This window comes from Quercus robur, chromosome 6, assembly GCF_932294415.1.
Source record: "Quercus robur chromosome 6, dhQueRobu3.1, whole genome shotgun sequence".
Lineage (NCBI taxonomy): Eukaryota > Viridiplantae > Streptophyta > Magnoliopsida > Fagales > Fagaceae > Quercus > Quercus robur.
This window is the reverse complement of record NC_065539.1, coordinates 12,057,766-12,201,944: the sequence shown is the minus strand read 5'-3', so window position 1 is coordinate 12,201,944 and position 144,179 is coordinate 12,057,766. Positions and strand designations below refer to the sequence as shown.

Genomic DNA, 144,179 nt, shown 5'->3' with positions numbered 1-144,179 from the left:
ATCAGTACTATTTTTTAATCATTAAAAAAAAGAGAGAAAAAGAGCCAACTTTTGATGTGGGGCTGAGTGGTTGGATCCGAACACATCTGGAACGGGTGTTCCCATTTGCAGCGCAGGTTTCGCAGAGTAAGCCGGCGTCACATTGAGTGTTGGCTGAACAAGTCTCTCCAATCTGTTTTGAGAACCAGTGCGTACAGCAAGGAAATCGAAATCAAAATCATCATCATCATCATCATCGTCATCACAACTTACTCTATCTTGGTATTGCCATGTTTGGTTTATAAAAAGAATGAATCTTGAAAATGGGAATTTGAAGGGAAAAACTAATAAAAGGGAAACATGCGTGTGTACCTGGAGACTGGAGGAACAGGCGAAGAGACAAACTGTGATGAAGATGAACACAACTTGGATTTTGATGTTCATGATGATGAAGTTTGTTCTCTGAATTAATCCAAAAACAAAAACAAAATTGTGTGTTAGAGCTTATGATAACCCAAGAAAGAAAAATGGATAAGAATAATGTGATTAAGGAGATTATGATTGCATGCCTTCATCTGGGGATTTGAGAGAGAGAGAGAGGGTGATGGTTATGTCTTTCTCTGTCTGGAGTTTTTAAGCTTTTTAAATCTAAGGTTGCGAGGGCCCCAGGAGCGGTTTAAGAATTGACTTTGGCTCTGTTAAAAGAAAAGTGAATGAGAACGTATGCGTTTGGTTCATAATATGAAGAGAGGGAACCGTGTCCTCTACTCTTCTTTCTCCTATTGGGAGTGTCGCTCTCGACAATAACTCCTTATTATCATATGAAAATGCCAATTGATTTTTGATTTAGGTGAGAATTTAATTCTTAGATTTTTTATTTAACTATTAAAGATTTTATCGGTTAAACTAACTGAAATTCACATCTTTTCTGTCTTTTGTATTACAACTATTATTTATCTTTATTCTTCATACTATTTAATTAATTGGCTTTTATAAATTTTCATTTTGGCCAAAGATTTTTCTTTACGAGATTCTATAAAAAAAAAAGAAAAATAAGTAAAGGAATAATTATGAAAAATATTGAAACAAAATATATTTTAAAGAGCATCTTAGCTCAATCAGCAAATCTTGATACTTAAAAAAAAAACAAACGTACATGTCCAGCCAGCAGATAGAGTGTTATTATGGATGCACTTAGATGGAAGACGCCAACTCAAGTCATCTCTTACTCATTTTTTGTTCATAAAAAAAGAAAAGAAAAAAAAAAGAGTTGAAATATCTCCCAATAAAACATATATTGAGTAACAAATACTTAATAAAGTTTGCCTACAAACTAGTTAGTAGCAATGGCTACAAATTTTCCCTATATTTTTTAATTAAACATAAATTTTGACAAATTTACTATTAAATTGCATTATAGATTGTGACTCTATAAACATGCATAATTTTTTGTTTAACCCATTCCAAAATTAACTAAATCCACCTTCTAGAAAGACTAAAAACAGGCGCAAAGAAACTTCCAAAGGAGTCTACTATTCGTCTTATAAGAATAATTTTCAAATCCAAATGATCTTCGATATTTTCAGCCCATCACAAACAAGGAGAAACTTTCCCTTACGTAAATACTACGACCAAATTATACAACATTGTATTTGCAGTCTCCTATGACCGAGTTGCTTAAACTAAAAAAAAAAAGCTGTCTCTCTTTGATTTTATTGTTTCATTTTAATTTTACCTATTCTTCTTCATATCTTAGTCAAAGAAAACAAAACTTCTCTTAGGTTCCATGTAAACTAGGGTATCTGGGATTAATTATAGACAGTTTCTAGAATATATACCAACTTCTTAGATAAAATAAGATTAATCATTATTTTTCTTTTCTTTTTAGGAGCCAACTGCAACCCACTGCAATTAATAAATTTTTTAATTTTATTTTAAGCTTGACTGCAATTAATCGTATTATGACAAATCGGAGTATTCAATTGCATGATACAATGACAAAGACTGGAGCTGTAGAAAATGGAAAAAAAAATAATAATAATAATAAAGTGACATGAAAGATTTAAAAAAAATTGATTAAGGAGACTTATATGAATGTGGACCTGTGGTGGTTCTAATTTTTTTTTTTTCCCTGTTGTTTATGTTATGACATATGGCTTGTCTTTTGTGTTTAAATTTAAAATCGGTTGTCGCTATGAAAACCAAGTTGTATTTTTCTAGGTTTCCATTATGCCTAAGTTTATTTATTTATTTTGATAAAAAAAGTGCGCACACACATAAGGATAGAGAATGTGATTTTAAAATAAAGGCACACCAGAATTGAATCCAAATAGTATTACAGTACTTCAGTGACAGTCATCTTCTTTTGGGTTTGGCAAATTTGAAAGCAGCAAAATAAATTTTGCAAAATGAAATGATTATAAACTAAACTACCATGAAAAAAAGTTTTTAAGTCAATATAAACCCTTTAGAATATCATCAGACATGATCTAGATTAAGGCAGGAATTAATATAACAACACTTTAGAGATGCATTAGAAGAAGGGTGTGCAACCTTCCTCTTCAATCACAGCTAAGTTAGTTTGAGGTCAAACTAAATTTAAATTAAGCAAGTTTGGGCAATGGTATAAAAAGACTTCGAGACTTAAATACTAACGTTAGTGAATTGTACTTGCATTAAAGTAACTAGCTAGCTAATTACAATAGAGGGTTTCTTTTTTAAAAATTTTAATTTTTTATAGAAGAATTGCAGTGGAGAACTTTTTTTTTTTTTTTTTTTAAATTTTTGGAGAGGAAATTACAATGGAGACTTAATCCTAACATACAAAAGGAAAACTATAAGGATAAGCAGGTTGAAATATAATTGAGTATTGGATGCCCGGAATGTAAAAGAATTATTTATACTTAGGAGCGTTTGCTTCATTGTGATTTAACATTACATCGTAATATTATATTAATATAATCTCATTACAAAAATATAATATTATATTATTTAGAAAGATGATAAAATTAAAGTGATGTGATATATTTTGTAATTTTAGATTATGTTAATGTTAGAAAAAATAAAATAAATAAAAAATTTTAATGTCTCATACATACACACTTATTAAATGCTTCAACGGTTATTGCTCTAAACAACATGTCACCTAGCCTCGATCCATAATCAGGCACTTACTCATTTTTATTCCAATTTCATAATTTTGAACTGCCATTGGTGCTGGCCATTAACTGTCACATCATTTGTCAATTGTTTAATTTGTTGTGGCCTTTTCCTTTAATAGATTTTTTTTTTTTAAAAAAATTTTAATATTAGGATCCTTTAAAAGACTTTATTTGTGTTGCTCCCTCTAATGCCATTTGCCCATCTTTTAAATTTTATTTTTATACAAACTAATTGTCTGCTAACACATTTAAGTGTGACATCCGATGTAGGAGGTCATACTATCCTTCCTCTTAGTTAATTTGGAGCCTCATTTCTTGCGAAAATTCTTAGGTACCTCGAAGTATAGAGAAATTGTGCTCCATTCTCTCACATTCGTACTGGACCTTATCATAATTTTAATGATTAAATTCCCTATGAATATGAGAGAATGAAACATTATTCTCCATGCTCTGAAAGTACTGAAAATTACTCCAGTTCTTGTAATCTCAACGTTTTCTTTACTTCTTGTTTTCCTTGGCCTCTCCAACTACGGTCGCCACTAAATTTATTTCTTTTTAAAATTACACCCTGAGTAGTTTTGAGGCCTCTCACTTTTGACCTCGAGATGACGTCAAGATTGGGATTTTTCTTTTTGTCTTAAGGGTTTTGGGTTTGGAATCACCTCAACTAAGAGGTCTTTGTCAAAACAAATTTGTTTTTGTCAAATTCATGGGAAGTAAAATAAATTTCTTGATACAAAATGATTAAGAACTAAATTACCATGACTAAGAGTTTTGAAGCTAGGCGAATCAAAACTAAGTTATCTAGAGGCTAAATTGAATTGAAATTAAGCAACTTCGAGGTAATGAAATTGCAACAAAATAACTTTGAGACTAAAGACTACCAATGGTAACTTGCATTGAAAGAAAAATTCACTTGCATTAGAGTAACATGCTGACTACAATTGAGGCTTAATCTTGCTCTATAGATGTAAAAATGGAACAAAGTGAACAGAATAGGACCAAATGGACCAAAAAGGACCGAATTGGACCAAATAGAACAAAGTGGATCGAATTGGACCAAATGGAACAAAGTTGACAGAATAGGACGGAATGGACCGAATAAGAATGAATGGACCGAATAGGACCTAAGTGAACTGTAATAGACCAAATAGGACCGAAGTGGACAAACTGGACTGAAATGGACCGAATAGGACCTAAGTGAACCGAATGGCCCAAATATGACTGAAGTAGATCAAAGTGGATAGAATGGACCGAATAGGACCAATGTGGACCGGATGGGACCAAATTGAATCAAAGTAGACAGAATGGACCGAATAGGACTAAAGTGGACAGAATGGACCGAAGTGGACAGAATAGGACCACTGTGGACCGAATGGACAGAATTGGACCGAATAGAACTTTAGTGGACAAAATAAACTATATAGGACATAATAGGACCAAATTGGACTGAATAGAACCAATGTGGACCGAATAAGACTTTTGAATATTTATCATTTTTATTGCATTTTTAGGGCTCATATTTCTAATGTCTAATGTCTATTTTAGTAATTTCCTTGTATTTTTTAACTCAAAACTATAGAGTTTAGCCCAAATATAATGAAATTTCATACTTTTCAACCCAAAATGAAAAAAAAGAGAGAGCTAAACTTGAAAAGAAAACCTACAAAAAGAATCAATTTAAAGCCCAATTAGTCTAAAATGGACTGATCAACGGGGATTGAAATTAATTGAGTGGATTGAATTAGACTGAGTAGAACAAATTGGACCGAAGTAGACCTAATTGGACCTAATACAAATTGTTTGATTTTTAGGGAGAACAAATTATCTTCAAAAAATTTGGAGAAAAAATTATACATTATATTACAATACAAAATAATTATTTATTCACACGCGTGAGTTTATGACTAGTTTTCATAATTTGTGAGTGTCACATCGGCTGTCACGTTGGCCATTAAATAGCTGCCACGTCATTCATGACATGCTTAATGAGATGTTGAAGTATTTTTCCTTTAAAAACTTTTTATGTGTTGCGCCCCGTAGGTACTATTTATCCATCTTTTAAATTAATTTAATTTAAATAAATAATTGGTGCTGATAAAAGGCTAATATATAAAAATTTATAGAATTTTATAGGTTTACATAATACTAGCCATGTAAACTTACATGGTAGATACAATATTGTACATTTTTTTTGCAAATGTGTACGATATTTATCACATTTGCCTGTATACAATGTAAATTAAGAATTTTCCAAATTTTTAACTCAACTCAGTAAGGCACTGCTAACAATTTGATATTAAATTTGTGGCAAAGGACAAATGATATATATATTTTAAGGAAAAGTAGGAAAGGAGAGAAGGGAGAGTGGTATGCCACAGGTATATACTAATAAAATATCTTAGCGCCTGGAGCTGGAGCCTAGAGGTGCTCAATTTTAGGCTATCTTCCATCTTAAAAGTAGGAACAATGCCATCCTTGATTCTCTTCCCATTTTACCTGACAAAAAGAGATAAAATCGAAAAAAGGCAAAAGGATAAGACAACGAAGGTGGAATTTTTTTTTTTTGCAACTGGCAAACAATCATAGTCTTGTCACTTTAATCTGGTGGTCCAGACACAACAAAGTGAATATTTTTGAGTATTTATGTTCCACATGTGAATGTGATCGATCCATTAATTTTTCACCCATGGCCACTCTAACCCTGCAAGTTCTATGTTCAATTCTTTTCACTTTCTCCTACCTCTCCTCCAATTTGGCACAACATGACACATATATCATTCACATGGATTCATCAGCCATACCCAAAGCCTTCTCTGACCACCATAGCTGGTACTCAGCCACCCTTTCTTCTGTATCAGACAATTCTAAAGCAGCCACCTCTAGTCTTATTTATGCTTACACAGGTTCTATTCATGGCTTTAGTGCATCTCTCACTCCTTCCGAGCTTGAGACCCTACAAAAGACCCCTGGCTATATTTCCTTTACCCCAGATCGCCCTCTTACCATGCACACAACCCACACTTCTCAATTCCTTGGTCTAAGTTCTGCCTCTGGTGCATGGTCAGCATCTAGTCATGGTCATGATGTCATAATTGGTTTAGTTGACACTGGAATTTGGCCTGAGAGCGAGAGTTTTAAAGATGATGGAATGACTCAAATTCCATCTAGATGGAAAGGAAAGTGTGAGTCTGGCACCCAATTTAATTCTTCCTTGTGCAACAAGAAACTTATCGGTGCTCGCTATTTCAACAAGGGTCTACTCGCTAAGAATCCTAAGGTAAATATTACAATGAACTCTCCTCGTGATACAAGTGGGCATGGAACACATACTTCATCCACAGCTGCAGGCAACTTTGTAAAAGGCGCAACTTATTTTGGCTATGCCACTGGTACTTCTAAAGGCATGGCACCACGGGCTAGAATAGCCATGTACAAAGCAGGTTGGAGATATGGGGTCTATTCATCTGATGTTCTCGCCGCAATAGACCAGGCAATTCAAGATGGGATTGATATATTGTCCTTGTCCTTGGGTTTTAGCTTGGATGAGAATGTCTTACAAGATGATCCTATTGCAATAGCCAGTTTTGCAGCCATGGAAAAGGGTGTAATGGTTGTTGCTTCAGCAGGAAATGAGGGGCCTTTGTATGGTACCTTAGGCAATGGAGCTCCATGGGTGCTAACAGTTGGTGCGGGTACTATTGATCGTGAATTTCATGGAATTTTAACTTTGGGAAATGGTATGCAAATCACCTTTGTGTCCATGTATCCAGGGAATTCTTCTCTAACCCAGGTGTCCCTTGTTTTCTTGAATGGCTGCAAGAGTGTAGAGGAAATGAAGAAAAACAAAAACAAGATTGTTGTGTGCAAAGACAATCTTAGTTTAAGCACTCAAGTTTACAATGCCAAGTCCGCAAGAGTTTATGGAGCTATATTCATTTCCAATTATTCATTACCGGAATTCGCCACTAAAAGCTCATTTCCAACAGCATTTCTTGGTCTGCATGAAGGCCAAACTGTAATAGATTACATAAAGAGGAATAACAGTATTCCAAGAGGAAGCTTGATATATCATAAGACAGTTATTGGTACAAAGCCAGCACCAATGGTGGACATCTATAGCTCAAGGGGACCATTTCCAAGTTGCCCATCTGTCCTAAAGCCAGACCTTTTGGCACCTGGGTCATCAATCCTCGCATCATGGTGCCCAACTAGTCCAGTTGCTGAGGTTCGATCACACCCTTTGTTTAGCAAATTCAATCTTGAGTCGGGTACATCAATGTCTGCCCCTCATGTGGCTGGTGTAGCTGCACTTATTAAAGAAGTGCACCCAGATTGGAGCCCTGCAGCCATTAGGTCTGCCCTTATGACAACAGCAAGTTCACTAGACAACACTTTGAGCCCCATAAAGGATAGAGCATATAACAAGAGGCAAGCCAGCCCTCTAGACATAGGAGCTGGCCACATTAATCCCAACAAGGCACTTGATCCTGGACTTGTCTATGATGCAACAGCAGAGGACTATGTAAAGCTTCTTTGTGCAATGAATTACACGGCAGCACAAATCAGAATCATTACAAAGTCTACATACAACTGTGAGAACCGGTCTTTGGATCTTAACTACCCATCTTTTATAGTTTTTTTTAATGAATATGATTCCAATTCCAAGGCAAAGGTTGTGCATGAATTTCGGAGGACAGTGACTAATGTGAGAGAGGGAAGGTGGACTTATACTGCAAATGTAACAGGAATGAATGGTTTAATTAAGGTGAAGGTGGAGCCAGAGAAGCTGGTATTCAAGCAGAAGTATGAGAAACAAAGCTACAAGCTTAGTTTAGAGGGACCAAAGCCTTTGAAAGAGGTGGTGGTCCATGGCTCTCTTAGTTGGGTGAATGATGATGGTAAATATGTAGTGAGGAGTCCTATAGTGGTGACAAGTCTTGTCCCGGAATCTCTTTTAAGGGCATAGCTATGAGTAGTGAGTACTACTGGGCAATTCTAAAGCTCCTTTACTCTGTATTTTTTTTTATCTTTCCTAGTTCTTTCCTTTACGAGTACACAACATTTTTCGCAATAAATTCCGTAATGCTTTAGTTGTTTATTGGTTTTCATATACACTGACATCACTTTATTATTTATCGTTTACAACTTTTTTTGTGACTCTAGACTTATTAGTTCCTTTTTCCCTTCTTAATTACAAGACACTAGGGGTCACTCCGGGTGCAAATGGCTACAAGCCAGATATTCTTGATGCAATAGACCAAACATATCATAGATGATGTAGGTGTCATTTCGTTATCAATTGGCATAGACAGGGCTTCTTTACATGATGATCCAGCTGCCATTGCTAATTTTGAATATATATATATATATAAAGAGGGATGATTTTGTTGGATCATTATTGAAGGACCCTTTTGTTTGAGAAGGTGCGTGGTGTTGCTGCAAAATTTAATGTTATGGAATCATATATGTCTTGCAAATGGCGTTACAATTATTGAACGTAATCTCTCTGTGGCGGAAATTTATCTTCACGCCAATTACCCTTTTGTTTCATGAATCTTGAATCAATGTGTCAAAGCTGAGTATCATTGTCTCTAAATTAATAGCCATTCATATAACCATTACAAATCAAACAGCTCATATTATTACTAAGTCAAGAGTTTTGTAACTCAATTGGCAATTTTTGGTGTTGCCAAAGGAACTGTTTAGTGTTCCAATCCCTCCCACCCATTATAACTATCAAATTTATATATATATAAATAAAAAATAAAAATCTCATACTATTGCTAAGACAAGAAGAGTCACTTTACATGTTACTTTAATAAAAGTTTTGATAACACATTTTTTATTTAAATGTTACCGACGAGACTAATTGCGTCGCTACCATTTTGTACAAAATTTTCAATAATTCATGATGGCAAAACAAGATTCTTCAATCCTTGCATATTATTTTTATTAGAGTAGTGTTTATTATGCAAGTTAAAAAACAACCAAAACTATGACTTGAAATCACAATTTTCATCAAAATTGTTTCAATTGTTTTTTAATCGGAGTGTAATAGCTTTTATTATTTCCACTTGATTGTTTCATCGAGACATACGGAGGCTGTCAAGATTAGCCGAATAGCAATTATTATGGCCTTATGGGCCCATTATCATAGATAATATAAAAGTGCATCAAGACATGCATGTGAAAGAGCAATCCATGACATAAATGAGTCAGCAAAAGTGGTTTTAAGAACAATTATGTACAGTCTTGGCGGGAAAAAAAAACACAATAACAAAAAGTACAATCAAGATGGGCTGTGCTTTTTTGTTTTGGGTTGGCCCGTGGGGAGAGGGGGAAAGGTCAACCAACTTCATAACTTGTTTGTCTAAATATTGAAAAAGATGTCTTCGTTTGGGTCCAGCATATTTTTTTTTTTTTTTTTTTATAGATATAAGTATATTTTAGCACACTTTTAACTAAAAATAATTAACAAAAAGACTAAATAAATTGATATCAAATGCACACGATATCTAAACCATGATTGCTTAAAACCACCTAATATGTTTGAGAGTATTTTAATTTTTAACTATCCCATGTGTTATGATTTGATCCGTTTTTTAAAATTTCAAAGTAAAATCTAACTTTGTGGTTAAAAGGATGTGGTTCAAATATCCTCTCAATTAAGAGCCCTTTTGAGGGGTTCAATGGAAAAGATGCAAATAACAATAGAATATGGAAAGCAAGTAATTAAGCCTTAAGTTATCAAGCTAATTTCTAAGTGAAGTCTAATGCCAACATACTTTTAGAATTTAGAAACTTTTTTTTTTAGGGGGACTTTTAGAAACTTAGTCATTCACGTTCACCCCAAATCTAGCAATCTGAAGCCTAAATAATCAAACTAAGAATTCAATTAAATTAAAGGTGCATAATAAACAGATACAAGCCTAAAGCTAAATTTCAAACTAGATTGAAGGTGCATTATTGATCAAATTGAGATAAACTTATATAAATTGGATTAAACTATAAGTTACAAGGTTGCAAAGAAGCACTTACAAAGTATGTACAAATCATAAAGCCTTATGAATTATAAGAGAATTTCCTAAGGAACTAAAGTTACAATGATCTCTATGTAGAGTAAGTTTTTTAGATGTGCGTTTGTATTTTTCTTGAGAATGACTCCTCTATTTAAACTTGAGGCTCAATGGTTATTTGCAATTGTTTCATTCCACGTATCTCTCTCTTGTTAAGCTTGAATGACACTAGTCGCAAAAGTGATATACTACTTGTAAACTACCTTGTTGACACTGGTCTTCTTTACATGCACCGATAAATATCATGAGAATTCTCATCTTTGCCCCATGTCTTTTTAGAATTCTTACCAATGTAATTCCCTTATTGTGCCACTTGTCATGCCTCTACCAATTTAGGAAATTTTAAATTAATACCAACATCATCAATTACATGAACTGCGGCTATCATGAAGTTCAACTAGGTTAAAAAAATAAATAAAAAACTATGATTCATTGTGTTTGAGGTGGATTGTAACTCAGGAAGCACTGTAGCACTGCTGTTGTTTTACTAGAAAGTAAGTGAGGAACCAATACATTTGGAGGTATTGTTTCCTGTAAAAGTAATTAAGCATTAATGATCACAAAAATAGTACAGATAACAAATAGTTGCCATCACTTTGCATTATAGTAGGGAGTAACTGACTCTTTAAATAATGCTGAATAGGATGTCACTCCATTATCACTGATATCCGGTCAAGCTTTCCTCGGCAATTTTGATGTTATTTTGTTTCTCTTGCGCCAGATTCCAAAATGGGGTTGGCATAAAACTTAGAGAAACATTATACTCATAATATTTTCACAACAAATTTTAAGTGGTAGGTTGTTATTGGTTTTTATGGATAGGCCAAAAGTAATTTAAATGGTAGATTCAAATTAGAATTAATAAAGGTTCTCAAAAAAAAAAAAAAAAAAATTAATAACAACTTTCCATTTATGATATTGCATCTTTGGTAAGATGACTACTTTGTAAACAAGGACATGTAACTTTCATTCTTTTTTTTTTTTTTTTTTTTTGTGAAAAGGAAATATTTTATAAATTAAGAACTAGATACAGAAGCTATGCTACGCTCAAACAGCATTCCAGCAGCGTCTAAGCTCAATAGCAAAGCGAAGTCTGCTGGTGGGGAATCAAATACAAAAAAATCACAAGGAAGCAAAGCTCCCCTCCTAGCTAGTGCATCTGCACATTTGTTTGTCTCCCTATAACAATGTTGAATGTGTACTCTTGGGGTTCTGGTCATTCCTTCTCTACAATCAGCAACAATATTGTTATTCCCATTCGGATTGTGAACTTTCATTCTTATATTTTATATTTTCTTCTTATAAGACAACTTTTGTTATAAATAGTTACACACTCTTTTGTAAAGGAAGCAACAAATAATAAACCTCTAGCTTTCCTTTGTCCCTGTGTTTGTTGTAATTGAAGGGTGAAGATTATTAAAATATAGTGTATAGTTTTATGATTTGAGTAGAATTTACAAGCTACTTAAGGGGAAAAAAAAAAATAGAAGGGAAAGTAGTATTTACAACTTACATGTTAGGGAAAAAATTGTAATAATGCACTCACTAGTCACTACTCTGGTTATTAATTAGTATAAATATAAATACTAAGCGTATTGTCTCACAGTAGCAGCATCAGAAGATATACCAAGCCCAACCCTTTTTCTCATAAACGTAGCCATAAATGGTAAGCACTTTTTAGTTTTTACAGAGAAAATTCATTGTGTTATTGCCCACCGAAATTAATTTTCCAAGTATGGGACTATATGGAATTCTTGTTATCATTTTCGCTTTAAATGGGAGAAAAGTATTTATGTACCAATGCAGTGTTCCATATACCCTACTTAATAGAATCAATTAAGGAAGTCACACCTGCATCGATCTTTAGGTAGCCTTTGATGAGAAGAAATCACCTTGGGACAGCTAGCTTGAGGTAACCATCTAATCTTCCAAAAATAAATGATGTAACCATTACCCACCCTGCATTTTCAATCCTTGCACAATTAATTCTCTGGAGCCCTCAATAATTTTCTGTGCATACAAATAATTTGGCCTCAAAGTGGCATCCAAAAGAGAAAAATTTGCAAAGTACTTTAACCAATAGGGCCTTGTTATATACACCTTTTTAAGTCTTTGAAGCCCATCCCACCATAAAACCTAGACAAACACATCTTTTCCCATGATATCCAGCTGCTCTTATGCTCATTGGCCCTTTGAACCCACCAAAACTTTCTAATCAATCCATATAGTTCGTCACACAAGGAATCCAAAAGCCTCAAGCAACTAGTAGTGAATGTTGGGAGGGATTAAGCCACAACCTTACTCAACTTTATTTCACATCTTGGATTTTGATAGTTCAAAGCCTGAAAATGTCATCTTCTTTTGATCTACGAGGGCAGACCAAGATACTTGTTATGTTGTTTGATTGCATGTACACCAAGCTGTGGAAGCTTTGATATCCTCTTTCACTGTACTCAAGACTCAAGAGTACTACAACTAACGAATAAAGAAGGGTTTTTTTTTTTTTTTTGGCGTTCACCTTATGTTCCGAAATCGAGATTATTTTTTTTGCTAAACAACCGAAATCGAGATTTTTGTTGCTGAATTGGAGACAAGTATTATATCTCGTTTAATAAGTCACGGGAAATATATATATATATATATATGTATATGGGCAAGTAAATTTTAGGGTGTTTGGTGGACTCTTGGAGTATAAAAATTAATATTGCAAGAAATAGAGATGGGCAAAACATTCCAAGAATGTGTTATAGTATTTGTTTTTTATTTTATAAAAGATAGAATTTTTATTTTAGTCTAATCTAAGTATACATATGTGTGAAACTCTCTTCTGGAGATTTAAACTCTGGCCCTTACCCCCCACACTCCACAAGCATTTATACTTGTGTTATAGTATTATTATTAACTTTTTTGCTAAATCTTAAATTACACTCTTTAATTTTGACTACTTTATTAATTTAATTCTTAAAATATTATTTATTTTTATTTTAGTCTCTTAACTTTTTTTTTTTTCAATTTATTTGTTATGATTCTATTGTTTCACATAAATTAAGTATAAGCTTAACATGTGTTTACAAGTTCTTGGACACCCTCCCCTTGCAAGTAGCTGGTTTTCAAGGGTGAGTTTTACCAATGGATTCTTAACATTTGGTGTAAGTCCTTACCATAACACAACTTGAGTCATAATAACATGACAAATCTATATATTACTAAAAGTTGAAGCGTAGTGTTTATTACTATTGTTCTCATGTTGCGTCACATCAGCTGCCACGTCATTCTTTTTTTTCTTTTCTTTTTTACAATATAATTTGTCCTACAATTTTAAAATGGTTTTTATAATTTTTAACCCTATAAATGCAGCCCACTACTTATTTATTTATTTCCACTATTACTCTATAATAAATCCAGCCTACTACTTATTTATTTATTTCCACTATCACCTTATAATAAATCGGTATAATTAATCCAGCCCATCTCTTATTTATTTAGTTCCACTATTAAGCCCAACCCAAAACCTTTTCAGTTCAGTTTTAGGGTTTTATGTGAGCCTTTTCAGCTTAAAGGAAAAGAAAAAACAAAACAAAACGTTGAAGCTATTCAAGCTTTAGGTTTTTTTTTTTTTTTTTTTTTTTTAATTCAATTTTCTTATAATTGTTTTTAACATTTATTTTTTTAATATTTACACTTCTCCAACCTTTCTCTCCCTTATCATTTCATCTCCCTTATCATTTCATCTCCCCATTACTTCTTCAATCTTTCTCCCTCTCTTATCTCTTCATTTCCCCACTACTCTCTACATTAATATCATTTCTCCTCTTTCCCTTCATCTTCCTTTATTTTTGTCTTTTCTTATTCACACCCTCTTACTATAAATTTGTCACTATCTCTTCTATTCTATGCATAGTTTTCTCTCACCAAAAAAAAAAAAAAAAAAAGGTTCCCTCTCTCTCTTTAAATTTTTTGGTGGATTTTTTTTAATTTTTCTTGCATCTTTACTTTAGGTTGATAATTTTTTATATTCTTTAAAACTCTATTTTGGGTTAATGCGATTTAGTTTTGTTTTTTATTTTTATTTTTTATTCTCTTTGATTGTTAAATGTTATCCTATTGTGTTCTAAAAAATTAAATATAGCATATAAAAATATAATATTATTCTATTACATAGCATGATTTGGATAATTTGGTATTTATTCTGTTACACAGCATGATTTTTTATAGTGCTCAATTTAGATGTTAAACTATGAGACTTTACTAATTTTTGTTTATTTTCTAATCATTTGTGGTGGACAAACTACTCTTAATAGTTGTATTAGAAGTACTCTATAATGCCATTTATTTAAAGAAAAGCAAAGGTTAGCCAAACGAAAATAATCGGATGGGTGACAAATTTTAACTTTTACAATTTTATTTTTATTATTATTATTTTATAACAATGCATGTATAGAAATTTAATTCTTAGATTTTGCTAATAATTGTTTATTTGATAATATGTTTTGGGCGGCTCAAATTATAATTTCTAAAAAGAAAATAACCTTAATAGATTATCAAAAACAAAATTTTATCCTAATATTGGTTCAATTAATCATTGTTAAGTTTTATTAATTTTTTTTAGTTTACGTTTTTTTGGTGTTTTGGATTGTTCCTATATTACATTTATGATTGTTCCTATAATAAATAAAAATATAATTATGAAATACATTACTCATTATTAGATTAGTTTAAATTGTAAATTTTTTTTAATAAAACTACCATAAAAATAATCATCACGCGCAACGCGCGGGTTCACAGCTAGTATTAATAATAATAAAACCAGTGTGGGCCGTGACTAGTTTCACTCTAAACTGAAACAAAGACTTGGGTTCTTATTTCTGACTCAATTACTGCTTGTTTTCATGAATGGATCTCTAATTGCGGAATTTGGTACCTAGCTCGATCACTCACTCGTTCTTAAATCATAAAATTGTGGTTTAGCACATAACAGTCCAAGAGTATGTGGCACTGTGAACTTACAGCAACAAAGCGTGTCCATGAAGGTTGATAAGGTTTCAACGCTTGAAGGTTGTTTCTGATTCTCAAGGCCTTTATTGTCAGCATCTTTTGCTCTAAGAGTTTCTATCATGGAAGCATCAAACACATTCCTCTTTGTTATTATATTCTCCTTTGTGATACCTAAATCAGGAACATATCCAGATAAGTCCTTTATGCAAGCTCCATTACCAATTGCACCGCACTCAAACACGTTGGGTTGGACCCCAAATGTTACATCAGTGAGAGCTTTGAGTTGAAATGGGACCCCAAATGTTTAATTGAGCTTACACTTCTTACATTAGGAAAATAAAAATCATGTCCAATATTTCACTAATATATTGTTTCAATCGTGGAATTATTTATAAATTAATAAAAAATAATGGCATTATCACAAAATAAACTATTGAACTTTCCTTCAAAAGTTTGTAGGTTTAATCACCATTATCACACAATCATTTCTATTAAGTTTGTATTATATGTCCAATATTCAACTTCTGAATAAAAAAAAAAAAAATTCTCCATAGACTACTAATAATTTCATAAATATTATTTTTTCAGTTATAAATATATTAACTAATATATTTCACTGAAATTATATTGACGAAAGTTGTAACTATTTTAGTAAGAGACCAAGAAAGAACACAAAAAATATTGCGTGGACATTTACAAAAACATTTTCAATATTGAATTAAGATTTTACTTTCTTTAATTGGAATATTACTTTAAAATTATCCTTAAATTATTCAACAAAGTAATGGTTTTACTTTCGGCCTTGTATTTGTTTAGAAATGATTAGGTCTTTGCTTCCTTTTGTGTTCTTGAAATGTTCTATTAATTTGAAGGTGTAGAAGTAGTTCTTTGAGCCTATGGGCATGATAGATAGGATTGGCATGTTGGAGTACGAGTGTGTGATGGGTAGGTATGAGTCTACTAGGTAGATTTGGGCTAAATAAAGTGATCACAAGAAATTCTCAGATGCGACTTGTGCTCCCTCAAGTTGTAACAAATGGTTTTAGTCTTTAGACCCAAATTGAAAACCTTACGTGGCTCAAGGTTTCCACCATGTAATGTGGGCCCTAACGTGAACATCAAAGATCTAAGTGAATGAGATAGATAGTTTGATCCATTTTGGATATAATAATTAGATTATGTAATCCATAAGTTGTCATGTCATTAAAAAAAATATAAGATTGCTGCCCCGTTAAATATGTAGGCATGGAAACTAATGGAAGTTGATGAAAGGGCTGATATATTGTTAATTTTCTATACTTTGGAGACTAATAGTGTTCATCTGGAATTTCAAATATTAAAAGTGCTCAATACCTAAACTTTAGGAATCAACAGTGTATTTCAGCCTTTATTAAAAAATTGGTTAAAAAATAAACTACCATATTTGTAGTTACAAATATCCTTATGAGTCATTTAGAAGCATAATGTTAAACATAAAGCTTGACAGTCAACTTTTATCATTATATAATAGTGAAAAAGGGGAAAAAAAAATCTTTTAGTTTTGTATTTAACAGTCAATTTTTTTTAGGAAAAAAAAAAAAAAAATATATATATATATATATATATATATATGAGAGAGAGAGAGAGAGAGACTATCAAAGATGTTACATGCTTTTGGAACCAAAAATATTTGACCACGTTAGATAGTTTCAACAATAAAGCTACGGAAAAAGTTAACAACAATTATATCAATTGTAGGGGCAAAAACTAACGCACCCTTCAGTATGGAAGTCATGGGTTCCTCTCAAAAAATGGGAAAACCCAATGAATTTGACGTCCACAGCCATAGGTTATTTGTGTTTGTGATCTTATGTTAATGTTTAAATTTGAGTTTGTGTTTTTTGTATTTGGTTCTAGGTTTGTGCTCCGAAATTGAACTAGAGAGGCATTTATTACTCAAAATCAAGCTGTTCAAGAACTTATAGTCTGCGATCTCCGGCGGGATCGGTCTAGCGAGAGCGTTGCTGGAGAGATCTAGGGAAACGAGATAAGGCAACCAGTTATAGATTTGAGATGGGAAATTTATGTTTTTGTCGGTAAATTTATTTTTCTGGGGTCGTGTTTATGTGATTGAATATTTTGGTTTCGTGTTCTTTTTCTTGTTCATGTTTAAGATGAGACCAGATCTGAATTCATGTGTATTTTAGGTTCTAATTTTGTTTGTTTGTTTGTTTTTTTGTTTTGTTTTGTTTTGTTTTGTTTTTTTGTTTTTTTTTTTCATTTTCTTAAAATAGATAAATTAATTTTCAAAATCAAAAGTTGATGTGGATACTTATGTGTCTTTTTTAATCATTATTTTATGCTGACGTGACATTTTTTAATATTATTTTATTGGCCACGTCAACATTTAATGTGCCAATAGTGCACTCTGTTTGCCACATCAGCAATTTCTGTTAAATGAGTAATGGTAAGGACCAAAATGGAACGCATTAATTGATTTAGGAACTAAAAGTGGTGAAATGAAAATGTAGAGACTAAAATGAAAAAGATGCAAAATGTAAGGACTAAAAGTGCATTTATGCTTTTTATTTTTTATTTTTAAAGGCCTTTTACTTTTAAAAATTGTTTAGACTCTAAAGTTTGCAAAATTGGGAAGCTACACCAATTTTTTAATAAAAAAAATTGTTTTCTTTTCATTTTATTATCCTTATATCATGTAACATACTTTGAATATGTTACAAAAACTAACAAAATTGCTTTAAGCAAAAGTTTATTACTAAAGTCTCAAAATGGTTTTAAGGTTTCTAGAAATTTAAATTTTTTTATTATTATTTTTTGTATTATTTTAATACAATAAACTATTTTTTGTTTAATAATAATTAGACATTATAGTGTGCATGCATTATATGATTGAAATGAGTGAATTTAGGCCATGTTTGGATGCATAATTTTCATCACTCAATTTCCGTCACTCATCACTTTAAAATACTACACCTGTTTGGCACCATCACTCAGTTACCATCACTCAATATTTTTCACACTATTTGTGGGCCCCATAACTGTCACTTGGTCAGAGCAAAACTGTTTCGTTACCCGTAGAAGTTTTTCATCCCCATCAGCTTTCTCTTTTCTCATTTCCCCTTCCCCTTTCAACCCTGTCACTCTCCCAAAGCACAAACCTGAACCCATAAAAATTTCTCAAGCTCCCTCGCCTTATCAGGACCGTCACCAGTCATTGCTACACCCATCTCTCTGACGTGTACAGCAGCACTCCTCTGTCGTGACCCAGCGGCGCCAACGAGTATAAAGAAACGTGACCCATTTCCCCATTTTCTCACGGACAATCTCCTCCGACCTAAGACGGTGCTACCTCATCCCTTTTTGTGCTCTCTCACCTTGTTTGTTTATCTGATTTGTGTGTTTCGCATTTGGGTTTTGAGAAAAATGTTAGGGTTTAGCTTGAACATTGTTTGCCTTTGTTTTTCCCTGTTGTTTGGTTGGTGAGAAAATAATAAAGGAGAAGTTTTTTTGGGTTTTTTTTTTTTTTTTGTTTATATGATATTATTGTGCTTACCCATTGCTGGTTTGCTTCAATGGTTTGAAATATGCAAAAGGGTTTTACTCGAAATAACCCATTTTCCCACTATCTTTCTTTTCTGCTCTCTCTCCCCTTTTTGCTTGGTTCCTGAAAAACTATAGGAGAAGTTTAAATAAAAATTTGAACTTGATAATTCTTTCTACAATTTTCTCAGTGACCGTGTACTCTATTTTCTCTTTTCTTTCATTTCCTCTAGGTTTGGACTGCCTAGAAGTGGGATTTGTGTTTTTTCTATGAATTGAGATTGTGCATGATCAATGTTGTTCTTTGTATTTTAGTTTTAGTTCTGGGATACTTTTAAAGTTTTATGCTTGTTAACTTTTTTTTTTTTTTTTTTTCCTGCAATGCTTCTTTTGAATGATATGTGGATGTGTCTGTTTATGTCTCTCTAATGTGTTAATGTTTATGTTGTATGCACCATATAATAATTGTTTTTGGTTGTGTGTGTTTATTTTTCCAGTCTTATGATTTTTACATAAAAGAATGGAGTTTGGCTTCTGGGTTGAAGTGTAGAAGGGTGATGTATGTGTTTTCTTTTCTTGAATGTTTTTTGTAGGCATTTAATTTTGATGTTTTGTATATTTTTCCAGCCTTCTGGCTTCTGGCTTCTGTGTGTTTATTTTTCCAACCTTTAGATATTTTGTATAGCATTAAATTCTGAGACTTTTGATTCTGTTATGTGATGGAGTCTTGCAGTTACAATTCTGAAGGGAAAGCACACTTATGCATGTCTGTTTGCATTTGGTATGAAACACTTAAGACATGTTTATCTAATATGGTAATACCTATGCATCGTCCTTAACCTCATATACCAGTTATTCTGATTGAGTGCCATCATGGCCCTTGTGATTTGCTGGTAGTAGTTTCCTTTCTTCAATTTGGGATCCTGTTGAAGTTACTTTTTCTCCTCAAGCTGGTGCTTTCTCTTTTGCAGCATGGTGGTACGATTGTGTGATCATATAAGAAACAAATATATTTTGTTTCTTTTATTAGATATATGTTTCAGTTACATGTTTTTTGTTATCTTTTTTCTTTAATATGAATTTTTGGTTTATTGTAAAACTCCTATTTTTTTTTTCATCCCCCTTTCTATTAGATGCTTTCCCAAATGAAAAAAAATGAGTAAACTTTTCTTGAGCACATATCATTCAAGATGCTGCTTGGATCGGTCCATTTGGATTTTTGGGCCTTAAGCAATGCAAAGGCCTCTTGTATTCTGAAATTGTGTATTTCATGATTTTTAAAGACTTGATTTGCAGAGGACATGTTCCTCTTCTTCTCTAATTAGATTTAGATGACTCTGGATATTAATAAATACATTTAAATCATGTCTTTAGTTAAATTTTATATGATTACTTTGATCTTGTATCTACTTTTTTTTCCCATCTATAGATTTTTTTCTCCTCTTCTTCTGCTGCTTGCCCCCTCCCCTTCCCATCTCCTGTACCTATCACATGAGTGTTAATTAATATTCATAATAGTACAGTGACACTAATTATATGTTATGTAGCTGATTATGATTTCACGATAGGACATATGGTTTTTAAACTAAATTTCATTTTTCAATTTCTAAATGCGCAATGCACACTACACACGCACACAGAGTCTAATATAGAATTGGAATAACAACAAAGTAAAATAGAGGAGCAGAATATAAAATTGCTATTCTACATCCTTCTTCCTTGTAGTTAGAGAATTTCAAACCCCCACCTTTGCTTCTATTGTTGTTATGTATGCACTGAATAACAAATATTCCTCATCTTTGGTCCATGTTTGGCCCTCTTCCCCCCTTATTGTTCACTAACTTCTATTTCTTCCTCTTATCATGAGGATGGGTTTTGTATTGTTGATGATTGGTGGCCTATGTGTGCTGTCCTGATATGGGTTGAGCTGACTTTGGTTGTATAGATTAGGGTCATGGAGGGTTTTGGACTTCAGGTCTTTTTGCATCAAAGTGGTTGATCCATTGTTAATATTTTAATTTCTTTCTGATTGGAACGTTATAAGTATTAATTTCATTTTAGTAGCTAAACCAGGGGAAGTAACTCATTTGTTTCATCTAGACTAAAATCTCAATATGTTCTAACATGTTTTGGCTGTTTTAGCTTGTATATAAATTCCCATCAGTACAAGTTCATCAACCATTTTTTGATTATATGTAAATTGGTCCACACTACACACGCACACAGAGTCATTCTTGTTCCAGGTTTCTTCTTTTTTTTTTTTTTGGCAAAGGAGTTTTTATCTATTTGATTACTAATTAATAGATGTGGTTTAGTATGGTGACAGAGTGCAATATGCTGTGATTACTTGTTGTTTATTTTTTTTAAGGCCATGGCTAATCTAAATGTGGTGAGTCTGGTGACAATTACTCATGTATCACAATTCTGCAACATAAACTCTGATGTCAACTTTAGTAAAATGAGTTTATTACATTTCCTCTTGCAATCTTAAAGGAGATGGACTCATGGCTAATATAATAAGATTGGAGCTACGTTATCTTCAAAATATTAAACTTGATATCATTGGAATTGAAAGAACCTATATTGTTTGAAATACTAATAAAAAGCTTACTCATTAAATTTCATAGTAGTTCATCCATCTTGAGCAACTAATGAGTTTGATAAATTTCTCAGTAGTTGGATTTTCTTGATATATTAGGTTGCTTTTTGGATGAGTTCCATTTTACTTATTGGACTTATTGCATGAGTTTCATTTACTCAGCAGTGGAAGGTCTTCAAACACTACTTATGAGTCCACTTCTAGCGGCCATATGTGCGATATAGATCGGTGTGTGGAAAGGACCTCCCTATCTATCCGTAATTTCGGTAGGAGGTTTTATAGATGTCAGCAGTGGTCGCCGGTTAGTATTACATGATTTTATTGTCGTTACATATTTGACTTGTGTTTTTCTTACTATCTTTGCTGACCATCTTATGTATGCCTTCAATGTTGTATGCAGGACTCCGATCAAGCATGTAAGTTCTTCAAATGGTTGGACAAGAACACATGCCCACGTGGCCGTGCAACAGCACCACTTGTCCATGAAAGGTTTATGAGATATAAGGCCGAGGCTGTAGTTGCAAGAAATGAAAGGGATAAGGCTCATGCAAGGGAAGCAGAATCATTAGAGCTCCTAAGGATGGCATAGTGCAAGGCTGAAAAACCTAAGCTTGCACTCCGGATTGTTGAAGGCAAGGTCTATAAGTATAGGCTAGCTTTATTTTTGTCTTGGACTGTACTTGGGGTTTATTTTGTATTCTCTATTTTTTTTGGGGGCCATGGCCATTCGCAACTGTGGTTGCCATGACCCATTGACGGTCACGTGTGTAATGTACATTACTGATCACATGCCCTGTTTTGAGTTCCTATATATTTTGTAGGATGATGTAAAACACGCATCTGTCTGTTATATACATTACTGGTCACGTGTTATGCATTTATTATTATTATTATTATTATTTTTTATGATGAACTACTTTATTTCCTTTTTCGGTAGTTTGAGGAGCTAGATATAACATAATATGTACTTCTTCATAATATACTATACATATGTTCACATGTTATGCATTTGTCATTTCCACTACGTGGAACCTAGACAATTTTAACCAGTTCTAGTTTTCTTTGGGCGATGTACCAAAAAAATATACTATACATATGTTCTCTAGTCTCAACCTCTTTTAAATAATATGTTACACTCGAAGACGTTATTTTCTCTATGATGAACTATGATGAACTGTACAATATTCCGTCAACTAATTATCCATCTCCCATAAATTTAAGGAGGGCTGAACCTGCAATCCTCCAAACAAAGAAACAATATTTGGCATCTCTTCGGTGATTAGCATAATCATAAGTGATGTGATATATTGCAAGAGCCTCATTGTAGACCTCATCTATCCCCCTTTTACACTCTTCAAATTTCGTAGCACCATACAATATCATCTTATAGTAGTGGCAATATATTTTTATGTTTGATGGTCCAACAATATTTCTCATACCACATATCAAATATCTGTGAACACATGCTATAGGTATACCATGCTCCAAAAATATATCTTATAATAATTGATACATTCGAATTACGCTACATAATTATGCCGAGAACATATTTACACGTTGTCATGTCATTCCAAAATAATGTAGTAATGTTACAAGTTGAACTAAGTTATACATTCACCTACGTAAATTAATATTTCCATCACATATTATAGTGCCAAAACAATTACGCTGCAAGGCCATAGCATTTTTATGTAGCAAAGTAAATGGTCAATTACCATTTTCAACATATAATCATCTCACATTGCCACAGACAACATAATCATCCCACATTGTGTCAGTGATATTGTCCCTAAATTGGCCCATTGCTCTCTTCGATGCACTCGACATTTCTAGTACATGCCTTTGGGTCATTGAGCTTGTTGATACTCCAGCATTGCCATTGCCTTCGCTATTGGTCGCACTACCTTTGTCAACACTCTCCCCTATTATTTTGAACAATTCATCACTCCGATTGTTCATGCGTATGAAATTGTGTAGAGCACATCACACAATAACCACGTAACGCTGCCTAATTGGCTTGAAGTTTGGCATTAAATTCAAAATGGGGAAACGGGCCTTCAGCACTCTAAAAGACTGCTCAATAACCATTTGCAAGGATGAGTGCCTGTAGTTGTACAACTCTTTCTTTGATGTTATCCGTCTATTGCTTGAGTGGAATTCCTACGCATGGTACCTAGTTGAGTTGTGAGGGGGGAGAAAACTAGTGCCAATTGGTAGACCTGACTCCACCAAGTAGTACGACCTTACACACACACACAACTAGCCAGCACGTAATTAAGTTGTTCATAAACATACTACTTAGACGTGGAGAATAAAATAACTTTAATTAAAGTCACAGTAATGTATAGTACCTGTTGGTGGCCATGGGAATCTATGTTACACACACACAACACATTAGTTGTTATAAGGCTCTTGCGGTCCCTGTGTGCTTGAGTCACATTTGTAAGAGGTCGGGCACTCATGTGCGTTCCATCAATTGCTCCTATACATCTCTACACATGAATGTTTTCATTAATCTTAGTAAACACATATCAAATATCATATTATTTTACTGTTATACGAAGTTTGTTAAGTAAGGGAATGTTTTGTATCTCAAACCATGACCAGTACTTGTTCACTTGAAGATGTTCGGGAAGGCTTGTGACATTCTGATTAGGTTTAATTAAATGCTTTGCGTAGTGGTGGATAGCTCGCAATGCCTTACAAAAATGCCGACACACGGTTTTTGTTGAGTGTTGAAACCTGTCTGCAACAGGTCTAAAGCGGGTGTTGCGTCCAAGTATGTACAATAACATGGCCACGGCTTGAGTGGCATTCACCTCACCATGTCCGTCCCTCAAGTAACCATGTTGAGCCAACTCATCCACTAAATGTAACAGTAATTCAGGTGTCATGCGGAACATCTCGTAACACTTAGCTGGATTACCTTCAGTGACTTCATCCATATACGCCTTGCCGGTCAACGTACTTGTTCGCATTGGCTGTTTATCATAATGCCACTGCATGTACACAAACATCTCCCCGACTATAGGATTCATTAAATTAAACTCTGCTTCTTCTTCACGTTCGGACTTTGAATCGGTCTAGTCATCATCATTATCTTCACAGTCATTGTTGAAACTAACGTCGTTGAAGTATGCATCATCGAAGTCATACTCTTGGATCGCCCGTCACCAGTCATTTCTAGATGCCATAGGTGACCTACACATTAGCACAAACACACTATTCAGGTAGGTTATGTAAAGAGAGATATAAAAGTATATATGTTATTCTTAACAGTCTACACCTCAGCCTGTAATCCAACAAAGTGATGAGACCATCAACATAGGAAATAGAAACCTATCAAATAGTCCTACTACTAACATCAACCATATATTATAATTGTTATAAAAAATAATTAAAACAAGTACATCACATAATATAAATGTATAATATAAACACCTAATTCAACAGTCAACATAATAAACGTATAAAAATCAACAAACCCAAAATCCAAATTTGTCACATAATATAACACAAACCATATAGACATCCTAAGTTCATAAATAACACAAACCCGAATATTATCCATACGAAAAAAAAAAATAGTGGAAAGTAAATAGAACAACCCGAATCCATAGTACATAAAAACCAAATACTTTAGACTTAATGTAATACTGCTATCCCTCAATCCTCCTCCGGGTTTAGAATGTCCTCAATCCAAGACTTCCTCCTATGCTCTGGAATACACATAAACACTACCCTATTAGCCTTTTGCTGCAAAACCTTTGACATCTTGATATAGGCCTTGTTACTCAGATCCGCATACGAATTCAGCACCTCTATTGCCTTGCCAAGTGAACAAGGATCACTGCCTACGGCGGATTGAGCGAATTGGTCGGATGAACCCCTAGACCTACCGAGTTTATCACTGAATCTATCCTTCATCATTGCGGTGTACTCTTTTAGGGCCACAGTCATTTCACTTACCCTATCCCCTTTCTTCGAGACCTTCTTACCCTTGCCACTTGCATCTTGCATAGGACGTTTTCCCGCACGTTGGGTTACCTCCTCAACCTCATCATCCTTCACAGTTTGCGGGAAACTCTCAAAGTTAGGGGTGTAATAGTCATCGTCCAGATGGGTGGGTGCACTTGAATTTGCATTGGCATTGGCAAGCTCTTCCTCTAGGGCACGCTCCTCATCACTATTCAGGGGAGGAGTGTTTGAGGAGATCTGCAGGTTCCCAGTCGCAGTACTAGGGCGAACAACTGCTGCAGTGATGGGTAGTCTGGGCATCCCTGTTTTCTTAAGTTAGCTGCACCACGATTGCCCTGCAATGCCCTTGGAAACATTGGCAGACTAAACGCAGCAATTCATATATTACCAACTTGGAGGCAAATTGCATAAATAAATAATTGCAATAAGTTATATAATTAATAAACAACAGTAAACATACCGCAATCACATTCTGCCACACCTCGTTAGGACAAGTCACTGTTTGGGTCTGCTCGTCCCACCCCAACCTTGTGTGTCTTAGTAACTGGCTCCACTTGCGTTGTTTGAGTCGGAGTCTATTGTGCTTCTGTTGAACTTGCTTAGAGAGAAAGTCTTTCCCGATCCTTTGGTTAAGTTCAGCTGTAATTGATGCCCACGTAGGACCCTTGAACACACTATTTGGCATGTTACCCTTAAGTTGTTCCTCCAACATAATCTCAATAAAAATATGTTCTACATGGGGAGGCCACTTTTTCTCATTCGTCTGTTGTGATTCATGTGCCATCTATTCGAAATATCTCACATGGTAAGCTCATCATAGATAATAAATAAATGAATTGATTAATAGGACTATAGGATTCATGTGCCATGTAGGTAGGTTTAAGGGGTCCAAAAAATGAAAAATATTCCGCAGTTAAATCAACACGGATAAGAAAAAGCATGCACGGAATGTAAGAAACAGTGATAATATATAAATCCTTCATCAAGGTTTATCACATATACAATGTGACCAGATATACAAAAGATGGAAGATCGAAGCAATGAGTTAGTAAACTGAATAAGTGGTCATAAATACAACTAGGTTAGTACATGGTTAAGTACATGGTAATCCATAAGAAAGTACGCTACTGAACATAATGAGAACAAAATATGTCAGCAGTATATCAAAAGGGACATGCAATAAATTGCTTCGACTACGCATCCGCCTCTTATTGAGGCGGGTCATCAGACAATCGTTCTAGAGAGGCCATGGGGGAAACGTTGGGCCAAAGAGATCTGGTAAGGATCCCCATTGCTTTGCGATAATTCGTATGAATACGCTTCCATCTCCTAAGTACCCGCCTCACAGTAAAGGCCTTCCCCATGCGGGCATTAAGATTGTCTGTGATCTCCTCCCACACTAGCACATTGACATGATAAGGACGCAAATTCCCACAAACATAGTGTCCAAGTACGGAGTCACACAACACATCCTCGCAATTGGCATCCCATGTTATCAACTCCGCAGCCATCTTAAAGAACAACACACACATCTCATACGCAATCATATCACAATCATATCATCCTCTATTAACATGAGCTTGATTTATATAGAAACTGAATGCAGAAGCTAAAGATAGCTACCAAAAACTATTTTAAATATGACAAATGAATTACAAAAGATTCAAATTTCTAAGAGGAAAGGAAATAAATTAAATGTCTAACTTTCAAGTCTTTTAATTTTTCAAACAAAGCTAATTTGATTTGATTGCCTCAAAGTTGCTTCCCTTAACCAGGGGAAGTACTAGATATACAAGACTAGAGAGGTGTCCCCTATATCATCTAAAGGTGTATGGTTTTTGTCCTCCATTTTAGCTTTTACTCTTGTACAAATTTATAGGTGGACCCCCAGATATTCACAGAGTTCCTGTTACTATTTATAGTCCTAATTGTCATAATTTGGGATATCTTATATTATTATTGGTCCTTGATCGATTGGTTGGATGCAAATTTGGGTGTATAGAAAATAGTGAATGCGGATGTGGGTGTTTTCTATGGTACACCAAAACTTTACTATCTCATATTGGAGAAAAAAATGGAGAGGAAAATTTGTTAGAAATTTAAGTAGCCGTTTTTCACCCCTTATCAATTTGTCTTCTCAATCTTCTATTTAAAATTTAAGGATTAAGTTTGAAATAAAATTAAATGAATAAGCCTGAACTTACTAAAGTTAGACATCTCAAAAGACCAACAAAACACTATAAACTTTTTTTTGTATTAGCCTTCACCTCCTCATAACCTATTAGGCCAAAAATAAAAATCAAAAGATGTATATATAACTAATAGAGAGGAAAGCCAAGTTAGAAAAGAAGCTTTAGCTACCTTGTTTTGGTGGTAGGATACGAGCAAATGCTAAGAAAGAGCAAAATAGAAAAAGAAAGATGACAGAGACATGAACATTTTGTGGCTTCATTGTTTCACACTTTCACCAAAAGTGTTTTTGTGTAGGTGTAAGGAAGGGTAGTAATGCTTGGGCTATAAATAAGATGAAAAATGCTAGTATGCTGCAATTCTGTCACGTGGAGGACCCAAGCATGGCAGTTACAAACAAGTGAAACAACTTTCGAAAACAGTTGGTGGGTCCTATCCCTTTCATGTCCTAAGAGGTCTTTTGATCACAATTTTTTTTTGTCACAACTTTAATGTAACAGCCGGTAAATACATTAATTCATTATTTTTTTTTAATATTCACAGCTTGCTACGTGCCAAAATTACGACAAAAAGACGGTGCTAGATTTTCTTATCTTATACTCATTTTTTAATAAAGAGCATCATCATATAATGGTGCTAGATTTTCTTTACTATTCACAATTTTCTACATCAGAATTGTGTAGGAGTTACGACAAAATTAAAAAGTTTAATGGTGCTAAAATTTTTCATCTTATACTCATTTGTTAATAAAGAGCATCATCATATCACTTCATGGTTTATACCGTGGTATACAAATCCAAGAGAGATCAACGGAGAGGCATGAAGTACGTGCATATGTGTGCTTGTCATTGTCAATTTGTCATGGTGGTCCAAATCCATTGAATGCAAAAAAACAATATACAAAAGAAGAATGTGAACTAATGAAACTCACAATATCAATAACACAAAAGAGAACTACCATTCCGCAGCACCAACAAACAAGTTCCCTCCTAAATTGATCAAACATTAACAGACACATCATAAATAGGACTCACTGATTGATCAATAATGATAAATACATTAACCCTTACTTCTCAAATTATTAAAATATACATGAAATTATCACTATAATTGCAATCAGCAATAAGCAACAAAATACGTCCTTGCTGTTAATCACTCAAATTTAAACATAAACCACAATCTTCACCCATTGATCACTTGGCTAGCAAATGCATAATTTCATAAAAATAAGTAGCAAACAGAGCACCATTAGCTTATAAGTTCACATATCAAACAAAAACATTGATCATAGCATGACTTACAAGACAAATTTACCGATATCATTAATCAAACTGATCAGTAAAACACAAAATTTTTTTGCAAATTTTCCAAAGCTCAGTTCTTAAAAGTTCAAACCCTGATCAACATTGCATGCAACAAACAGAACACAAAAGCCCCCCATGCACACTGCCCAAAAACAAAAGAAAAACATACGACCCCTAACAAAACCCAGAAACCATTATCGTAAAAAAGAAATCCCATGATCACAAAAATGAAAAGAACCAACCTCATAACTTCTTATCAAACAGAACATAATAAACAAATTCTGAATTAACAAAAAAGAGTGTGCCAGCAAAAAAATAAAACGATACTTAAAATATGCCAAACTGATGAAAGCATTAAAAGATTGTGCCAGGCAATATGACAAATTGTAAACTTTATATGCAAAAAAAGGAAAGAGCTTTTCATACCACCTAAACACTACAAAAGATTTTACTTAATTGAGATATATCATTGCTGAACAAGTGGAGTAGAGGCAGGTTTCAATTATTCCAGAAAAGTCGAAGCATTTATCACACATTTCTTACACTGTGAAGACCTTAGTTCCATAAATTATTTAAAAAAAAAAAAAAAACCATAACCATGAGAATCCAGTAGATCAAATCAGATGCTTTACCCAAACATCAAACAAAGAAAAAAAAGAAAAATAGAGAAGCACAGGTTCACCACGGGTTGAAAACCGATACTTTATTTTGTCAATAGATCAAATCAGATGCTTACCCAAACATCAAACAAAGAAAAAAAAGGAAAAAAAAAAAAAAAGCAGAGAAGCAAACTTTCATCACCACGGGTTGATACAGTTAAATCAGATGCGAAAACCCAAACATCAAACAAAGAAAAAAAAGGAAAAAAAAAAAAAAAAACAGAGAAGCAAACTTCTTATCACCAATCTTTGATTCAATGTAAAAGATGCGAAATACCTTGCTATTACCAACAAATCAGATATATAAATAGCTCAAATGTAAAGAATACCTTCGGATTTCTGTGGAAAAAGCTGAGAAAGAGGTCGGTGGTTGGCGCATGAAGCACTGCGTTACCGGGACACAGCGGCGCGGGTTGGCTGAGCCCGGATCGGTGAAATAATGTGTGAGGAAGTGAGGGCAGTAAGAGCTTCTTTTAGCTTGTGGTGGTACTGGAAAACGCTGAAGAGAGCAGTGAGAGAAGTTTGAGACGAGAGAGCTTTGCTTTACTGAAGAGAGAAGTCTGAGATGAGAGAGCTGAAGAGAGCCGTTGAAGAGAGCATTAAAAGGAGCGCTTTACGTGAATTGTTCTGACTATGGGACTAGGTATGTATTGTTATTTACGGAAATGCCATTGAGTTATGAGTTATGGAAACTGAAAACAGCTAAACTTTGTTTTCAGTTTCCATAACTCATCACTCAAAAATCAGAGAATTAAGTGATGGAAACAGAGTGATTGTGGTGCCAAACAAACTTTTAGCTATGGGTCCTACCATTTTTTAGTTATGAGTTATGGAAACAGAGATATGAGTTATGGAAATTGATGAATCAAACACCCCCTAAGTATTTCACACATATACCTGCACTATATAACTTAAATTGTACAACATAATTTTGTCATATAATATAGCATAGGCGTAAATGCACTTTTAGTCCTTACATTTTGCATCTTTTCCATTTTGGTTCCTACATTTTCATTTCATTACTTTTAGTCCCTAAATCAATTATCGCGTTCCATTTTGGTCCCTACCGTTACTCACTTAACAGAAATTACCTATGTGGCAAATGGAATACACAGTTTGCACTCATAAGAGCATGCTCATCAGGTGTGCCAAATGCCAAATATTTGGCATTTGGCACACCAAACATCAAAAAACCCTTCTCATGAGGTGTTCTATATACTATAAATTTTGACACGTGAACAATACCATTCTATTTTTGGAAAGGTATGGACAGATGTGCTATAAAAAAATTACTTTTTTATTCCATTTCTCTCTCTTCATTTATGACTCTTTCTTCTCTCTCTTTCTTTTTCTTCTTTCTTTCTCCGCCTCACTTCATCTTCTCAGATCTCACCTCTCTTCCTTTTTTTTATCTTCTTCTTCTTCTTTCTTTCTCCAGAACTTCCACCTCTCCCTTTTTCTTGCTTTTTTTCTTTGTTGTCACTTTCTCTACGTCTTCTCTATCTTTTTTTTTTTTTTTTCCCTGTCACTTTCCCTCTCTATCTTTTTTTTTTTCCTCCGCCTAGGCCGTTGCCATTGAGATCAGTCGTCACTGTGGAGTTTGGCCTCGTTGTGGAGTTCAGCCTCGTCAATGAGGTCGTCGCCATGGAGATCACTGATTCTGATCTCCCTCTTTTTTTCTTTTTTCTTTTTTCTTTTTTTCTTCTTCTTCCTTCGATTGTGGATTCCATGTGATTGTGATTATGGATGAATTGGTTCTTTTTCAAGCTCTTTTTTTGGGGATAGTTTTGTGTTGATTTTGGGGATTTTTTTAAAAGTAGTACTGGATGGTGGTGGTGGCTGGTGGATTTTTGTTGGTGGTGGCAGGTTTTACCTGTGGGTGGTGGTGGCGGGCTGTGCTTGGGTATGGTGGGGGCGAACTGTGCTGTGTATGGTGGTGGCGAACTGTGCTGTGTATGGCGGGGTTTTGTTGAAGGTTTTGAATTTTTTTTTTCTCTTTTAATGAGGTTTTTGGATTTGAAATTTGTTGGAGGATCGGTGATTGTGATTGTAGTTTGTGGCGATGGTTGTAACGGTGGTTGTTGTGGCGGTGGTTGTAGCGGTGGTTCTTGGTTGGTGGTGACTGTCGGGGCTGTGTGTTTGTATATTGGGTTTTGAGTAAATATATTATTTTAATGTTTAGAATAAAATAATAGAATATCTGATAAATGATGTATTGTAAAATGATGTGGTAAAATAGTAAAGTAGGCTTTTGGTGTGTCAAAATGACATTTTTTATGAGAGAGCTGATGAGAATGCTATAATGCTTACATGGCTATTAAAATAATAATAAAAACTTTTAATTTTGCATTTAAGTAATGCCACATCAGCATTTTAGTATTAAAAAAAGCCACATCATTAAAAAAAAATTAATTTATTAATTTTAACTTAATAAAAAAAATTAAAAACAAATTATTTAAAAAGAAATTAAATTAATTAAATTAAAACTTTGATCTAAACATGAACAAAACATCCAGATCTTCTCATCAAAAAAAAAAAAAAAAAAAAAAAATCTAGATCTCTCTCTCGGTTTCTCAAAAAAACCCAAATAAAATCTGAAATATGAATTTTGAAAAGAAAATTTTTAATATCAAGATCACAATTTCTTTACTTTTCTACGAACCAAACACATCAAAAATGTTTACGGAGAAATCTGTAACAATCTGTAAGCAACCAAAGTACCATACAAATCTTCAGAAGCAATTTGCAAGTTCGTGTCACGGCCCTTGCATTGCTGGTTCCAACACCGCCCTCTACACAGAATAAATCACATTTTCAAGCCAAATCTCTAGCCATAAACCACATTTTTGGGTCGTAAACCAAAATTTTTTTTTGCACAAACACACCATATAACAAAAACAGAGGGCTTAAGCTTCAGAGTCAAAACAAAAAGCCTCATAAAATCTAGGCCATTGAAGGCCAAACTTCACTAAAATTCACCAATACAAAAACCCGTTAATTTAAAGACCCCATTATCAAAGGCAAGACACACAGATTATAAAACAAGATCATAATTTTTGTTTATAGTTATGAAAAGGGTAACCATTATCACTTGAGGTTTCATGGCTGGGAAGAGTACCTTTAGCAGATGGCTCATTTTGAGGTTTCATGGCTGGGAAGAGAATAACCTCCTGTTACCAAATAGCATATGTTGAGAGCCCATTGATAACAGAGAGTGTACACATACATGTATAAATGAGACAAATGCAAACAGGCACAGACCTGAGAGAGAGAGAGAGAGAGAGAGAAGAGAAGAGAACCTTAATGTTTTGTGAATCAGTTAACAACATTGTTAGCCGATCAATACCCAATCCCCAACCACCTGTTGGAGGCAACCCATACTCAAGAGCAGTACAGAAGGTTTCATCCAAAGCCATTGCTTCATCATCACCAGATTGCCGATCCTGCATGCAGACCACATATCATTCAGAAAAGTTCCAGAGGAATTTATTGAAGGATAAATCCTTTGCACACTTAAAAACTGATGCGTGAACCTTGAGCTGCTCAGCAAATCGCTGGCGTTGTACCACAGGGTCATTCAATTCAGTGTATGCATTGCAGAGCTGAAATTAAGTCAGAATCATGAATAATAAAGCTGAAAATTAAATGAAACATAGAAAGAAAAAGAAAACAAGATATCTGAAAAGCGTACTTCATGCTTGTTAATAAATAACTCAAAACGCTCGGTTAGGCCTTTCTTCGTTCTATGCCACTTTGCCAAAGGACTCATTAACTCCGGGTGGTTAATGATGAAAGCAGGATTTGTACAAGTCTCTTCCAAGAAGTGTCCTACAAGCTGCAGTAACAGAAAAAATATATACAACCAATTCTCATAAATTGTCTGAGCATGCAAGCAAGAATAGTCTACCTTAACACTAATGATGAAACAATTTAAATCTAAAATATTACAAAAAAGAATTCAGTTGAAACATTCTACTAGACCTTGCTGGTTCACAACCCACCAAGCAAACAACAGAACTAAAAGATAAAGGAACAAAATCAGATCACGTCAGAAAACATCATTGTCAGAACAAAAGAAACTATACACTTTTTCTAATGCAGAATTACTTAACTATTGTAAAATATTGGGGACCCCATCATATTGTTCTTTTAATGGCATTTCCAATCAACCACTTTTCACTGTTCCCAACCTCCAATTATCTCTCACACTGATAAATGCTACAATTTCTACTTTATCCAACTGCTACAGCTTATCAGTGTAAGCAATCTTATTGAACCATTACTCCAAATAGCTGAGAGCCATCTAAGGAAAAACCAGTATTCCAGCAAGAGCTATCCAATCCATTGCTTTTCCTCCACAAACACCCCCCCCCCCCCCTCTCTTCTCACAAATAAAAAACCTAAGCCCTTGCTCATACGGTACCTAGCCTCTCATTCACCTCCTTAAGCATAAAGCTCAGAACCTTCATCACAGATATTGTATCTACTTAGTACATAACACAGGATCACAATGCCACTAACTACCTAATTTATGTTCAATAAAGTAATAAAAAAAGTAAAAATAAAAAGGACAAAGCAGAGAAGTGACCTTGTCCAACAAACGCGCTGTTGTTTCAGGAGGGGCACATTTGATCTCATACTTTGTGCATGCATCTTTCAAATATTTGTTGGCCTCATCACTGGAAAGGTCCTTGGGAATATTGAGGTTCGCCATCTTCTCTAATTCTTCTATCATGTCAATCCTTCTGCCAGAGTTAAAACAACCAATTTCATAGATTTTCATATTCATGTTAATGTTATACAATTTGTGAGAGATACTATATAGATGACAAACCTGAAAGGTGGAGTGAAGTCAATCTCAATCGGATCCTCATCCAGCCCATTTGCATGATATTTAATTTTATATCCACCTGTAAGTTCCTTTACCATCCCTGTTACACATTACTGTGTCAGGAAAAATCCAAGTATTTTGGAGGATAAAAATAACTTCACTACCCAAGTGGAATGAAGCAGTTGTTTGCAACATGATCCAAATGACCCTTACCACTCAACATTGTCTCGGTGAGTTCCATCAAGTCATTGTAGTCAGCATAAGCCATATAGAACTCACAGGTGGTGAACTCAGGATTATGTGTCAAATCGATGCCCTCATTTCTGAACTGCTTTCCAATCTCATAAACACGGTCCAATCCACCAACAACAAGCTGCTTCAGATAGAGCTCAGGTGCAATGCGCATGAATAGCTTCATGTTCAGGTCATTGTGATGGGTCACAAACGGACGGGCAGCTGCTCCACCAGCAATCGTATTCATCATTGGTGTTTCAACCTGACAGTGAAAAGAACATTGAAGGTAATGAAAAGAAAGTAAAGTCAAGTGCCATATGTAGAAACCACCTGAATGAATTGAATAAATAAAAAATCAAGACAAACAACTAACCTCCAAGAAATCACGATTGTCAAGAAAGTGCCGAATATATTTAATGATCCGAGTTCTTGTCTCAAAAATTTGTCGAACCTCCATATTCAACATCAAATCTAAATAGCGTTGTCGATAACGAGTTTCCTAGCATTAAAGACAATAAAATAAAACACCAGAAAAGGAAAAGAAGAGGAGAAGTGAAAACACAGTCCAAACTTAAAGAAAATAAAATAAATGGACCCATCTCACTTTTATCTGCATCAGGAAAAAATAATCCAATTCATCAGGTTCAAATCACCCCCCACAACATCAATAGCAACCAATAAGACGTAGATTAAAGGAATCATTTAATTAAAAAGAAGGATCAAAGTGTTCCCAATTCAAAAGATGAACCTAACATTTATATGGATCACAAGGGCAGACTTATGACTACAATCTCCAAAATTTCTTGTGGACAATGAAAGAAACTAGAAAAACATTCCTCAGCAATACAGGTCATGTAAGTCTCCTAACTACTTGAATTCAAAATAATGCAACACCACAACTACGTAGAAAAGAATAATTTCTAATAAAAGAAAAAAAATCAAAATCAAAACCAAAAAAGCACCAAGTGGAATAATTCAAATCATAACCAGCTTTTAGAAATTGTGTAACGAGAGCTTTGTTACAAAACTTCAGCACCTTTAAGCCTGCTAGTTCCTTTAGGCTTTCTCCAAGGGCCAACCGATAGTATGAGCCCCAGGATATAAGCTTCAAATTACTTTCAAAGAAATGGTTTGAAAGATTCAGTTTATTATGCCTAAAGAAACCTTGTTCAAAGAATCACATTTACCCAAAAAATTAATTCATTTACCATTTAGGTTCAAGCGAAAGGGAACAGAAACTATTTCTGGCTGACAATTAAACTGATGTATTTCTCTGAATGGGTCCTTATAATATAAAAAAATAAATTATATAAAATAAAAACAACCAAAGATTACCACACAAGTATTCCGAACATATTATCACAAGCCCAAAAATGAAGGTTTGCAATTCATTTTCACTGAACTTCAGGATATTAATCAGTACCAGATCATATGTACTTCAATTTTTATTTTGGGTGTGCGAAAGAATATAGTTTAAAACAGTGCAATAGGAATTCAGTTGAATTTTAGGATATTAATCAATACCTGGTCTTTCAAAATATAAGTTTCAGGATTCCTGGCACGTCCTGGGACCCAAGCCTCCTCAGAACCAGCCTTAGGCTTTTGCCTTGGCATCATATGGAGACAAGGGGTTAAGACTATAAACGATCTTGGAAAAATACTTAGCTCCCCCCTTTTAGTTTTCCCTGAATCGAAAGAAAATGTGTTAAATTACCGATTCTCCTAGAAACCAAAGCGATTAAAAAATGGTGAATTTAATTTGAACATAATTCTAAACACTCCCTCTCACGCATGGGCCCAGCCTCCCCCTTAATAAGTGGGGCTCAACATGTGTGATTTTTCACATTTTAAATGGGAGGTAGAGTGAATTTAAATTACAAATTCTCCCAAAAGTTTAAGCTGCTAGGAAATGATGAATTTAATCATTTGACCATAATTCTAACAAAATGTAAGTCAACCAGGAAGTTTATAATTTAAAGAAACAATGACTCAAAAACCTACATATCAACTTTGAAATTCAAAAAAAAAAAATTATGCCTCTAGCTCAAATGGCACCTCCTTCCCTTGTAAGAGCAAGGTTCGGAGTGAATTTGTGAGTTCAAGACCCACTAAATCTGTATATAATTATGAGAAGAAAAAAAAAATGTACATCTATATCACAAGACTGGACCCATTTCTAGAAAATTTCAACAATCATGCGGCATACTGATAAAAAAAAAAAACCAATTATGCAGCATAGAAAACTAAAGCAGTTCACCATAGGGAAAAGGACCAAAATGAAGCACCTATTTAAGGGAATTTTAAAGCAGTCTCTTTTAAATTTGTATTTTGAAGTTCTACCTACACTCCATAATTTTTTCCTTATGCCACAAAATTTTTAATTCATTATCAAACATCAAATGTGAGAGAGAGAGAGAGAGAGAGAGAGAGAGAGAGAAACCAAATTAAGTAATTAAATTGATGGTGATTTCTTTTGTAAACTCAACAGTGTCAACACAATAAGGAGCAGCTCTATATATATATATATATATATAAGTCAAAAGGTGTTAGTAACTACCCAATTGTAGTAACATCACAAACCTGGAAACCCCTTGACACCAACAGTATCACCATGCTTCACAGTTGAATGGAACCTAGAAAATTCTTCCTCATTCAAATCTGACTTGCTGCATCATGGAAATGAAGAATCTCTCAATCATAAAATTTGGTATCCGTGCAGCAAAACTTAAAGGTGGTGCAATTTAGGGGGGACACCCAGCCTGGGGGTGGGGTGGGGGGGTGATTGTCCATGAAACTAATTCATATCTGAACCAAAATTTCCCAAATAGTACCGAGTGGAAAGTCTCATTTATACATATTCGTCATCTTGTTTATATAGGTCCTTTATAATTTTTTTTTTTAAGCACAGTTGAGAAAACTAGGCAATGGTACAAAAAGATGCGATAAGTAAAATGACCTACATCATTCTTTTTTCCAATCTACCTAAGCCTTCAACATACAACTAATCAGGCCTCACAAACACGAAATTAGCAATAATTTCAATAAAAAAAAAAAAAAAAAAACAAAGTTTCTCTTACAAGGAACATGGGCAAAACATTGACATTCAACTAATTGATGAATCCCTACCCAAAAATATTAAGTTTTTAAGATAAGAAATTTGACATGAAATGCTGATAACAAGAAAATCCAAATTCCCAAACTAATCACTTATTCCACTATAGAAGATAACAGAGAGAGCAATTTGTGTCCATTCAAAGAAAGAGTCCAAAAGCAAAAACAAAGGCTCTTCTACTAATATGGAAAGATGCCAATGAGCTGCATCTCAAATTGCACCTCCGCTAATAAGGGTAAGGTGGAGGAAGAAGTCATAGGTTTAAGGCCCACATGGTTGCATGAATAACTTAAAAGAAAATTAATTAATTAATTAATTAATTAAAAAAATTAAAACTAATAGAAAGATAATTTGTCAAAGACATTGCATACCTAAAGAAATAACAATACTAAAATCATAAGGAAAAATCAAATATGAATAAGGGAAAAGAAAAGATACAGTGATAAGATACCTAGCATCAGCCATAACTTGGACTTTAGCAGTACCACCATGTAAATCATAAAAGAATAGCTTTGAAGAAGATGAACGTTTGCTCATGATACGCCCTTGCATAGGAAAGAAAATTAAAAAAAAAAAAAAAAATACCAAAAGAAACATGATAAATACTAACCAAATAAATAAAAGCCCTGATTTCAATACCAGTCAAATTTACAGTAACATCCTCAAGATGCTCCCCATTGCCTATGTTTTTAAACTGCTCTACACATTCAAGGACAGACATTGCAACAGGGTCATTCTGAGGATATATATTTTCACCAGCTGCCCTCAGAGATGCTAGATGTTTCTGTCTATTTTCTAAGTATTGCTGGAGGAAAAACAAATGAGGAAGATTAAAAGCAGGAGATTGAGGTTATAATCAAGAGCTTTGTGGAAAAGATCCAGGAAAAGAATGCTAACTATTGCAGGACAAGAATGGACTTATACCGTTGGATCTATATCTTCATCGTCAGCTGCTGCAGATTTCTTGCTGCGGGAATCTGCCATAGAAGCAGCCTGGAACATAAACACAAGTTTATTCTTAATAAGATTTCAAAACAAGGTGGTAAGGTACCTTAGAGATGACAGCCAATAACACATCATACTCCATCATGTTCAAACTCCACAACATGATGATCAATGTAGATTCATTCATATAGTAACATCAGTACATTCCACGGTACCAAAATTTAAAATTCTCTATATTAAAACAAGTAATCCAAGAAACCAGCACCAACAATTGCTTCAGGATTTTTGAAATTTTTTTATCACAATTAGTAAAGAACGTGTCCTTTTTAAAAAATAATTAGATAGTTACAATCGGGGAGAAGGGATTTGAACTCTGGATGTCTCAGTTGTAAATACCAAGAGATGTTAATTGAGCTACAAGGCTCTTGGCAGAAAAAAGAAGTCAAATATATGAAAAAACAACACTAATTACTATTTTAAATACTCCAAGTTTGTCCTGACTAATTAAGACATGGCCACCTTGCATATGAAAATTTTTCATAATAAAAATTATTAGAGGTGGATTGTTTTTTAAGCCAATATATGAGATAAACATGTAGCCAATGAATCATAATAATTTGTTGCTCATTCTAATACTACAAGATATTCTTTTTCTCAAAATTTACAAGGGAACAATAACATCCCAACTCTTAAGTTCTATTTCATTGGCCTAAATTATAATAAGGTTAGATTAGAATAGTAAAATATATAGATATTTCACTATATAGTCAGCAAGAATGGAAGAGCACAAAGAATAGATAGAACTGCAGAAAATTAAATTCTGCGGTTCCACAGAGATTTTCATGATCGAGATATGGAGGCAGGCAGCTTATTCTTTCTTTGATCATATTTATTCCAAGATGCTGAGGGGAGGGGGGTGATAGGATGACATGGCAATTAAATACAAGTGGTAATTTCGACTCCAAATATAATGCTACTAGTCTGAATGTCAAGTACCTGTTTTGCCTTCTCCTCCTCTTTGCGCCGCCTTTCTTCTTCCTTTTGCTTATTCTTTAATTCCTTCTTGAGTGCACTGTAAAAATTCCCCAAAATACAAAGGAATTAAAAACTCAAAACTGGTTTGATTTCTTCATTTATTGGTGGGGTAATTTATAAGCTTCAGAAAGCTATATTCATATCTTCCTCAACTTGTCCTACATAGTAATAGTATTTTACCTGCACTATATTTTGAAAACAAAATATGCACTTTTTTTTTTTTTTTTTTTTTTTTTTTTTGTTATTTGCAAAAGTTGTTAAGAAAAATATTTTTTGGAAAAGATTAATGTGGTATTGTGAGTGTATTTTACGTCCATGTATAAAGTATAGCATCACACACATAAAATATTTTCCTCTGTTTTTCCATTAAAAACATATTTCTGAAACTTACTTTTTGCTGAGACTTTCCCCAGCAGCAGGGGAGCCTGTCACCGACCCCAAGTCCTCCATTTTTAATAAGACCTAGACCAATCGGAAATCTGCATCACAATCCCATAAATCCCAAGTATAAGACATCATAACAGAAGTATATATTTAAATAAAAAACAATAACCTTCTCTTCTTCCAGGTTTCTTGGCAACCAAACAAATATGAAAACCCTTAAAAGAATGACTTTATATATACTGTAGGGTTGCACCTGTTTGTACGGATTTTTTTCCCAAATATCCCTATTTTCTTAAGTTTAAAAAAAAATTTGAAACTCTTTGTTAGAATTTTAGTCGAAGGAACGTTTTTATAATTTGCAAATAAAGGATTAGAATTAATAGTCTAAAACTAAACGAATTAACCAAAAAAAAAAAAATCCAATAATACCCACATTCAAAAAAAAAAAAAAAAAAAAAAACAGAAACCCTAAAGATTCAAGGGGCAATATATATTTTTTTTTTTGAGAAATTGATTCAAGGGGCAATATTTGAATTCCTTAAACGGAACTAATCACAAAGCTTTATACAACAAACCCCAAGAAAAAAAAAATCACAAACCTTTTTTTACAACAAATCCCAGAAAAAATAAAAGAAGAAACAAAAAAAAAAGGAAAAATATAGAACAAGAAGATAAGAAGAAGTAAACGAACCTCTGTCTCTGTGAGAGTGATCGTTGAAGAAGAAAGAAAGCCTAAATCTTTTTGGACCAAAATGCGGCTTTTTAGAACCAAGATAGATCAGGGTTGGGTGGGTTTGATTGATTTTTGAGAGAGAGAGAGAGCTCTTTTGCTTTGTTTTGGTTTTCAGAGTACAAAGTTTTGTTCTGAGAGAGTGAACAAGGCGGCGTATTTATAGTGTTCTGTCTTGTGTCGTGCACCGTGGGGTTTTGGGCAGGACGTGGCGCTTTTTTAGTCGTTTTCTTAAATTAAAGGATAATTTGGTAAAACTATGTCTTTTAACTCTCACTAAAACCCTAGGTTTAAGTAGAGATAAAATTAAAGGATAATTTAGTAAAACTATGTCTTTTAATTCCTACTAAAACCCTAAATTTATGTAAAGACAAAATTAAATAATAATTTGGTAAAACTATGTATTTTAAATCCCATTAAAATATTGTCAACAAAATAGGACCATTTTTTTTTTTTTGGTTAAATGTTTTCAATTTTTTATAACCCTTAACGCTCTAAACATTGATTAATGATTATTAGAATCTAAATAAGTATTGTAAAATAAAAAAATCTAGGAGAAAGCACGTAAACAAGCGCAACCAAGCAAACAACAAATCGATAGTAAAAAATATTATGAAAAGAACAAGAAACGAAATTTAGAGTAAATTAAATAACCAATTTTTGGGATTTATAGGTAAACAATGAATATTAAACTGTCTTCGGAAAATAATAGAACAAAATTGTAAATTAAGTGTACCTTCTGATTCTCTGTAGAGGACAAAATGGTTGAGGAGCTCAAATCGCTATAGCCTAATTGGAGCACTTGTATTTGTAAGTTTTTGTTTTTGTTTTTGTTCTTGAACTCTTGTAGCTAGGTTAAGTTAATGGGTCTATATATATAAACAATGTTTACTTGGAGCCGCTAGCTGGGATTTCCTAATCCTAGATTAATTAGGATTGAGATTTCCTAATCCTAACTTAATTAGAACTGGGATTAAGGTTTCCTCTTACTAATTGAAGTCGTATTGGAATTGGGACTTTAACCGTCTCAACGTTGTAATGTAATATAAAAAGTGGGCGGCGCTACGTTGATTGGAAATTGTATCCTTGGCTTCCCTCATTTAGTATTGTTATTATTCTTTTGTAGGTTTGTATAACTATCTTTTTCAGTAAAAGGTGCTACAAAGTGGCTTTTTTTTTCTTTTTTTGCGTAACCAGTGGCACTCTATAGGTGATTTGGGTACAAGTGCATGGTAGCATTGATGTTTTTCAGCAAATTATCTTAGGTGATGTAATGAATGGAAACTGTTACTGATCGTGTATTTTTCAAGCTATGTTGTGTTATTATTGTGAGGCAAATGAGCTTTTTTAAACAAAGAGCGGCAGAAATATTGAAAATTGCAGTAGACCATTTTATTTTTGAGTGATGAGCTATGGTATTTTATTGAGAAGATAGACTTCTTGTTGCACACAAAAAAATGGACACAAATTAGCATAAAAAATTATGTAAAAGAAATTTTTTAAGACCACAGACACGACCTATAGTACACAAGTTCTAATCATCAATGTTAACATTTTGTCAAGTGCTTTCAACGGAACATTAGAACTGAAGAACCTAGAAGCTCTGCAACTAGAATTTTATAGAGCATTTTCAAAATATTATGATAAAGTTTGATCATGAAGAAAAAATAATATGATATGGATTGCAATCCTTTCTAAAAGAAGGTGAATTTGGTGGTCTAATTACATATTTGACAAGGAGACCGAGAGAGAGAGTTAAAGAATTTGAAAACCCTTAAGAATGAATTTATAGCCCTTAAGAATCTGAAAACCTAAATTAAAATGCACCGTTTTGCTTTATTTATTTATTTATTTATTTTTTTATAACACCCATACGACATTGTTTCATTAAAAAAAATTAAAATCAAAACCTGTGAAACGTCGTCGTATTGAAACTGGGGGAGAACTGGCAAATTGGGATCGGTTCGGTTCGGTGTAGATCAGTGAAGGATTCTTTGAATTGGTGACCACATCGCATTGGCATCGGCGAACGCCAGCCTGGGCTCAATCGGCCTCCAAAGCATCCACTTTCAACATTGCAGAGACGACCTTAGTTTCCTGAGCAAGATACTCAAACGTGATATGAAGGCTCTTTCCTAGCACCTGAAAGAAGGAACCAGACTTCAGCAAAAAAAAAAAAGAAAAAGAAAAAAAAGAAAATGGGCTTGCATAGGTACCTAGACGATCTTGAGGAGATGACAGCCCACAACCTTGTTGGCTGGCACTCCCGAGAACACCTTCATGTCCTCGGTAGTAAAGGTGTCTGGTGCCTTTGACAAGGTGGCCCCCACATCGGCCCAGACACTAGAAGATTGGGAGTCAACCTTCTTCTTCTGCTTGTCCTCGGTTCGCTGCCTTTTACTCCGAGGGTTGGTCTCTTCAACTAAAGTATCTAGAGAGGTCGTCCTCACTGCTTCAATGCCAAGAGTAGACGAAGTCGCTGTAGTGATAGGGTCGCCCTTCTCCATCACCCGCACATTCTTGGCCCCAAGACTGGACAAGGGCTCATTCTTCTTAGCCCCCATCCGTGCGTACATACTCTGGTTAAATTTAGTTGTCATTCCTACAGGAGGAAAGCACTTGTTTAAAAAAAAAAAAAAAAAAAAAAAGGGAATGAGAAGGAAAGGAATGACGAGCTTAACACTTACTCTTTTTCTCCTTAATGTTAAGGTTACGCAGGACGAAGGTAGAGGGGCAGTAGAAGGCAAGAGTCCGCGGGTCCACTAGATCGTCAAAATCCTCTATTGTCTTCGCGTACTCAATAGCTTTCTCAACACGCTTCTTGTACCTACTTTTTAGCTTGAGTCGTCTCTTAACTACGCAAGACAATGAATAGAGGAATTAGTGATGATAAAGCAAACACAATGAAAATTAACGGACAAAGAGAAATGATGACACACCTAAGTTTGGGGTTCCCCACCGGCGATGCAACCTTGGGAGATCACCCCAAACCTCGTTGGAAGGGGTCTTAAAGTTGTTCCTAGACATAAAAAAGAACCGGGACTTCCAATATCTGAATGACGAAGGCAAATCTCGAACAATCCTAGTCCTCCTCTCTCAAGTCAACAACTCATAATACCCATGCTCCTTGGACGTTCAAACAGTATAGATAGACGAGCTCATCTACTTTAATCATTTCTCTGTCAGTAGCAACCAGCCATATCCCCATACAGCTAACCACTATCCTCCATAAATTAGGCATAAGTTGCCCGGGAGTAATACCAAAGCGATCTAATAGCTACATAAGGAATGGATGGACAGGGAACCTCAACCCACATTGGAAGGCATCCTCGTAGAAGCATACCTCCCCAGGGAAGAAGTGGCAAGCCTGGTCCTCCTCTCGGGGTAGCCGAACCCTAACCCTATCCGAGAACTGGAACCTATCCTTAAACCTAGAGAAAGTGTCGCTGTCTAGACCACACACCTCGTCAAGGGCATAGAAAGCCCTAACCTCCTGAGAAGCAGAAACAACAACATCACCCCCAGCCTCCACTGGGCTGTCATTAGAAGACAACCTAGTCTCAAGTTCACTTGATCTCACCTCAGACATTATCCCTCAATCTCTCCCCAAACTGTCAAACCAGTCAATTGATTGACGAAGTAAAGGCAGCAAATCGGCTAATGCAACGCCTAGACTATTACTCTCAAAAACAAAGTTCTGAATGTATGGAAAAACATCTAAAGATCCCCCTAAGCGCGCAAAAAGGAAAGAAATTGAGGGGCAAGCTATCCTAACCTTAGAGCTACTAACCATGGAAAATTAGAAAAACAGAGGGAAAGAGATGAATCCTAAAAACCCCCAAAAGACAAAAAAAGAAAAAGAAAAGAAACAAAAATCATAAATTTGCCATAGTCTATCTGAAAGATAGAGAAGGGAAGAAAGGCGCACCTCTAAAAGAAGATGCAAAAAACTTAACCACTAAACGCACCGGCTCGGAGAAAATCACAGGAAATTTGGAGAGGAAGAAGCTTAGAGTGATGATTGGGAGTTGGGGAAAGTGAAGGAAAGTGAATAGTAGAGAAGTTTAAAAAGCTAGGCAAAGAGAACTAAAAAACAGCAAGAAAACCAAGAGCTACACGAAGTGGAGCATTAATTTCACCCCTCAAGTCACGCCACATGACCACAATACACCAAGCGCCACCACTACACAGTAAGTGCAGAGGGAAATCCCAAGAGACACAAAAAAAAAAAAAAAAAACCCTTCGTCTCTTTGTGGCCGTCACCATAGGGATGACCACAGAGCCTGGGGGGTAGCTAAGGAGACTGACAAACCCTTTATCACAAATGAGGTAATCAAATATTCCCGTCAATGAGTCCACATCACTGATGAAGGTAAGGAATACATTCAATGCTACCAATAATGCCTCAAACGGTTACATGACCAACTGTACAGACCGTTAAAGGCCCATCAAAGCCTAAATTACTCATCTAAAATGTTACCAAGAGAAGCATTAAAACCACAATAATAGCCACAATGGCTAGGAGGATTGGAAACATATATAAACCCCTCACAACGCCAACAAAAGGTACATACACACATCCAAAAGTACTCATAAGTAAATCTGATATTCTTCGTATTCTCTAAAAGGCTTCCTTGTACTAACTTTGGCATCAAAGATGTTGTGGCAGGCAACACACCGGTGACCACATTGAGGGGGCTGTCTGCCATATTTGCAGGAACACAGACGAGGACCCAGCCCCATCTGGATACACTCATAAAGATTGCTGATTTGCACTTCATCAGATAGGTTTTATAAAGAGTGGTGCATTGGGCGAGTTGAATTGGATGATCTTCATTTGGATTCTATTACTGATTATGTAAATGTGACTAACTCGGCACCTATTAGTTTTAATCATTTTTTGTTAACTGAACTTTTCAAGACAGGTGGGAGAGTTTTCAATCCAAAAGTTATGAATGCAGCGGATGTGGAGATTTCTGCTCGGAAGCCAAGGCATACATCTACATATAACACTCTAATTGATTTGTATGGGAAGGTTGGGCGACTTAATGATGCAGCTGAGGTGTTTGTTGAAATGTTGAAGTCTGGGGTGGCAATGGATATAGTTACTTTTAATACCATGATCTTTACTTGTGGAAGCAATGGGAATATGTCAGAGGGAGAATTGTTGCTTACTAAGATGGAAGAAAGGGGTATATCTCCTGATATAAAAACTTTTAACATCTTTCTATCTTTGTATGCTAATGCAGGAAACTACACAATAAGATGCTGCACAAACTCATGTGAGTTTGATCATACACAATCAAACAAGCAATTTATCAAACACATTGTGAGCAACTCCTTGAAACTTTAAAATTCTAGTTTAAAAAAAAAAAAAAAAAAAACCCTTTCACAAAAAACAAGAAATTACCCAATAAAAATCACAAACACAAACCAATAATAAAAAACCTGACCATAAAATCAAACTTACACAGAATAAACAATCACAAAGCCTAGGTTTAACCATAGTTCATCCATATATCACAAACTAAAAGGATTGCAAGTGTTTAGATAAAAATAAACAAGAAACAAAAATCCATATATAGCTACAATATACAAATTTATACAAGTTCACAATCTAGACTCACTCAAGCACTTTATCAAACACGTTATGTGTAATACTTTGAAACTTTAAAATTTAAGAAAAAAAGCCCTCAGATCCAAAACCCACCCACAAATAACATGTTATTACCCCATAAAATCACAATTTTAAGAACATAGTTATTTGATCCAACTCAAAAGAAACCCATGAAATAGAAATTAAAACAAAGTTTACCTTTATGAGAGAATGCTAGGCATGAGAGAGAAGAGTGAAAGACAATCCAAGAGTGAAGAAGTAATGTGAGAGAGAGAGAGAGAGAGAGAGAGAGAGAGAGAGAGAGAGAGAGAGAGAGAGAGAGCCAACGTGAGCTGAGAGAGCTCAAGAGAAATTTGTGGGTTTCAGTTTATTTTTTATTTTTTATTTTATTTTTTTTAAATTACAAAACATTGTAATTTTGTTAATATAATAAGAGTAAATTAGGTAATTTTTTTGGTCAATAATTTATGTACTCTACTCTCCCTTCAAATATCTCCAATTTGGGGGAATTAAAAATGAGGGGTTCGAGGTAGTTGAAACCCCTCCAAGCCCCTCCCCCCCCCCCTTTAAAAAATTTCCAAATAAGGTAATTGAATTACTTTCCCTCTCTTTACTCTACTCCCCTTCCTTTTTTTAAACATCCAGACAAAGCATTAATGTGCCATTAATTAAGCAGCCAATTATCCTCCTAAACTTGGTTGTTAATACCATTACCTATAACCATCTCATACTTTGGATTAAATATCATTTTTCATGTTGAATAGCTTTCCAAATGTGGGAAATATTTCTATGAGTTTTACAAGATAGGTAAGATGAATTGTGAAAATATATAGCTTTTAGAACTTTTGCCCAAAGTGTATCAGGATTTTCCCAAAGTCACCAAGCTTGATTCACTATTATTCACACTTGTCTTTATTTATCACCCTCCTGAACCATGTCCAAACTCCCAAGTTACTTATACAAGTTACATCTTTATCCACCCAGCAAAAAAAAGTTACATCTTTATCCTCTTCAAATTAATTTATTGTTTTTCATCGTCAAATCTAAGTTTTTTCCTTTTGAATAAAGGATGCCACTTGACTTGAAGGGTTAAGACTTGAAGAGTTAGAAAACCTTTTCATGTATGTTGCAAAGTCTGTTATACCCTTCTTTGATCCCAAATTTTGGATTTTTTTTAAAGGTATAATTTACTAAACTTTAAAGAAACGTGAAAAATATTCACATTTACTTGCTCTTTACTTTTTTTTTCCTAAACATCCTTAAATTACTATAATCTATAATTGATAATATATATATATATATATATATATATGAGTTGGGTTCAAATTACACTTGATATAACTCTAAACAATATTACACCACCCAATAACTTGTTATAGAATTTATATTTTGAAAATCTCACAATTGAATTACATATTTTATATGTTCTTAATATTCATGTCAATTGGATGTTATCTACATTCGATCTGTGAACTTATCTTTTATGTATAATTTTAAACTACAAAAACTTGAATTTAAATAATTGATTGATGATATAGTTATTAATTTTTTATTACCTTGAAATTTTGCAAGCATGGATAATGCAAAGATAATATAATCTAATGATAGATTTGTCAAAATTCGCATAAAATTTTAAAGTTACACCAGGCGTAACTTGAACCCAACCTTATATATATAATTTGACATTGACTTTTACTTAATGTCAAATTATATTGCCACATAAACTTCCACATCCTCACAATTTTACTCGTCAATATTCTAATATAATTTTTTTTTAATTGAACTTAAATTTTATTCTATATTAAACCGTCAATTAAATGATGTAATAGAATAGATGGTTGATAATTCAATATACAAACACAATTATAATAAATATCCATTAATAACTATCATAATTATATATATTATAATTTCATATAAAAACATAATAATAATAAATACCACAATTATAAAATTTCAAATTTCATATATAGATATAATCAAAATAAATGTGAATTAATTAGTGTCATAATTACCAAGTTTCATATTCATATACAAAAAAGACTTTTAACTTTTAGTTAACCTCATAATATATTGCTACATAATCTTTTCTATCCCACAATTTTAACCGTCAATATTTTAATAATTTTAATTAAATTAAAATATATTTTATATTTAAACCTTAAATTAAATGATAGCTTTTTTGGAAGAAGTAAATGATAGATTAAATAGTTCAATATACAAACACACTCATAATAAATATATTAACAATTATCATAATTATATATTTAATAATTCCATATAAAAGCACTATCATAATTGTAAGGACAAGATTCGTAGCGACCCATAATAATATGGGATTTGCACGTGAAAAGGCCCAAACAATATCATTTATAGAGCGTGGGTTTGAAAGGCTAGGCCTTGGTCACCAGACAGTGGGTTTTTCATGGTGTTCATGCATAATTAAATCGTGTTCGTCCTAGGAGTCTTTCTCCAGGAGGCGGGCTGGGAGGCTCTGGTTTTTGACCATTTTTCCCCAGCCCCCTTCCCAGATTGCTCCCTTTTCCTTTTATACTAGCCTGCATCCCTTATCCAACGTCCACGTGTGGGTTCGATTTTCCAGGACCGATACTTATCCCATCAGCCCATACCCAGAGTGGTTGGGTGTGGTTGTAAAAGCTGAAGAGTATGGCTCTGTCAGGTGCAGAGTATTAAATGGCAATAAAAGCAGCTTTTCCTTTGTCCTTGGTCGTTATACTACCTAGCGTACCCTTCTCCATTGACCTAGATATTTTAGATATTTTCCAAACTGTTCCCATACCGTTTTTGCCCTCCTTTCCAAGGAGACCTCGAATATGCCGAGGACAGAATCATTCTCGGCAATGTCTCAAGATTATTTGGACTTTTATTACCTATCCTCGGTCATAACATTCCTTGGCTCGGGCCTTGGGCCCCAATGTAAAAATGGGTCAGGGCCTCAAATTACTGGACCCCACAATAGCCCCTCGAAATCCTGCTATTCGACCTCTTGGTCGGAGAGGAGGGTTTTGGTAATGCCACTCCTTTATTGCGGTCTGCTTAGATCTGCCCTTCATCAATGTGGGTATCTCTTCATCTATCCAGAAAATATACCGGACTACGAGACATTCCTTTGAATTCATTCATGATGCGTTCCTGCCGCTTCATTATCCGAAACACGCCTTTAATGATTTCCCTTTACGAGACCATTTAAATTCGACGGTTATCGACGGCGTGGGGAAGTGCAATGGGTATATTCTCGTTTACCGATTTTCCTGGAAATTTGGACAGATTAAATGCCTCCCGTTTTGCCCTTTATATAAGAAGAAAAGCAGGAGGTTACCTCTTTTACACAGAGACCTTTCAATCCTTTTAAAGTCTGAAAACCCTTAGCCTCCCCAGAGTTTCCTCTATCCGCTAGTTTACACCTCGAATTGTAATATGTTCAAGATAGGAGCGAGAATAAAGGGACCATACCCTTCCCAAAAATGCCATATTCTTCAGAAGCTTAAAATGGCTCGGTCAGGGCAGGGATGGCAGAGACTCAAGATATTTCTCATCCTTCCTTCAGCCAAAATCCGAAGCAGGGGCTTGTCGCGTCAAACTTTTGGCGCGACTAAGCTGGGGTCACCCATTATCAGTACCAGCCGCTCTCTTGTGAGCATAGCTAACATGACACCAGCGTGTTAGGAGTCAGGACTGACGCAGGGACAAAGTATCCCTACTTCTTCCTTTCTTCCTTCACTGGTGCCTCCTTTTGCCTCTCCTTCTTCTTCTTTTCCATCACCAGATCCATCCTGGTGTTTTTCCTTCTTCCTCTTTTTCTCCTCTCCCACCAAGGAAGGTCCTCCTCTCAATATGGATGCTACTGGGGCAGAACTTGGAAAGACTTGGGAGCAGAGCTTAAAAAGATTTCTGGCTTTTTTTTAATTTTATTTTATTGTTTTTGTAACTCGTTTTCTGTATAGACTTGTTTAAGCCCTTCATTGTACGCTGTAATACCTCTTTATATTAATAAAAGTCGTCATTGCTTTATTTCGTATATTCTATCTCTTCTTCTTGAAATAGTTATGCCGTGAATAGACGCACTACCCTGCGACTTTTTTTTTTTTATTTCTATACTACGAACGATACTTAGGGCCGAGATCCCAGTTAAATAAAAAGTCTTTGCTCTGTGCTTATTGCAACTATCCGGCATAATAATGCCGATTTGAACACATGATACTTAGGATAGAAATCCTTACTAAGAAAAAGATATTGATGTGAACTTAATAGAGTTGTTTGGCACAATAATGCCCACTTGAACAAACGATACTTAAGGTCGAAACCCTTGCTAAGAAAAAGATATTGATATGAACTTAATAGAATTGTTTGGCACAATAATGCCGATCTGAGAAAACGATACATACCTCGAAATAGCCGAGATGACAGCTGAATGCTCGGTGCGGTGTAGGAGGTAATCATCCGAGGACACATAACCCAGAAATGAACAGCCCCTAAGGTTGCTGAGTAATAAGGCGTTTCACCATCTTCCTAATAACTTTCATAATTTTAACCTTTTCTGGTATTTGATCCGAGGATTGAGCAACTTAGAATTCTTCTTAAGTAGCTGACCTTTTCATAGGTCTGAGTCCGAGGACCATATATTTATAAGTAGTTGGTTTCCCCATAGGTTTAAGTCCGAGGACCATGCAATACCTTGGTTCTATCCAAAACTTGATTTTGGTAAGTAGTTGATTTCCCCATAGGTTTGAGTCCGAGAACCATGCAATACCTTGGTTCTGTCCAAAACTTGATTTTGGTAAGTAGTTGGTTTCCCCATAGGTTTGAGTCCGAGGATCATGCAATACCTTGGTTCTGTCCAAAACTTGATTTTGGTAAGTAGTTGGTTTCCCCATAGGTTTGAGTCCGAGGACCATGCAATACCTTGGTTTTGTCCAAAACTTGATTTTGGTAAGTAGTTGGTTTCCTCATAGGTTTGAGTCCGAGGACTATGCAATACCTTGGTTCTGTCCAAAACTTGATTTTGGTAAGTAGTTGGTTTTCCCATAGGTTTGAGTCCGAGGACCATGCAATACCTTGGTTCTGTTCAAAACTTGATTTTGGTAAGTAGTTGGTTTCCCCATAGGTTTGAGTCCGAGGACCATGCAATACCTTGGTTCTGTCCAAAACTTGATTTTGATAAGTAGTTGGGGGAGGTAACCCCTCTGCTATGGCATGGGACCTTGGTTTAAGGGGAATTAGCACCTCGGCCGAGCCCCTAGAACCATTCATGTTGCTGACGTTACGAAGCGCAGCCCCTAGTAAAGAATTATAGCCCCTAGTGGGACATTACTCTAAAACACTATATCCAGCTACTGAAAATGATGTGAAGGATTGTATCAACCCACCACCAGTGCCAAGACACAAGCCTCTCCACAGACGGCGCCAATTGTAAGGACACGATTCGTAGCGACCCATAATAATATGGGGTTCGCACGTGAAAAGGCCCAAACAATATCATTTATAGAGCGTGGATTTGAAAGGCTAGGCCTTGGTCACCAGACAGTGGGTTTTTCATGGTGTTCATACATAATTAAATCGTGTTCGCCCTAGGAGTCTTTCTCCAGGAGGCGGGTTGGGAGGCTCTGGTTTTTGACCATTTTTTCCCAGCCCCCTTCCCAGATTGCTCCCTTTTCCTTTTATACTAGCCTGCATCCCTTATCCAAGGTCCACGTGTGGGTTCGATTTTTCAAGACTAATAGTTATCCCATCAGCCCATACCCAGAGTGGTTGGGTGTGGTTGTAAAAACTAAAGAGTATGGCTCTATCAGGTGCAGAGTATTAAATGGCAGTAAGGGCAGCTTTCCCTTTGTCCTTGGTCGTTATACTACCCAGCGTACCCTTCTCCATTGACCTAGATATTTTAGATATTTTCCAAACTGTTCCTATACCGTTTTTGCCCTCCTTTCCAGGAGACCTCGGATATGCCGAGGACAGAATCATTCTCGGCAATGTCTCAAGATTATTTGGACTTTTATTACCTATCCTCAGCCATAACCTTCCTCAGCTCGAGCCTTGGGCCCCAATGTAAAAATAGGCCAGGGCCTCAAATTACTGGACCCCACAATAATAAATAACTATTAATTAATACCATAATTCCCAAATTTCATAATTAATATTTCATATGAAAATACAATTAAAATAATATTTATTAATAATTATCATAATTATTAAGTTTCATATTTATATGCAAAAGAAAAGAAAATAGAGAGAAAATCATTTTTTTTAATAAAATAATATTTTGTTGAACTTTCTCATAGATTATAAGTGCTGTTAATCTATGAGAAACTGCTATAATAAAATGAAAAATGTTTGAAATTCTGTTATACCTTTCCTCCATCCCAAAATGTTGGCAAAGTCTTTTTTATTGGCCAACTTGCGCTATAAACTTTACATGCCTTCCAAATTAGGCCGTGTTTGCGCTCCGCGTTTGCGTCCACGTTTTGGTGAGTTTACGTTTTCTCCCTTTTTTTTTTTTTTTTTTTTGGCCCGCAATTGTTGACTCTGGGGGGACAAAATTTACTGTTATGAACAGTAAATATACTGTTCATGTACTGTGTTGATACTGTTTATGCACTAAAAAATATTAAAAATAGGTCCCACGGTACTATTTACACATTTAAAAATTATTTTGCTACAGTGTTTTCAGTTTTCAGTTTTCAGTTTCAGCAACAATAAGCTCAGTTTCAGCAACAATAAACTTTACATGCCTTCCAAATAGTCTACCGTTTAAAAAAATAACGGAATACATGAGAGAGCTTTAAAAAAACAAACTCAATCATTTTCATTTGAAACCCTATGACAGTCACATTGTGGACCTTCAAACTAGCCATAAAAGTCCCAGTTCCACCTCCGATATCGAAGCCGAGACGGAGTACTGAGGTTGGCCAATTTCGGAATCTGTAAGAGTTGTGAGATTGGGAGGTCGAGTTCATTGGTGTAAGAGGCGAATCTATTGATTTCATGAGATGAGTCAAAACCAAGTTTTGGGTTTGAGCGAATGAGACAGATGAGACTGTTACCGCCTTACCAGAGTAGTTTTTGTTAGACCAGAGGACATTTTGTTCAAGAAGATATGAAGGGAAAGGGTTATGGGGAAGAGAGGAAGTGGGTTTTGGAGAAGCACAGGCAACGAGGAAGAGGGTGGCAGCCACGTAGGATTAGGGTCTTAGCAATGGAGTCTGAGTCTTGTGGGTAGAGAGAGTAAGGAGCATAAGTCATGTACTTGTGGAGGAGGTCAGCGTGGTTGTGGCCAATGAATAGGATTGAGTTTGTGTTTTTTTTTTTTAAAGCTGACATGAGATATATGACCATTTCGTTAGTTTTTTAATAATAGATTAACTGGGGTACTAATTTGGCAAGTACGCCAATTTATGGAGTAAATTAGCCATTAAAAAAGTTTAGGGGATGTTTCGGCCATTACGTTAAAATTCAGGGAGTGTATTGACATTTTCCTCCACATGGACACATACACTCCTTTTTTTTTTTTGACACATGCGCATAGCTCTTAACTCTTTTCCTAAACCTCTTTAAACTACTATAATAAAACTTCTTAGCAGACTATTCCATGCATTTAGAATGTACTTAGAGGATGATATCATAAATGTATAATATCTTCATATGATATTATACTTTAAAGAGACTTTAATTTTTTTCAAAATGATTTTAATAATCTATTATAATATTTGGTTTTAGTAAAAAAAATCCTTGTCTTACACAATGTACTTTCATCATGTAATTTGAAGTATTTTTTGTTTTTTAATTTTATTATTCAATTTTAATTTACATATTCTTTTTCTTAATTCGTATATTGCAAGGCAATAATGCTACTTAAACCAAAAACATTTTAGGATAAGCCACAAATTTTATTTATAGCTTTTCAATCCTTGCAAAGTGCACCGGGACTTTTCTTTTCTTTGTTGAAACGCTAGAATGCGAATAAATGTAAAGTGTTTTATTCTTTAACATTTTATTTATATTAGTTAAGAAAAAAAGATTGTTAAATATTGCCTCAAATTCCTAATTAGTTAAGGTTTGAGTTTACTTAATATAGGTCAAAAGGTTTTTTTTTTTTTTTTTTTTTTTTTTGGTATAGAAGACAATGAATTTACTTAATGTGAAAGACATAGATTCTCCTTGACATAGAAGGAAAAATATTCTTTATTAAAGAAGTAATAAGTACTCCTTATCTATCAAAGAATGGGTTTGGAATCTTATAAATACTAAATAGGCACTATTGCAAAGGGTTTGGTAACTTTTACCCAAGGTTCCTCTCATGTAAGAAGAGGAGAAAGACTCCTAGAAGAGTGATTTAGTAGATTTTTTAGGAGTTGAAAGATTACCCGTGGTTGTATGTTGAGAGTTTATTTATTTTGTGAGTGTGAAAAGTTATTGGGTGTATCAAAGCTTTGGGTTTGTGCGTTATATTGGTGAGGTTTGTGAGTGTTGTTTTTGTGAGTTGTGATGTTAATTAATGTTGTAATAATCCATATTACTGATATTGGATATTTTGGTTGACATTGTCTTTAGATGTAGGCATAGAGTGAAACTATGTTAAATATTATTGTCTCTTGTGAATATTTTATTTTCTTATTTATGTGAATGCAATTCTACAAATCTCAAATCATAATAATTGATGTTAGAATTTTTACCGTTGCATGGCAAGGATGTAAACCAAAAATCGTCCGAAATGAAAGTTTGGAAATTATGTTATTTTATTTCCAAATTGTGGAGTAACCAGAAACTGGATTCCAAATTGGAGCTCACTTAACAATAGTTTCAAATCCAATATCATCCAATCCAACCAGTACATGATTATTAAACCCAAGGAACACAAATCGAGGTGCATTGGCTTCACAAGACCACCCATTCACGCTTGTTGTTTCCCTTTTCTTTGTTGAAATAAAACTTTGGGCCCTAGAAAAAATTAAATATAACGTTTTGGGCCGAGCAGATAATGTAGGCTTTTTCTTTTTTTCTTTTTTTTTTGAGGGTGATGTAGGCCTTTTCTTTTCCCCTTGAATAAACAAGATTTTATTAGAACGCAAAGGAAACAATAAGGCATTACAAAAACAATTTAGCTTCTAATTGTCTATTTAAATTGAGAGGAGGGAGAGAGAGAAAAGTAGAGTAAATTTGGTACAAAATAAACCTATTTTTGAATGTCAATTACTTATACTTTGAACTATAAATAAAAAATTATTTAAAAACAAAATTTTGAGGGGAGTTATTAATAGATAAAATATTGGCCAAAATGCAAAACTGACATTCTAAATTTCACATTTTGTCATTTTAGTCTTCTAAGTTTTAAGTATATTCAATTTAGTCATCCATTAGGTGTTGTTGACCAATAACCAACATGACGTTGTTTTGGATTTTTTTTTTGTCAATTAAAAAAAATCATTTTTTAATATTTATATATATATATATATATTAAAAAAAAAAAAACTAAAAGGCAGTGGGGAACGACGTCGTTCCTAGCCCACTGAATATCAAAAATTTCTCAGTCCCTCAAACTCCACTTTATACCCTCTTAATTTTGCCATGAACTCTACTAATTCCTAAAAACCGTTCAAGCCAAGATTGGTATTTATATAGGTAAGAGAGGAGAGCAGCAACTTTGTACTAATGTGTAGAAATGAGAAAAATCCAAATCTTTCTCTCAGTTTCTCAAAAAAACCCAAATAAAATCTGAAATATGAATTTTGAAAAGAAAAATTTTAATATCAAGATCACAATTTCTTTACTTTTCTACAAACCAAACAAATCAACAATGTTTACGGAGAAATCTGTATCAATCTATAAAAAACCAAAGTGCCATACAATCTCCAGAAGCAATTTGCTGGTTCATGTCACGCCCTTGCATTGCTAGTTCCAGCACCGCCCTCTACACAGAATAAATCACATTTTCAAGCCAAATCTCTAGCCATAAACCACATTTTTGAGTCGTAAACCAAATTTTTTTTTGCACAAACACACTATACAACAAAAACAGAGGGCTTAAGCTCTAGAGTCAAAACAAAAAGCCTCATAAAATCTAGGCCATTGAAGGCCAAACTTCACTAAAATTCACCAATACAAAAACCCGTTAATTTAAAGACCCCATTATCAAAGGCAAGACACACAGATTCTAAAACAAGATCATAATTTTTGTTTATAGTTATGAAAAGGGTAACCATTATCACTTGACGTTTCATCTCGAGGTTTCATGGCTGGGAAGAGTACCTTTAGCAGATGGCTGATCTTGAGGTTTCATGGCTGGGAAGAGAATAACCTCCTGTTACCAAATAGCATATGTTGAGAGCCCATTGAGAACAGAGAGTGTACACATACATGTATAAATGAGACAAATGCAAACAGGCACAGACCTGAGAGAGAGAGAGAGAGAGAGAGAGAGAGAGAGAGAGAAGAGAAGAGAACCTTAATGTTTTGTGAATCAGTTAACAACATTGTTAGCCGATCAATACCCAATCCCCAACCACCGGTTGGAGGCAACCCATACTCAAGAGCCGTACAGAAGGTTTCATCCAAAGCCATTGCTTCATCATCACCAGATTGCCGATCCTGCATGCAGACCACATATCATTCAGAAAAGTTCCAGAGGAATTTATTTACGGATAAATCCATTGCACACTTAAAAACTGATGTGTGAACCTTGAGCTGCTCAGCAAATCGCTGGCGTTGTACCACAGGGTCATTCAATTCAGTGTATGCATTGCAGAGCTGAGCGGTTACAGAAAAATTAAGTCAGAATCATGAATTATAAAGCTGAAAATTAAATGGAACATAGGAAGAAAAAGAAAACAAGATATCTGAAAAGCATACTTCAAGCTTGTTAATAAATAACTCAAAACGCTCGGTTAGGCCTTTCTTCGTTCTATGCCACTTTGCCAAAGGACTCATTAACTCCGGGTGGTTAATGATGAAAGCAGGATTTGTACAAGTCTCTTCCAAGAAGTGTCCTACAAGCTGCAGTAACAGAAAAAATATATATAACCAATTCTCATAAATTGTCTTAGCATGCAAGCAAGAATAGTCTACCTTAACACTAATGATGAGACAATTTAAATCTAAAATATTACAAAAAAGAATTCAGTTGAAACATTATACTAGACCTTGCTGGTTCACAACCCACCAAGCAAACAACAGAACTAAAAGATAAGGAACAAAATCAGATCAAGTCAGAAAACATCATTGTCAGAACAAAAGAAACTATACACTTTTTCTAATGCAGAATTACTTAATTCTTGTAAAATATTGGGGACCCCATCATATTGTTCTTTTAATGGCACTTCCAATCAACCAATTTTCATTGTTCCCAACCACCAATTATCTCTCCCACTGATAAATGCTACAATTTCTACTTTATCCAACTGCTACAGCTTATCAGTGTAAGCAATCTCATTGAACCATTACTCCAAATAGCAGAGAGCCATCTAAGTAAAAACCAGTATTCCAGCAAGAGCTATCCAATCCATTGCTTTTCCTCCAATACCCCCCCCCCCCCCCCCCCCCCCCCTTCCTCACAAATAAAAAACCTAAGCCCTTGCTCATACGGTAACACAGGATCACAATGCCAGTAACTACCTAATTTATGTTCAATAAAGTAATAAAAAAAATATAAATAAAAAGGACAAAGCAGAGAACTGACTTTGTCCAACAAACGCGCTGTTGTTTCAGGAGGGGCACATTTGATCTCATACTTTGTGCATGCATCTTTCAAATATTTGTTGGCCTCATCACTGGAAAAGTCCTTGGGAATACTGAGGTTCGCCATCTTCTCTAATTCTTCTATCATGTCAATCCTTCTGCCAGAGTTAAAACAACCAATTTCATAGATTTTCATATTCATGTTAATGTTATACAATTTGTGAGAGATACTATATAGATGACAAACCTGAAAGGTGGAGTGAAGTCAATCTCAATCGGTTCCTCATCCAGCCCATTTGCATGATATTTAATTTTATATCCACCTGTAAGTTCCTTTACCATCCCTGTTACACATTACTGTGTCAGGAAAAATCCAAGTATTTTGGAGGATAAAAATAACTTCACTACCCAAGTGGAATGAAGCAGTTGTTTGCAACATGATCCAAATGACCCTTACCACTCAACATTGTCTCGGTGAGTTCCATCAAGTCATTGTAGTCAGCATAAGCCATATAGAACTCACAGGTGGTGAACTCAGGATTATGTGTCAAATCGATGCCCTCATTTCTGAACTGCTTTCCAATCTCATAAACACGGTCCAATCCACCAACAACAAGCTGCTTCAGATAGAGCTCAGGCGCAATGCGCATGAATAGCTTCATCTTCAGGTCATTGTGATGGGTCACAAACGGACGGGCAGCTGCTCCACCAGCATTCGTATTCATCATTGGTGTTTCAACCTGACAGTGAAAAGAACATTGAAGGTAATGAAAAGAAAGTAAAGTGCCATATGTAGAAACCACCTGAATGAATTGAATAAATAAAAAATCAAGACAAACGACTAACCTCCAAGAAATTAAGATTGTCAAGAAAGCGCCGAATATATTTAATGATCCGAGGTCTTGTCTCAAAAATTTGTCGAACCTCCATGTTCAACATCAAATCTAAATAGCGTTGTTTATAACGAGTTTCCTAGCATTAAAGACAATAAAATAAAACACCAGAAAAGGAAAAGAAGAGGAGAAATGAAAACACAGTCCAAACTGAAAGAAAATAAAATAAATGGACCCATCTCACTTTTATCTGCATCAGGAAAAAATAATCCAATTCATCAGGTTCAAATCACCCCCCACAACATCAATAGCAACCAATAAGACGTAGATTAAAGGAATCATTTAATTAAAAAGAAGGATCAAAGTGTTCCCAATTCAAAAGATGAACCCAACATTTATATGGATCACAAGGGCAGACTTATGACTACAATCTCCAAAATTTCTTGTGGACAATGAAAGAAACTAGAAAAATATTCCTCAGCAATACAGGTCATGTAAGTCTCCTAGCTACTTGAATTCAAAATAATGCGACACCACAACTACGTAGAAAAGAATAATTTCTAATAAAAGAAAAAAAATCAAAATCAAAACCAAAAAAGCACTAAGTGGAATAATACAAATCATAACCAGCTTTTAGAAATTGTGTAACGAGAGCTTTGTTACAAAACTTCAGCACCTTTAAGCCTGCTAGTTCCTTTAGGCTTTCTCCAAAGGCCAACCGATAGTATGAGCCCCAGGATATAAGCTTCAAATTACTTTCAAAGAAATGGTTTGAAAGATTCAGTTTATTAAGCCTAAAGAAACCTTGTTCAAAGAATCACATTTACCCAAAAAATTAATTCATTTACCATTCAGGTTCAAGCGAAAGGGAACAGAAACTATTTCCGGCTGACAATTAAACTGATGTATTTCTCTGAATGGATCCTTATAATATAAAGAAATAAATTATATAAAATAAAAACAACCAAAGATTACCACACAAGTATTCCGAACATATTATCACAAGCCCAAAAATGAAGGTTTGCAATTCATTTTCACTGAACTTCAGGATATTAATCAGTACCAGATCATATGTACTTCAATTTTTATTTTGGGTGTGCGAAAGAATATAGTTTAAAACAGTGCAATAGGAATTCAGTTGAATTTTAGGATATTAATCAATACCTGGTCTTTCAAAATATAAGTTTCAGGATTCCTGGCACGTCCTGGGACCCAAGCCTCCTCTTTCTGCAACAATAAGAAAGTAATGAAGTCAGGATGAGACTGTAACCAGCATTAAATCATTCAGGGAGAAACCATGTTCACCTTCAAATTGGCATTGTTAGACACAGAACCAGCCTTAGGCTTTTGCCTTGGCATCATATGGAGACAAGGGGTTAAGAGTATAAACGATCTTGGAAAAATACTTAGCTCCCCCCTTTTAGTTTTCCCTGAATTGAAAGAAAATGTGTTAAATTACCGATTCTCCTAGAAACCAAAGCGATTAAAAAATGGTGAATTTAATTTGAACATAATTCTAAACACTCCCTCTCACGCATGGGCCCAGCCTCCCCCTTAATAAGTGGGGCCCAACATGTGTGATTTTTCACATTTTAAATGGGAGGTAGAGTGAATTTAAATTACAAATTCTCCCAAAAGTTTAAGCTGCTAGGAAATGATGAATTTCATCATTTGACCATAATTCTAACAAAATGTAAGTCAACCAGGAAGTTTATAATTTAAAGAAACAATGACTCAAAAACCTACATATCAACTTTGAAATTCAAAAAAAAAAAAATTATGCCTCTAGCTCAAATGGCACCTCCTTCCCTTGTAAGAGCAAGGTTCGGAGTGAATTTGTGAGTTCAAGACCCACTAAATCTGTATATAATTATGAGAAGAAAAAAAAAAAATGTACATCTATATCACAAGACTGGACCCATTTCTAGAAAATTTCAACAATCATGCGGCATACTGATAAAAAAAAAAACCAATTATGCAGCATAGAAAACTAAAACAGTTCACCATAGGGAAAAGGACCAAAATGAAGCACCTATTTAAGGGAATTTTAAAGCGGTCTCTTTTAAATTTGTATTTTGAAGTTCTACCTACACTCCATAATTTTTTCCTTATGCCACAATTTTTAATTCATTATCAAACATCAAATGTGAGAGAGAGAGAGAGAGAGAGAGAGAAACCAAATTAAGTAATTAAATTGATGGTGATTTCTTTTGTAAACTCAACAGTGTCAACACAATAAGGAGCAGCTATATATATATATATATATATAAGTCAAAAGGTGTTAGTAACTACCCAATTGTAGTAACATCACAAACCTGGAAAGCCCTTGACACCAACAATATCACCATGCTTCACAGTTGAATGGAACCTAGAAAATTCTTCCTCATTCAAATCTGACTTGCTGCATCATGGAAATGAAGAATCTCTCAATCATTAAATTTGGTATCCGTGCAGCAAAACTTAAAGATGGTGCAATTTAGGGGGGACACCCAGCCTGGGGGTGGGGTGGGGGGGTGATTGTCCATGAAACTAATTCATATCTGAACCAAAATTTCCCAAATAGTACCGAGTGGAAAGTCTCATTTATACAAATTCATCATCTTGTTTATATAGGTCCTTTATAATTTTTTTTTTAAGCACAGTTGAGAAAACTAGGCAATGGTACAAAAAGATGCGATAAGTAAAATGACCTACATCATTCTTTTTTCCAATCTACCTAAGCCTTCAACATACAACTAATCAGGCCTCACAAACATGAAATTAGCAATAATTTCAATAAAAAAAAAAAAAAAAAAACAAAGTTTCTCTTACAAGGAACATGGGCAAAACATTGACATTCAACTAATTGATGAATCACTACCCAAAAATATTAACTTTTTAAGATAAGAAATTTGACATGAAATGCTGATAACAAGAAAATCCAAATTCCCAAACTAATCACTTATTCCACTATAGAAGATAACAGAGAGAGCAATTTGTGTCCATTCAAAGAAAGAGTCCAAAAGCAAAAACAAAGGCTCTTCTACTAATATGGAAAGATGCCAATGAGCTGCATCTCAAATTGCACCTCCGCTTATAAGGGTAAGGTGGAGGAAGAAGTCATAGGTTTAAGGCCCACATGGTTGCATGAATAACTTAAAAAATAAATAATTAATTAATTAATTAAAAAAAATTAAAACTAATAGAAAGATAATTTGTCAAAGACATTGCATACCTAAAGAAATAACAATACTAAAATCATAAGGAAAAATCAAATATGAATAAGGGAAAAGAAAAGATACAGTGATAAGATACCTAGCATCAGCCATAACTTGGACTTTAGCAGTACCACCATGTAAATCATAAAAGAATAGCTTTGAAGAAGATGAACGTTTGCTCATGATACGCCCTTGCATAGGAAAGAAAATTAAAAAAAAAAAAAATACCAAAAGAAACATGATAAATACTAACCAAATAAATAAAAGCCCTGATTTCAATACCAGTCAAATTTACAGTAACATCCTCAAGATGCTCCCCATTGCCTATGTTTTTAAACTGCTCTACACATTCAAGGACAGACATTGTAACACGGTCATTCTGAGGATATGTATTTTCACCAGCTGCCCTCAGAGATGCTAGATGTTTCTGTCTATTTTCTAAGTATTGCTGGAGGAAAAACAAATGAGGAAGATTAAAAGCAGGAGATTGAGGTTATAATCAAGAGCTTTGTGGAAAAGATCCAGGAAAAGAATGCTAACTATTGCAGGACAAGAATGGACTTATACCGTTGGATCTATATCTTCATCGTCAGCTGCTGCAGATTTCTTGCTGCGGGAATCTGCCATAGAAGCAGCCTGGAACATAAACACAAGTTTATTCTTAATAAGATTTCAAAACAAGGTGGTAAGGTACCTTAGAGATGACAGCCAATAACACATCATACTCCATCATGTTCAAACTCCACAACATGATGATCAATGTAGATTCATTCATACAGTAACATCAGTACATTCCACGGTACCAAAATTTAAAATTCTCTATATTAAAACGAGTAATCCAAGAAACCAGCACCAACAATTGCTTCAGGATTTTTGAAATTTTTTTATGGACAAGAATGGACTTATACCGTTGGATCTATATCTTCATCGTCAGCTGCTGCAGATTTCTTGCTGCGGGAATCTGCCATAGAAGCAGCCTGGAACATAAACACAAGTTTATTCTTAATAAGATTTCAAAACAAGGTGGTAAGGTACCTTAGAGATGACAGCCAATAACACATCATACTCCATCATGTTCAAACTCCACAACATGATGATCAATGTAGATTCATTCATACAGTAACATCAGTACATTCCACGGTACCAAAATTTAAAATTCTCTATATTAAAACGAGTAATCCAAGAAACCAGCACCAACAATTGCTTCAGGATTTTTGAAATTTTTTTATCACAATTAGTAAAGAATGTGTCCTTTTTTAAAATAATTAGATAGTTACAATCGGGGAGAAGGGATTTGAACTCTGGATGTCTTAGTTGTAAATACCAAGAGATGTTAATTGAGCTACAAGGCTCTTGGCAGAAAAAAGAAGTCAAATATATGAAAAAACAACACTAATTACTATTTTAAATACTCCAAGTTTGTCCTGACTAATTAAGACATGGCCACCTTGCATATGAAAATTTTTCATAATAAAAATTATTAGAGGTGGATTGTTTTTTAAGCCAATATATGAGATAAACATGTAGCCAATGAATCATAATAATTTGTTGCTCATTCTAATACTACAAGATATTCTTTTTCTCAAAATTTACAAGGGAACAATAACATCCCAACTCTTAAGTTCTATTTCATTGGCCTAAATTATAATAAGGTTAGATTAGAATAGGAAAATATATAGATATTTCACTATATAGTCAGCAAGAATGCAAGAGCACAAAGAATAAATAGAACTGCAGAAAATTAAATTCTGCGGTTCCACAGAGATTTTCATGATCGAGATATGGAGGCAGGCAGCTTATTCTTTCTTTGATCATATTTATTACAAGATGCCGAGGGGAGGGGGGTGATAGGATGACATGGCAATTAAATACAAGTGGTAATTTCGATATTCACTCCTAATATAATGCTACTAGTCTGAATGTCAAGTACCTGTTTTGCCTTCTCCTCCTCTTTGCGCCGCCTTTCTTCTTCCTTTTGCTTATTCTTCAATTCCTTCTTGAGTGCACTGTAAATATTCCCCAAAATACAAAGGAATTAAAAACTCAAAACTGGTTTGATTTCTTCATTTATTGGTGGGGTAATTTATAAGCTTCAGAAAGCTATATTCATATCTTCCTCAACTTATCCTACATAGTAATAGTATTCTACTTGCACTATATTTTGAAAACAAAATATGCAATTTTTTTTTTGTCCTTCAGTGGTTTACAGAAATCATGAGAATACATTCAACAAAATGGTTGTCATTCTTTTTCCTCTGTTTTTCCGAAACTTACTTTTTGCTGAGATTTTCCCCAGCAGCAGGGGAGCCTGTCACCGACCCCAAGTCCTCCATTTTTAATAAGACCTAGACCAATCGGAAATCTGCATCACAATCCCGTAAATCACAAGTATAAGACATCATAACAGAAGTATTTAAATAAAAAAACAATAACCTTCTCTTCTTCCAGGTTTCTTGGCAACCAAACAAATATGAAAACCCTTAAAAGAATGAATTTATATATACTGTAGGGTTGCACCTGTTTGTACGGATTTTTTTTCCAAAATACCCCTATTTTCTTAAGTTAGTAGAGACAAAATTAAAGGATAATTTGGTAAAACTATGTCTTTTAACTCCCACTAAAACCCTAGGTTTAAGTAGAGACAAAATTAAAGGATAATTTGGTAAAACTATATCTTTTAACTCCTACTAAAATATTGCCAACAAAATAGGACCACTTTTTTTTTTTTTTTTTGATAAATAGGACCACTCTCGGGGTTTAATGTTTTCAATTTTTTTTAATAGAATTTGTTTTCCTTACTCATGATCTCACTTTTTTTTTTCCCCAAATATCTTCTTATTTATTTTGAATTAAAAAAAAACTCCTAATAAAATAATTTAAGGACAAATACGTAAAAAAAAATGTAAAACAGAAAGACAATCCAAGGAATATCATATAAAACAGAATTCATAAAATAAAAAATAAAACTGAAGGGATCAATGGAATCATTATTTCCAACAAATCCTAAGTGGAAAATTGCTACTAGTTGTTATTGTTGGGGGCAAAAAAGTAATCTTAGTGTTAGTTTGAAATTTGAACCAATAACAACTATGTTGTAAAAATATTATAAAAATATTGTAGAAGTAGCACATCTCTTAATAATATTTATAACCCTTAACGCTCTAAATATTGACTAATGGTTTTTGGCTCTAAAACAAAATCGATTACCAACAAATTAATCCCTTGGTTATTAGAATCTAAATAAGTATTGTAAAATAAAAAAAATCTAGGAGAAAGCACGTAAACAAGCGCAAACAAGTAAACAACAAATCGATAGTAAAAAATATTATGAAAAGAACAAGAAACGAAATTTAGAGTAAATTAAATAACCAATTTTTGGGATTTATAGGTAAACAATGAATATTAAACTGTCTTTGGAAAATAATAGAACAAAATTGTAAATTAAGTGTACCTTCTGATTCTCTGTGGAGGACAATATGGTTGAGGAGCTCAGATCGCTATAGCCTAATTGGAGAGCTTGTATTTGTAAGTTTTTGTTTTTGTTCGTGAACTATTGTAGCTAGGTTAAGTTAATGGGAAAATATATATATATATATATATAAACAATGTTTACTTGGAGCCGCTAGCTGGGATTTCCTAATCCTAGATTAATTAGGATTGGGATTACCTAATCCTAACTTAATTAGAACTGGGATTAAGGTTTCCTATTACTAACCGACTCAACGTTGAGTGGGCGGCGCTACGTTGTAGTCAGGGGTTCAAATGAACCCCCTGACCTGAACTACAAATTTGAAGCCCTGCAATACAAATTTGCACACCCTCACTTAAACCTGGCCTTTTTTTTTTTTTTTAAGCCCAGCATAAACTTCGAAAAAAAAAAATCCAACAGCAAATTTTTGGTCTTTAATCTTAGAAATAAAATGCCCATAAATCAAAATACCTAAGATCTGCTTCTGCGTTACTTGCGTAGACGCTGCCCCCAAAATCTCCCACGACCCTTCTTCACTATCCAAACCCAAAGGAAAAAGGCTGCTTCACACACAAAAAAATCTGCCGCTCTGTAGCCCCAAGAATCTGCCGCGGTGCCGCCGCCGGGACTGTCCTTGATCTGCCGCCACCGCCGCTTCATCTGGTTTTTTTAGCTCTCTCTTCTCTCTTTCTTTCACTGTTTATTGTGTTTTGATATACTCTTTCATTGAATCACTATGTGTGTGTGTTTTGATTTTTTGTTGTTGAGTTTTTGATTCTCTGAGTTTGTGCTCTGACCGTGTGTGTGTGGGGGCCTGTGGGGCTAGTGTTTGTATTGCAAACTTATATAATTAAAGAATTGTAAACAGATTAAAGAATTGCAATAGTGTGGGGCTGTGTCTCTATGTGTCTTTACTGTTACTGTGAATTGCGTCGGCTTTGTATTGTAAACTTATAAATTGAATTTTTGAGTTTCTATGTGTCTTTACTCTTACTATATTTAAAGAATGGTAAACAAATTAAAGAATTGCAAAAATATCACTTAACAACAATAATTAATATGTTTATTGTATTAGAAAAAAATATGTTAATGAACTTATAGTTTATTTTTTATTCTTTTGCTAGTATTATGAACTTAAGAAGATATTATTTACAAAACCTCATGAACACAATTTTCCTCAAACGAAAATTGGTGGACTTTATGGGTCGATTTAATCCTAAATGGTTTAAAGAGTATGGAAGTTGGTTGGAATATAGTATTGAAAATGATGTTACATATTGTTTATATTGTTACCTATTGTATTGAAATTTATGTTTTATATTAACCCGCCTGAACAAAAATCCTAGAGCCGCCCACCCAACCCCAACCAAAACTACTCCTCCCTCCAAAGCTAAGCTGATTCCATTGTATTTAGCTGGAAGAGCTTGTTTTTCTCTTACTGCCAATGCAGCTAGAAGTGCTTGGTTTAACCATTTTAGCTTTTGCCCAAATGGGTCTGAGCTATTTGTTTGTTGGTGGTCTCAGTGTTTGTTTGCTTCACTGGGAATCAGAGAGGAAAGGAATTCTCTGGCATTTCACACCATACTTGTGGTCAAATTGAGTTCGTGCTACTAGCACTTTGAGCAGTTGCCTCACTAGGTAGAAAAATTTGTAAAGTATACCATGACTTGCAGATGAGGTGAAACTAAAAGTAGAAGTGCAGAAAATTGATTGGAAATTGTAACCTTGCCTTCCCTCATTTAGTATTATTATTATTTTTTTGTAGGTTTGTATAACTATATTTTTTCAGTAAAAAGTGCTACAAAGTGGCTTTTTTTTCTTCTTTTGCGTAACCAGTGGCACTCAGTTGGTGATTTGTGTACAAGTGCATGGTAGCATTGATGTTTTTCAGCAAATTATCTTAGGTGATGTAATGAATGGAAAGTGTTACTGATGGTGTATTTTTCAAGCTATGTTGTATTATTATTGTGAGGCCAATGAGCCTTTTTAAACAAAGAGCTGCAGAAATATTGAAAATTATAGTAGAACTTTTTATTTTTTAGTGATGAGTTATGGTATTTTATTAAGAAGATAGACTTCTTGTTGCACACAAAAAATGGACACAAATTAGCATAAAAAATTATGTAAAAGAAATTTTTTAAGACCACAGACACAAGACCTATAGTTCACAAGTTCTAATCATCAATGTTAACATTTTGTCAAGTGCTTTCAACGGAACATCAGAACTGAAGAACCTAGAAGCTTTGCAACTAGAATTTTATAGAGCATTTTCAAAATATTATGATAAAGTTTGATCATGAAGAAAAAAAAAATGATATGGATTGCAATCCTTTCTACAAGAAGGTGAATTTGGTGGTCTAATTACATATTTGATAAGGAGACCGAGAGAGAGAGTTAAAGAATCTGAAAACTCTTTAAGAATGAATTTATACCCCTTAAGAATCTAAAAACCTAAATTAAAACGCACCATTTTGCTTCTTCTTTTTTTTTCTTTTTTCTTTAATAACACCCATACGACGTTGTTTCATTAAAAAAATTAAAATCAAAACCTGTGAAACTACGCCGTATCGAAACTAGGGGAGAACTAGTAAACTTGGATCGGTTCGGTTTGGTGAAGGATTCTTTGAATCGGTGACCGCATTGCACCGACATCGGAACAAGCTTCGCCCTCCAAACGCCGACCTCGGCTCAATCGGTCGACGCTGGTGTCAGGCCAGAGTCGTCGGCACCGATTGGTTGGGTCGACACCGGCAACGTTTTGCTCACCCCTATGAAGTGTGAACTCGAATCTAGTCTCAAACAAATATGATGGTGTTTAACATGCTTTAACACTCACAGCAGCACTTTTTATGGCCCATTACCTGCGGAACAACCCATACCATATCATATCCTAGCCTTACAGTTACATTATAAGGCAAAACTTGTCCACTTCAGCCAAAATACCAGAGGGGTCATGACCTTATGGGTTGAGAAATTGAGATTATAAAATTATAGCGTGTGACATTTGTCATCTTTAGTTGCAAATCCACGCTATACTTATGTCACAACTCGTGATTAGTGCATAAATTGACACAAAATATTTAGGTATCAATTGTGAGTTCATGTAAAAGTGCTAAAATCTAATCACAAGTTCACACATAATCAGGCGTGGATTTAATTGTGAAAATGGGTGTGTGAGTCTCAGTGACTTTTTTTGCATATCTCAACATTTTCATCCAATGTCTTCAGGGAGGATGATTTTGAAAAATCTTTTCAAACTGTTGGGGTTATCATTGAGAGAAGTGCGGACCGGAGAAAACAAATAGAGCATTTGCAAATTAAACAATTCAAAGAATGGGGGTGGGGGAGTTTGGAACAAAAATGTCTTTAGGTTGTGCAAGGATCAAGATATTAGAAAAGAAATATTAGCTTTACCTGCCAAGCCAAGGGCAGTGTTTTCTCTGTGCCCAAAGTTGGCCCATGCTTTAGATTTTTGGGCCTGTACATGTTTCTAGCTAGTGTTGACAAAGGTTGGATATAAATTAACAATACTAGCAAGATGGCTAATCAGAGCTTACCCTAGCCATTGATTTGGATTGGTTTTAACTTTAATGAACCAATATTTCTAATCTAATTAGATCACACAAAATGGGATGCTTTTTTTAACATAGTTACTCCAAAGTAATTAAGATCATGAAACTAGTAAAGTCCAAGTAATTGTGGGAAATATGCAGTTAGCTATGTCAAATTCCCCCTACCCCCCCCCCCCCCCCCTTTAAATGGGTAAAAGATTGTTAATTCCAATTGTATCAGGAACTATTGATGATAGAGATGAAAAAAAATGGAAAAAGAGTTGTTTTTTAGTGAAAGAAAAAAAAAGAAGAAGAAGGAATAACTAAGTTTTTATTTATTTAATTGTTAGTGACTTCTGACTAATTAGATTATTTATCTCTCTTCTAAGAATTGGGTAAATGGTAAAGTTGTAGGTTCAACTGTTCAAGTTCAACACCCATTAGATATATATATATATATATATATATGTAACTTATAATTAAAACAAAAACATATTATTATTCTAACATTAATTTTTAATAGAAATCCTTGAAAATCTACAATTAAGCTAAGCCCAATTAATGTTAGAACACATAAATTAAGTAACAACAAATACAACTAGGTTAGTACATGGTTAAGTACATGGTAATCCATAAGAAAGTACGCTACTGAACATAATGGGAACAAAATATGTCAGCAGTATATCAAAAGGGACATGCAATAAATTGCTTCGACTACGCATCCGCCTCTTATTGAGGCGGGTCATCAGACAATCGTTCTAGAGAGGCCATGGGGGAAACGTTGGGCCAAAGAGATCTGGTAAGGACCTTCATTGCTTTGCGATAATTCGTATGAATACGCTTCCATCTCCTAAGTACCCGCCTCACAGTAAAGGCCTTCCCCATACGGGCATTAAGATTGTCTGTGATCTCCTCTCACACTAGCACATTGGCATGATAAGGACGCAAATTCCCACAAACATAGTGTCCAAGTACGGAGTCACACAACACATCCTCGCAATTGGCATCTCATGTTATCAACTCCGCAGCCATCTTAAAGAACAACACACACATCTCATACACAATCATATCATCCTCTATTAACATGAGCTTGATTTATATAGAAACTGAATGCAGAAGCTAAAGATAGCTACCAAAAACTATTTTAAATATGACAAATGAATTACAAAAGATTCAAATTTCTAAGAGGAAAGGAAATAAATTAAATGTCTAACTTTCAAGTCTTTTAATTTTTCAAACAAAGCTAATTTGATTTGATTGCCTCAAAGTTGCTTCCCTTAACCAGGGGAAGTACTAGATATACAAGACTAGAGAGGTGTCCCCTATATCATCTAAAGGGGTATGGTTTTTGTCCTCCATTTTAGCTTTTACTCTTGTACAAATTTATAGGTGGACCCCCAGATATTCACATAGTTCCTGTTACTATTTATAGTCCTAATTGTCATAATTTGGGATATCTTATATTATTATTGGTCCTTGATCGATTGGTTGGATGCAAATTTGGGTGTATAGAAAATGGTGAATGCGGATGTGGGTGTTTTCTATGGTACACCAAAACTTTACTATCTCATATTGGAGAAAAAAATGGAGAGGAAAATTTGTTAGAAATTTAAGTAGCCGTTTTTCACCCCTTATCAATTTGTCTTCTCAATCTTCTATTTAAAATTTAAGGATTAAGTTTGAAATAAAATTAAATGAATAAGCCTGAACTTACTAAAGTTAGACATCTCAAAAGACCAACAAAACACTATAAACTTTTTTTTGTATTAGCCTTCACCTCCTCATAACCTATTAGGCCAAAAATAAAAATCAAAAGATGTATATATAACTAATAGAGAGGAAAGCCAAGTTAGAAAAGAAGCTTTAGCTACCTTGTTTTGGTGGTAGGATACGAGCAAATGCTAAGAAAGAGCAAAATAGAAAAAGAAAGATGACAGAGACATGAACATTTTGTGGCTTCATTGTTTCACACTTTCACCAAAAGTGTTTTTGTGTAGGTGTAAGGAAGGGTAGTAATGCTTGGGCTATAAATAAGATGAAAAATGCGAGTATGCTGCAATTCTGTCACATGGAGGACCCAAGCATGGCAGTTACAAACAAGTGAAACAACTTTCGAAAACAGTTGGTGGGTCCTATCCCTTTCATGTCCTAAGAGGTCTTTTGATCACAATTTTTTTTGTCACAACTTTAATGTAACAGCCGGTAAATACATTAATTCATTATTTATTTTTTAATATTCACAGCTTGCTACGTGCCAAAATTACGACAAAAAGACGGTGCTAGATTTTCTTTACTATTCACAATTTTCTACATCAGAATTGTGTAGGAGTTACGACAAAATTAAAAAGTTTGATGGTGCTAAAATTTTTCATCTTATACTCATTTGTTAATAAAGAGCATCATCATATCACTTCATGGTTTATACCGTGGTATACAAATCCAAGAGAGATCAACGGAGAGGCATGAAGTACGTGCATATGTGTGCTTGTCATTGTCAATTTGTCATGGTGGTCCAAATCCATTGAATGCAAAAAAACAATATACAAAAGAAGAATGTGAACTAATGAAACTAATGAAACTCACAATATCAATAACACAAAAGAGAACTACCATTCCGCAGCACCAACAAACAAGTTCCCTCCTAAATTGATCAAACATTAACAGACACATCATAAATAGGACTCACTGATTGATCAATAATGATAAATACATTAACCCTTACTTCTCAAATTATTAAAATATACCTGAAATTATCACTATAATTGCAATCAGCAATAAGCAACAAAATACGTCCTTGCTGTTAATCACTCAAATTTAAACATAAACCACAATCTTCACCCATTGATCACTTGGCTAGCAAATGCATAATTTCATAAAAATAAGTAGCAAACAGAGCACCGATTAGCTTATAAGTTCACATATCAAACAAAAACATTGATCATAGCATGACTTACAAGACAAATTTACCGATATCATTAATCAAACTGATCAGTAAAACACAAAATTTTTATGCAAATTTTCCAAAGCTCAGTTCTTAAAAGTTCAAACCCTGATCAACATTGCATGCAACAAACAGAACACAAAAGCCCCCCATGCACACTGCTCAAAAACAAAAGAAAAACATACGACCCCTAACAAAACCCAGAAACCATTATCGTAAAAAAGAAATCCCATGAACACAAAAATGAAAAAAACCAACCTCATAACTTCTTATCAAACAGAACATAATAAACAAATTCTGAATTAACAAAAAAGAATGTGCCAGCAAAAAAATAAAACGATACTTAAAATATGCCAAACTGATGAAAGCATTAAAAGATTGTGCCAGGAAATATGACAAATTGTAAACTTTATATGCAAAAAAAGGAAAGAGCTTTTCATACCACCTAAACACTACAAAAGATTTTACTTAATTGAGATATATCATTGTTGAACAAGTGGAGTAGAGGCAGGTTTCAATTATTCCAGAAAAGTCGAAGCATTTATCACACATTTCTTACACTGTGAAGACCTTAGTTCCATAAATTATTTAAAAAAAAAAAACCATAACCATGAGAATCCAATAGATCAAATTAGATGCTTTACCCAAACATCAAACAAAGAAAAAAAAAAGAAAAATAGAGAAGCACAGGTTCACCACGGGTTGAAAACCCATACTTTGTTTTGTCAATAGATCAAATCAGATGCTTACCCAAACATCAAACAAAGAAAAAAAAAAAGTAGAGAAGCAAACGTTCATCACCACGGGTTGATACAGTTAAATCAGATGCGAAAACCCAAACAACAAACAAACAAAAAAAAGCAAAAAAAAAAAAAAAAAAAACAGAGAAGCAAACTTCTTATCACCAATCTTTGATTCAATGTAAAAGATGCGAAATACCTTGTTATTACCAACAAATCAGATATATAAATAACTCAAATGTAAAGAATACCTTCGGATTTTTGTGGAAAAAGCTGAGAAAGAGGTCGGTGGTTGGCGCATGAAGCATTGCGTTACCGGGACACAGCGGCGCGGGTTGGCTGAGCCCGGATCGGTGAAATAATGTGTGAGGAAGTGAGGGCAGTAAGAGCTTCTTTTAGCTTCTGGTGGTACTGGAAAACGCTGAAGAGAGCAGTGAGAGAAGTTTGAGACGAGAGAGCTTTGCTTTACTGAAGAGAGAAGTCTGAGATGAGAGAGTTGAAGAGAGCCGTTGAAGAGAGCATTAAAAGGAGCGCTTTACGTGAATTGTTCTGACTATGGGACTAGGTATGTATTGTTATTTACGGAAATGCCATTGAGTTATGAGTTATGGAAACTGAAAACAGCTAAACTTTGTTTTCAGTTTTCATAACTCATCACTCAAAAATCAGAGAATTAAGTGATGGAAACAGAGTGATAGTGGTGCCAAACAAACTTTTAGCTATGGGTCCCACCATTTTTTAGTTATGAGTTATGGAAACAGAGATATGAGTTATGGAAATTGATGAATCAAACACCCCCTAAGTATTTCACACATATACCCGCACTATATAACTTAAATTGTACAACATAATTTTGTCATATAATATAGCATAGGCGTAAATACACTTTTAATCCTTACATTTTTCATCTTTTCCATTTTGGTTCCTACATTTTCATTTCATTACTTTTAGTCCCTAAATCAATTAGCGCGTTCCATTTTGGTCCCTACTGTTACTCACTTAACAGAAATTACCTATGTAGCAAATGGAATACACAGTTTGCACTCATAAGAGCATGCTCATCAGGTGTGCCAAATGCCAAATATTTGGCATTTGGCACACCAAACATCAAAAAACCCTTCTCATGAGGTGTTCTATATACTATAAATTTTGACACGTGAATAATACCGTTCTATTTTTGGAAAGGTATGGACAGATGTGCTATAAAAAAATTACTTTTTTATTCCATTTCTCTCTCTTCATTTATGACTCTTTCTTCTCTCTCTTTCTTTTTCTTCTTTCTTTCTCCACTTCACTTCAGCTTCTCAGATCTCACCTCTCTTCCTTTTTTTTATCTTCTTCTTCTTCTTTCTTTCTCCAGAACTTCCACCTCTCCCTTTTTCTTGCTTTTTTTCTTTGTTGTCACTTTCTCTACGCCTTCTCTATCTTTTTTTTTTCCCTGTCACTCTCCCTCTCTATCTTTTTTTTTTCCTCCGCCTAGGCCGTTGCCATTGAGATCAGTCGTCACTGTGGAGTTTGGCCTCGTTGTGGAGTTCAGCCTCGTCAATGAGGCTGTCGCCATGGAGATCACTGATTCTGATCTCCCTCTTTTTTTTTTTTTTTTTTTTTCTTCTTCCTTCGGTTGTGGATTCCATGTGATTGTGATTATGGGTGAATTGGTTCTTTTTCAAGCTCTTTTTTTGGGGATAGTTTTGTGTTGATTTTGGGGATTTTTTTAAAAGTAGTACTGGGTGGTGGTGGCAGGTTTTACCTGTGGGTGGTGGTGGCGGGCTGTGCTTGGGTATGGTGGTGGCGAACTGTGCTGTGTATGGTGGGGTTTTGTTGAAGGTTTTGAATTTTTTTTCTTCTCTCTTTTAATGAGGTTTTTGGATTTGAAATTTGTTGGAGGATCGGTGATTGTGGTTGTAGTTTGTGGTGATGGTTGTAACGGTGGTTGTTGTGGCGGTGGTTCTTGGTTGGTGGTGACTGTCGGGGCTGTTTGTTTGTATATTATTGGGTTTTGAGTAAATATATTATTTTAATGTGTTGTATATATTATTTTAATGTTTAGAATAAAAGAATAGAATATCTGATAAATGATGTATTGTAAAATGATGTGGTAAAATAGTAAAGTAAGCTTTTGGTGTGTCAAAATGACATTTTTTATGAGAGAGCTGATGAGAATGCTATAATGCTCACATGGCTATTAAAATAATAATAATAAATTTTAATTTTGCATTTAAGTAATGCCACATCAGCATTTTAGTATTAAAAAAAGCCACATCATTAAAAAAATTAATTTATTAATTTTAACTTAATAAAAAAAATTAAAAACAAATTATTTAAAAAGAAATTAAATTAATTAAATTAAAACTTTGATCTAAACATGAACAAAACATCCAGATCTTCTCATCAAAAAAAAAAAAAAAAAAATCCAGATCTCTCTCTCAGTTTCTCAAAAAAACCCAAATAAAATCTGAAATATGAATTTTGAAAAGAAAATTTTTAATATCAAGATCACAATTTCTTTACTTTTCTACGAACCAAACACATCAAAAATGTTTACGGAGAAATCTGTAACAATCTGTAAGCAACCAAAGTACCATACAAATCTTCAGAAGCAATTTGCAAGTTCGTGTCACGGCCCTTGCATTGCTGGTTCCAACACCGCCCTCTACACAGAATAAATCACATTTTCAAGCCAAATCTCTAGCCATAAACCACATTTTTGGGTCGTAAACCAAATTTTTTTTTGCACAAACACACTATATAACAAAAACAGAGGGCTTAAGCTTCAGAGTCAAAACAAAAACCCTCATAAAATCTAGGCCATTGAAGGCCAAACTTCACTAAAATTCACCAATACAAAAACCCGTTAATTTAAAGACCCCATTATCAAAGGCAAGACACACAGATTATAAAACAAGATCATAATTTTTGTTTATAGTTATGAAAAGGGTAACCATTATCACTTGAGGTTTCATGGCTGGGAAGAGTACCTTTAGCAGATGGCTCATTTTGAGGTTTCATGGCTGGGAAGAGAATAACCTCCTGTTACCAAATAGCATATGTTGAGAGCCCATTGATAACAGAGAGTGTACACATACATGTATAAATGAGACAAATGCAAACAGGCACAGACCTGAGTTAGAGAGAGAGAGAGAGAGAGAGAGAAGAGAAGAGAACCTTAATGTTTTGTGAATCAGTTAACAACATTGTTAGCCGATCAATACCCAATCCCCAACCACCTGTTGGAGGCAACCCATACTCAAGAGCCGTACAGAAGGTTTCATCCAAAGCCATTGCTTCATCATCACCAGATTGCCGATCCTGCATGCAGACCACATATCATTCAGAAAAGTTCCAGAGGAATTTATTGAAGGATAAATCCATTGCACACTTAAAAACTGATGCGTGAACCTTGAGCTGCTCAGCAAATCGCTGGCGTTGTACCACAGGGTCATTCAATTCAGTGTATGCATTGCAGAGCTGAAATTAAGTCAGAATCATGAATAATAAAGCTGAAAATTAAATGAAACATAGAAAGAAAAAGAAAACAAGATATCTGAAAAGCGTACTTCATGCTTGTTAATAAATAACTCAAAACGCTCGGTTAGGCCTTTCTTCGTTCTATGCCACTTTGCCAAAGGACTCATTAACTCCGGGTGGTTAATGATGAAAGCAGGATTTGTACAAGTCTCTTCCAAGAAGTGTCCTACAAGCTGCAGTAACAGAAAAAATATATACAACCAATTCTCATAAATTGTCTGAGCATGCAAGCAAGAATAGTCTACCTTAACACTAATGATGAAACAATTTAAATCTAAAATATTACAAAAAAGAATTCAGTTGAAACATTCTACTAGACCTTGCTGGTTCACAACCCACCAAGCAAACAACAGAACTAAAAGATAAAGGAACAAAATCAGATCACGTCAGAAAACATCATTGTCAGAACAAAAGAAACTATACACTTTTTCTAATGCAGAATTACTTAACTATTGTAAAATATTGGGGACCCCATCATATTGTTCTTTTAATGGCATTTCCAATCAACCACTTTTCACTGTTCCCAACCTCCAATTATCTCTCCCACTGATAAATGCTACAATTTCTACTTTATCCAACTGCTACAGCTTATCAGTGTAAGCAATCTTATTGAACCATTACTCCAAATAGCTGAGAGCCATCTAAGGAAAAACCAGTATTCCAGCAAGAGCTATCCAATCCATTGCTTTTCCTCCACAAACACCCCCCCCCCCCCCTCTCTTCTCACAAATAAAAAACCTAAGCCCTTGCTCATACGGTACCTAGCCTCTCATTCACCTCCTTAAGCATAAAGCTCAGAACCTTCATCACAGATATTGTATCTACTTAGTACATAACACAGGATCACAATGCCACTAACTACCTAATTTATGTTCAATAAAGTAATAAAAAAAAGTAAAAATAAAAAGGACAAAGCAGAGAAGTGACCTTGTCCAACAAACGCGCTGTTGTTTCAGGAGGGGCACATTTGATCTCATACTTTGTGCATGCATCTTTCAAATATTTGTTGGCCTCATCACTGGAAAAGTCCTTGGGAATATTGAGGTTCGCCATCTTCTCTAATTCTTCTATCATGTCAATCCTTCTGCCAGAGTTAAAACAACCAATTTCATAGATTTTCATATTCATGTTAATGTTATACAATTTGTGAGAGATACTATATAGATGACAAACCTGAAAGGTGGAGTGAAGTCAATCTCAATCGGATCCTCATCCAGCCCATTTGCATGATATGTAATTTTATATCCACCTGTAAGTTCCTTTACCATCCCTGTTACACATTACTGTGTCAGGAAAAATCCAAGTATTTTGGAGGATAAAAATAACTTCACTACCCAAGTGGAATGAAGCAGTTGTTTGCAACATGATCCAAATGACCCTTACCACTCAACATTGTCTCGGTGAGTTCCATCAAGTCATTGTAGTCAGCATAAGCCATATAGAACTCACAGGTGGTGAACTCAGGATTATGTGTCAAATCAATGCCCTCATTTCTGAACTGCTTTCCAATCTCATAAACACGGTCCAATCCACCAACAACAAGCTGCTTCAGATAGAGCTCAGGCGCAATGCGCATGAAGAGCTTCATGTTCAGGTCATTGTGATGGGTCACAAACGGACGGGCAGCTGCTCCACCAGCAATCGTATTCATCATTGGTGTTTCAACCTGACAGTGAAAAGAACATTGAAGGTAATGAAAAGAAAGTAAAGTCTAGTGCCATATGTAGAAACCACCTGAATGAATTGAATAAATAAAAAATCAAGACAAACAACTAACCTCCAAGAAATCAAGATTGTCAAGAAAGTGCCGAATATATTTAATGATCCGAGTTCTTGTCTCAAAAATTTGTCGAACCTCCATATTCAACATCAAATCTAAATAGCGTTGTCGATAACGAGTTTCCTAGCATTAAAGACAATAAAATAAAACACCAGAAAAGGAAAAGAAGAGGAGAAGTGAAAACACAGTCCAAACTGAAAGAAAATAAAATAAATGGACCCATCTCACTTTTATCTGCATCAGGAAAAAATAATCCAATTCATCAGGTTCAAATCACCCCCGACAACATCAATAGCAACCAATAAGACGTAGATTAAAGGAATCACTTAATTAAAAAGAAGGATCAAAGTGTTCCCAATTCAAAAGATGAACCTAACATTTATATGGATCACAAGGGCAGACTTATGACTACAATCTCCAAAATTTCTTGTGGACAACAACATCAATAGCAACCAATAAGACGTAGATTAAAGGAATCACTTAATTAAAAAGAAGGATCAAAGTGTTCCCAATTCAAAAGATGAACCTAACATTTATATGGATCACAAGGGCAGACTTATGACTACAATCTCCAAAATTTCTTGTGGACAATGAAAGAAACTAGAAAAATAATCCTCCGCAATACAGGTCATGTGAGTCTCCTAGCTACTTGAATTCAAAATAATGCAACACCACAACTACGAAGAAAAGGATAATTTCTAATAAAAGAAAAAAAATCAAAATCAAAACCAAAAATTGTGTAACCAGCTTTTAGAAATTGTGTAACGAGAGCTTTGTTACAAAATTTCAGCACCTTTAAGCCTGCTAGTTCCTTTAGGCTTTCTCCAAAGGCCAACCGATAGTATGAGCCCCAGGATATAAGCTTCAAATTACTTTCAAAGAAATGGTTTGAAAGATTCAGTTTATTAAGCCTAAAGAAACCTTGTTCAAAGAATCACATTTACCCAAAAAATTCATTCATTTACCATTCAGGTTCAAGCGAAAGGGAACAGAAACTATTTCCGGCTGACAATTAAACTGATGTATTTCTCTGAATGGGTCCTTATAATACAAAGAAATAAATTATATAAAATAAAAACAACCAAAGATTACCACACAAGTATTCCGAACATATTATCACAAGCCCAAAAATGAAGGTTTGCAATTCATTTTCACTGAACTTCAGGATATTAATCAGTACCAGATCATATGTACTTCAATTTTTATTTTGGGTGTGCTAAAGAATATAGTTTAAAACAGTGCAATAGGAATTCAGTTGAATTTTAGGATATTAATCAATACCTGGTCTTTCAAAATATATGTTTCAGGATTCCTGGCACGTCCTGGGACCCAAGCCTCCTCAGAACCAGCCTTAGGCTTTTGCCTTGGCATCATATGGAGACAAGGGGTTAAGACTATAAACGATCTTGGAAAAATACTTAGCTCCCCCCTTTTAGTTTTCCCTGAATTGAAAGAAAATGTGTTAAATTACCGATTCTCCTAGAAACCAAAGCGATTAAAAAATGGTGAATTTAATTTGAACATAATTCTAAACACTCCCTCTCACGCATGGGCCCAGCCTCCCCCTTAATAAGTGGGGCCCAACATGTGTGATTTTTCACATTTTAAATGGGAGGTAGAGTGAATTTAAATTACAAATTCTCCCAAAAGTTTAAGCTGCTAGGAAATGATGAATTTAATCATTTGACCATAATTCTAACAAAATGTAAGTCAACCAGGAAGTTTATAATTTAAAGAAACAATGACTCAAAAACCTACATATCAACTTTGAAATTCAAAAAAAAAAAAATTATGCCTCTAGCTCAAATGGCACCTCCTTCCCTTGTAAGAGCAAGGTTCGGAGTGAATTTGTGAGTTCAAGACCCACTAAATCTGTATATAATTATGAGAAGAAAAAAAATATGTACATCTATATCACAAGACTGGACCCATTTCTAGAAAATTTCAACAATCATGCGGCATACTGATAAAAAAAAAAACCAATTATGCAGCATAGAAAACTAAAACAGTTCACCATAGGGAAAAGGACCAAAATGAAGCACCTATTTAAGGGAATTTTAAAGCAGTCTCTTTTAAATTTGTATTTTGAAGTTCTACCTACACTCCATAATTTTTTCCTTATGCCACAAAATTTTTAATTCATTATCAAACATCAAATGTGTGAGAGAGAGAGAGAGAGAGAGAAACCAAATTAAGTAATTAAATTGATGGTGATTTCTTTTGTAAACTCAACAGTGTCAACACAATAAGGAGCAGCTCTATATATATATATATATATATATATACATAAGTCAAAAGGTGTTAGTAACTACCCAATTGTAGTAACATCACAAACCTGGAAACCCCTTGACACCAACAGTATCACCATGCTTCACAGTTGAATGGAACCTAGAAAATTCTTCCTCATTCAAATCTGACTTGCTGCATCATGGAAATGAAGAATCTCTCAATCATTAAATTTGGTATCCGTGCAGCAAAACTTAAAGGTCGTGCAATTTAGGGGGGACACCCAGCCTGGGGGTGGGGTGGGGGGGTGATTGTCCATGAAACTAATTCATATCTGAACCAAAATTTCCCAAATAGTACCGAGTGGAAAGTCTCATTTATACATATTCATCATCTTGTTTATATAGGTCCTTTATAATTTTTTTTTTAAGCACAGTTGAGAAAACTAGGCAATGGTACAAAAAGATGCGATAAGTAAAATGACCTACATCATTCTTTTTTCCAATCTACCTAAGCCTTCAACATACAACTAATCAGGCCTCACAAACACGAAATTAGCAATAATTGCAATAAATAAAAAAAAAAAAAAAAAAAAAAAAAAAAAAAAAAAAAAACAAAGTTTCTCTTACAAGGAACATGGGCAAAACATTGACATTCAACTAATTGATGAATCCCTACCCAAAAATATTAAGTTTTTAAGATAAGAAATTTGACATGAAATGCTGATAACAAGAAAATCCAAATTCCCAAACTAATCACTTATTCCACTATAGAAGATAACAGAGAGAGCAATTTGTGTCCATTCAAAGAAAGAGTCCAAAAGCAAAAACAAAGGCTCTTCTACTAATATGGAAAGATGCCAATGAGCTGCATCTCAAATTGCACCTCCGCTTATAAGGGTAAGGTGGAGGAAGAAGTCATAGGTTTAAGGCCCACATGGTTGCATGAATAACTTAAAAAAAAAATTAATTAATTAATTAATTAAAAAAAATTAAAACTAATAGAAAGATAATTTGTCAAAGACATTGCATACCTAAAGAAATAACAATACTAAAATCATAAGGAAAAATCAAATATGAATAAGGGAAAAGAAAAGATACAGTGATAAGATACCTAGCATCAGCCATAACTTGGACTTTAGCAGTACCACCATGTAAATCATAAAAGAATAGCTTTGAAGAAGATGAACGTTTGCTCATGATACGCCCTTGCATAGGAAAGAAAATTAAAAAAAAAAAAAAAAAATACCAAAAGAAACATGATAAATACTAACCAAATAAATAAAAGCCCTGATTTCAATACCAGTCAAATTTACAGTAACATCCTCAAGATGCTCCCCATTGCCTATGTTTTTAAACTGCTCTACACATTCAAGGACAGACATTGCAACAGGGTCATTCTGAGGATATGTATTTTCACCAGCTGCCCTCAGAGATGCTAGATGTTTCTGTCTATTTTCTAAGTATTGCTGGAGGAAAAACAAATGAGGAAGATTAAAAGCAGGAGATTGAGGTTATAATCAAGAGCTTTGTGGAAAAGATCCAGGAAAAGAATGCTAACTATTGCAGGACAAGAATGGACTTATACCGTTGGATCTATATCTTCATCGTCAGCTGCTGCAGATTTCTTGCTGCGGGAATCTGCCATAGAAGCAGCCTGGAACATAAACACAAGTTTATTCTTAATAAGATTTCAAAACAAGGTGGTAAGGTACCTTAGAGATGACAGCCAATAACACATCATACTCCATCATGTTCAAACTCCACAACATGATGATCAATGTAGATTCATTCATATAGTAACATCAGTACATTCCACGGTACCAAAATTTAAAATTCTCTATATTAAAACGAGTAATCCAAGAAACCAGCACCAACAATTGCTTCAGGATTTTTGAAATTTTTTTATCACAATTAGTAAAGAACGTGTCCTTTTTTAAAAATAATTAGATAGTTACAATCGGGGAGAAGGGATTTGAACTCTGGATGTCTCAGTTGTAAATACTAAGAGATGTTAATTGAGCTACAAGGCTCTTGGCAGAAAAAAGAAGTCAAATATATGAAAAAACAACACTAATTACTATTTTAAATACTCCAAGTTTGTCTCACTAATTAAGACATGGCCACCTTGCATATGAAAATTTTTCATAATAAAAATTATTAGAGGTGGATTGTTTTTTAAGCCAATATATGAGATAAACATGTAGCCAACGAATCATAATGTTTTGTTGCTCATTCTAATACTACAAGATATTCTTTTTCTCAAAATGTACAAGATATTTTGTTGCACCTGTTTGTACGGATTTTTTTCCAAAATACCCCTATTTTCTTAAGTTTAAGTAGAGACAAAATTAAAGGATAATTTGGTAAAACTATGTCTTTTAACTCCCACTAAAACCCTAGGTTTAAGTAGAGACAAAATTAAAGGATAATTTGGTAAAACTATATCTTTTAACTCCTACTAAAATATTGCCAACAAAATAGGACCACTTTTTTTTTTTTTTTTTGATAAATAGGACCACTCTCGGGGTTTAATGTTTTCAATTTTTTTTAATAGAATTTGTTTTCCTTACTCATGATCTCACCTTTTTTTTTCCCCAAATATCTTCTTATTTATTTTGAATTAAAAAAAAAAAAAAAAAAAAAACTCCTAATAAAATAATTTAAGGACAAATACGTAAAAAAAAATGTAAAACAGAAAGACAATCCAAGGAATATCATATAAAACAGAATTCATAAAATAAAAAATAAAACTGAAGGGATCAATGGAATCATTATTTCTAACAAATCCTAAGTGGAAAATTGCTACTAGTTGTTTTTGTTGGGACAAAAAAGTAATCTTAGTGTTAGTTTGAAATTTGAACCAATAACAACTATGTTGTAAAAATATTGTAGAAGTAGCACATCTCTTAATAATATTTATAACCCTTAACGCTCTAAATATTGACTAATGGTTTTTGGCTCTAAAACAAAATCGATTACCAACAAATTAATCCCTTGGTTATTAGAATCTAAATAAGTATTGTAAAATAAAAAAAAAATCTAGGAGAAAGCACGTAAACAAGCGCAACCAAGCAAACAACAAATCGATAGTAAAAAATATTATGAAAAGAACAAGAAACGAAATTTAGAGTAAATTAAATAACCAATTTTTGGGATTTATAGGTAAACAATGAATATTAAACTGTCTTTGGAAAATAATAGAACAAAATTGTAAATTAAGTATACCTTCTGATTCTCTGTGGAGGACAATATGGTTGAGGAGCTCAGATCGCTATAGCCTAATTGGAGAGCTTGTATTTGTAAGTTTTTGTTTTTGTTCGTGAACTATTGTAGCTAGGTTAAGTTAATGGGAAAATATATATATAAACAATGTTTACTTGGAGCCGCTAGCTGGGATTTCCTAATCCTAGATTAATTAGGATTGGGATTACCTAATCCTAACTTAATTAGAACTGGGATTAAGGTTTCCTATTACTAACCGACTCAACGTTGAGTGGGCGGCGCTACGTTGTAGTCAGGGGTTCAAATGAACCCCCTGACCTGAACTACAAATTTGAAGCCCTGCAATACAAATTTGCACACCCTCACTTAAACCTGGCCTTTTTTTTTTTTTTTTAAGCCCAGCATAAACTTCGAAAAAAAAAAATCCAACAGCAAATTTTTGGTCTTTAATCTTAGAAATAAAATGCCCATAAATCAAAATACCTAAGATCTGCTTCTGCGTTACTTGCGTAGACGCTGCCCCCAAAATCTCCCACGACCCTTCTTCACTATCCAAACCCAAAGGAAAAAGGCTGCTTCACACACAAAAAAATCTGCCGCTCTGTAGCCCCAAGAATCTGCCGCGGTGCCGCCGCCGGGACTGTCCTTGATCTGCCGCCACCGCCGCTTCATCTGGTTTTTTTAGCTCTCTCTTCTCTCTTTCTTTCACTGTTTATTGTGTTTTGATATACTCTTTCATTGAATCACTATATATAGTGTGTGTGTTTTGATTTTTTGTTGTTGAGTTTTTGATTCTCTGAGTTTGTGCTCTGACCGTGTGTGTGTGGGGGCCTGTGGGGCTAGTGTTTGTATTGCAAACTTATATAATTAAAGAATTGTAAACAGATTAAAGAACTGCAATAGTGTGGGGCTGTGTCTCTATGTGTCTTTACTGTTACTGTGAATTGCGTCGGCTTTGTATTGTAAACTTATAAATTGAATTTTTGAGTTTCTATGTGTCTTTACTCTTACTATATTTAAAGAATGGTAAACAAATTAAAGAATTGCAAAAATATCACTTAACAACAATAATTAATATGTTTATTGTATTAGAAAAAAATATGTTAATGAACTTATAGTTTATTTTTTATTCTTTTGCTAGTATTATGAACTTAAGAAGATATTATTTACAAAACCTCATGAACACAATTTTCCTCAAACGAAAATTGGTGGACTTATGCGTCGATTTAATCCTAAATGGTTTAAAGAGTATGGAAGTTGGTTGGAATATAGTATTGAAAATGATGTTACATATTGTTTATATTGTTACCTATTGTATTGAAATTTATGTTTTATATTAACCCGCCTGAACAAAAATCCTAGAGCCGCCCACCCAACCCCAACCAAAACTACTCCTCCCTCCAAAGCTAAGCTGATTCCATAGTATTTAGCTGGAAGAGCTTGTTTTTCTCTTACTGCCAATGCAGCTAGAAGTGCTTGGTTTAACCATTTTAGCTTTTGCCCAAATGGGTCTGAGCTATTTGTTTGTTGGTGGTCTCAGTGTTTGTTTGCTTCACTGGGAATCAGAGAGGAAAGGAATTCTCTGGCATTTCACACCATACTTGTGGTCAAATTGAGTTCGTGCTACTAGCACTTTGAGCAGTTGCCTCACTAGGTAGAAAAATTTGTAAAGTATACCATGACTTGCAGATGAGGTGAAACTAAAAGTAGAAGTGCAGAAAATTGATTGGAAATTGTAACCTTGCCTTCCCTCATTTAGTATTATTATTATTTTTTTGTAGGTTTGTATAACTATATTTTTTCAGTAAAAAGTGCTACAAAGTGGCTTTTTTTTCTTCTTTTGCGTAACCAGTGGCACTCAGTTGGTGATTTGTGTACAAGTGCATGGTAGCATTGATGTTTTTCAGCAAATTATCTTAGGTGATGTAATGAATGGAAAGTGTTACTGATGGTGTATTTTTCAAGCTATGTTGTATTATTATTGTGAGGCCAATGAGCCTTTTTAAACAAAGAGCTGCAGAAATATTGAAAATTATAGTAGAACTTTTTATTTTTTAGTGATGAGTTATGGTATTTTATTAAGAAGATAGACTTCTTGTTGCACACAAAAAATGGACACAAATTAGCATAAAAAATTATGTAAAAGAAATTTTTTAAGACCACAGACACAAGACCTATAGTTCACAAGTTCTAATCATCAATGTTAACATTTTGTCAAGTGCTTTCAACGGAACATCAGAACTGAAGAACCTAGAAGCTTTGCAACTAGAATTTTATAGAGCATTTTCAAAATATTATGATAAAGTTTGATCATGAAGAAAAAAAAAAAATGATATGGATTGCAATCCTTTCTACAAGAAGGTGAATTTGGTGGTCTAATTACATATTTGATAAGGAGACCGAGAGAGAGAGTTAAAGAATCTGAAAACTCTTAAGAATGAATTTATACCCCTTAAGAATCTAAAAGCCTAAATTAAAACGCACCATTTTGCTTCTTTTTTTTTTTCTTTTTTTTTTAATAACACCCATACGACGTTGTTTCATTAAAAAAAATTAAAATCAAAACCTGTGAAACTACGCCGTATCGAAACTAGGGGAGAACTGGTAAACTTGGATCGGTTCGGTTCGGTGAATGATTCTTTGAATCGGTGACCGCATTGCACCGACATCGGAACAAGCTTCGCCCTCCAAACGCCGACCTCGGCTCAATCGGTCGACGCTGGTGTCAGGCCAGAGTCGTCGGCACCGATTGGTTGGGTCGACCCCGGCAACGTTTTGCTCACCCCTATGAAGTGTGAACTCGAATCTAGTCTCAAACAAATATGATGGTGTTTAACATGCTTTAACACTCACAGCAGCACTTTTTATGGCCCATTACCTGCGGAACAACCCATACCATATCATATCCTAGCCTTACAGTTACATTATAAGGCAAAACTTGTCCACTTCAGCCAAAATACCAGAGGGGTCATGACCTTATGGGTTGAGAAATTGAGATTATAAAATTATAGCGTGTGACATTTGTCATCTTTAGTTGCAAATCCATGCTATACTTATGTCACAACTCGTGATTAGTGCATAAATTGACACAAAATATTTAGGTATCAATTGTGAGCTCACGTAAAAGTGCTAAAATCTAATCACAAGTTCACACATAATCAGGCGTGGATTTAATTGTGAAAATGGGTGTGTGAGTCTCAGTGACTTTTTTTGCATATCTCAACATTTTCATCCAATGTCTTCAGGGAGGATGATTTTGAAAGATCTTTTCAAACTATTGGGGTTATCATTGAGAGAAGTGCGGACCGGAGAAAACAAATAGAGCATTTGCAAATTAAACAATTCAAAGAATGGGGGTGGGGGAGTTTGGAACAAAAATGTCTTCAGGTTGTGCAGGGATCAAGATATTAGAAAAGAAATATTAGCTTTACCTGCCAAGCCAAGGGCAGTGTTTTCTCTGTGCCCAAAGTTGGCCCATGCTTTAGATTTTTGGGCCTGTACATGTTTCTAGCTAGTGTTGACAAAGGTTGGATATAAATTAACAATACTAGCAAGATGGCTAATCAGAGCTTACCCTAGCCATTGATTTGGATTGGTTTTAACTTTAATGAACCACTATTTCTAATCTAATTAGATCACACAAAATGGGATGCTTTTTTTAACATAGTTACTCCAAAGTAATTAGGATCATGAAACTAGTAAAGTCCAAGTAATTGTGGGAAATATGCAGTTAGCTATGTCAAATTCCCCCTACCCCCCCCCCCCCTTTAAATGGGTAAAAGATTGTTAATTCCAATTGTATCAGGAACTATTGATGATAGAGATGAAAAAAATGGAAAAAGAGTTGTTTTTTAGTGAAAGAAAAAAAAAAAAGAAGAAGGAATAACTAAGTTTTTATTTATTTAATTGTTAGTGACTTCTGACTAATTAGATTATTTATCTCTCTTCTAAGAATTAGGTAAATGGTAAAGTTGTAGGTTCAACTGTTCAAGTTCAACACCCATTAGATATATATATATATATATATATGTAACTTATAATTAAAAACAAAAACATATTATTATTCTAACATTAATTTTTAATAGAAATCCTTGAAAATCTACAATTAAGCTAAGCCCAATTAATGTTAGAACACATAAATTAAGTAACAACAAATTGTTTTACTAATTTATACAAACTTGAATAATCATGAATTTAATTTCTATTTGAGGGAAGTAGAACCATCGTCCATAAATTTTAGGAACTTGGATTATATCTAGCATATTCTCTAGTAAAGCATCAGACACCAAATGGACAATACAGGTGTTATAAGAGCATCTCCAACCGGTTTTGCTATCTCATCTTATTTTACCATCCCAAAAAGCTACTTTATCAATAATATCATACAATTTTACAAAACACCCAACATTCCAAAACTCTATTATTTTACCATTTTATTAAAATATTATTTTTTAATCTTTCTTTATTATTTCTTTCCAAACGTCATTTCTTTTTCAAATTCAACTATTCCAACGATCAATTTTCAACAACCTGCTAGTTTTTTTTTTTTTTTTTTTTTCAATTTCTTTCAATCATGTTCAACAATCTGTGTGTATTATTTTTTTTTTTCCAATTTCTTTCCAACTATTTCAACAACGTACCAAATTTTTTTTTTAGAAAGAACCTGCCAAATATCAATGTACTCAAATTCGCCAACTTTAAAAATCCAAATACATATATATTCCATCAAACCTGCCAAATATCAATGTAAAGTCCACATACATATTTATAGATGCATCCTATCAAATATTCATAGTATTCAACCTGCCAATTTTTCGTTTTTTTTTAGAAGGGGTAATTACACATAACCCACCTGTGGTTTGGACGAAAATCACTTTGTCTACCCGTAATTTGAAAAATATTTAACTCACCTGTGGTATATTCCGTTTGTTTTCCATAACCCACCCCTGTTAAAATCAGGGGTCAATAGGTATTTTTGATCAAACTTTATGTCTCTGTCCTCCCAAAACAAAAAATAGAGTAAAAATACAAGAGAAACAAGATCAAAAAGTGGTATTTGTCTCTCTCTCCATTCACACAAATTTTAAACATGAAGAACATATCCCAAAAAAATAAAAACCCTAACCCCATTGCCTCCCTCAACCCAAGAGCCGCAATCCTATCCTATACCAGTGTGTGTAAAAAAAAAAAAAAAAAAAAAAAAAAAAAAAACCTCAAAACCCACCACACAATCACACAGACTTTCCCACAACTCCTGTTTTTCTTCAGTCTTCACAGAAACAAAAATGGTTCCAAACCCAGCATCACTCACCCGCAAATTCCTACTCTCTTACAGTTTCATGGGGTTTTCTCGCAGACCCATTTCGCATTCCACCCGAATTCCTGCAAACCCAATTCAGATTAGTGGGTTTCGTACCTGTTCTTCTTGCCGCTCTTACTCTCACCCATTGAATTCTGGCCATGGAGCCAAGTTTAAGAATTTGGGCAGTTCTGAAATGCGATTTGGGCAACTGTGTTTTGATCATTTTCTAGTTTCTGTGGTTTCGGATGGTGGGTCGGGTGGCTATGGAGGTTTTGGTGGGAGAGGTGAAGGTAGTGGTGGTGGTAGTGGTGATGGTGGTGCTGGCAGCAATGACAGTAGTGGTGGAAATAAGTCTTTGCTATTATGGTAATGAACTAAGGTTTCAAGTTATTTGGTTTTAGTTTAATGTTGTTCATGGTTCCCAAATGTAGTTTATGTTATGCTTTTTGGTTTCCAATCTCTTTCTTTTTTCTTTTTCTTTTTTTTAATTTAATTCGAGGAGTTAGCCAAAGGGTTGAGGGAGGCAATGGGGCTTAGGATTTTTATTTTTGTTGAGTATGTTCTTCATGTTCTTGATGTTCAAAATTTGTGTGAATGGAGAGAGAGAGAAATACCACTTTTTGATCTTGTTTCTCTTGCATTTTTGCTTTATTTTTTTTTTTTGTTTTGGGAGGAGAGAGACATAAAATTTGAGTAAAAATACCTATTTACCCCTGATTTTAACAGAGGTGGGTTACGGAAAACAAACGGAACATATCATAGGTGGGTTAAGTGATACTTTTCAAACCATGGGTAGGCAAAGTGATTTTCGCTCAAACCACAGGTGGGTTATGTGTAATTACCATTTTTTAGAAAGAACCCGCCAAATATCAATTTATTCAAACTTGCTAACTTTAAAAATCCACATACATACATATAAATGCAACCTGCCAAATATCAATGTACTCAACTTGCCAACTTAAAAAATCCACATACATATATATACATACAACCTGCCAAATATTAATATATTCAACTTGCCAATTTTTAAAATCCACATACATATATATACATGCAACCTACCAAATATCAATATACTCAACCTACCAACTTTTATAATCCACATACATATATATAGATACAATCCACATGCATAACTATCAATGTTGTCTTTAGAAGACTCGTATATATATCAAATTACAATAAAACCCCACATGCATAACTCACACACTTAAGTTCCTACAACTCCCCTTGTAATTGTCATAAATGCTCAATGAGGTCTAATTGGAGTTAAGAATGAATTTCATGGTCTCAAATACATTGATGGGTTTCAATGAACTTCGTAAATTCATTTGTGTGCTCCCGTGACAGTTGTAGAGTAGGATTGTCATCAATTTGCTCATAATCTACTTCCACCGCTTCATTTACATCTCGCTCATCCTCAACGATCATGTTATGAAGAATTACGCATGCTTTCATGATGTCTTGGAGTGTTTCACTATAGGAAAAATCTTGCAGATCCACACACAATTGCGAATCTTGCTTGAAGCACTCCAAATGCACGCTTTACATCATTTATATTTGCCTCTTGGGCTTTTACAAATAATTTTCTTTTATGTCCTCGTGGAGATGGAATTGTTTTAACAAATGTTGACCACTTCGGATATATGTCATCAGCAAGGTAGTATCCCATTGTATACTCACGACTATTGAGTAATTAACTGCAGGAGCACGTCCTTGTTCGAGCTCAGAAAATATAGGAGATCATTCTAATACATTAATGTCATTATTTGATCCAAGCAACCCAAAAAATGCATGTCATATCCAAAGATCAAATGATGCCACTGCTTCCAAAACAATGGTTGGCTCACAAATGTGACCAGAGTACTAACCTTTCTATGCAGTCGACAATTTTTCCATTTCCAATGCATGCAATCAATGCTCCCTAGCATCCCTGGAAATTCACGTCTTTTCCCATTAACTAAAAGTCTAGCAATGTCTTCGTTGTTTGGGGACCTCAGGTATTCCTTGGAGAAAATATCAACCACCGCTTTAACAAATTTTTTCAGACTTTCTATTGCAGTGGATTCTCCAATCCGCACATACTCATCCATAAAATCAGCTGCCACTCCATACGCAAGCATCCTAAGTGCAGCTGTTATCTTTTGAAAAGAAGATAAACCGAGCCTTTGGGCATTATCTCTTTTTTGGATAAAGTAAGGTTCATAAGTTTCTACCTTGGATTGAATACGGAGAAAAAGAGACCGACTCATCCGAAATCTCCTCTGAAATAAATTAGGAAGATATATTGGTGTGTCGGCAAAGTAGTCGAGATAAAGTCTTTTATGGCTTGCCAAACGATCACGTTCAATATACCGACGACGTTTACGTTGTGATGTTGAACCCTTAAGAACTCGCCTCATTATCTCATCCTCGTCTGAGTCGTCAAAAAGCAATTTGCGAAGCCTAGAGCGACCCATAGAGACAACCTTGAAGACAACAATATTAAGAAATTATCACTATTATTGCAGAGATTACATTATGGAAAGGGAACAAGTAGATATATTATTCGATAAACAAAGCTTAAAATCTGTCAAAGCAAAAGTCCCCAGGTAAAGATTGATAAGAAATAAAGCATATAGTTCTCTATTATCTACATAATAAGGTTTGAAATACTTTTGCTACTTTAAACTTTGTAAGTTTGAAACTCTTTTAAGGTTTGAAACTCTTTTGCTACTTTAATCTAGATACAATGATAGATTTTGGAAAATGGAGCTCGCCAGCAACTTTTCTTCTCCCATCCAGGAGGACCAGGACTATGCCTTTTTCCTAATATCTATGGTTAATTATCAATGTCAAGTAAATAATTAATAGGTTGCTCCTTGGGGTACTAGTCTTTCCCTTTCCAGTTGTGCCTCTAGCTTTGTCAATAACATGGAGGCTGGAGTTCGTCTATTGCTTGGCCAGGATGTGTTGTATTTCTTCTGTATACAATTTCATACAGTTTATGGGTCTGCTTGAACTATAGGTGAACTACTAGGGGAGCTTACTCAATTAGAAAATACTACATTCTTATAGACATATACTAGCTCAGCCTAGTTACGGAAGCAATTTATAGTATCTTAAACTCAATCTCAAAGTTTGAACACTACAATTTCAGCATACAATATAGACTCAAAATTTTCAAAAATTTATTGGAATTCTTATACATTTCTTGACCTACTTCACATGGGAAGTCCATTGAACTGCAAGTGAAGTTGCTTGCTATGACATGATAAATTAAAAAGATAGACTAGAATCAAACATTTGTATGCAATAAACTATGATCCCCTATTTCCCATCTCGTTAAGAAAGAGGTCAAGGGCTAAAAAGCATTTATTAAATGACTAATATCTCTAGCTTTAATTCAAGTATTAAGCTCTTGTTCATATTATAGTAAAGCCTAAATATTCATAGTATAGTACTAAAGTATTAATCAAGAAATTGAAAGGACATAAGTTTTTCATATAAGCAAAAATACATCATCAAACATAGAAATGACATAAGTTTTTCATATAAGTAAAAATGATGTGATTACATAAGTGGCACAACCTACTGCCAATTGATCAAGTTGGAACAATACATCATCTACATGTTCCAAACCTACGCTTAAAATAAGCCACTACCAAAATAAGGTTGAAACAAAATATCATCTACATATGCCAAACCCCAACTCATATATAATTTACTACCAAAATATAGTTATGACAAAACATCATCTCCTTGGGTCAAACCCAACTATTTACTCTAATTGTTGCCTTGCAAGGATTTGATCCTTGAGATTTTAAAAATAAAGTTTTTCTTTGTCATTCATGCCACTTGTATCCATGGTCATTATTCTTTGCGCCTCCCTAATAGTTTCAAGACGAAGCCTTTCCTTTTCAATATCAGCTCTTTGCACATCCACCCAAACCCTATCCGCTTTGATGCAAAGAGCCTCTTTGTCTTGTTCATGTAATTCCTGAAGATATTGTAATTTTTTCACCAAATAATCATCAAAACCCTTATCACCATCTGTTCTCTTTCACTTAGCCTTTACGGCTTTTTTGCCAATTGGTCTCTCTACCTCCATTGTGTCATCATCATTACTACCAACTTGATCAATTGAACTTGGAGATTGAGGGAGCCCTTTTGATCTTTCCTTAGGCATACTCCACTTTGGTTGGTTTTTCAACACAACCCAACAATGTTCAAATGCAAAAGCCGTTTTTTTGCCGGTTGTTAGAGCAGGTGAAGCTTTATATAGATCCTTTGCATCTTTCAACTAAATTTTTTTAAAAAAATAAATAAATAATTAGTGTCTCGAATCTATTCGGAAATTAATATTGTGACACCATTGCAATATAATTTATACCTTGTTCTCGTCAATCCCACCACTTTTATTTCGAGCTTCAATTTTAGCCATGAACCAAGCAAACCTACTTGTCTCCCTATTAATATTTCCCCATCGACTTTGGAGGGAGGAAGCAAAACGTGTGGTTTCATAAGTATTGTTCTCGCAAAAGTATTGCCAAATTTTCTCCCAAAATTTTTCCACCCTTTGGTCAGTACCTTGCACGGCATCCACGCTAATGTTAAGCCATGCAGAGACGAGGAGGTTGTCCTCATCTACATTGAAGTTGCCACCACGTTTTGTTGGATTAAAGGTGACAATTTCAACTTCCGGACAAGACTCTTGGATGGGCATTGAAGTATTTTGAGACCCACTTAAAAATGGTGCCAGAAAATCATCATTCATTTGTGAGATATTAGCATATCACGTTATCTCTTCTTATGTACCCATCCCTTTTAAATAAGGAACTTAAAACAATTAGTGTATGAAGTCAGTTAGAGCCAACTCACAAAGTCCAAGAGTTCAAGTATTTGTGATAAGTGATTATTACAATTAGAAATACAAACTTAACCAAATCTACAAGAGTTCAAAGCCTTCACATATTATGATTGGTGACAGCTTCTCACGTATAGCAACATCCTACAATATATGTTGACAACTGCTAATCAAAACAATATATGTTGACAGCTCCTAATCAATCTATTTTGACTATATATACAACATTAATTTTTTGTTACAGAAATACAAGCCCTTTACACAGCCAAATATTAATAGAATACAGCAGCAAATATAACTCAAAATATACTTTGCATAATATATCTGCAAACACAGCCCATACATGGCCAACATGTACAAATAGAAATCAAATAAAACCATAGAGTTGAACACAACAAAAACCACTTATAGAACCTTTGCATACAACATATTAATTTGTTGAAGAAAAAATCAGTAAACAAGAACACCGATTATCTAATAAAATTGGGGTTTTGATAAAATTAGGATTTTGGTAATTGAAGTTGAACCTGAGCAAACATTCTGAAGATGCTAATCCGACAGAGAGCGAAAACCCCTTGTGATGAAGCTAAATCCCACCTCTGCAAACATCAACAACAATTCTTAGATCAAAACCCAAACACAAACACAAGCTAAATCCCCCTTTTTCTTGCCAAAAGAGAAAAGAAACACAAACACAAAAACTCGAACATGGATCAAAACCCACCTAGTAAATTGCTTTGATTTTGATTTTGATTTGATTTATGAGACCAACGGAGCTTCGTTTGAGATTTTGCAAACAAAATTTTAATCCAAACCCTTAAGAACCCTTGAGAATCTCGATTTGAAGAGAGAGTGATGGAGTGAAAAGTTAAATGTGTATCTAAAGTGTTGGGTTTATGAGATGAGTGAATCGGTAAAAGGGATTTGGAGATGGGTGAGGGTGAATCGGCATTCGGCAGAGGCTTGGTGACAGCGGCTTGGTGATTTGGAAAGAAAAGCGAGGCTTGGTGACAGCGGCTTGGCGATTCGGAGAGAAAGAGAGAGCTTGGTGACAGCGATTCAGCGAGAGAGAGAGAGAGAGAGAGTTTGGTGACAGCGGCTTGGTGATTCGGTGAGAGAGAGAGAGAGAGAGAGAGAGAGAGAGAGAGAGAGAGAGAGAAGCTTGACAATGATGAGACAGAGAGATAGGGGATGAGAGAGTAAAAACCTAGTACTGTAGCAAGAGAGAGAGGGGCTTGAACGGATTAAAATACACTAAATTGTTTTGGCATAGTGCTACAGTACCATCTCACATATGAGATGCTACTATAATGCTATGCCAAAAAATTTGGCCTCTCCCTATTTTAGCCATCTAGTTGTTGAGCGTATTCTGGGCCTGTATGCCAAATGTACTTTACATTTGACATTTGACAGGTCCATTGCTGATGCTCTAAACATGATCATGTGTTACTTCCATATCTCATCTAGTGCACTCAACGGAAGTTTGACTCTTTCAAAAATTATTCACATCTTATTTATAATATGATTATGGATATCATAAGTAGCTACTATGTGTTATCTTACACTTAGATCATAAATAAATACTGGTACATATTAGGAAGGAAAAAAAATGAGAAAGTTGACAATAATTAAACCAAAATCAGCTAGTAGACAACTGCCGTTGCACTCAATGTCGAGTGATCCACCTTCCCTTATTAATTGCTTTCACAAAACAAGACTTCGTAAACAATAAAGAAACCATGTACCCAACGTGCACTACCAAGTCGTACGTTCTAGAGATTCTATAACATTTTCACACCCAAAAAAATAAATCCATCAAACAGTCATATAGTCCTCCATCTCCATCTAAATCTCTCAAATTTGCTTTGCACATTAGTACTCATTAGCTCCACCACCATATCATCGTAATCATCAACAACAACAACAACAATGTCAGTGTTGGTGAAGACAGACTCGGAGGTGAGTAGCTTGAGCCAATCCTCACCAGCAAGGTCTCCTCGGCGACCTGTGTACTACGTGCAGAGCCCATCTAGGGACTCTCACGATGGAGAAAAGACCACAAACTCTTTCAACTCGAGCCCAGTGCTCAGTCCTATGGGCTCTCCTCCTCACTCTCACTCCAACTCTTCTCTTGGCCCTCACTCCCGTGAGTCCTCCTCCACTCGCTTCTCTGGTTCCCTCAAGCCTGGTTCACGCAAGAACAACAACAACTCGCAAAGGAAGGGTTGGAAGCCGTGGAAGGATCAGTTTGATTCCATTGAAGAAGAAGGCCTTTTGAACGATGAAGATGGAAACCAACATTTCCTCCGCCGTCGTTTTTACTGTCTTGCTTTTGTTGTCGGCTTCTTGGTGCTTTTCTCTTCCTTTTCTTTGATTTTGTGGGGTGCAAGTCGTCCTCAAAAACCCACCATCACTATGAAGGTACATTTTTTTAAGTATATATGTAAGATTTGAACCTCTCTATTTAAAACAACAATTGGTCTTTGTTGAGCTACAAGTTCTTAGTATTTTTTTTTTTTTTTTTGTTATATATAGTGATAATTTTTTTTTTTTTTGAGAAGAATATATAGTGATAATTTAAAGAAACTAATAAGACATTGAAATTGCATTTTTATGATGTGGGTGTTGGTTTTTTTGTGATTTTTTTTATAAATTTTCTGGTGATGTGGGTGTTGGTTATTTGTGATTGCAGAGCATTTTATTTGATCAGTTTGTGATTCAAGCTGGTGCGGATGCATCAGGAGTAGCCACTGCGATGGTGTCCATGAATTCCACAGTGAAGCTCACATTTCGTAACACTGCCACATTTTTTGGGGTCCATGTCACATCAACACCTTTAGATCTCACATATTCTCAACTGAAAGTAGCCTCTGGAACCGTATGCATGCAATCCCAAGACATGTTCTTTTCATGTCCATTATTTTATCTCTCTTCTTATTTTTTTTTAAGTTGAACATTTTGTTTGATTGTGGTCATCTGGGTTCAAAATTTTCAGATAGATGAATTTTATCAATCAAGAAAGAGTCAGAGATCAATAGCAATCATTTTGAAAGGAAGCAATATCCCACTGTATGGAGGAGGATCTAGCTTGGGCAGCCAAAATGGTGCACCAATTGATCCAGTGCCAGTGACATTGAACTTCATGGTTCGGTCAAGAGCTTATGTTTTGGGTACACTGGTCAAGCCAAAGTTCTACAAGAGGGTTGAGTGTTCGGTGATTATGGATCCCAAGAAGATGAACGTGGCAATTTCGCTGAACAACAAGTGCACTTACAAGTAGAGATTAATCATAGCATTTCTTTGATTATGTATTATATACATATGAAGGGGAGCAATATATTGTTTTTTTTTTTTTTAATTTCTTTCTTTCTTTGTTTTTTTCGAATAATTTAAGGGTTAAACAATTTTAGAAGTATTGACTAAAACAAATAACAAATGCAGTTTTTTTGGGGCTTACAGGCAGGAGTTGACTGCATGGATCCGATCATATAGCTGACTGACCATGAAATCCAGGGAGTAGCGAATACTAAATCTTGATTTGGTCAGTGGTTTTATTTATTTTTTTATTTTTTCCCACCTGAACTTTATTAACGTTCAGTAGTCTTCTACTCTTCTCTGTCACACTTAATTCGGATTATTTTTAGGTGCCATTTATTAACATGTAGTAATAATGATGCCAGAATTACAAACATGAAACATGGATGTTTAATTCCTATTGTATTAGTTAGTCAATTATTGCAACCGTATCTGATATCCCCTATTTATTATTATTATTTTTGGGTGAAACCTGTTTTTCTTTCGCCCACTGTTTCTTGCTTTTATAATGGATACACATAACAAATACACGTTCCTCTTTTTTTTTTTTGGTAGAAAGAAAGGATGTTTTATTTGATGAAGGGTCTGTTTGGAATCTGCTTATTTTGTTGAAATTGAAAATTTTTTGCTGAAAGTACTGTAGATAAAGGTAAAAGTTAGCTGAAATAGTATAATGAGACTTATGAATAATACCAAAAAGTACAGTAAGACCCATAAATAGTAGTAAAAATAAACTGAATAGTAAAATAAACTGGTTTTTTAATTTTTGCCTAACACTAAGTAGTAGTTACAAAAGTTGGTCCATTAGTCATCGTTGCCGTTGGACAGAATATAGCATTCAAGGAGGTTAAGGAATTCTCTCTAGGAATGTTTTTTTTTTTTTTTTTTTTTTTTTTCAAAAGATCCCATATATAGGGATTATTTACAAAAGTAGGACACTGTGCATATTTCACTAGGTTGCTTCTTTGCATTACTCCTCTTTTGGCTAGACCATCTGCAATGTTGTTAACTTCATGGAAGACGTGATGTGGTAGGCCGGTTCACGCTCTACTTAATAGGGCCATAAAATCACAAATTAATGGAGCCATAGTCGGAGCCATGACCCATTTAATGTTAGCCAACATATCACAATTTCATAATCATTTTGCTAGTCTATAAAATTGTAACCAAATTCCCAGGCAATTAATGAACCTTGTCTAATTGCCCATAATTCTACAGCATTATTTGTGACAAAACCAATATGCATTGAAAAGCCATTAATCTAGTTCCCTTAGCTATCTCAAAGGACTCCCCCTCCCCCTACAAATCCTAGATTACCTTGTACACTACCATCAGTATTCAAAGCTATAAAAGGATTTTGTGGGGGCTGTCATGAAATATGTGTGGTGATTTTAGTTTTTGTAAGAACAAAGAAGTGTGCTAAATAGAAATATTCTGAGGCTAGTTGTTTGTCTTGTGAATGCATTGATGGAGAGAAGCTGAAGGGGGACGAAAAATCCTATCATTATGAGCAAGCCAGAGGTGCCAAAGACCATAAGCAAATATAATGGAACATGTAAAAGAAGACCCTACAAGGTTTGTATTGGTGAGATTTACTTTTAACCAAATAACCGTAGGAGAGTGAAAAAAAAAAAAAAGAAGAGAAATTTCTCTTTGTCCTGGTAAATTTATCCAAAATTCTTTAGCCCAAGGACAATTCCTAATAACATGGGAGATCTTCTAAATGCTACTTGCCGTGATGATATAACGAGTCCATGTTTCGGGAAAATTTAGTAATTGGTAAAGGCCCCTCCACATAAGCTCTTAATGTGCCGTTAAGCAGCCATTTATCCTCCCAAATTTGGATATTATTACCATTACTTATAACCCATCTCATACCTTGTATTAAATGTCGTTTTCCATGTTGAATAGCTTTCCAAATGTGGTAAATATTTCTAGGAGATTCACATGATAGGTAAGATGAATTGGGAAAATATATAGCTTTTAGAACTTTTGCCCAAAGTGTGTCAAGATTTTCCCAAAGTCGCCAAGCTTGATTCATCTGTTATTTACACTTGTCTTTATTTATCACCCTCCTAAACCGTGTCCAAGCTATGCAAGTTACATATGCAAGTCGCCAAGTTACATATGCAAGTTACATCTTTATTCTCTTCAAATTAATTTATTGTTTTTCATTGTAAAATCTAAGTTTTTTCCTTTTGAATAGAAGATGCCACTTGAATTGAAGGGTTAATACTTGAAGAGTTAGGAAACCTTTTCGAGTATGTTGCAAAGTCTGTTATAACTATCATTGATCCCAAATTTTGTATTTTTTTTTAAAGGTATAAACCATCAATTAATGATATAATAGAATAGATGGTTGATAGTTCAGTATATAAATACAATTATAATAGATATCTATTAATAACTATCATAATTATATATATTAGTTTCATATAAAAACACCATAAAATAAATACCATAATTATAAATGTGGGGGTTGAGGATCCAAATGGCTGACGAAGTTCATATGGAGGTGAACCTCGGGAATCATAGGCGATTTGTCCTCGGAAAGTATACACTTAATTCATGCTTGGGCTGCACAACCATAGTTGACGAGGGCGCCGAGGATATTTGCCTAACCTCGGAAGGTCGAGACGCGGAGTCAAAGGGGGCACAGGGCAATCCGAGGGGGAACAAAGGTAACTTGGTATTGAACAAGGAAGAGAAGAAAAAGGAAGGACAAAGTGGTCATCCCCTCCCCATTAAATGCACTGCAACTACTTAGCTAGCCGCATTAATGGGGAAATAACCCTGAATAGTGTTCTCACAGCTAATACCTTAGTATAAAAACCTTCTAGCAATGTCTTGATGGGACAAGTATCAAGATAGTTTCATCGTGACATTCCAAATGTAAGATCTAGATGCATCTTGGCTAACTTATATGAAGCCAAGAAGCACTCAGATAATGGGGGAGAAATTTGGGGAAGAGAAAAAGAAAGAGCAGTATTCCATTTGTAACATCATCCTTGAACTAAACCCGAGGACGAACACTTAGCCATTTCTCAGCAATTTCTAATTGAATATTAATCACTATATTAGTAGTGTTGATCTGACTTTCAATTTTAGTCTTACAACAGGTACTCAAAGGTTGACCCAGCATCCTATCTCTACAAATTAATTGTGTGAGCAAATAGTAACATTATCAAGCCTAATTCTCTAGCCCAACTCTCTATTTTTACTTTTTGCCCGCCACAATAAAATTTCATATACAAATATAATCAAAATAAATGTGAATTAATTACTATCATAATTATCAAGTTTCATATTCGTATATAAAAAAGACTTTTGACTTTTGGTTAACCTCATAATATATTGTTACATAATCTTTTCTATCCCCCAATTTTAACTGTCATTATTTTAATATTTTTAATTAAACTTAAAATTTATTTTATATTTAAACCTTAAATTAAATGATAGATTTTTTAGAAGAAGTAAATGATAGATTAAATAGTTCAATATACAAACACACTCATAATAAATATATTAACAATTATAATAATTATGTATTTAATAACTCCATATAGAAGCACAATCATAATAAATAACTATTAATTAATATAATAATTACCAAATTTCATAGTTAATATTTCATATGAAAAAAAAATTAAAATTATATATGTAGGGACACGAATCTTTAACGGCCCAACAACGGTGTTGGGCTCGCACGTAGATAATCCCTCACAATACGATTTGTAGAGAGTGGGCTTGAAAGGCTAGCGTTTGGTCACAGGGCGTTGGTCTAGACCGGATTTTAGGTAAACCCAGGTAAGAAAAGGCTTCAGCCTGGATATCCAAGCCCTACAGCTTTGTAACTTGAGGGATTGGACTCCTCGGATCGTGTCCGAGGAGTACTAATGTCTTTCTCCTGTTATCCGGCGGTGGGCTTTTCGTGGTGTTGTATATATATTGTCCAGGCATTCTCATCCCTGGAGTTTTTTCCAGGAAGTGAGATGGATCCCTTACTTCGTTACCTTACGTTTTCTTTTATACTATCCCACGTTTGCTGTCTTTCGTCCACGTGTAGGGTCAACTTTTTTAGGACTGACATTTGTCCTGTCAGTCTAATCCCGGAATTGCTGGGAATGGTAGATAAAGCCTAAGAATCCGGCTCTGTTAGGTGTATAGTCTTATCTGGGAAGGGTAGTAAGGGTAACTTTCCCAAGATATTTTATATCTTCCTACAGATTTGTTCTTAGAGTTCTCTTTTACCCCTTTTCTCAAGGGAGCTTTAGGTTTGCCGAGGACTAAACCGTCCTCGGCTGCCTATCTGGGCCATCCTCGGCTTTATACTTTTAAGCTTGGGCCATAACTTTTTTCGGCTTGGGCCTACGGGCTCTCCAGGAGCAAGTGGGCCTGGCCCATAAATTATTGGGCCCCACAATATATATATTTTTTTTATTTGAGAAAAAAATTATATTTATTAATAACTGTCATAATTATTAAGTTTCATATTTATATACAAAAGAAAAGAAAAGAGAGAGAAAATCAAATTTTAATAAAATAATATTTTATTGAACTTTCTCATAGATTATAAGTGCTGTTGACTAGTAAAACTGCTCTAATAAAATGAAAAATGTTGCAAAGTCTGTTATAACTTTCCTCCATCCCAAATTTTAGTATTAAAGAAAAAAAAGGAAGAAAGTAAAATTTACTAATCTTTAAGCACACACGGACAGATACACTTTTTTTTTTTTTTTTTTTGAGGAACCACGAACATACACGTAGCTCTTAACTCTTTTCCTAAACCTCTTTAAACTACTATAATAAAACTTCTTAGTAGACTATTCCATGCATTTAGAAGGTACTTTAATTTTTTTATTTAAATGATTTTAATAATCTACTATAATATTTGGTATTAGTTTAAAAAAAAAAAAAAAAAAAAAAAACCTTCTCTTTCACAATGTACTTTCATCATGTAATTTAAAGTATTTTTTGTTTTCTTCTAGATACCTCCGAGATATGCAAGTACCTAATATGATCAGAATAATATATCAGAAATGTTTTATTCTTTAACATTTTTTTTTTTATATTAGTTAAGGAAAAAGATCATTAAATATTGCCTCAAATTCCTAATTAGTTAAGAGATTTTTTCTTGGCATGGAAGACAATGAATTTACTTAGTGTGGAAGATAGAGATTCTCCTTGACATGGAAGGAAAAGTATTCTTTATTAAAGAAGTAATGAGTACTCCTTATATATCAAGGAGAGTTTGGAGTCTTATAAATAGGCACTATTACAAAGAATTTGGTAACTTTTACCAAGGTTCCCTCCATGTAGGGAGAGAAGAAAGACTTCTAGAAGAGTGATTTGGTAGATTTTTTGGAGTTAAAAGATTACTCGTAGTTGTATGTTGAGAGTTTATTTTCTTTGTGAGTGTGAGGAGTTATTGGGTGTATCAAAGCTTTGGGATTGTCAGTTATATTGGTGAGGTTTGTGAGTGTTGTTTTTGTGAGTTGTAATGTTAATTAATGTTGTAATAATCCATATCATTGATATTTGATATTTTGATTGACATTGTCTTTGGATGTTGGCATAGAGTTGGATGAACCACGTTAAATATTGTTGTCTCTTGTGGATATTTTATTTTTTTTTATTTATGTGAATGAACTTTTGTTCAAATCATAATAATTGATGTTAGAACTTTCACTTTTGCACAGACGTAACATAAAAATCGTCCGAAATGAAAATTTGGAAATTATGTCATTATATTTACAAATTGTGGAGCAACCAGAAACAGGATTCCAAATTGTAGCTCACTTGACAATAGTTTCAAATCCAATATCATTCAATCCAACCCGTATATGAATTATTAAGCCCAAGGAACCACAAATCGAGATCCATGGGCTTCACAAGACTACACATTCACACTTGTTGTTTCCCTTTTCTTTGTTGAAATATGTGAGAGTGCTTTTTTCTTTAGCACACAGGCCCAAGGATCTTGGGCCAAATAGTTGTGTTTTGGTGGACTGGGCTTGGTTCACCGCAGCTAAATGGGGGCTGATTACGAACCAAGTTGTGCGCAAGTCACATAAATCTCCTCAAGGCAAAAATGCGATTCCTCCCCGGGCGTACTGTCGTGGGATCCCGGGACGTACTGTCGTGGGATCCCGGGGCGTATTAGGCCTGTAAGAACCCAGAATCTCTGGTTCTGTGCACTATACAATCTTTCTCCATGCTTGTTATGCAATGAAGTTTTGTCCTTTCCTTTTACCTCTATAGGTCCTACACAAGAACAACTATACAATGCACATATCTTCAAATAATTGTTAGTTTCTTAGATTAGGATATATATATATATATATATATGTATATATATTAATACATATACATATATGTAAATGAATTTCATAAGAATGATTTAGCCACAAGGATCCTGGCCCCAATTCTCACAGACTTATGCTTTTGCACAAGACTTGTGGAATTTAGAACTCAAGTCTGAGTGGCTTTGCTTGGGCAGGGACTCAGCTTTACAAGCAAGAATATATATGTATTGAGCAACAAGAAGCAGTAAAGAAATATGCAAAGTAATTGTTAGAAATTCTCAAATCAATATGAGATATTTCATTATTTTTTTTTATTGTGGATTACAAATGTGCTCACTAAGACGTGATACAAGATTCAAATAAGCTCAAAAATTACAGACTTTGATGGCTATTCAAGCCTCTAAGACTTGCAAAGTTTGAATCCTTTTGAATCCAAGTATGTGCTATAGTGGCTGTTTCTGGGATACCGGGAGACATTCCTCTGTTTTTCTTAAATTTTACAGAGTTCTAATGACTCTGTTATGATATTCTTCCCACAGAAAATCCTCCCCCTTTTCAACATGGGTTTTCTCTTCCTTTTATAGTGTGTTTTCTAGGGCTCCATGGTACTAGTGATTTCTCTCTTTTGCCCCTCAGAGCTCGTGCTGTGATAGTTGCTCAAGGGCTGGTCTCTTCCCTTTTTTCTCATAGTTTTCATCTTTTATTACTGTTTCTCTAAAAGTCATTTGCTGACTTTCCATTCCGGGGCGTCCTCAGCAATTAGCCTTCAATCTCTCTTCTTTTAAGGTTTCTCATTTTTCAGACTTAGCTGTTGGTGTTATTTCCTTGTTGTCATTATTCCCAAATAATTGGAATCTTTTACTGCTGGGTTGAAAGTTCTCTTCCAGTTGCTTCTACGTATGATTTTCTCATTCTTGGTTCCTTGTGGTACAGCTCCTTTGTTCATGAATGTTTACTTTATACTTTCTGATTCTTTGCTGCACCAGTGGGTACTTGAGAAGGACATCTCTGTTCTTCATTTCTTGTATTTCGTGGTACCTTTCTTGAGTTGTCTCAATCCTACAATAGCTGTCCTGCATTACCTGAGGATCCCGGGTGTCTGGCAGCCTCTGGGTATCCCGGCCCTCTGGCAGCCTCTGGGTATCCCGGCCCTCTGGCAGCCTCTGGGTATCCCGGCCCAGTTCTTTCACTAAATTTTGCTGGACTTTTTAATGACCTTTTTGCTGGAAATTTGAACATAAATAGGGCCTTAATGTTGATTCTTCTTGCTGCTTGAATTGGGCCTTCTTTACTTTTCATGGAATGTGAAATTTTAGCCTTCAACATTAGCCCCCCGAGCTCGTGGGTTACCTGTAGCTCACGCGCAAGAAAATAAATTGTTTTTGGACACTTTTCTGGTTTGTAGAACCAATGTGTAGATCAAATAATTCTTGAAGGAAACTCCAAAGGAATTGCTACACTTCCTTCATGGGATGAACTTTCTTTTGTTGAGTCGAAATACCTCCAAGCCTTTGGTGAGTTTGCACCTTGTTGGAGGAGGGAAATGTCGCTAGCTGGTTTGTAATGTCATTGACTAATCTCTTTGTATAGAGACTTGCAAAAGTATCCATGCTTGTGCGGCTTCGAGTGATGTACTCTTAGAATTTTTTTTTTTTTTTTTTTTTAAGTTACACCTTCCTTGCTTCTTTAGGCTCCCTTGAACCAATTCCTTTCAAGGAGGTCAATCATGTGCACTTTACACACCCACTTTTGGGTTTTCATACCCAATCAAGGCTCTTTCTCTTTGTACCCCTCGTGGGGCTTTGCTTACAATTTGCATCCTTTGCTAGGACATGCTACGGCTTGTACCTATTACTGGTATGTACTACAGTTTGTACTCAATGCTAGTACGTGCTACAAGTTGTAGCCATGACTGGGATATGCTTACAATCTGCACTTTTACCCATTACTGGTATGTGCTACAGCTTGTACCCATAAACTTTTGCTTTTGACCATTTTCTTGGTCGTACTTGGAAACTTTTGCTCTTGGCAAATTTCTGGGCCATGTATTTAGAAAAATTGTTCTAGGCCAAGTCTTTGGCTAGGTACATGGAAAGTTTGCTCTTACCAAGTCCTAGGCCATGTCACTTGGGAAAATCTATTTTGGTCAAGTCCTGGGCTAGGTACATGGAAAGTTTGCTCTTACCAAGTCCTAGGCCATGCCACTTGGAAAAATTCTGTTCTGCTCAAGTTCTGGGCTAGGTACATGGAAAATTTGCCTTTTCCCAAGTCCTAGGCCATGCCACTTGGAAAATTTGTGTTTTGCTCAAGTCCTGGGCTAGGTACATGGAAAATTTGCCTTTTCCCAAGTCCTAGGCCATGCCACTTGGAAAATTTCTGTTTTGATCAAGTCCTGGGCTAGGTACATGGAAAATTTTCCCTTTCCCAAGTCCTAGGCCATGCCACTTGGAAAATTTGTTCATGACCATTGAATTTTTCGATCTTCAGAAAAAGTTCCTTCATAGCCCATCGTTTTCAAGTGAGCTCACTGAACTGATTTCTTTTCTTTTCTTTAAAGGGTTGAGGATTTGTTTTCTTCTCCGAGGATCTTCTAAAATGTCCTCTCTTAGCTGTGAACAAATCCTTTATGGAAATAATCTTCTTTTATGAGTCATCTAAGATTGCTCTCACCGGTGGACTGATGGCCAGGAGCTCCACCAAGATGATTCTGTCATGGTGTTTTCTTCAAGTGGGGGATCTTCGTACGGGGATCCTGGAAGGGGATGACTTCCTCTAGGCATGTTCATTGAAGGCTGTCTTCACAAACCTCATAATCTGTTTCTTTACAAGGATCTCTACTGCTACTACTTTTTTAGAGATCTTCTCACTTAATAGGTATTTCTCTTCTTTGCGGAACTGGGTCAGTGAGTTTGTTACAGCTTAGCTCTTGATAGCTCTGGGGATCCTTCAGACCTATGTTGTTTTGGGAAATTAATATTAACCACCTGGCTACTCTTCAAGATTGCAAGGGCTGATCGAGGAGGGTTTTTATTGGATGAGAGCTTGCCACCAACAGGATTTGGTGGGATGAAAAGTAATGATTCAGTTGTTGAGATGCATAACTGCCATACACGCCCTTTCTATGTTGGGATACCTCATTTCAGTGTCCTTCAATGCCTTGTATGCTTGGGATCAAGATCCCAGGTACAACAATAGTGATTTTGCCATGGATAGTACTCATATGGTAGGCAAATGACTCATGATCTGTTGAAGTTTTATGAAAGACATTTGGTTGCTCAACTCCCCATATGAAAATATTCCCCTTTTTCAACAATTTGGATAGTCCACTACTGACCAAGGTTGGTCTTGGTGTGAACTTCCTAATGTAAGAAACTCTTTCTAAGAAGCTCTTGAGTTCCCTGATCGTGGCATGCCTCTTCATGGTTGATATTGTTGTTGCCTTAGTTGGATCTATGAGGAGATCGATGTTAGGCAAAGGAAATTTATCCTTTGGACGTGCCTTATTTAATTTGAAGGAGTTCACGCCAATAAATCTTCATATTTTTTCAATAGCTTCACCAGTTGCTCTTTTTTCTGTACTGACTGCTGATTAGGATGGGCCCTGGGTTCCTTGCGTCAACCCCCAAGTTCACCTCTTCTAGTTTTTCCTTTGGTAAGATTTATGTCTTCCTTTCCATATCTGTAAGTTTCTCCAGGATTTTCGTAAACAGTATATTAGCCTTCCTCCTTCTTTCTTTTTCTGTCCAAGGGATCCTTCAAACCATGGGCATTGCTTCCTTCTTCTAGGATGGGAACTCCTCGGGATCCTGGAGAAGGGAAATTCTGACTCATCGTATCCCCAGGTTCCTCCAGGATCTCTTCTTGGGCTATCATGTAAGATGGTGGTCCGAGATCCTCCTGTAGGCTACATTCAGGTCCCGCGTGCCTTCATAAGCAATATTCTGCTTTCCCTCCAGGTTTCTTCTTCTTCTGCGATAGGAGCCCCCGGGATCCCAGATATAGGAGCCCCCCGGGATCCTAACAATGAGATATTCTTCAGCTGGAGCCGATTCATCATAAAGTATATTTTCCACAAAGTTTATTATGTGCTGGATGAAAGGACTAAGATTGGCAGCGACTTTTATGGGCTTCCCATTCAATCCCTCTTTCATGTGCTAATGGTACATTGAGAGGATTAGGCAATAGTTGTGATGTCATGGTTGGCCTTTAGAGCTAGTTGTAGGTGTCTTCCAGTGGTCTCTGTATCTCCTCCAAATCTTGTTATTTCCATAGGTGAGCCCAATTATTGAGCTGTAAGAAATGGTAGATGTATTGCATAGTTGTTGAGCTTTCAATAATGTTGATTTTGCTACTGACTTGCAATATAGTGTTTCTATTGATTTTCTTCAAAATATATTTAAGGTCCACTGCATAATAGGCTTTAGCCCCCAAGACATGAGGCGGTTGTTGAATCATGCTTGATCCACCTTCTCTTAATGCTATTATGGAACTTCTATCCATTTTCCGGATGCCTCCATTTTTTTTTTTACAACCATTTTACTTTGCTGGATTCGTGGAAATACTTCGTCTTTGCTAGAACTAACGATCTTTTAGGCTTTGCTGAAATTGAGGGTGTACTTAGCCTTGCTGGAATTAAGGATCTCCTCAACTTTGTTGGGATCAAGGATCTCTCAGGCTTTACTTTCCTGGAGTTAAGGATCTCTTAGAATTTGCTGGAATTAAGGATGTACTCAACCTTGCTGGAATAAAGGATCTCCTCAGCTTTGTTGGGATCAAGGATCTTCCAGGCTTTACTTTCTTGGAGTTAAGGATCTCTTAGACTTTGCTGGAATTAAGGATGTACTCAGCCTTGCTGGAATTAAGGATGTACTCAGCCTTGCTGGAATAAAGGATCTCCTCAGCTTTGTTGGGATCAAGGATCTTCCAGGCTTTACTTTCCTGGAGTTAAAGATCTCTTAGACTTTGCTGGAATTAAGGATGTACTCAGCCTTGCTGGAATAAAAGATCTCCTCAGCTTTGTTGGGATCAAGGATCTCCTCAGCTTTGTTGGAACCAAGGATTTCTTAGGCTTTGCTGGGATCAAGGATCTCTTAAGCTTTGCTTTCCTAGAGTCAAGGATCTCTTAGATTTTGCTGGAATTAAGAATGTACTCAGCCTTGCTGGAATAAAGGATCTCCTCAGCTTTGTTGGGATCAAGGATCTCCCAGGCTTTGCTTTCCTGGAGTCAAGGATCTCCTAGACTTTGCTGGAATTAAGGATGTACTCAGCCTTGCTGGAATAAAGGATCTCCTCAGCTTTGTTGGGATCAAGGATCTCCCAGGCTTTGCTTTCCTAGAGTTAAGGATCTCCTAGACTTTGCTGGAATTAAGGATGTACTCAGCCTTGCTGGAATAAAGGATCTCCTCAGATTTGTTGGGACCAAGGATTTCTTAGGCTTTGCTGGGATCAAGGATCTCCAAGGCTTTGCTGGGATCATGGAACTACTCCATTTTGCTAAACCTGTGGGTAGAGCCAAGGAACTTGTCCATATTGTTAACCTGCGCCATATGATATTATTATCAAGTTGCTGCAAAATTATTTAGCCCCACAACGTGAGGAAATTGCTTTGCTATGTAATTTACATTTCATCAAATCTCTTTGATTCACTTATTTCTCTTTCTTCTTTTTCTTTTTAAACAAATGAAACAATATCATGAATTTTTTTTTTAAAAGAAAGAATACATTAGCCCCCAAATGTGGGGCCATTTCTCTATTATGTAGCTCACACAATCTTCATTTCATCAATATATTTTATTTGTTCACTTCTCCATTTTTCTTTAAAGCAATGAGACAATATTATGATTGTTTAAATATTACTACATGACCCCCTGTTTTTCTTTTAAAAAGCAGGGCAATGATCTATTATGTTCAAATTGTAAAGTAGAGAAAATAATAACGCATAAAACTTATCTTGTGTTAGGAAATTCCCCAAAATTCCATATAGAGTCTCTCGGTAGAACGTTCGTTGGAGGAACCCACACTTTTGGAATCTTGATGTTGAATGCACTAAGAGGAACTTTCCTTCCTCTAGGTGTTTCCTAGCTTTGGAGCCATGCTTGTGAAGGGACTACTTTTTCCCTCTCCTTTTTCCCAGTCCCCAGCGGAGTCGCCAAAATGTGAGAGTGCTTTTTTCTTTAGCACACAGGCCCAAGGATCCTGGGCCAAATAGTTGTGTTTTGGTGGACTGGGCTTGGTTCACCGCAGCTAAACGGGGGCTGATTACGAAACAAGTTGTGCGCAAGTCACATAAATCTCCTCAAGACAAAAATGCGATTCCTCCCCGGGCGTACTGTCGTGGGATCCCGGGACGTACTGTCGTGGGATCCCGGGGCGTATTAGGCCTGTAAGAACCCAGAATCTCTGGTTCTGTGCACTATACAATCTTTCTCCATGCTTGTTATGCAATGAAGTTTTGTCCTTTCCTTTTACCTCTATAGGTCCTACACAAGAACAACTATACAATGCACATATCTTCAAATAATTGTTAGTTTCTTAGATTAGGATATATATATATATATATATATGTATATATATTAATACATATACAAATATGTAAATGAATTTCATAAGAATGATTCAGCCACGAGGATCCTGGCCCCAATTCTCACAGACTTATGCTTTTGCACAAGACTTGTGGGATTTGGAACTCAAGTCTGAGTGGCTTTGCTTGGGCAGGGACTCAGCTTTACAAGCAAGAATATATATGTATTGAGCAGCAAGAAGCAGTAAAGAAATATGCAAAGTAATTGTTAGAAATTCTCAAATCAATATGAGATATTTCATTATTTTTCTTGATTGTGGATTACAAATGTGCTCACTAAGACGTGATACAAGGTTCAAATAAGCTCAAAAATTACAGACTTTGATGGCTATTCAAGCCTCTAAGACTTGCAAAGTTTGAATCCTTTTGAATCCAAGTATGTGCTATAGTGGCTGTTTCTGGGATACCGGAAGACATTCCTCTGTTTTTCTTAAATTTTACAGAGTTCTAATGACTCTGTTATGATATTCTTCCTACTAAAAATCCTCCCCATTTTCAACATGGGTTTTCTCTTCCTTTTATAGTGTGTTTTCTAGGGCTCCATGGTACTAGTGATTTCTCTCTTTTGCCCCTCAGAGCTCGTGCTGTGACAATTGCTCAAGGGCTGGTCTCTTCCCTTTTTTCTCATAGTTTTCATCTTTTATTGCTGTTTCTCTAAAAGTCATTTGCTGACTTTCCATTCCGGGGCGTCCTCAGCAATTAGTCTTCAATCTCTCTTCTTTCAAGGTTTCTCATTTTTCAGACTTAGCTGTCGGTGTTATTTCCTTGTTGTCATTATTCCCAAATAATTGGAATCTTTTACTGCTGGGTTGAAAGTTCTCTTCCAGTTGCGTCTACGTATGATTTTCTCATTCTCGATTCCTTGTGGTACAGCTCCTTCGTTCATGAATGTTTGCTTTATACTTTCTGATTCTTTGCTGCACCAGTGGGTACTTGAGAAGGACATCTCTGTTCTTCATTTCTTGTATTTCGTGGTAACTTTCTTGAGTTGTATCAATCCCACAATAGCTGTCCTGCATTACCAGAGGAACCCGGGCGTTTGGCAGCCTCTGGGTATCCCGGCCCTCTGGCAGCCTCAGGGTATCCCGGCCCTCTGGGTATCTTTTCCCCTAGAATAAACAAGATTTTATTAGAATCCAAAGGAAACAAGAAGGCATTACAAAAACAATTTAGTTTCTAAGGGTCTATTTAGGTCGAAGGAAAATTGAGTAGAGTAGATTAAATTTGACCTAAAATTAGTTTTTTTTTAATGATAAAAATTTAGCCTATTCTCAAATGTCAATTACTTATACTTTGAACTACAAATTAAAAAATTATTTAAAAACAAAATTTTGAGGGGGAGTTATTAATAGATAAAATATTGTCCAAAATGTAAAACTAACTTTCTAAGTTTCACCTTTTGTTATTTTAGTCCATTAACTTTGAGTTTTATCATTTTAGTCTTCCAAGTTTCAAGTATACTCAATTTAGTCCCCGTTAGGTGTTACCGTCCAATAACAAAAATGACGACATTTTAGATTTTCTTTTTCTTAATTAGAAAAAAAAAAGAAAAAAAAAAGAAAAAAGAAAAATGCTAATTAATAAATAAATAAAATTAAAAGACAAAAACTAAAGGGCTGGGGAACGATGTCGTTCCTAGCCCACTGAATATCAAAAATTTCTCAGTCCCTCAAACTCCACTTTATACCCTCTTAATTTTGCCATGAACTCTACCAATTCCTAAAAACCGTTCAAGCCAAGTTAGGCATCTATATATGTAGGAGAGGAGAGCAGCAACTTTGAACTAATGTGTAGCAAATGAGGAAATATTATTATAAGTACTTACATTTTTTAAATTAGGCATGCCATGATAGTCTTGGAAGAGAGTCAGCGGCGAAAATGGGTAACTAAGCATAATTTTCCAACTATATAGTTAGTAGTCTCAGTTCCCAAACTATATTATTTACTAACATCTCAAGTCTAAAAGACTCGATTTTGGCCTATAAATCGGGTCTCAAAGACTCGATTTCCATAGCCTAATAATGTCCGATGTGGCATATTTTTCCACGTGGTGACCACATGAAAATTGAGTCTTTATAACTCTTATAACTTTACACCCAGACATTAGAGAAGAGAAGAACCCAGAGAAAAAAAAAAAACCAAAAACAGAACCACTGTGAAACTAAAGGCGCACCGTGCGAGACCCAGGTCGCGCGCTGCCTGGGTCGCGTGCAGCCTGGGTCGCGTACTGCCTAGGTCGCGTTGTTAGAACTTTCACTTTTGCACAGACGTAACATAAAAATCGTCCGAAATGAAAATTTGGAAATTATGTTATTATATTTACAAATTGTGGAGCAACCAGAAACGGGATTCCAAATTGTAGCTCACTTGACAATAGTTTCAAATCCAATATCATTCAATCCAACCCGTATATGAATTATTAAGCCCAAGGAACCACAAATCGAGATGCATGGGCTTCACAAGACTACACATTAACACTTGTTGTTTCCCTATTCTTTGTTGAAATAAAGTTTTGGGCCCTAGAAAAATTTAATATAACGTTTTGGGCCAAGCAGATAATGTAGGCTTTATCTTTTCCCCTAGAATAAACAAGATTTTATTAGAATCCAAAGGAAACAATAAGGCATTACAAAAACAATTTAGTTTCTAAGGGTCTATTTAGGTCGAAGGAAAATTGAGTAGAGTAGATTAAATTTGACCTAAAATTAGTTTTTTTTTTAATGATAAAAATTTAGCCTATTCTCAAATGTCAATTACTTATATTTTGAACTATAAATTAAAAAATTATTTAAAAACAAAATTTTGAGGGGGAGTTATTAATAGATAAAATATTGTCCAAAATGTAAAACTAACTTTCTAAGTTTCACCTTTTGTTATTTTAGTCCATTAACTTTGAGTTTTATCATTTTAGTCTTCCAAGTTTCAAGTATACTCAATTTAGTCCCCGTTAGGTGTTACCGTCCAATGACAAAAATGACGACATTTTAGATTTTCTTTTTCTTAATTAGGAAAAAAAAAAAAAAAAAAAAAAAAGAAGAAGAAAAATGCTAATTAATAAATAAATAAAATTAAAAGACAAAAACTAAAGGGCTGGGGAACGACGTCGTTCCTAGCCCACTGAATATCAAAAATTTCTCAGTCCCTCAAACTCCACTTTATACCCTCTTAATTTTGCCATGAACTCTACCAATTCCTAAAAACCGTTCAAGCCAAGTTAGGCATCTATATATGTAGGAGAGGAGAGCAGCAACTTTGAACTAATGTGTAGCAAATGAGGAAATATTATTATAAGTACTTACATTTTTTAAATTAGGCATGCCATGATAGTCTTGGAAGAGAGTAAGCGGCGAAAATGGGTAACTAAGCATAATTTTCCAACTATATAGTTAGTAGTCTCAGTTCCCAAACTATATTATTTACTAACATCTCAAGTCTAAAAGACTCGATTTTGGCCTATAAATCGGGTCTTAAAGACTCGATTTCCATAGCCTAATAATGTCCGATGTGGCAAATTTTTCCACGTGGTGACCACATGAAAATTGAGTCTTTATAACTCTTATAACTTTACACCCAGACATTAGAGAAGAGAAGAACCCAGAGAAAAAAAAAAAAAAACCAAAAACAGAACCATTGTGAAACCAAAGGCGCACCGTGCGAGACCCAGGTCGCGCGCTGCCTGGGTCGCGTGCGGCCTGGGTCGCGCACTGCCTAGGTCGCGTTGTTAGAACTTTCACTTTTGCACAGACGTAACATAAAAATTGTCCGAAATGAAAATTTGGAAATTATGTTATTATATTTACAAATTGTGGAGCAACCAGAAACGGGATTCCAAATTGTAGCTCACTTGACAATAGTTTCAAATCCAATATCATTCAATCCAACCCGTATATGAATTATTAAGCCCAAGGAACCACAAATCGAGATGCATGGGCTTCACAAGACTACTGACTACACATTCACACTTGTTGTTTCCCTTTTCTTTGTTGAAATAAAGTTTTGGGCCCTAGAAAAATTTAATATAACGTTTTGGGCCAAGCAGATAATGTAGGCTTTATCTTTTCCCCTAGAATAAACAAGATTTTATTAGAATCCAAAGGAAACAATAAGGCATTACAAAAACAATTTAGTTTCTAAGGGTCTATTTAGGTCGAAGGAAAATTTAGTAGAGTAGATTAAATTTGACCTAAAATTAGTTTTTTTTTTAATGATAAAAATTTAGCCTATTCTCAAATGTCAATTACTTATACTGTGAACTATAAATTAAAAAATTATTTAAAAACAAAATTTTGAGGGGGAGTTATTAATAGATAAAATATTGTCCAAAATGTAAAACTAACTTTCTAAGTTTCACCTTTTGTTATTTTAGTCCATTAACTTTGAGTTTTATCATTTTAGTCTTCCAAGTTTCAAGTATACTCAATTTAGTCCCCGTTAGGTGTTACCGTCCAATAACAAAAATGACGACGTTTTAGATATTCTTTTTCTTAATTAGAAAAAAAAAAAAAAAAAAAAAAAAAAAGAAGAAGAAGAAAAATACTAATTAATAAATAAATAAAATTAAAAGACAAAAACTAAAGGGCTGGGGAACGACGTCGTTCCTAGCCCACTGAATATCAAAAATTTCTCAGTCCCTCAAACTCCACTTTATACCCTCTTAATTTTGCCATGAACTCTACCAATTCCTAAAAACCGTTCAAGCCAAGTTAGGCATCTATATATGTAGGAGAGGAGAGCAGCAACTTTGAACTAATGTGTAGCAAATGAGGAAATATTATTATAAGTACTTACATTTTTTAAATTAGGCATGCCATGATAGTCTTGGAAGAGAGTCAGCGGTGAAAATGGGTAACTAAGCATAATTTTCCAACTATATAGTTAGTAGTCTCAGTTCCCAAACTATATTATTTACTAACATTTCAAGTCTAAAAGACTCGATTTTGGCCTATAAATCGGGTCTCAAAGACTCGATTTCCATAGCCTAATAATGTCCGATGTGGCATATTTTTCCACGTGGTGACCACATGAAAATTGAGTCTTTATAACTCTTATAACTTTACACCCAGACATTAGAGAAGAGAAGAACCCAGAGAAAAAAAAAACCAAAAACAGAACCATTGTGAAACCAAAGGCGCACCGTGCGAGACCCAGGTCACGCGCTTCCTGGGTCGCGTGCGGCCTGGGTCGCGCACTGCCTAGGTCGCGTTGTTAGAACTTTCACTTTTGCACAGACGTAACATAAAAATCGTCCGAAATGAAAATTTGGAAATTATGTTATTATATTTACAAATTATGGAGCAACCAGAAACGGGATTCCAAATTGTAGCTCACTTGACAATAGTTTCAAATCCAATATCATTCAATCCAACCCGTATATGAATTATTAAGCCCAAGGAACCACAAATCGAGATGCATGGGCTTCACAAGACTACTGACTACACATTCACACTTGTTGTTTCCCTTTTCTTTGTTGAAATAAAGTTTTGGGTCCTAGAAAAATTTAATATAACGTTTTGGGCCAAGCAGATAATTTAGGCTTTATCTTTTCCCCTAGAATAAACAAGATTTTATTAGAATCCAAAGGAAACAATAAGGCATTACAAAAACAATTTAGTTTCTAAGGGTCTATTTAGGTCGAAGGAAAATTTAGTAGAGTAGATTAAATTTGACCTAAAATTAGTTTTTTTTTAATGATAAAAATTTAGCCTATTCTCAAATGTCAATTACTTATACTGTGAACTATAAATTAAAAAATTATTTAAAAACAAAATTTTGAGGGGGAGTTATTAATAGATAAAATATTGTCCAAAATGTAAAACTAACTTTCTAAGTTTCACCTTTTGTTATTTTAGTCCATTAACTATGTGTTTTATCATTTTAGTCTTCCAAGTTTCAAGTATACTCAATTTAGTCCCCGTTAGGTGTTACCGTCCAATAACAAAAATGACGACGTTTTAGATTTTCTTTTTCTTAATTAGAAAAAAAAAAAAAAAAAAAAAAAAAAAAAGAAGAAGAAAAATACTAATTAATAAATAAATAAAATTAAAAGACAAAAACTAAAGGGCTGGGGAACGACGTCGTTCCTAGCCCACTGAATATCAAAAATTTCTCAGTCCCTCAAACTCCACTTTATACCCTCTTAATTTTGCCATGAACTCTACCAATTCCTAAAAACCGTTCAAGCCAAGTTAGGCATCTATATATGTAGGAGAGGAGAGCAGCAACTTTGAACTAATGTGTAGCAAATGAGGAAATATTATTATAAGTACTTACATTTTTTAAATTAGACATGCCATGATAGTCTTGGAAGAGAGTCAGCGGTGAAAATGGGTAACTAAGCATAATTTTCCAACTATATAGTTAGTAGTCTCAGTTCCCAAACTATATTATTTACTAACATTTCAAGTCTAAAAGACTCGATTTTGGCCTATAAATCGGGTCTCAAAGACTCGATTTCCATAGCCTAATAATGTCCGATGTGGCATATTTTTCCACGTGGTGACCACATGAAAATTGAGTCTTTATAACTCTTATAACTTTACACCCAGACATTAGAGAAGAGAAGAACCCAGAGAAAAAAAAAACCAAAAACAGAACCACTGTGAAACCAAAGGCGCACCGTGCGAGACCCAGGTCACGCGCTTCCTGGGTCGCGTGCGGCCTGGGTCGCGCACTGCCTAGGTCGCGTTGTTAGAACTTTCACTTTTGCACAGACGTAACATAAAAATCGTCCGAAATGAAAATTTGGAAATTATGTTATTATATTTACAAATTATGGAGCAACCAGAAACGGGATTCCAAATTGTAGCTCACTTGACAATAGTTTCAAATCCAATATCATTCAATCCAACCCGTATATGAATTATTAAGCCCAAGGAACCACAAATCGAGATGCATGGGCTTCACAAGACTACACATTCACACTTGTTGTTTCCCTTTTCTTTGTTGAAATAAAGTTTTGGGCCCTAGAAAAATTTAATATAACGTTTTGGGCCAAGCAGATAATGTAGGCTTTATCTTTTCCCCTAGAATAGACAAGATTTTTTTAGAATCCAAAGGAAACAATAAGGCATTACAAAAACAATTTAGTTTCTATGGGTCTATTTAAGTCGAAGGAAAATTTAGTAGAGTAGATTAAATTTAACCTAAAATTAGTTTTTTTTTAATGATAAAAATTTAACCTATTCTCAAATGTCAATTACTTATACTTTGAACTATAAATTAAAAAATTATTTAAAAACAAAATTTTGAGGGGGAGTTATTAATAGATAAAATATTGTCCAAAATGTAAAACTAACTTTCTAAGTTTCACCTTTTGTTATTTTAGTCCATTAACTTTGAGTTTTATCATTTCAGTCTTCCAAGTTTCAAGTATACTCAATTTAGTCCCCGTTAGGTTTTACCGTCCAATAACAAAAACGACGACGTTTTAGATTTTCTTTTTCTTAATTAGAAAAAAATAAAAAAATAAAAAAATAAAAAAATAAAAGAAGAAGAAAAATGCTAATTAATAAATAAATAAAATTAAAAGACAAAAACTAAAGGGCTGGGGAACGAGTGAACGACGTCGTTCCTAGCCCACTGAATATCAAAAATTTCTCAGTCCCTCAAACTCCACTTTATACCCTCTTAATTTTGCCATGAACTCTACCAATTCCTAAAAACCGTTCAAGCCAAGTTAGGCATCTATATATGTAGGAGAAGAGAGCAGCAACTTTGAACTAATGTGTAGCAAATGAGGAAATATTATTATAAGTACTTACATTTTTTAAATTAGGCATGCCATGATAGTCTTGGAAGAGAGTCAGCGGCGAAAATGGGTAACTAAGCATAATTTTCCAACTATATAGTTAGTAGTCTCAGTTCCCAAACTATATTATTTACTAACATCTCAAGTCTAAAAGACTCGATTTTGGCCTATAAATCGGGTCTCAAAGACTCGATTTCCATAGCCTAATAATGTCCGATGTGGCAAATTTTTCCACGTGGTGACCACATGAAAATTGAGTCTTTATAACTCTTATAACTTTACACCCAGACATTAGAGAAGAGAAGAACCCAGAGAAAAAAAAAAAAAAACCAAAAACAGAACCATTGTGAAACCAAAGGCGCACCGTGCGAGACCCAGGTCGCGCGCTGCCTGGGTCGCGTGCGGCCTGGGTCGCGCACTGCCTAGATCGCGTTGTTAGAACTTTCACTTTTGCATAGACGTAACATAAAAATTGTCCGAAATGAAAATTTGGAAATTATGTTATTATATTTACAAATTGTGGAGCAACCAGAAACGGGATTCCAAATTGTAGCTCACTTGACAATAGTTTCAAATCCAATATCATTCAATCCAACCCGTATATGAATTATTAAGCCCAAGGAACCACAAATCGAGATGCATGGGCTTCACAAGACTACTGACTACACATTCACACTTGTTGTTTCCCTTTTCTTCGTTGAAATAAAGTTTTGGGTCCTAGAAAAATTTAATATAACGTTTTGGGCCAAGCAGATAATTTAGGCTTTATCTTTTCCCCTAGAATAAACAAGATTTTATTAGAATCCAAAGGAAACAATAAGGCATTACAAAAACAATTTAGTTTCTAAGGGTCTATTTAGGTCGAAGGAAAATTTAGTAGAGTAGATTAAATTTGACCTAAAATTAGTTTTTTTTTAATGATAAAAATTTAGCCTGTTCTCAAATGTCAATTACTTATACTGTGAACTATAAATTAAAAAATTATTTAAAAACAAAATTTTGAGGGGAGTTATTAATAGATAAAATATTGTCCAAAATGTAAAACTAACTTTCTAAGTTTCACCTTTTGTTATTTTAGTCCATTAACTTTGAGTTTTATCATTTTAGTCTTCCAAGTTTCAAGTATACTCAATTTAGTCCCCGTTAGGTGTTACCGTCCAATAACAAAAATGACGACGTTTTAGATTTTCTTTTTCTTAATTAGGAAAAAAAAAAAAAAAGAAGAAGAAAAATACTAATTAATAAATAAATAAAATTAAAAGACAAAAACTAAAGGGCTGGGGAACGACGTCGTTCCTAGCCCACTGAATATCAAAAATTTCTCAGTCCCTCAAACTCCACTTTATACCCTCTTAATTTTGCCATGAACTCTACCAATTCCTAAAAACCGTTCAAGCCAAGTTAGGCATCTATATATGTAGGAGAGGAGAGCAGCAACTTTGAACTAATGTGTAGCAAATGAGGAAATATTATTATAAGTACTTACATTTTTTAAATTAGGCATGCCATGATAGTCTTGGAAGAGAGTCAGCGGTGAAAATGGGTAACTAAGCATAATTTTCCAACTATATAGTTAGTAGTCTCAGTTCCCAAACTATATTATTTACTGACATTTCAAGTCTAAAAGACTCGATTTTGGCCTATAAATCGGGTCTCAAAGACTCGATTTCCATAGCCTAATAATGTCCGATGTGGCATATTTTTCCACGTGGTGACCACATGAAAATTGAGTCTTTATAACTCTTATAACTTTACACCCAGACATTAGAGAAGAGAAGAACCCAGAGAAAAAAAAAACCAAAAACAGAACCACTGTGAAACCAAAGGCGCACCGTGCGAGACCCAGGTCGCGTGCGGCCTGGGTCGCGCACTGCCTAGGTCGCGTTGTTAGAACTTTCACTTTTGCACAGACGTAACATAAAAATCGTCCGAAATGAAAATTTGGAAATTATGTTATTATATTTACAAATTATGGAGCAACCAGAAACGGGATTCCAAATTGTAGCTCGACAATAGTTTCAAATCCAATATCATTCAATCCAACCCGTATATGAATTATTAAGCCCAAGGAACCACAAATCGAGATGCATGGGCTTCACAAGACTACACATTCACACTTGTTGTTTCCCTTTTCTTTGTTGAAATAAAGTTTTGGGCCCTAGAAAAATTTAATATAACGTTTTGGGCCAAGCAGATAATGTAGGCTTTATCTTTTCCCCTAGAATAAACAAGATTTTATTAGAATCCAAAGGAAACAATAAGGCATTACAAAAACAATTTAGTTTCTATGGGTCTATTTAAGTCGAAGGAAAATTTAGTAGAGTAGATTAAATTTAACCTAAAATTAGTTTTTTTTTAATGATAAAAATTTAACCTATTCTCAAATGTCAATTACTTATACTTTGAACTATAAATTAAAAAATTATTTAAAAACAAAATTTTGAGGGGGAGTTATTAATAGATAAAATATTGTCCAAAATGTAAAACTAACTTTCTAAGTTTCACCTTTTGTTATTTTAGTCCATTAACTTTGAGTTTTATCATTTTAGTCTTCCAAGTTTCAAGTATACTCAATTTAGTCCCCGTTAGGTGTTACCGTCCAATAACGAAAATGACGACGTTTTAGATTTTCTTTTTCTTAATTAGAAAAAAAAAAAAAAAAAAAAAAAAAAAAAAAAAAAAAAAAAGAAGAAAAATACTAATTAATAATTAAATAAAATTAAAAGACAAAAACTAAAGGGCTGGGGAACGACGTCGTTCCTAGCCCACTGAATATCAAAAATTTCTCAGTCCCTCAAACTCCACTTTATACCCTCTTAATTTTGCCATGAACTCTACCAATTCCTAAAAACCGTTCAAGCCAAGTTAGACATCTATATATGTAGGAGAGGAGAGCAGCAACTTTGAACTAATGTGTAGCAAATGAGGAAATATTATTATAAGTACTTACATTTTTTAAATTAGGCATGCCATGATAGTCTTGGAAGAGAGTCAGCGGCGAAAATGGGTAACTAAGCATAATTTGCCAACTATATAGTTAGTAGTCTCAGTTCCCAAACTATATTATTTACTAACATCTCAAGTCTAAAAGACTCGATTTTGGCCTATAAATCGAGTCTCAAAGACTCGATTTCCATAGCCTAATAATGTCCGATGTGGCATATTTTTCCACGTGGTGACCACATGAAAATTGAGTCTTTATAACTCTTATAACTTTACACCCAGACATCAGAGAAGAGAAGAACCCAGAGAAAAAAAAAAACCAAAAACAGAACCACTGTGAAACCAAAGGCGCACTGTGCGAGACCCAGGTCGCGCACTGCCTGGGTCGCGTGCGGCCTGGGTCGCGCGCTGCCTAGGTCGCGTGCGGCCTGGGTTACACACGACCCAGGCAGCGCGCCCAGACCGAGATCTGAGTCTCTAGCTTTCTCCGCCCAGGCCGAGATTTGATCTAATCTGAGTCTCTAGCTTTCTCCTTCTGATCTGATTGTTGTGTTTCTGGATTTCTTAAATTTTTTCTGTGTATTTTGGCTTGTTTGAGACTTAGAATTTTTTTAAATTTTTTTGGTTTATAAATCGAGCCTTAGAGACTCGATTTCCAGGTAGGAAAAAAATCTCACAACAGACCATGAAAATTGAGTCTTTGAGACTCGATTTATAGGCTAAAATTAAGTCTCATAGACTCGAGATGCTAGTAAATAATATAGTTTGGAAACCGGAACTACTAACTATATAGTTGAAAAATTATGCTTAGTTACCCATTTTCGCCAGAGTCGGCTCTTTGAATACAGATTTTCCATCTCTCTTCAACCCCAGTACATCAGGATTGTTTGCAAGCCACGACTCAGCAAGACCCTATCAGCCTGTTACTTGAAAATTTTGAGGGACTGAGGAATTTTTTATATTTAGTGGGCTAGGAACGACATTGTTCCCCACTGCCCTTTTAAAAAAAAATTTAATTAACATTTTTTATTTTTTATTTTTGAAATTAAGAAAAAAAAAATCCAAAACGGTGTTGTTTTGGTTATTGGATAGCAGCACCTAACTGAAGACTAAAAGAGAACTAAATTAAGTATACTTGAAACTCTAGGGACTGAAAGGACCAAACTCAAACTTAGAGGACTGAAATGAAAAATGGTAAAATTTAGAGGATCAATTTTGCATTTTGGCCTAAAATATATTACAAGGTGAGAAGTTTAAGGGTGTGATTTGTTTTAGTGTAAATAGAAAGGATAGAAAAGGGGAGAGATGAGTGTTTGGTTAGGAAGGGAAAGAGGGAGAAAATGGTGAAACTCGACAATTTTCTCTCTGTGCCTACCAAATTTCAGCCCCCAATTCGGAGAAAAAAATAAGGGAGAAGAGAGGGGGCTGATGATAAATTACCATTGCCCCCCTCCCCGATGTTTTTTTTTTTTTTTTTTTTTTTTTTTTTTTTTTTTTTTTTTTTCACTTGAAGTAATCGTTTGGTATCATTTTTATACCCTACTCCAATTTTTTCCTTAATAGAATGTTTATATAAAAAATTATTTAATCGGGGCATTTGAGTAAATTTTTATAAGCAATATTTTCATTTCTAACATAAGGGTTTTCCATTCTTCCATTATCCATTCTGAAACCAAAGACTATGAGGGAAACTAAAATATTTTCTATCCCTCCCCTTTTCTATCTCCTCTCCATTTTTTATCATCTCACTTTTCATCTCTCCAACCAAACGGACCCTAAACACAAGAAGCACAACAAGTAAGACAACAACTTGCTAACTCAAACTGCAACAAGAAGGGATGGATGACATTGACAGCCATATTACAACACTACTACTACCTTAAAACACACTAACATATTATAGACCAACATACTACAGATCATAACACAAACATATTATAGAACATCATCTCCATAAGTGATAGGAACGGACTATGTAGAAGAATCCCATTAAGTCTCAAAAAAGACAAGTTAGCAAATATCTGTTCCCTCAACCTTAGGAAAAGGTGTACCCTATTACGAGTATATATATCTTGTCACTCATAGCATGTGAGTTCTCACTCATTAGTGAGACCGACTTGCTGTGGAGAGAAGATATTTATGCCGAAAGAATATTTTTTCCAAGACCCATAAAGTTACCAATTTGGTTAACAATCTTTTTAGCACACAAAGGTAAGGTTAATGTACTAGTACATGACCTTATGAGGCCTATCTCAATGTACTAGTAAAAGAAGCTGGCTCCCACATGATTGAGAATCACTCCAACAAAAACAACCAAAACCCCAAATCCAAATTGCGTACTACTTATTGCAAATATAATAGTAGCAAATATTATATTCCCAGAATAAGTATTTGACTATTCAGGGATCTTGAATACTTGATCCTTGCAATGAAGAATATTCCCATAATAATAAGATCAATTTGCTAAGGAAAGTCTGCCTTTAATGATCCACGGTGTACCTAATAGTTTCACCTACTAAGAGCATCTACAACTACTTGGGTTGTTGGATTTGGGCATCTCCCGACCTTTTTTGGCAATTCAATGTTTTATTGTCAAGCAGACTTTCATGAAAGACTCAAAGCCAAGCCAACCAGTTGACGATTTTGACTTACTGCGCTACTTGTGTATTTATTTTTTACTTTGCTTCCTATTGTAACATTGAATTTTTTTTTTTTTTAACTGTTAACTAATAAAGGATTTTGTTAATTTTTAACATGTTTTCTTAAGGAGACCCCAATAAAATACCAACCAAAACAGTAATTCAATCTCCTCCTTTATTTTCGGAAGAGGAGAGAAACTTTAAAATTGAGCGGCTGAGCCTGACATATTGAATTATTGAAGCAAATCTTGCAAAATCTCAAATGATATTGCAAAAGAAATTGACGAACTTTAATTCACTAAAATATAATTTCTTATATACAGAGTCAGCCACCTTGAGGGTGGCTTTGCCAATCAAAACTGTTCAATAATTCTTTCTATGTACTCCAAGTATTTACAATCAAAATATCAGAATCAACAAGATTAAATCAGAACCGTCAGATGTAATGAAAATTGAAAATCTTTGAAATTAGTATTTTTCCTCTGTTCTAGCTCTTCTCCTACTCTGCTAAAAATTGCCCAATTCCGGTCACCTCACTGTCACCCAACTCTCCGAAAAAGGCCAATCAGGTTCCTCATTGGTCACCAACTGCCGCAACCGATCTGCCGGAGAACATAACGGCGAATAAGCCGACGAACCATGCCTCGAATTCAATTCCCATTCAAAGAAATTACCGGAATCCGGTGACAATTCCGGTGAATCCAAAGATTGTAAGGAAACCCAATCTGGGAAATTGAAAGGACTTCTTGGTGATTCATCCAATGGAACAGTGTCATGATCATGATCATTATCAGAAATATCAGCCACAAAAGAATGTTTCAAAAGCATCTCGGCCGTCCATCTTTCTCTTGGATCCTTAACAAAACACTTGCCGAGAAAATCTTGACAGTCATCAGACAATTCTTTAGGGACTTGTGGCACTTCATCACCCTCCCCAATTCGAAGCAAAAGCTTCCAAATATTCACATGGGGTTCACAATTCCATGCCGGTTTAGCAGTCATCAACTCCAACACCGCACACCCAAAAGCCCAAATATCCGCCGGCGATTCGTACTCATTGTGATTAACTGATTCCGGCGACATGTACAAAGGAGTTCCTCTAAGCTCTGCTCTTTTTACTTCGTTACTCTGTTTTTGCTCTGCTTTTTTCGCAAGTCCAAAGTCGGCGATTTTGATTTTCCCATTGTCGAACACGAGGATATTCTGAAGCTTCAAGTCACAGTGAACAAACCCTTTAGCGTGAACATCACGAAGCCCTTTGAGCACCGACTTGGCGTAGCGTTGAACATCGAACTCCGGCAACGGGCCGCCACGGTTCTTGAGTTGATCAGATAAAGTGCCATTAGAAGCATATTCCAACAACAAGTTGTAATACTCCGTGCCGTTCTCGAAGCTGTGGTTGTCGCCGAGACACTGAATGATTTGTGGGCACTTCGCGAGTTGATCGAGCACTTGTTTCTCGTTCTCGAGCGTCGAGCAATTGAAAGACTCGCAAGATTTCACAACCATTACAGGAGAATCTTGAGAGCAACCATCTTTTGGTAGAGCCAAATTGACTGTAGCGAAACTGCCATGGCCGACTGGGTCTCCTCGAACCCACTCCATCGTTGAAAATATCTATCTGGGTTTTGAATCTTGTGGGGGTTTGAGAGCCTTTTGTTTTCTTGGTGAGAAAAACAGAGGTTGCAACTGAACTATGTGTTCTTAACTTGGGAAATAGGTTTGAGGTTAGTCCTTTTATATGTGGGATTAGCTTTTTTTTTTTTAGTGTTTTAAATATTTGCTTAATTTAATGTAAAGGGGTTTAATATTAAAGAATAGAGAGAGAATTAAGGCACGTGATAAGCAAGGATATTTTGGCAAATACGTCTTGATTTCCGATTTCCTAACGTGGTCCATTGAGATTTTTTTTTTTTACGGAAGCTCTCACGCGGATTGGATTGCGATAGTTTGGAAATTTGTGTGCAATGACTAAACTGCCCACAAAGTACGGAATTAGACATGGGCAAATCAAACTAGTTATTGACTTGTGTGTTTTCTTTCTTTTAGCTCTAGGGATTAGTCCAGTGGATCTCAAGGTCTTATTATTATTATTTGAAAATCAAGACCATTCACATCTCCATAAAAGAGAGAGAGAGAGAGCATTCAGATCAGTCTTTTGTAAAGTAAAAAAAGTTCTACATTTTTCTCAACCAATTTCCAAAACCTCTTCTTCTCAAAAATAGGTTTCCAAAACCTCTCATGTCAATCTATGTATAATTTTATAAAATTCATCCATAGCTACAGTAATATGTAAGAGGATTCATATTAATGTAGTTATTTTAATATTTCAGCAAACTAAATACTCAAAAAATCACGCACTAGTCTCACCAAATTAGTCCAAAACAATTGGTGAGGAACAATGCCACGCCTCTTGTGGTGAGAGAGTTTCCTCGCCAAGCCAAAAATTTATTTCTTAAATAATTTTTCTACTCCAACTGTGTCTCTCTTTCTCCCTCTCTTTCGTCTGTATCTTGTCTTCTCTGTTTGTGTTTGTGTGTGTACTAGTAAGAAGTGAAGAGGCTTTATCACTGCTATGGCAAGATAGCTAGGAATGTTGCTAGATCTAGTGGCTCAGTCTACTTCTCTGGCCAGTGGGACTTTTGTTGGATCTAGAGCTCCATCGAGATTCGGCTTCAAGCTAAAAGGAAAAACTCAAAAAAAAAAAAAAAAAAAAAAGTATAATAAAACTACTACAAGCGACTAGTGACTTGATTCATTCGATTAAGCAAAGACTCAATACAACACAATTTTCAATATTTTATTTTATTTTTTTATAGTATTATTTTTCCTCACCAGACATATATTACTTACTTTTCATTTTTAATTATTTTTTCTTGTTTATTCTTAACCACACACATCTTCTGTCTCCTCAATTTTTACACTTCATTCTTTTAAATTTTATCATATCTTCATCTACACTTTTACGTCTACGTTTTGCCTTTCTCCTTGTTTGTGACTTTTGTATCTTCTACCAGTACCAGTGCGGCAATGCCTTTTCTCAAGTTTTGAGTTTCAAATTTCTCAATACGATTTTTTTTTAGCCGTACCTTTGTTCATTTCTTTTCTTTTTATTTTTTTTTTCCTTCTGAGGTTTTTTGGTTACAGAATACAAGTTTGTTTTGGTTTTAAGAACAATTTTTTTTTAAGCACAAACTTCATGCTAGATGAATCTTGAATTTCGGCCGGTATTTACCGAAACACCCAAAATAGATCGGAATGACCCAAAATTTTTTCCAAAGTGGAATAGGGTGGTTTACTGTTCCGGTTTGTTTACCGGCATGGTATTTTCCGGCCGTTACGGCCGGAATGGAATGGAATTAATAATATTGAATCTAACCTAATTACCTAAAGGCTAAAAAGAAATAAGATTGTGTAGTTTATGCTTCCTAAGGAACATCCAAAACAAAATTTCTGGAGCCGCCACTAGACGTTGTGATAATTTGATCTTGGGTGTTTGATTTTGGTTTGGTTGTGGTGGTGCAGTGTCGTGATCTTGGTTTTGGTTTTGGTTTGGTGGTGGTGGCTGATGGTTTGATCTTGGGTGTTGTATATGATGGTGTAGGTGGTGGTGGTGGTGGTTGTGGTGGCGGCTATATATGTGGAGAGAAGAGAAAGGAGAGAACATATAGAAAAAATAATTATTATTTAAATGAAGTTAAAAATAAAGTATTGAGTTTGATGTTTATGCATAAAAAAACATGTATAGCTAAACAAAACAAGATGCAAAAATAATTGTTTTTAATTATACTCGTGCATATGCATGAGATTACACACTAGTATATGGTTAAAACCAAAACTTAGAGAAAATCCAATTGGATTCTAAATTGGAGTCTAATTTTACGCTATGTGTTCCATCTAATTTTTAAAATTTTATGTCAAGTGAATTATTAGATGTAGAAATTGAACAGTCTAAATCTAATTCGATTTTAAATTAGAGTTCAATTTTACACCATGTGTCCTATCTAAATTTTTAATATTTGTGAAAAGTGAATTATTGGGTGCAAAAACCAAAGAGTCTAAATCCAATTAGATTATAAATTTTATATGTATAATATAAAAAACCATTACATATTTTAGAAATTCATGGCTTAAAAAAAATATGTAAGTTGTAACTCTAATTCTATGTATAATTTGAACTCATATATATATATATATATATATGTGTGTGTGTGTGTAATTGTGATTGTTTTTAAATGCATTCATGCATATTCACGGGGTTTATACACTAGTTAGCATGATGCACACCTCTTTAATGTCAATTTCAGGAAATCATCTCTTTATTTAATTTATCAAATCAACCTAGCATGATAAAGGGTTTAATGGTGGCTCTTTAATGGCCTTAATGCTGGTTTAGACTATCCTAATGACAGGTATTAAAAAATGTGAGGTGGGTGAAGGGCAATCTAGTAACGTGATTGTTGCACAGAGGAAGTAGGGGGGTGTGTCCAAATTGTTCAAACTTCAAACTCCATGCAATTCATAATTTCACACTGGCAAATTTGAAATGTTGTGAATTGCTTGCCAATCATTATCCTAAGTGTGTAATGAGTAGTAGTTTGGAAAACCAAGTGATAATTATTTCTAGCCATTATTATTTTGGCCACAATGCTTCCAATTATTGAGGTCAGTATGACACTGATAATTGACCAACCATAGATGCTCTTACTTACATTTCAGTATTTTTATTGCTTATTGATGGGGAAAATGAAAGGCATTGAAGAGTTAAATTACTAATTAAAGGGTATGGGCAACTGGTCCATAATAGCCCCCGAGTTTTTATTTTTATTTTATTTAAATATAAGTGTTTATATCTCCCTGAAGCACACATGAAGCATCAGTTTAATCACATGTAGAAAATGTGTGATGGATTGGTATGTCCAAGTCCAATAAAGAATCTTACCATAATGAAATTGAAAACACATGAGCTTTATATATGAGTATGTGACCCAAATAAATAAATGAGCCACGAGGCTCATAGCCGACACTAGCAAAACGTGCATGTGTGCATACAAAATTGTCCCTCCCTCTCTCTCTCTCTCATTGTCAAGGAAGGTAGGTGCCTCTTATTTGTTACTTCAAGAAATAGAAATGAGCTAACTTTCAATCAGTGCTTAATTTCTCTTATTTGTTAACAGAGGGTAGGGCCTCTTGTATGTTCAAATGCAATATAGTTTTGTCTGGTCACAAAATTTCAAGGCGTCTCATGTGTAATGAGCAATGATATCTCATTTCTTAGTATGCTTGGATAAACTGGTTTATTGGTTAGGGACATAACGCAATTCAAAAGTCTCAAGTCGTTCAGTTTAGTTCAATTCACCATACTATCAAGTCATGAATCATGAGTTTTCAGAGAATAAAATAGTTTTGGCCAAATTTTGAAAAATGACCCACGGTTTTGAAAACCCTGTCCAGTGGATTTCTCATAATGTGCCCAAGATTCATTTGTACAATTTCAAATCAATTGAGCTTAGATGAAAATCCAAAAAGTACTTCTGGGATATGATCACACTGTGACCGGCTCACAAAAGATGGACATAAATCTTCATTGAGTAGAGGAGGACCCAGAAAAAGTTTACGAACATCTCTATCACAACTTTTAAATCAAGAGTTTTTTTTTTTTTTTTTTCATATGGCTTTAAAAAGATGTTTTAGGTACAAATATTGTTCAATACAATGACCATGCGCCCAGGGAAAAAGATATTTTATCTTTATCTTGATTCTCTCTAACCTTTTTTTTGTACAATATTCGTGCGATTCAATGTACATTTTTCTTCAGTTCGTACAATGAACTGACCCCAATTTGCATATTTTGCGTGATTCAATTTCAAACCACAACGGAAAAAGTGTAATTTGAAAGGTACCCTTTATTTGCTTGGATGAATATGGAAACATTGTTATACACTTCAAGTCTACAACATGGATTTGTTGCTTACGGTTCAAAAAGAAAGCTGATAAAAAAGGCAAATAAAAAAATTAAATAATTACATAAGATAATAACGTGTTTGGCCAATTCCAAACCTACTTCAACAAGCAAGCCAACCAAAATTCACTATCAACTATTTTTAAAATTTATATAAAAAAAAAAAATCACTATAAAAAATATGGATTACAAACACTCTCAATGAAATCTCGCATATGTACTTACACAAACAACACTCATAAATACTAGTAAACCTATCTTACACGCACAAACCCATCACTTTTTCACTCTTTGTCAAAGAAACTCTTTTACTTCCACACCAATAAAAATTATTTCCTTACATGCCAAGAAATATAACCAAATTGAGTTCTGAATTCGTGACAATTTCTAACACCTTAAAATTAACTTATGGTGTTTAACTTTTGGAAGTCTAATAAATTAATGTTATAACATTTTTTGTAAGTGTAAGATTATTATTATTTTTTTAAGAGAAAAGTAAAAACTAAATATGAACTTTTCCCTCAAAAAAAAAAAAATGAACTTTATGATATGATGCATATTTTTATCTTAAGGATTTATTCAATTATATTACCCTCTATTAAAAATTCTAACAAATCAATCCCACTTTGGAATGGCAAAAGAATTTAATCTATTAAAAATTATGGAAAATAAATTGTAAACTACAAAATCACTCCCATTGCATAAAAAAACCAGACTATTGACTCAATTGGAGAACACATCTAGCCAACCAATGTTACCAATTCAATTGATCACATGTCTTCATTAAAATCGAGAAAGAAAGTTTAAAATAAATAAATAAATAAGAGTTCTCTTCCTCAATTGCATTGGTTTCTCTTAAGTAAAAATTTCCTAATTTGAAACTTGTTTCAGTGTTTGCAATGAGATAAATACCCAATTTTTTTTCTAAAATTTTGAACCCTTAGTCAATTAAAAATTTCAGCAAGGACGATTAAATGTAAGGGGCCCTGGCTAGGGCAATTTTATTTTCTTTTTTGATAAATTCCTTAGAACAACGAGGAAGAAGGAATTTGAAACCCGGACATTTTTATTGGAAATATTAGGAAATGTCAATTGAGTTACAACCTATAAGGTTTTTGGCTTGACTACTGCATTTATAAGTTGACTGTTATAGTTAGTAAAATACACCAATTATATAAAGTATGTGGAGGGTCCTTGGGCCCAGAAGTTCATTATTTATTCATATTTGGGCCTGTGGCCCAAGCCAAGAACGAGGATCTGTCCGAGTAGGAGATGTCTTTGTCAGAGGAGATGGCGCTGATGAAAAAAAGGTGGGGTTTGGTCCTAAAGGCTTCGGAGAGTGTGCCAAGGATGAAAACTTCCTCGGCCGAACTTGGCCAAGGTCCTGGAAAATGGATTGACAGCAAGGATGACAACCTCTGAAATTCATTTGGGGCGGACAAGCACTGCAAAGATATAAGATAAGGATGAGTCCCAAAATATCTGAGGAGAAAGCTACAACCTCCGCATTAAATGCACTGCAGCTAATCCTCTAATCGTATTAATGTAGAAGTAATACCTGAACAGTGTATTTCAGCCTTACAGCTATTACTTGAGAATTAATAAGAAGGGCTAATGGGACAAGTATCAGTCCTAACCATCTAGTTTACAGGTGGACGGTGGAGGTGAAAAGGGGGGAGAATATAAAAGAAGGAGGAGGAAACAAGAAAGGAGGGATGGAAAAAATGAGAGAAGAAATATGATAGCAATCCACAATCAAATTTGTAACGTTATCTAAGAACATTATATCAGAACTATTGTCCTCAAATTTCGCCGAGGACATTCTTTCTTTATTTCATAATTGTCTATTTTTATCTTTTTGTCATCAAGCCTATCTAGATCGTTGTCTGATAAACTAAAGCCAAGTTTTCCAATCCATTCCTCTACAAATTCATTGTTTTGGGCTTCTTGAGCCTAAGTCTGTCCACGTGCTGGGCTAGGAACTCAAGTTTGGTCTTTACAGTATGTATTAACAATTTCTCTTGTATTATATTTATACATAAATATTTTAAATTAATTTTGGTGTGTCATTATATACAAAAAATAAAACTATAAAAATCAATATTTTTAACTCTATAGTTTACTATTTACATTATACGTCAACATTTTAACATTTTTCTTATAATTTTAAAATTTTTTCTTAATTAAGATTTTTTATTTATTTATATAATTCTAATAATCTTTGGAATGTTGGGGGATGGAGTTGCCTTGCTGGTCAGTACAATTATTTTTGTTCACTAATGACTACTATTCTAGATACGTTAATTAGACCCTATTATCATAAATAAAATGTACGTATGCATATAAGATTTTAAATAAAAAATTAAATGTTAAACTATAATAATGTGATACAATAAATACCTTTTGTGAGTTTACTTCTTTTAAACAAAGTGAGTGAAGAAAGAACATGTTAAACATCATCTTGTTTATTCACTTGTTAATTTAAGACATCTAAAATTAATCTCTTTTTATAGAACATCTTACGAAATTATACTATAAGATAACATATTTATCTATGTCACCAAATTGAGATATGATAAAGAGATATCATAACATATATATACACAATTATTCTTCTTGTCCTAATTTTTTTTTTAATTCAAATTCGTAATATCCATAAGTATGTGTGCTTACATTTTTTTTATTCATTTCTGTTTTTTATCCCATATTTTTAAAAAATTATGAAATCTTAAACCAAATGAATTGCATACATATTTTGTATTGTGTACATTTAGCCCATATATTACTGGAGATGCTAGAAGGATACCATTACAGATTTTTATTTATTTAATATAGAGTAACTCTTGTCTCCTCAAATTAACATCCATATCATCATGGACGGTATGCCAATTGGACTAGTGGCTCATTCATTATCATAAAAACTTATCTTGTAAGATATTCTTGTAAAACCCTTCTCTCACAACATGTATAGAATTCATATGCTTTGAGATGATTGTTTCATGAAATCTTCGCATAAAATATCATTTCTACTGTCATTAACTATTTCGGTCTATTTATATTTACTTAGTAAATATGGGTATACACTTTATATTAAACTATTTTTTTTTTCAACATACAAAAAATCATTTTCCACGTTAATTCCAAGTAGAGAGAGAGAGAGAGAGAGAGAGAGAGAGAGAGAAAATATTTCTCAATTCAGCCAATTGTTGATATTTCTCAATTCAGATGAAATCCTAAACTGTGAGCTGATATCATAAATCAGTGTGTGGCGGCTGCAACAGTACCTATAAATTGGATGAGTACAGGGAAGCGAGCTCACGTTTTTTATCTGCCAACGTTAGCCATCACATGTGGGCACGTTCTATGTATCATAGAATATATATTATCAGACTCTGTTCCACCGCAGCTTCAGCCTTAACCCAACTACATCATCTATGTAGGATAAAACCGAGTTACAATATTTTATATGCTGTTTTTAAAAATTTTTTATTAAGATTCAGTCATGTGATTGCTTAACTATAAAATATATTTCTATCTCATGAAATAAAAATTCATATGACATAATCTTAGGAGAGAAAAAATCTATATAACATAATTTTAAGATTGGAACATAAAGAACAACACTTAAATATTGTACCTAAATTTTCTCCATCTAAATATATACATATACATATACATATATGATATATTGTTATATCTCCATTCTATGCCCTCTTATTATCTCTTATTTTTTATAATTAAAAAATAATTTTTTTAATTAATAATAAAAAAATAGTTTTTAGTGTAGACTCGTCAAGATCACATAATATGACTGATATATACCACCACATATATTATTAAGGTCTTAATGAGATTATCATTGTAGGCACAACACAGTCGTCTTAGACATTTCTCCTTTTTCCTTTTGTGTCACAAGGTCAGAAATCAGAATCGTGTGGAAGCTGTTTCGAGTAGTTAAATTCCGAGTACCATAGACTGACACACGTGCTTTAACTATCTTATGCTTAGTTTTTTTCGTAGATGAATTGAATATGTATATAAGGGGCCAAGGGCAGCCCACTTGGACCTGTAAGTCTATGTGAGACTGACATTATTTTTGCATCACTTATTCACTTCCACAGTTCACATGAAGACAACGTATTGGGCCAACCAACTTTTAATGTGTTTAACGTCACATACAGTATTAAAACATTGAATAAAAATAAAGCTTTGCGTGAAACATGATGGGATTACATTTTCCTATCAATCTTTTGCAATTCCTTTACTTGAAAGTGTTAGGGTATGGGTGGATTTTTTGTAATTAGGTGCTGGTCGCTGGATCTAAAGGCATATTCTATTCACCATGAATCATGTGTCTCGAATTTACAACTCGAGGAAAATGATTTCAACTTTCTTGCTTGCTTGCTTGCTTGCTTGACGTGGTTAAACTGAGCTAACCCAATCTTCGGAATTTCCTCGTTTGGTTGTGTAGACATAAGACATTGACATAAAGATGTTGAAAATCGCAAAAATAAGCAACAGCCGCAAAACAGAACTTTTCTTTTCTCACAAATTTCATTATTTTACGGTTAAAGCCGTGGCCATGGTCCAGCTAGCCTCTTACTAAATACTAAATGGTCAAGATCTTGATTAGTATTACACGGATGTTGACTACGTGGTATACTTTAATCGTTATTGCATAAAGTTCATAATCACTTGCCGTCAAACACCAAATTAAATACAAGAAAATTTGCAAATTAGATATACAATTTTAGAAAATCTAATTTATTCATTTAAAAAAAGATGACCCTAATCTTGAATTATTAGGAAACAATAATAATTCCCAATTTTTTTTTTTAAATGACAATTCACTCCCTAAATTTTGTGATAATCATAACATACATAAGGCTAGCTAAAATAAAAATTGCAGCTGTGGGAGGGGGAAGCCCAAAGAAAGAAGACCATCAAATGGGCTTAACCCGAGGAGTAGTTGAGCCCAACTATTCATTAACTCAAGCTCAGCATAGTCAGGATAATTAAGATAGTGAAATCGAGGAAGGAAGTAGAGATGTGTAGGCAATGAGAGGAGGAAGCTTCCAAATAAGGCACTCATCACCTTCACATTTAATGTACTGTATCAACTTAGCTTGTTACATTAATGGCAGAATGACTCCTGAACAGTGCCCCCACAGCCTGCATTCTACTCTACCACCACCAGCAAAGCAACGATGTGACAAGAATCTAAGGAAGGATCAATGACCATCCTAGTGGAAGGTTAGGATGCAATCCCAGTAACTCTATACAGTAAGGAAGATCATCTTAAAAGGGGGATCAGAAAAAGAAATAAAAAGAAAAGAGAGAGAAATTAGGAATTTTATAACCGAGAAGCATATAATCCTAAGAACCATTGCTCCTCGGCCAGCCTGAGGAAGAACTTTACTTTCATTCAATTGAGTCATCTAAGTTTCAAATTTATTCAATTCAGGCGTTTCATCTAATTTCATTAAAAAAATTCCATTAAAAAAAATATTTTTCTCATATAGGAAAAATCTATAAAATTAATATTTTTCTTGTGACCCAATTGTGGGGGTTGATGTATTTTTTTTTTCTTGGTTTTATATTTAAGTGTTGATCTACATCAACCCCCCACCACCTAATTTTTCTCCCCTTCACAATTGCAATTAAAATTGTATTCAACGTAAAGATATTAAAACTTTCGCCACCTTTCCCTTTTGAGCTACTTTTCACTGTAAACAAAATTTAGGTATAGTACTTTAGGTATTGTTCCTTAAGTTTTCATTTTAAGAATCAATTATGTAACTACTTAACTTAAAAATACACTTCTATCACATGAAAAAAAATTCACATGATAAAATTTTAAAATGATAACTTAAGAAAAGCATTTACATACTGTACTTAAATATTGTTCTTTTACAATTGGGTATCCAAGAATATTTTTCGAGCCCCTCGTTGCAACTTGCATGAAAAATTGAAGATACTAGGTTGAGATATGCCCTACCACTAGACCAGTAGTACCCAAAACTCAACCTACTGTTCTTTCAAGTTGAACCCCAAAAAAAAGAAAAAAAAGAAAAAGATCTGGCTCGCCGTCAAAGTGTCAATTCTTATAAAAATTCTCGGACTTTGTCAGTTCATGTAGAAGCCCACGTGAGCGCAGGCAGTTTCACTGTGCCACCGCGAATGGTCAATTCCAAAGATTCATGAACCCGCGGTCTATAACAAATTACATGAACCCACGGTCCATAACAAATTACATGAACCCATCATCATGGCGCACCAACAGAGGTCATGGCTTGTGTCATGTCTAAGTCAATGTCCCAATTGTAACTTTGTGTGACAAATGGGTCCCATTAGCTCCAATTGGGCTCATCTGGGCTTCAAAGATTTTCAGTGGTGGCCCACTAGCCAGCCGTGATTGATTTTGACCCCCCGAGATCAGCTCACCCTTTATTTTTGCTTCAACACAAAATAGTGAACATACTCTATTGTGTTTGCTTTCGGCTTCCATTATTAATTGGTGGGGTTTTCGGCTTCAATTTGGGCACAATGTTACATTGGGGCCCAGTTATGATTTAAAATTTTAAACTTGGGTCCACACCATTTGGTTTTTCAATCTATCTTTGATGGGCTTTAGATTTTTTTAATGCTGAAAAGACAAAAAAACTAAAAAAGAAATGAAGAAAGAAAGTTTGATGAAATAGTTGCAGCCGTCTATTTGGCTTAGATCTTTTTATAGGTGAAAAAGAAATGATTCACGTTATTGAAGATGTAGTGTAACTATTGGTCCAACTTCACATTAGCCATGTTTTGTAATTGTTCACGCTAGACCAAGTTCAATGCTCTCAAACTCTTATAAGTAAACATGAACTTTCTAGTAGGAAGTACTAATAGTTAATCTGGGTCAAAGTTTTTTTTGGATTGCAGCCCTTCTGGTTCTCTGGCCCAGCGTGAACATAAAGTGGTACAAGTTTAGTAGGAATCTTCTTTCTACTATATATATATATATATATATATATACATGTGGTCGGGACTGTATGGAAAGTGAAAATAGATTCAGCCGCTAATTGAGGCCTTTTCTAACTTGGCCTTTGGTGTTGGCCGAAAGCCGAGACAACATAGGAAGTGCATGTATGACATTGATTTTTTGAGTCCAGCGTGCATGTTCCTGTGTTGACCACGAATAATCAAACCAACGAGACTGCTCTAGTTAGATAAGTCAATGATGTAATAGATTAATATAATTCTGTTTTTCTTTTTCTTTTTTGGATCAAATAAATATAATTCTGCTAATATGACTTCTATCATGATAACTTTCATTAGCTTCGAAAACTTTTAACTAATATTTTTGTTGGAATCAAAAGTGGAATAGGAAAATATTATAGATGTAAAAGGGAGAGAAAGACACAAGAACAAAGAGAATTGCATGGCTTACCTCCACGGAGGAAGTCCTTGACAGCTACAATTTTGATATTAGCACTATATGTTTACAATGAATCAATTCCTACCAAGGAAGCACTTGTTAGTTGTTACTTCCACTTTCTCTAATAGGCAAATCAATAGCTGGATCTTTGAAAAATATGAGAGAGCCATTCTTTCAAAAAAAAAAAGATGAATTTGTCAACTTTGAAACACCACATGCATTGGGTGATTGGGCTAGACGGAGTCAAAAAAAGGCTATGATGACTCAAAGTTTATATTAGGGAAATGAGAGTAAAGAGAAAAGGGGGGAAATAGACATACATGATTTTGTATTCAAAGTAGGGCACCCAAACTTCCTCGGCACTCGAACCACAAGCAAACCTTTTCTTCTTACCAAGCACAGTCAGTCAAGCAAAATCAAGGGCATGCATGGGCAGGGTTGGGAATTTTTTTTAATCCAACCTAATATCCTTGGATTGAGACATCTCCAACCCAAACCATCATAACTCTAAAAACCAACCCAACCCAACCTGTAGGGATTTGGTTGGGTTGGATTGAGTCATCGAGTTGTGTCATTTTCTCAAGCTTAATTAAAAAAAAAAATCAATAAATTGTTATAATTTACACAAGCATGACTTGTACACAAATTCTGACAAAACAACTTCGAATTGCTAACAAAAATCAAACTAGACATTTAAAATTAAATCCCAAAATTCCCAAAAAATAGTAATAATTAAACAAATATATAACTAAAACATAAATCAAACCATCAACCCACAAAAAACAACCCAAAAGTATTAAGTTAGTTTGGATTGGATTAGGTTTGTCAAGGTGGTGGATTGAATGCGCACCTCTAACTAGGAAACATCACCTAGCCAAGGTAAGGGGTACACTTTTGAAGAAGAGAAGGAAAATAGGAGCATTGGATTTTGTGGTTCATAATGCACTATATGTCTGTTGAACCATAGACATGAAGTTTTTCAAAAGATGACATTACCACTGGACCATTGCTTGAACTACATGTTTTCCGAGATTTGACATTATAAAATTTTTAAAACATGTTATATTATTCATGTTAGGTCCAATTCTTTGATTTCCTCATGACTCCTAGGTTGCGTTTGGATACTTGAATTTGAATTTAGATTAAAGTGATGGATTTGAAATGCCTTAATTCTAAATCCATAAATGTTTAAGTATCTCAAATGGATTTCTAAAATTTTATGGGCTTAAAAGTTATTTCAAATTCAAGGATTTTAAGGTTTAAAATCTTTGATAGATTTGTTAAATCCAAATCCTTCATCTTTTGTAAACTATTCAAACACGGTATTTGGATTTTAATCATTTAAATTCAAATTCATGTGTCCAAATCCTGCCATCTAAACACACCACTAAAGAATTTGACACACATAATAAATAAAAGTTTTATTTTATTTATTACCAAAAGTCTTATATTTTAATAGTATTATTCGCTCTCCATTAAAAAGAGTGTCAAGGTCAAAACTCTCTGCCTCCGCATCAATGTATTAAAAAGTATGAATAATCGTTTACCAAAAAAAAAAAAGTCTGAATAATCAACCTTGTTAGATTCAATACTTCTTCAAATTGTTCTCAACTATTTTATTCTTTTAAAAAAAAATGCTTATATAAAAGACCAGATTCCATTTGGACCATAATAAGAGTAGATTTTCTTGTGGCCCGTGAACAAGACCGGATTTATACAATGTGGGATACGTGGCATTAACATCTAAAAAGCCCAACCCACCTGTTATGTTAATAAGCCCAATCAACCCACTGTACTCCCTCTCTGATTACATATCAAAACGTAACTGAAGTTGGATTAGACTTTCGAGTAAGTGAATGAGCCAATAAAGAAAAGAAAAAAGCATGGCATAGAAAGACAAAAGAGATAAAGGTTGGATCCGAGCTGTAATTCGACTGGGAAAACAGTGAAGATTTTATGATTTCTGTCATTTGGAGCAAATATTCGCTGGTGTGAAGGACTGGTAGACAGATTTTGGTGCATGGGAAACAGCAAGTAATGCTGACAAATTAGGGGTTCAGATTTTTAAAAAGAAATATGTGAAGCATAAGAACTTTATGAAAATGCCCTCACCTAAAGGGGCATCATGGGCTTCCCAAAGCATTTTTGAATGTATAGATGTGGTAAAGAAAGGGATGTGCCACAAGATAAGGAATGGTTTGAATACTTGGATTTGGGAAGACCACTAGATTCCAAATGAACCAAATCTAATCCCTCTAATAAGAAATGGAGCTAGTCTTGAAGCTCATATGGTGGCGGAGTTTTTTTTTTTTTTTTTTTTTTTTTTTTTGAGGAGCCACACACTGTGGCAAAATTTTATTAAAAGCTTGGAAAATCAGAAGAAACAAAACACAAAATATCTGGTGGCGGAGTTGATTGATCAAGATACTAGATAGTGGGATAGAGGAAAGCTTTATGAGTTATTTGAGCTAAATACAGTAACCAAGATTATGACCATCCACCTTACCTTACTGTCACAACAAGACCAAGTTTTTTGGTGTCTTAACCCCTTAAGTGAGTTCACAACTAAGACAGCATATAATGCCTTAAGGGTTATCAATTATCCACCTCACCCTATGTTGTAATATAAAGATTGGAAAGAGCTGTGGAAGCTGAAAATTCATGCCAAGCTCAAAATTTTGCTATGAAAGATGACTTGGGAGATTCTACCTATAACCTCAGTCCTAAATTCCAAGTCCTCTCTATCTTCGATAGATTGTTATGTATGCAATAATGCCATTGAGTCTTTAGAGCATATTTTTATACAATGTGATTGGGTTGCCCAAATTTGGTTTGCAAGTCCTTGGCCATTAAATATGAGCCATATGTATAATGTATCTATAGCTAATTGGGTGAAGATGATAATCAATCCAAAGCATGGCCTGGATTTAGAGGGCGAAGAAGCTAAAGATTTCCAATTATATGCAGCAATTTTATGTGATCAGATTTGGATGACGAGAAATAAAGTTAGACTAGAGGGAATCAAAACAAGCCCGAAAGAGGTGGCAAGGCAGGTGAATAAATCTTATGAAAAGCACAAGAATGCTTGAAAAAATCAACCAAAAAAACCCCTAAAAGACCCATCTTGGACTCCCCCATCTTTACATTGGATAAAACTGAATTTTGATGCTGTAATTAGGGAAGGTAAATCCTTAGTGGCTATGGTGGCAAGAGACCAAAGAGGAAATTTAGTTGCAGCATGGACAGAGCAATTGGATCAGACAGAGTCTTTGTTGGAAGAAGCCAAAGTAGCTTGGTTAGCTATCAAAAAAGCTGCTGATGAAGGATTCAAGAGAACTATCCTTGAAGGAGATGCACTAAATGTCATTGAGCCATTAAGAAACAAAGTAGTTGTCTCTCACTAGAGAATTAAAGCAGAGGATATTTTGTTCCTAGCCAAATCTTTTGATAATGTATCATTTTCATTCATATGTAGATAGGGCAATGTTATTGCCCACCTTCTAGCCCAATGGGTTGCTCTTTTGAACTAGAGTGGGCCAGTTCCCATCTCTAACTTATCACCGTTGTTAACTAAAGTTTTAAATAGAGATGGTCACAGGCCCTCCCTTAACTGTATATCTTTTGCTTATTCTTATAAATAACGTATTTATTAAAAAAAAAAATTGCCGCATGGAGTTTGAATTATAAGCATCATTAGCTTTATTCCACAAAAAAGAAGAAGAAGAAGAAGCATCATAAGCATTGTAAGAAACATGCATTAAGATGCAATGCCAGTCCGATTGGCAGCTAACCTTTTGCCCTAAAAAAATAAAACAAACAAAAGCTAACTTATTGCCTTGTCTCCCCTTTAAACATTCACTGGTGGTCGAATATGGACCTAATTAATAAACTTGGATTTGGACTTCCTAAACATTCAATTATATAATTTTATTCTGAGCAATGTTAAGGACATTTTTTTTTTTCTCTCTTTTACGTTAACCCTCGGTGAAGCCATTTTCATTAGACATCAATTACATGTTATGTTAACTGTAGTGAAAATACACATGCTGCAAAAAAAAAAAAAAAATTTGGGTGCTATTTGACCAAATAGTTGGTTTTCTTGTTTTCACTTGTTCTACTTTTCGAATTAGAACCCTCTAGATTCATTAATCCTATTATGGCGCTCCTAATATCCTTTTTAGTCATTTTGAAAAAAGTGAATTTTACTACATAAACAATAATTTAAACATATACCATGATAGTTACAATAAATTTTGGACATGGCTTGTGTAGTGCACTGGACACAATCCCAACCCATAAACTTTATGTAGTTATTCACTTATTCTGTCTGGTTGGAGGTGGCTCCTAAGTTTCTACAATGCAGCCTCTCTAAAGATTTAACTTTTGGTTAGTTAATGAAATGTCTTTCTACCAATAGATAACAATTAGTGAAATGTTGCGCAATTTTTGATAATATTTTAGCTACTCCAAGATGAAATCGCCTTAATAAATAAAACTCTAGAAAACCTAAATCTCTTTCATGTTTGGAAAAGAATTGTTATTAACCAAGCAACGAAACATAGCAAGGAAATGATCGATCATTTACAAAACCGATTGAAGTGTTTCAACCAAATCTAACAAAGATAAGTGAAGAACCATTGAAAAGAAAAAACTTTAGGCCGGACAGAACATTTTCTAATGGATATTTGGCAATAGGCAGGATGCTAACAGAAAATATGGTCTGGGAAAGCCTCAAGGCTTGGTTGTTTAAATAGGCATATAACAATAATTCAACAACAATATTAATTTGTTGTTATCAACATGCCTTTTTACTAAGATCATCATGAATTACTAATGTGTGCATTCCCATTTGTCGCAGATCCGCAATCAATTGTGCTAAAATATAAATGGTCTCAGTAGGAAAAACGCAGAACACAACCGTTCATCCTGACTTGACGAGAATTGTTTTTCTGGATTCATCCTAAGCCCATTATTGCACTAATTTCTTCGGGCCCTTATTGAGATTCAGAATCACTACTCAATGAATAGTGTAACTCAATGCTAAACCTTTAAAAGGCATATTGAAATATTGCTATTACCGAACAAATAATTGAATCAAAACTACCCAGCAATTAATCAGTAATTTATACATGTTGGGTCCTAGCAGGCGCACTGAGTAAATGCACTTCTGCCAGTCAATATTTCGTGATTCGTGAATGAATAAGATTGGCGCCAGGGTTAAGTAAGTCGTTGGAGGGTGGTTAGGGCAGTTGAAGCCAGCTAAAGTGATGCTACATAGTATTAATCACTTTCATGTGGGCACATAGATGTCATGATGTACTAGTCACTTTTAGCCGTCTAAGTAGCTAAAATAACACCTAATTAATTTGAAGTTACTCCCAATCCCCATCTGATAAATAAGCATAGCACAGATATGAGATATAGTGACAAACGATGATAATCAAGCTTAACTCTTACAATGTAATTAGGCAAATGGGGAAAAAAAATAATACTAAACCAGAAGAATCCCGTTCATATCCAGGAATCAGACTAAAACAAATTCCCATAAAAACAAGAGTGCCTAGCATAAAATACAAATACTCAATACTTAATTAGCACCAAAGCGATGCCATTAAACAAGCTACATTACTACTCAATCTCAATTCTCAGCACAAACAGCCAAACTCACACAATTTTCCCACTCAACATAAGTAGAAGAAAATAATAAGCATTTTAATCTAACATATATAAAAACCTCGAAACGTAGGTGGTAATCCAACTCCAAGCTGAGATATACAGTACCTCTCTCTCTCTCTCTCTCTCCTCATCTCCGGCAGAGAGTGATTCTAGAGCAGCCTCTAGTGTAAGGATGAACTGGGCCTGTGGCCTTGTAGCAATTGTGGGTGTAGTAAGATCTTCCAGAGCGAGGTGGGCATGGGATTCTATTGGCAGAGAGTGCACCGTACGAAATGTAGTACCTCATTCTGTTCCAGAACAGTGACCTACGACTCAGCCCACCCTCCATGCTGTTCTCATCCTCTTCCTCTTCATCTAGCTCGTCGCTGTCGTACGGTGATGACATTGTTGTGGTGGGCCACTCAAATGCCTCACTACTACTCATCAGATTCAAGCTCGAATCTTCAAGCTGAGCACCAACATAAGGACCCACGTTGACGAAAACGAGCAGAAAACAGAGGAAAAGAAGGTTTGAAGGAGATGGGTATGCCATGGATAAAGCAGAGAGAGAGAGAGCGTGAGCGAGAGTTGAAAGAGCAGTGGTGGGTTTTACCGTTTTAGTACTAGTTTAGTTTGTGATTTGAGTGTCGGTTTCTATTGTAGTGAAGTGAGGAGGGTTTGAGTGCCATTCGTAAAAGGAGACAGTGAAAGAAGGGGACAAGGGGTCACATGCAGCTGTAATGGCCTAGAGAGAAAAGGTCGACAGATTATTGGGTTACAGCTGTGAATATTCAATGCATCAGATTGACGTGTTTCTACCTAGCTCTTAACCTCGTGCATTGTGAAAAGAAAACCTTGCTCTTTTCTGCTCTGTCTCTCTCTCTCTCTCTCTCTCGTCTCTCTGCTCTATTCGTAAATATGATCAGCTCAGCTATACTAATTAAGAGGACGTTTAATATGGTATTTTTAAGTAATATTTTTTAGTTTTTAAATAATATTATTTATATATTTTTACATATTTTTTATTTACATAAATTTTTAAAAAATATAAATAATATTATTAAAACAACATTGCTAACATACATATTGAGAGTTGACAGGTGAGCGGTGTGATATTAAGGCCATTTGGGGGTTTCGGATGGGTGGGGCCGTTATTTGTAGGTGTGCTGGTGACTGGTGAGTCGGCGAGAGATACAAATTTACCAAGGTTTTGAGATTTTCCTTTTCCTTTTACTTTTACTTGGTTGTAAAATAATCTTTTGACTGCTACTATTTTTTTTTTTTACTCTGCTCTAGCTGCAATAGAATTAGCGAATGAATAAAGACAAGAAGCTGAAGTTGATCGTACATACATTTGGCCAGGTGCTCCCAAATTGCGCTTCTTGTCGGATGGGCTCCGACTGAACATGAAAATGTCCCTTTTCTTTTGCTTTTATCATTATCTACGCTAATAAGTGGGTTTTTTCTTTTCTTCTCTTTTTTTTTCTCTCTCTTTCCTTTTCACCCTTTTATTAATGATTAATTAATTTAATTGTGTCCTACTATCCTAGTAAATTTTAATTAACTTAATTAGTAACAGTCATTGAGTAAGATATTTAAGCTTTGTTTAGTTGATAAGACACTCATATTTCAAAACTTATCACTCAAATCTCCTCACTTAAACTCATAACTTAATTCTTATAACTCTAACTCAAAATTACTCATAACTCTACTCTTTGGTTTATTTGGTTGGAAATTCTCAATGGGTTTTCCAATTCTAAAACACAAATTTATGTCACTCACTTGGACCCATGAAAATTTATTGCTTAGTAGGTGCACAGAATGGCAAAAAGCCTACCCGCATCAAGTCTCTCTCTCCTCTTCATGCCCATTCTACAATACCTAGGCTCAGCTTCTCCACTCTCTCTTTTTTTTTT

The 144,179-nt window shown here is 34.7% G+C and overlaps 8 protein-coding genes across 18 annotated transcripts in view; 3 read left to right on the top strand and 5 right to left on the bottom strand.

Moving 5' to 3' along the window:
* LOC126732783 (PI-PLC X domain-containing protein At5g67130) overlaps positions 1-693 on the bottom strand; it is a 3,686-nt gene extending 2,993 nt beyond the window's left edge. For both annotated transcript variants that reach the window (XM_050435799.1, XM_050435801.1), the window contains exons 1-3: positions 549-693; positions 352-441; positions 50-172 (exon numbers count right to left, since the gene is read on the bottom strand). In XM_050435799.1, coding sequence (XP_050291756.1) covers positions 50-172; positions 352-441; positions 549-554 — 219 coding nt within the window. In that variant the 5' untranslated portion in view covers positions 555-693. The remainder of the gene's footprint in view (positions 1-49; positions 173-351; positions 442-548) is intronic.
* Positions 694-5,804: 5,111 nt separating this feature from the next.
* LOC126732782 (subtilisin-like protease SBT1.9) lies at positions 5,805-8,239 on the top strand. The gene has a single exon (XM_050435798.1). The coding sequence runs from the start codon at positions 5,830-5,832 to the stop codon at positions 8,107-8,109; it is 2,280 nt and encodes a 759-aa protein (XP_050291755.1). The 5' UTR covers positions 5,805-5,829; the 3' UTR covers positions 8,110-8,239.
* A 23,835-nt stretch (positions 8,240-32,074) lies between these two features.
* On the bottom strand, positions 32,075-84,179 carry LOC126732780 (lysine--tRNA ligase-like). Of its 9 annotated transcripts, none has more exons than XM_050435788.1 (18): positions 84,033-84,179; positions 65,542-65,594; positions 40,033-40,120; positions 39,603-39,678; positions 38,586-38,654; positions 38,301-38,466; positions 38,113-38,206; positions 37,130-37,215; positions 36,074-36,234; positions 34,923-35,048; positions 34,529-34,811; positions 34,319-34,415; positions 34,073-34,229; positions 33,176-33,319; positions 33,018-33,086; positions 32,784-32,927; positions 32,603-32,654; positions 32,075-32,276 (listed from the first exon to the last, which is right to left on the bottom strand). In XM_050435788.1, the coding sequence occupies exons 3-18, from the start codon at positions 40,089-40,091 to the stop codon at positions 32,155-32,157; spliced, it is 1,905 nt and encodes a 634-aa protein (XP_050291745.1). In that variant the 5' UTR covers positions 40,092-40,120; positions 65,542-65,594; positions 84,033-84,179; the 3' UTR covers positions 32,075-32,154. The 9 variants fall into 9 exon arrangements, with proteins under 9 accessions (XP_050291745.1, XP_050291746.1, XP_050291743.1 ...); XM_050435789.1 differs by lacking the exon at positions 84,033-84,179 and adding an exon at positions 66,031-66,384; XM_050435786.1 differs by lacking the exons at positions 32,603-32,654; positions 32,784-32,927; positions 33,018-33,086; ... (12 more) ...; positions 65,542-65,594; positions 84,033-84,179 and adding exons at positions 56,636-56,687; positions 56,831-56,974; positions 57,065-57,133; ... (12 more) ...; positions 64,365-64,452; positions 66,031-66,384.
* LOC126732781 (lysine--tRNA ligase-like) lies at positions 56,077-84,197 on the bottom strand. 2 transcript variants are annotated; one of them, XM_050435797.1, is made up of 15 exons: positions 84,033-84,197; positions 81,913-81,981; positions 81,628-81,793; positions 81,439-81,532; positions 80,435-80,520; positions 79,381-79,541; positions 78,097-78,222; positions 77,703-77,985; positions 77,493-77,589; positions 77,247-77,403; positions 76,349-76,492; positions 76,191-76,259; positions 75,957-76,100; positions 75,770-75,821; positions 56,077-56,297 (listed from the first exon to the last, which is right to left on the bottom strand). In XM_050435797.1, the coding sequence occupies exons 2-15, from the start codon at positions 81,970-81,972 to the stop codon at positions 56,263-56,265; spliced, it is 1,674 nt and encodes a 557-aa protein (XP_050291754.1). In that variant the 5' UTR covers positions 81,973-81,981; positions 84,033-84,197; the 3' UTR covers positions 56,077-56,262. The 2 variants fall into 2 exon arrangements, with proteins under 2 accessions (XP_050291754.1, XP_050291753.1); XM_050435796.1 differs by lacking the exon at positions 56,077-56,297 and adding an exon at positions 75,243-75,444.
* Positions 84,198-88,834: 4,637 nt separating this feature from the next.
* LOC126689856 (nuclear pore complex protein NUP214-like) lies at positions 88,835-89,221 on the top strand. Its single transcript, XM_050385027.1, has one exon. It carries the CDS (start codon positions 88,835-88,837, stop codon positions 89,219-89,221), a length of 387 nt encoding a protein of 128 aa, XP_050240984.1.
* Positions 89,222-95,288: 6,067 nt separating this feature from the next.
* Positions 95,289-97,153, top strand: LOC126732779 (uncharacterized). Its single transcript, XM_050435785.1, has 3 exons — positions 95,289-96,118; positions 96,390-96,575; positions 96,693-97,153. Exons 1-3 carry the CDS (start codon positions 95,627-95,629, stop codon positions 96,975-96,977), a joined length of 963 nt encoding a protein of 320 aa, XP_050291742.1. The 5' UTR covers positions 95,289-95,626; the 3' UTR covers positions 96,978-97,153.
* A 26,341-nt stretch (positions 97,154-123,494) lies between these two features.
* LOC126732778 (mitogen-activated protein kinase kinase kinase 20-like) lies at positions 123,495-124,948 on the bottom strand. The gene has a single exon (XM_050435784.1). It carries the CDS (start codon positions 124,829-124,831, stop codon positions 123,755-123,757), a length of 1,077 nt encoding a protein of 358 aa, XP_050291741.1. The 5' UTR covers positions 124,832-124,948; the 3' UTR covers positions 123,495-123,754.
* Positions 124,949-142,100: 17,152 nt separating this feature from the next.
* LOC126732777 (protein RALF-like 34) lies at positions 142,101-143,068 on the bottom strand. The gene has a single exon (XM_050435783.1). It carries the CDS (start codon positions 142,814-142,816, stop codon positions 142,412-142,414), a length of 405 nt encoding a protein of 134 aa, XP_050291740.1. The 5' UTR covers positions 142,817-143,068; the 3' UTR covers positions 142,101-142,411.
* Positions 143,069-144,179: the final 1,111 nt, after the last annotated feature.

What these genes read in the sequence shown, in the direction of transcription:
- LOC126732782 (XM_050435798.1), top strand. Translation starts at nt 5,830, where the DNA reads ATGGCCACTCTAACCCTGCAAGTTCTATGTTCAATTCTTTTCACTTTC.
- LOC126732780 (XM_050435786.1), bottom strand. Translation starts at nt 64,423, where the DNA reads ATGGAGGACTTGGGGTCGGTGACAGGCTCCCCTGCTGCTGGGGAAAAT. An exon ending in ACAATCTTAATTTCTTGGAG is followed by an intron (nt 58,801 to 58,906) that starts GTTAGTCGTTTG and finishes TTTCACTGTCAG; the next exon opens with GTTGAAACACCAATGATGAA. An exon ending in GATTTGCTGAGCAGCTCAAG is followed by an intron (nt 56,975 to 57,064) that starts GTTCACACATCA and finishes GTCTGCATGCAG; the next exon opens with GATCGGCAATCTGGTGATGA.
- LOC126732781 (XM_050435796.1), bottom strand. Translation starts at nt 81,972, where the DNA reads ATGGCAGATTCCCGCAGCAAGAAATCTGCAGCAGCTGACGATGAAGAT. An exon ending in CATATATTTTGAAAGACCAG is followed by an intron (nt 78,223 to 79,380) that starts GTATTGATTAAT and finishes CTTTAATGCTAG; the next exon opens with GAAACTCGTTATCGACAACG. An exon ending in CACCGAGACAATGTTGAGTG is followed by an intron (nt 77,590 to 77,702) that starts GTAAGGGTCATT and finishes AATGTGTAACAG; the next exon opens with GGATGGTAAAGGAACTTACA.
- LOC126689856 (XM_050385027.1), top strand. Translation starts at nt 88,835, where the DNA reads ATGGTTCCAAACCCAGCATCACTCACCCGCAAATTCCTACTCTCTTAC.
- LOC126732779 (XM_050435785.1), top strand. Translation starts at nt 95,627, where the DNA reads ATGTCAGTGTTGGTGAAGACAGACTCGGAGGTGAGTAGCTTGAGCCAA. An exon ending in AACCCACCATCACTATGAAG is followed by an intron (nt 96,119 to 96,389) that starts GTACATTTTTTT and finishes TTGTGATTGCAG; the next exon opens with AGCATTTTATTTGATCAGTT. An exon ending in TGAAAGTAGCCTCTGGAACC is followed by an intron (nt 96,576 to 96,692) that starts GTATGCATGCAA and finishes CAAAATTTTCAG; the next exon opens with ATAGATGAATTTTATCAATC.
- LOC126732778 (XM_050435784.1), bottom strand. Translation starts at nt 124,831, where the DNA reads ATGGAGTGGGTTCGAGGAGACCCAGTCGGCCATGGCAGTTTCGCTACA.
- LOC126732777 (XM_050435783.1), bottom strand. Translation starts at nt 142,816, where the DNA reads ATGGCATACCCATCTCCTTCAAACCTTCTTTTCCTCTGTTTTCTGCTC.